This window comes from Panulirus ornatus, chromosome 13 (genome assembly GCF_036320965.1).
Source record: "Panulirus ornatus isolate Po-2019 chromosome 13, ASM3632096v1, whole genome shotgun sequence".
In the NCBI taxonomy this organism is placed as follows: Eukaryota; Metazoa; Arthropoda; class Malacostraca; order Decapoda; family Palinuridae; genus Panulirus; species Panulirus ornatus.
Genome location: NC_092236.1, coordinates 47,826,423 through 47,970,601, shown reverse-complemented (window position 1 = coordinate 47,970,601; position 144,179 = coordinate 47,826,423). Strand labels below are relative to the sequence as shown.

General features: G+C 43.2%; 2 protein-coding genes across 5 annotated transcripts; one reads left to right on the top strand and one right to left on the bottom strand.

The window, feature by feature from the left end:
- The first annotated feature begins 26,292 nt into the window (after positions 1-26,292).
- Positions 26,293-106,199, top strand: LOC139752847 (ileal sodium/bile acid cotransporter-like). 4 transcript variants are annotated; one of them, XM_071668808.1, is made up of 12 exons: positions 26,296-26,399; positions 41,495-41,558; positions 62,601-62,859; positions 68,294-68,449; positions 70,692-70,856; positions 71,740-71,946; positions 90,213-90,387; positions 91,361-91,514; positions 94,779-94,893; positions 95,530-95,716; positions 96,486-96,613; positions 97,680-106,199. In XM_071668808.1, exons 3-12 carry the CDS (start codon positions 62,809-62,811, stop codon positions 97,815-97,817), a joined length of 1,476 nt encoding a protein of 491 aa, XP_071524909.1. In that variant the 5' UTR covers positions 26,296-26,399; positions 41,495-41,558; positions 62,601-62,808; the 3' UTR covers positions 97,818-106,199. The 4 variants fall into 4 exon arrangements, with proteins under 4 accessions (XP_071524908.1, XP_071524909.1, XP_071524910.1 ...); XM_071668807.1 differs by lacking the exon at positions 41,495-41,558 and having other exon boundaries at positions 26,293-26,399; XM_071668809.1 differs by lacking the exons at positions 41,495-41,558; positions 62,601-62,859 and having other exon boundaries at positions 26,307-26,399.
- Positions 106,200-119,318: 13,119 nt separating this feature from the next.
- Positions 119,319-144,083, bottom strand: LOC139752846 (D-3-phosphoglycerate dehydrogenase). Its single transcript, XM_071668806.1, has 7 exons — positions 143,721-144,083; positions 138,116-138,267; positions 127,884-128,070; positions 125,826-126,179; positions 124,838-125,093; positions 122,589-122,822; positions 119,319-121,066 (listed from the first exon to the last, which is right to left on the bottom strand). Exons 1-7 carry the CDS (start codon positions 143,853-143,855, stop codon positions 120,783-120,785), a joined length of 1,602 nt encoding a protein of 533 aa, XP_071524907.1. The 5' UTR covers positions 143,856-144,083; the 3' UTR covers positions 119,319-120,782.
- Between the last annotated feature and the right edge of the window lie 96 nt (positions 144,084-144,179).

The window sequence follows — 144,179 nt, the reverse complement described above, 5'->3', positions numbered from 1 at the left end:
CACTTTACTTCCTCCAGTTTTTCTCCATTCAAACTTACCTCCCAATTGACTTGACCCTCAACCCTACTGTACCTAATAACCTTGCTCTTGTTCACATTTACTCTTAACTTTCTTCTTTCACACACTTTACCAAACTCAGTCACCAGCTTCTGCAGTTTCTCATATGAATCAGCCACCAGCGCTGTATCATCAGCGAACAACAACTGACTCACTTCCCAAGCTCTCTCATCCACAACAGACTTCATATTTGCCCCTCTTTCCAAAACTCTTGCATTTACCTCCCTAACAACCCCATCCATAAACAAATTAAACAACCATGGAGACATCACACACCCCTGCCGCAAACCTACATTCACTAAGAACCAATCACTTTCCTCTCTTCCTACACGTACACATGCCTTACATCCTCGATAAAAACTTTTCACTGCTTCTAACAACTTGCCTCCCACACCATATATTCTTAATACCTTCCACAAAGCATCTCTATCAACACTATCATATGCCTTCTCCAGATCCATAAATGCTACATACAAATCCATTTGCTTTTCTAAGTATTTCTCACATACATTCTTCAAAGCAAACACCTGATCCACACATCCTCTACCACTTCTGAAACCACACTGCTCTTCCCCAATCTGATGCTCTGTACATGCCTTCACCCTCTCAATCAATACCCTCCCATATAATTTACCAGGAATACTCAACAAACTTATACCTCTGTAATTTGAGCACTCACTCTTATCCCCTTTGCCTTTGTAAAATGGCACTATGCACGCATTTCACCAATCCTCAGGCACCTCACCATGAGTCATACATATATTAAATAACCTCACCAACCAGCCAAAAATACAGTCACCCCCTTTTTTAGTAAATTCCACTGCAATACCATCCAAACCTGCTGCCTTGCCGGCTTTCATCTTCCGCAAAGCTTTTACTACCTCTTCTCTGTTTACCAAATCATTTTCCCTAACCCTCTCACTTTGCACACCACCTCGACCAAAACACCCTATATCTGCCACTCTATCATCAAACACATTCAACAAACCTTCAAAATACTCACTCCATCTCCTTCTCACATCACCACTACTTGTTTTCACCTCCCCATATGCGCCCTTCACGGAACTTCTCATTTGCTCCCTTGTCTTACGCACTTTATTTACCTCCTTCCAGAACATCTTTTTATTCTCCCTAAAATTTAATGATACTCTCTCACCCCAACTCTCATTTGCCCCCTTTTTCACCTCTTGCACCTTTCTCTTGACCTTCTGTCTCTTTCTTTTATCCATCTCCCACTCAATTGCATTTTTCCCCGCAAAAATCGTCCAAATGCCTATCTCTTCTCTTTCACTAATAATCTTACTTATTCATCCCACCACTCACTACCCTTTCTAATCAACCCACCTCCCACTCTTCTCATGCCACAAGCATCTTTTGCGTAATCCATCACTGATTCCCTAAATATATATATATATATATATATATATATATATATATATATATATATATATATATATATATATATATATCGAGGATGTAAGGCATGTGTACGTGTAGGAAGAGAGGAAAGTGATTGGTTCTCAGTGAATGTAGGTTTGCGGCAGGGGTGTGTGATGTCTCCATGGTTGTTTAATTTGTTTATGGATGGGGTTGTTAGGGAGGTAAATGCAAGAGTTTTGGAAAGAGGGGCAAGTATGAAGTCTGTTGGGGATGAGAGAGCTTGGGAAGTGAGTCAGTTGTTGTTCGCTGATGATACAGCGCTGGTGGCTGATTCATGTGAGAAACTGCAGAAGCTGGTGACTGAGTTTGGTAAAGTGTGTGGAAGAAGAAAGTTAAGAGTAAATGTGAACAAGAGCAAGGTTATTAGGTACAGTAGGGTTGAGGGTCAAGTCAATTGGGAGGTGAGTTTGAATGGAGAAAAACTGGAGGAAGTAAAGTGTTTTAGATATCTGGGAGTGGATCTGGCAGCGGATGGAACCATGGAAGCGGAAGTGGATCATAGGGTGGGGGAGGGGGCGAAAATTCTGGGAGCCTTGAAGAATGTGTGGAAGTCGAGAACATTATCTCGGAAAGCAAAAATGGGTATGTTTGAAGGAATAGTGGTTCCAACAATGTTGTATGGTTGCGAGGCGTGGGCTATGGATAGAGTTGTGCGCAGGAGGATGGATGTGCTGGAAATGAGATGTTTGAGGACAATGTGTGGTGTGAGGTGGTTTGATCGAGTAAGTAACGTAAGGGTAAGAGAGATGTGTGGAAATAAAAAGAGCGTGGTTGAGAGAGCAGAAGAGGGTGTTTTGAAATGGTTTGGGCACATGGAGAGAATGAGTGAGGAAAGATTGACCAAGAGGATATATGTGTCGGAGGTGGAGGGAGCAAGGAGAAGAGGGAGACCAAATTGGAGGTGGAAAGATGGAGTGAAAAAGATTTTGTGTGATCGGGGCCTGAACATGCAGGAGGGTGAAAGGAGGGCAAGGAATAGAGTGAATTGGAGCGATGTGGTATACCGGGGTTGACGTGCTGTCAGTGGATTGAATCAAGGCATGTGAAGCGTCTGGGGTAAACCATGGAAAGCTGTGTAGGTATGTATATTTGCGTGTGTGGACGTATGTATATACATGTGTATGGGGGGGGTTGGGCCATTTCTTTCGTCTGTTTCCTTGCGCTACCTCGCAAACGCGGGAGACAGCGACAAAGTATAAAAAAAAAAATATATATATATATATATATATATATATATATATATATATATATATATATATATATATATATATATATATATATAATTATCTCTAACCCTATCACTTTGCACACCACCTCGCCCAAAACACCCTATACTGCTACTCTATCATCAAACACATTCAACAAACCTTCAAAATACTCACTCCATCCCCTTCTCACATCACCACTACTTGTTATCACCTCCCCATTAGCCCCCTTCACTGAAGTTCCCATTTGCTCCCTTGTCTTACGCACTTTATTTACCTCCTTCCAAAACATCTTTTTATTCTCCCTAAAATTAAATGATACTCTCTCACCCCAACTCTCATTTGCCCTCTTTTCCACTCTTGCATGATGATGAGTGGCAGATATAGGGTGTTTTGGTCGAGGTGGTGTGCAAAGTGAGAGGGTTAGGGAAAATAATTTGGTAAACAGAGAAGAGGTAGCAAAAGCTTTGCGGAAGATGAAAGCCGGCAAGGCAGCAGGTTTGGATGGCATTGCAGCGGAATTCATTAAAAAAGGGGTGACTGTATTGTTGACTGGTTGGTAAGGTTATTTAATGTATGTATGATTCATGGTGAGGTGCCTGAGGATTGGCGGAATGCTTGCATAGTGCCATTGTACAAAGGCAAAGGGGATAAGAGTGAGTGCTCAAATTACAGAGGTATAAGATTGTTGAGTATTCCTGGTAAATTATATGGGAGGGTATTGATTGAGAGGGTGAAGGCATGTACAAAGCATCAGATTGGGGAAGAGCAGTGTGGTTTCAGAAGTGGTAGAGGATGTGTACATCAGGTGTTTGCTTTCAAGAATGTATGTGAGAAATACTTCGAAAAGCAAATGGATTTGTATGTAGCATTTTTATGGATCTGGAGAAGGCATATGATAGAGTTGATAGAGATGCTCTGTGGAAGGTATTAAGAATATATGGTGTGGGAAGCAAGTATTAGAAGCAATGAAAAGTTTTTATCGAGGATGTAAGGCATGTGTACGTGTAGGAAGAGAGGAAAGTGATTGGTTCTCAGTGAATGTAGGTTTGCGGCAGGGGTGTGTGATGTCTCCATGGTTGTTTAATTTGTTTATGGATGGGGTTGTTAGGGAGGTGAATGCAAGAGTTTTGAAAAAGAAGGGCAAGTATGCAGTCTGTTGTGGATGAGAGAGCTTGGGAAGTGAGTCAGTTGTTGCTCGCTGATGATACAGCGCTGGTGGCTGATTCATGTGAGAAACTGCAGAAGCTGGTGACTGAGTTTGGTAAAGTGTGTGAAAGAAGAAATTTAAGAGTAAATGTGAATAAGAGCAAGGTTATTAGGTACAGTAGGGTTGAGGGTCAAGTCAATTGGGAGGTAGGTTTGAATGGAGAAAAACTGGAGGAAGTAAAGTGTTTTAGATATCTGGGAGTGGATCTGGCAGCGGATGGAACCATGGAAGCGGAAGTGAATCATAGGGTGGGGGAGGGGGCGAAAATTCAGGGAGCCTTGAAGAATGTTTGGAAGTCGAGAACATTATCTCGGAAAGCAAAAATGGTTATGTTTGAAGGAATAGTGGTTCCAACAATGTTGTATGGCTGCGAGGCGTGGGCTATGGATAGAGTTGTGCGCAGGAGGGTGGATGTGCTGGAAATGAGATGTTTGAGGACAATATGTGGTTTGAGGTGGTTTGATCGAGTAAGTAATGTAAGGGTAAGAGAGATGTGTGGAAATAAAAAGAGTGTGGTTGAGAGAGCAGAAGAGGGTGTTTTGAAATGGTTTGGTCACATGGAGAGAATGAGTGAGGAAAGATTGACAAAGAGGATATATGTGTCGGAGGTGGAGGGAACGAGGAGAAGTCTGAGACCAAATTGGAGTTGGAAAGATGGAGTGAAAAAGATTTTGAGTGATCGGGGCCTGAACATGCAGGAGGGTGAAAGGCGTGCAAGGAACAGAGTGAATTGGAACGATGTGGTATACCGGGGTCGACGTGCTGTCAATGGATTGAACCAGGGCATGTGAAGCGTCTGGGGTAAACCATGGAAAGTTCTGTGGGGCCTGGATGTGGAAAGGGAGCTGTGGTTTCGGTGCATTATTACATGACAGCTAGAGACTGTGTGAACGAATGGGGCCTTTGCTGTCTTTTCCTAGCGCTACGTCGCACACATGAGGGGGAAGAGGGTTGTTATTCCATGTGTGGCGAGGTGGCGATGGGAAAAAATAAAGGCAGAAAGTATGAATTATGTACATGTGTATATATGTATATGTCTGTGTGCGTATATATATGTGTACATTGAGATGTATAGGTATGTATATTTGCGCGTGTGGACGTGTACGTATATACATGTGTATGTGGGTGGGTTGGGCCGTTCTTTCGTCTGTTTCCCTGCGCTACCTCGCTAACGCGGGAGACAGCGACAAAGCAAAATAAATAAATATAAAATAGATAAATAAATAAATAAATATATATATATATATATATATATATATATATATATATATATCATTTATTTTGCTTTGTCGCTGTCTCCCGCGCTGGCGAGGTAGCGCAAGGAAACAGACGAAAGAATGGCCCAACCCATCCACATACACATGTATATTCAACACGTTCACACACGCAAATATACATACCTATACATCTCAACGTATACATATATATACACACACAGACATATACATATATACACATGTACATAATTCATACTATCTGCCTTTATTCATTCCCATCGCCACCCCGCCACACATGAAAATAACCACCCCCTCCCCCCGCATGTGCGCGAGGTCGCAGTAGAAAAAGACAACAAAGGCCAAATTCTTTCACACTCAGTCTCTAGTTGTCATGTATAATGCACCGAAACCACAGCACCCTTTCCACATCCAGGCCCCACACAACTTTCAATGGTTTACCCCAGACGCTTCACATGCCCTGGTTCAATCCATTGACAGCACGTCGACCCCGGTATACCACATCGTTACAATTCACTCTATTCCTTGCACGCCTTTCACTCTCCTGCATGTTCAGGCCCCGATCACTCAAAATCTTTTTCACTCCATCCTTCCACCTCCAATTTGGTCTCCCACTTCTCGTTCCCTCCACCTCCGACACATATATCCTCTTTGTCAATCTTTCCTCACTCATTCTCTCCATGTGACCAAACCATTTCAAAACACTCTCTTCTGCTCTCTCAACCACACACTTTTTATTACCACACATCTCTCTTACCCTTTCATTACTTACTCGATCAAACCACCTCACACCACATAGTGTCCTCAAACATCTCATTTCCAACACATTCATCCTCCTCCGCACAACCCTATCTATAGCCCACGCCTCGCAACCATATAACATTGTTGGAACCACTATTCCTTCAAACATACCCATTTTTGCTTTCCAAGATAACATTCTCGACTTCCACACATTCTTCAACGCTCCCAGAACTTTCGCCACCTACCCCACCCTATGATTCACTTCCGCTTCCATGGTTCCATCCGCTGCCAGATCCACTCCCAGATATCTAAAACACTTCACTTCCTCCAGTTTTTCTCCATTCAAACTTACCTCCCAATTGACTTGTCCCTCAACCTATAATACGTTGCACTACAGATACGCGATCACATAATTTCTATATGAATTAAGTATCATTTAATTAGATAGTCATAATTACACCTCGCGACACACCAAAAGACTATATATATGATACAAGCTTAAGATAAAGCACAAGCTTGTAGTGTGAGCTGAGAACACACCATGATTATAAACATTCAGGTGGGGGGGGTCAACAGGAATTTATATAGAAATATTAACTGCCGCTGGTGTGAGAAATGAGGTGATTACTGGATGGTTCCGGCAGTTGTGGGTGATTAATGGTGGAAAACTCCATATTTACTCTCCCGTCTTATTTCACGACGGTATGACCCTTGAGCACGACGGTGCGACCCTCGAGCACGACGGTACGACCCTTGAACACAGTGGTACGATCCTTGCGCAAGACGGTACGACCTTTGAACACGGCGGTACGATCCCTGAGCACGACGGTACGTCCCTTGAACATGGCGGTACGACCCTTGAACATGACGGTTCGACCCTTGAGCACGACGGTACGATCCTTGAGCACGATGGTACGACCCTTGAACATGGCGGTACGACCCTTGAACACGGCGGTACGACCCTTGAGCACGACGGTACGATCCTTGAGCATGACGCTACAACCCTTGAGCAAGACGGTAGGACCCTTGAACACGACGGTACGACCCTTGAACACGACGGTACGACCCTTGAGCACGAAAGTACGACCCTTGAGCACGACGGTATTACCCTTGAACAGGACGGTACGACCCATGAACACGGCGGTACGACCCTTGAGCACGACGGTACGATCTTTGAGCACGACAGTACAGCCCTCAACCACGACCAAGGATACGACCCTTGAGCACAACGGCACGACCCTTACGCACAACAGCACAGCCCTTAATCAGGACATTAACGAAGGCCAACAGTATATCCCTTTGTGCACTACGGTACGACTCTATATGAATGATAACCTGGCCTTTGATTATGACCCTTAAGGCTCAGCTGAGAGATAAGGCCATCGTACCTGCTCAATGATTGTACCGTCATGTTAGATGAGTGTACCGTTCAAGCTCAAGGACCGTACCAGGCTCGTGCCTGAAGACTGTACCGTCGTGCTCAATGACAGAACCGTCGTATAAAATGATTGTACAGTCATGTTATATGGTTGTACCGTCGTGTTAAGTGACAGTACCGTCGTGTTAAATGATTGTACAGTCGTGTTATACGCCTGTACCATCGTATTAGTGATTGTACCATCGCGTTATATGATTGTACCGACGGGTTATATGACTGTACCGTCGTGTTATATGGCTGTACCGTCGTGTTAAGATTGTACCGTTGTGTTAAATAATAGTACCATCGTGTTATATGACTGTACCGTCATGTTAAATGATTCTACAGTCGTGCTCAATGACAGTACCGTCGTGTTAAATGATTGTACAGTCGTGTTATACGCCTGTACCATCGTATTAGTGATTGTACTATCGCGTTATATGATTGTACCGTCGGGTTATATGACTGTACCGTCTCGTTATATGTCTGTACCGTCGTGTTAAGATTGTACCGTTGTGTTAAATGATAGTACCATCGTGTTATATGACTGTACCGTCATGTTAAATTATTCTAACGTTTGTGCTCAATGACAGTACCGTCGTGTTAAATGATTCTACCATCATGTTAAATGACTGTACCGTTATGTTCAAAGATAGTACCCTTGCATTCAAATGGCTAACAATTCACATAGACTGAAATATCAATATTAAGATCCCTGCTAAAACCTGAATTTTTCTGCAACTGAAATCCTGAGGAAACTAGAATTTTCTGCAGCTGAAACATTCATGAAACTAGAAATATGACGAAATTTTAAAAAACTTTACTGAAACGAGAAACTTCACAAAAGTAAAATAAAAAAAAAATATGCCGTAAATGAAACGGTACTGAAACTAGAAATCTGTTGGAAAAAAAATAGTTTGTAACTAGGAATCTACCGATACTGAAACTACCAAAACTTGATATGACAAAACACGAAACCTTGCTGAAACTAGACACCTGCCGAAGCGGAAACTATGAAACTTCTTGGCGAGCCTGAAACACCTTTTCCTTTTCTCTTATCAACTTTGCATGCCATGTGAAGGATAGTGAGAATGCAAGCTTTAATCAAATCCAGGAACACGAGATCGAAGAGCCGAGAAGACCACAGCCATACACAGGAAGGCGAGAGAAGAGGGAGGGTTGGGGGCCAGTATACTACAAGACTTACTGACTGGCACAAGGATGAGGGTTACGTCCCTAACCTACGGGTGGGTCCCGACCCCGTAACACAGGATTACGCTGTGCTGATACACTACGCTATATAGACGCTGCTACCTCGAGTGAACGTCTATAAACACCAAATCCAAACCTGCATTTATCACATTTCAGTAATGAATAAGTCAGGATCACTAATACACTTGAAACAATTAACAAAACAATATGTTGCAAGAAATAACAAAGCACAAATTATGACCTGAACACACACACAAGATGGACGCTAGAGTGGCGGATGAGCCAACCCAAACATTTATTCTAATTAAATCTGAAACTTACATCTGCTCACAAATACTGCTCTCTTTCCCTCTATAAATAACGCCTATACCTTTATCCTTCGACATGATAATCAATCATTAAGGACAGAAGACAACAATAAGGGCAAATACAACCGATTATACACACATACCAGTGCTCACGTCTACTGACCCAGCCAGCAACGAGCACAGCTAGTCTGCGTCTCGGCACATGAGCTGAAGCTCCCAAAATTATTGTTCTAACATAATAGTCACTTCTTTATACATAAAAGTAATAACTATGATTTTTTACAATACGTACTTTGATAATAATGTATATAATATCAATGGCATAATTCAAAAAAGAATAGATTTATAACATTCTTCGAATATACAACAGAAAACGGAATCGTTTATTAAGGGAAACTGTACACAAGAACATTTCTTTTGAGGTTCATAAAAAAAAGGAAATACATAACATCTCCCAACTAAAAATAAAGTATGTGTCATCCCCTCAGGTTGACTCAAGACCAGCAGGCAAGAGGAACAGTGAATCAGATACAATATCAACTTTCCCTCTTACATGATGAATAACTAAATCATAATCTTATAAATTAATAACTAAATCATAATCTTGTAAGTTAAGTCTCCAACGGATTAACCTCTGACTACCATTCTTCATATTCTACAAAAACACGAAAGGATTATGATGATACATAAAAAAACTAAAATGGGTTTTCCTAACCCTATCATATACACATCAAAATTCTGTAAAGTCAAAATCAAAGCTACAGTGTCTTCCTCAACAGTGTTATAATTTCTTTGATAAAGTAACACTTTATATTGGTATGACCCATCCATGGTTACAACTGCTCAGGTGGCTTTCGCCTTCTCGGTCAAGCGTAGCTGCCACTAAAAATGCGTCAGTAGCCTGCTTCCTTACTCCTAAATGTCCACATGAACTGGAATCATGGGCTATACCAATGATACTATTCCTATACACACGAGGAACTACACGCTGCCTTTTCATCTCCCAAATTATCTGTCGTGGGAACACTTGGAGGTCTCCACTTTCTCACTAACACACCACCATGAATATATGGAATCCTACTGACTCATCATCCAACTACCCAATACTCTTTGCTTCATTCCAACCTTCCTTCAGACTACTATCCTCCAAATGAAACTTGATCAACTCATCTTTATCAATTCTGAAATCTGGAAGATAATCCACTCTCAACTCCACTTTTGTCACTTAACTCGACTTCACACCCTTCCTCAAACTGCTCACCTAATCCTATATCATGTACATCTCTAACCTGAACCAAAGGTCTAGTAACAACACAAGCAGGATGTACATACAGCAGTATTATGCACACTGCAATGATCATCACATACACAATGTAAGTCTGACGGGTACATATTAGTTCTTCCGTCAGGAACTCCATTTGCATTATGAAAACTTTCTGTTCTATCAGTTTTAGCAACAGACATCAACATTTGTTTCAGGAACAAAACAGATCAACAGAATTAGGTTCAACAAGGTTAAGGGAATTGCCAATCATTGTTTGGTTCTGGAACTATTCTGTCTCCAGCCAAGTCGTTTCCTAATATGTCTACTCCGTGGATAGAAAGTTCATCACTCACACCAACTTTACCATTAACAAATCCAGTCTGGCGGTTAACACAATGCAGTGGAATGGTCAGTCCTGCTCCTAACCCACTAACACCAGAGTACGACTCTGTCCTCCAGTCTAGCAATTCCCTGAGCACTAGGCTCTGGTTAGCTCCGGTGTGTCGCTAAGGATCGTTATTTTCGTCTTAGGACCCTCCTCCAGTGATAGCTCCGCCCTCATTTCATAAAAGTTTATAACGAACCACACACCTTTTAGCTTCACTGTCCCTGGTACTACTTATCTCACAATGGATATTCCCAGGCTTCCCCCAAGCAGCAGTTGATACAGTGGACTTTGAGATAATTTCTGCAATGAAATTTGACATGACCAACATGTTTCCCCACATGTATGACATCTCACTGGCGGCCTGACCTGCCCCCGCAGCCCCTCCTAGACCCATCACCTTCCCCTCCTCCTCCTCCTCCATCACCACCCGTGGCTCGCCTCCAGCTAAGCTGAGCCCCACAATGCACCAGCCGCACAGCTTATCTCAAGACACGTTAAGTTATGAGGTCATATGCCTGTTTTTCACTCCCATTCGACTTAACCCCACACATCTATTTACTTTGCTATCTATCAGTAATGAAGTAATTTGACACTAACAAACAGCCGAACAAGAGAACACGCAAGTGTGTGTGTGTGTGTGTGTGTGTGTGTGTGTGTGTTAGGGGTACTGGAGCGGGTGACCCCAGTTCAGGGAGGCAGGAGGGGTGAGAGATAAGCTATTAATTATGCTACATGTATAATATATTAATGATTAAGATGATATTTCTTATATATTATCTACCGAGCAATACACATGACAGTGCCAACTGATGACCAGTGGCTAAGTAAGTGAATATGAGAGGATTATATATATATATATATATATATATATATATATATATATATATATATATATATATATATATATATATATATATATATATATATATATATATTACAGGCTGATACGCGATCACATAATTGCTATATGAAATAAGTATCATTTAATTAGATATAGTCATAATTACACCTCGCGACACACCAAAAGACTATATATATGATACAAGCTTAAGATAAAGCACAAGCTTGTAGTGTGAGCTGAGAACACACCATGATTATAAACATTCAGGTCGGGGGGGGGGGGGGTCAACAGGAATTTATATAGAAATATTAACTGCCGCTGGTGTGAGAAATGAGGTGGTTACTGGATGGTTCCGGCAGTTGTGGGTGATTAATGGTGGAAAACTCCACATTTGCTCTCCCGTCTTATTTCACGACGGTATGACCCTTGAGCACTACGGTACGTACCTTGAGTACATCGGTACGACCCTTGAGTACATCGGTACGACCCTTGAGTACATCGGTACGACCCTTGAGTACGTCGGTGCGACCCTTAAACACGACGGTAAGATACTCGAGCTTGACGGTACAAGCAATGACGACGGTACGACCCTTGAGCACGACGGTACGATGCTTAAGTACGACGGTAAGACCCTTGAGCACGACGGTTCGTTAAGTACGACGGTACGACCCTTGAGCACGACGATAAGATGCTTGATCAAGAAGATACGACCCTTGAGCACGCCGGTACGACACTTAAGTATGACGGTGCAATCTTTAGGCACGACGGTACGACCCATGAGCACGAACGGTACACTCATCATTGGTCAAAAACCACGTTACTCAAAGATTCGGTAATCTCACCAGAGTTTGTATATATTTAAGAGGTAACTGTACAGTTCCCGCCTCACAGCTTTTCTGGTGAGCGATAGTTTACGTCCTGATTTCACAAACCTTACCGAACCTAACCTGGTAATATTACCGTTTCGAACCTCCACCCATCTGGAAGTTATGTTTTTCCGATGGTTTTTGGTGTGTTTTGCACGATTGTGATCTTCGTTTCTACCGCATATCACTAACATTTGAGATATCCCCGTCCCATCGATAATTGAGTATCCCACTGGGACCTGGGACTGTGGGTGGGGCACATTACAAAAAGTAGTGATTTGCGATACAAAGGAAGGTCAGGATCGTTCAAAAGACATAAAAAAAAAACTATCGGTAAACAATTTCAACCAAACTAAACCTCACAAAAGTCGCCGAGTGTCCGACGTGGTAACAATAGTCCTAACCTACCCTTACCTAACCTGATCTAACTTACCCCTACCTAACCTAACCTGCCCTTATCTAACCTAACGTACCATTACATAACCTAACTTACCCTTACCTAACCTGCCCTTATCTAACCTAACGTACCATTACATAACCCAACCTAACCTGCCCTTATCTAACCTAACTTCCCCTTACATAACCTAAACTGACCTAACCTACTCTTACTAAACTAACCTAACCTACCCTTCCCTAACCTAACCTCACCTACTCTTACTTAAACTAACCTAACCTACCCTTCCCTAGCCTCACCTACCCTAACCTAACCTACTACAATTACCTAACCTAACCTACCCGTATACCCTTCCCTAACCTAGCCTAACTTAACCTAACCTAACCTCACCTACTCTTACTTAAACTAACCTAACCTACCCTTCCCTAGCCTAACCTGTCCTCACCTAACCTAACCTAACCTACTACACTTACCTAACCTAACCTACCCGTATACCCTTCCCTAACCTAGCCTAACTTAACCTAACCCACCCCATCCTAACCTATACTTACCTAACCTAACCTCACCTACTCTTACTTAAACTAACCTAACCTACCCTTCCCTAGACTAACCTGTCCTCACCTACCCTAACCTAACCTAACCTACTACACTTACCTAACCTAACCTACCCTTCCCTAACCTACCCTAACTTAACCTATCCTACCCCAACCTAACCTACACTTACCTAACCTAACCTCACCTACTCTTACTTAAACTAACCTAACCTACCCTTCCCTAGCCTAACCTGTCCTCACCTAACCTAACCTAACCTACTACACTTACCTAACCTAACGTACCCGTATACCCTTCCCTAACCTAGCCTAACTTAACCTAACCCACCCCAACCTAACCTACACTTACCTAACCTCACCTACTCTTACTTAAACTAACCTAACCTACCCTTCCCTAGCCTAACCTGTCCTCACCTAACCTAACCTAACCTACTACACTTACCTAACCTAACCTACTACACTTACCTAACCTAACCTAACCTAACCTAACCTACTACACTTACCTAACCTAACGTACCCGTATACCCTTCCCTAACCTAGCCTAACTTAACCTAACCCACCCCAACCTAACCTAAACTTACCTAACCTAACCTCACCTACTCTTACTTAAACTAACCTAACCTCACCTACTCTTACTTAAACTAACCTAACCTACCCTTCCCTAGTCTAACCTGTCCTCACCTAACCTAACCTAACCTACACTTACCTAACCTACCAGTATACCCTTCCCTAACCTAGCCTAACCTAACCTGACCAAACTTAACCCAACCCTAACCTAACGTAACCTAACCTAACCTAACCTGATTTACGAGATATCACCAGCCGAGGGGACTCTTGACAAAAAAAAAAAAGATACTGACGTAACGAGTTCATAACACAACTTCATACCTTTTGTGGCGCGTCAACTGTAGAAATACCGTGAAAGCTAACAACGCTGTAAGAATTATTCCAATTTCTGCATATCTTACAGGCCTGGTATGTGTTGTGCATTTGACCAGAATACCAGTAATAATGATACGGAGTTTCTTAATACCACTAACGTCCATAAACGATAACAATTTGAATATGAAAAGCCTTACCTTGCGTCGGTCGAGGGCACAGCGGATTGGTCTATGGACGGCGCCATCGTCTCACACTAGTATAACGCTTCCAACAAACATATCGCCATCACTTTACACATCTCGGCTCGGCCAGTCTGTCCTGCATCACGGCAGAAAGGATCAGTTCACCATAACACTTCACAGAACGACATAAAAACTATTATTTTCGCGAGCGCGTTCCGGCGAAGCAAGCACCGATACACTCGTTCGGTCGCCATGTTGTCACAACTGAGGCAGAAGAAGGCGACGTCATCAACACCAGCGAGTAAAAAGAGAAAATATTCTCCTGAAACGAAGGAGAAACTGCTGTGGCGCCAAACTAATGCCAGATACGTCCATGATAACGTCATCTATTAACCAAGGAGTAAATTAAGTTCTAAGAAGTGATCAGAATTGGTTTAATGTTCGTCACTATACCGAAGGTCCCAGTTAGTAATACGTCAGCCTTAATTTGAGGCTTTCTGACTTGGTGGTCTTTCGATATTAGTGAAGTAACAGTTGTTCACGGAAATATGCAGTTACAATTACATATTTCCGCCAACAACCTGTTTGTTGTATTGGTAGGGAGGGAGTTCTTCATCTTTAACCTCAAACAACTTTTTCAAAGTATCGTACGCCATCCGGACTAACAGCTTCCTCACCATTTTCATGCCATTTATCCTTTACTCTTATACTATAAAAGGATTTATTGCATGTTTTCTAACAAGTTTTTTTAATATTCTTGAATAACTTCATGTTGTGACCTCTGGCTCATCTATCATGTCACCTTCCGAAGAAAATGTTAACTTTTAACATCATTAAGCGGGTTGAAAATTCTAAAGGTTGTGATCGAGTCACCCCTCATTCTTCTCTCCTCCAGGGGAGACAAAGCTCAGGCTTCCTGCCTTTCCCAATTACTCAGTCGTCTTTCCCTCTGCGTTGCTCTCCACTGGACCTGTGTTCGTGATTACTATACACTGATTACTGTACGTAATTGCTAGTTGTGTCTTACGGGCAGAGAGGTTTACACTCATGTTGCCCCGTCTCTTGAAATTGTATATATATGTACCCATGTCTGTGCTCTTTTTTGTACACACACACACACACACACACACACACACACACACACACACACACACACCTGAGCCATCCCTTAGGTCCATTCGCCCTTACATTTACACATTCCATCTCTCACTCTCTTAACTCTTACATTTCATACCAATTCATTTTCCTTGTACACGGTATTTTCATAACCATATATTTTGCTAATATCTTATTTTTTTAATGGATAAATCTGCTGTTCCTTTTCCTTTTTAGATAAAGAATATATATGCCATTTGTTTCATAAATATTGCTAAGCCCATACCGCGTCATTCGGATAGGGAGCTGTGGTTTCGGTGCATTACACATGACAGCTAGGTACTGCGTGTGAACGAATGTGGCCTTTTTTGTCTGTTTTCCTGGCGCTACCTCGCTGAAGCGAGGATTAGCAATGCTGTTTCATGTGTGGCGGGGTCGTGACAGGAAAGGATGAAGGCAAGCAAGTATGAATATGTACCTGTGTATATATGTATATGTATGTATATGTTGATATGTATGTGTGTGTATGGGTGTTTATGTATATGTGTGTTTATATGAGTGGATGGGCCATTCTTCGTCTGTTTCCTGGCGTTATCTCGCTGACGCGGGAAACAGCGATTAAGTATGATGATGATAATAATAATAGTAATAATAATAATAATGATAATAATAATAATAATAATAATAATATTTATTTTTTTTATTTTGCTTTGTCGCTGTCTCCCGCGTTTGAGAGGTAGCGCAAGGAAACAGACGAAAGGAATGGCCCAACCCACCCCCATACACATGTATATACATACACGTCCCCACACGCAAATATATATACCCATACATCTCAATGTACACATATATATACACACACAGACATTTGCATATATACACATGCACCCAATTCACACTGTCTGCCTCTATTCATTCCCATCGCCACCTCGCCACACATGGAATAACATCCCCCTCCCCCCTCATGTGTGCGAGGTAGCACTAGGAAAAGACAACAAAGGCCCCATTCGTTCACACTCAGTCTCTAGCTGTCATGCAATAATGCCCGAAACCACAGCTCCCTTTCCACATCCAGGCCCCACACAACTTTCCATGGTTTACCCCAGACGCTTCACATGCCCTGATTCAGTCCAATGATAGCACGTCATAATAATAATGATATTGATATTAATAATTATAATAATAATAATAATAATAATAATAATAATAATAATAATAATAATAATAATGATAATAATAATAATGATAATAATAATCTATTTATCTATCTATTCATTTATTAATTTATTTATTTCATACACATTCACCATTTCCCACGTTAGCGAGGAAGCGTTTAGAACAGAGGACTGAACCTGAAAGGGAAAATCCTCACTTGGCCCCCTTCTCTGTTAATTCTTTTGAAAAAGTAAAAAAACTGGAGGGAAGGATGTCCAGCCCCCCCCCCCCCCTCCCCTTTTAGCCCCAGACGCCCCGCAAGTTTGAGAGAAGTGAAGAGTGGCAATGTCTCTATCCTTATACTAAACTTGAGAGAGGGAGAGACAAACAGACCATCATACCGGAATAGGATCGAATCCTAGCTGTGGCAGCCGGCCTACAGTCAATCCAGCTGTTCATCCTCTTCTATGGACTGGTCGGCAGAACGGGCATAAGTTAAGGGTGCATGTGCGAGTGCATACATACACAGGAGTAAAGAAATACGGTTAAGAAGACGGGGACAACACGAGTATGAAACTATCTCCTCTCAAAACACAAATGCTGATCACACAAAACAATGTTGACAGGAATTGAATTATTGATATTACCAAATGAAGGGGAGTGTATACAGTCTTTACTGGACAACTGATAAATCTATTTCTCCCCCAGAGAACAAAGTAAGTCAGTAATATCGATCGGCTTAACGTAAAAATTTAAGCAAACGTTACCAATGATATTTTAGATGAGGCTCCCCTAAATTTGGAAATAGAAAATTGATTTCTATAGAAAACGTTATCAAGGATAAGGGTAACACGTGCATTGGTGTGATGTTGGGGGAAATATCCTTTTATCCATCCATTCATACCACACACATCCTTCCCAGAGGGCACAAATGGAGTATAACCTTGAAAAAATTTCTTCGTTGAGCTGAACTGTCAATAACTTCCCCCATTCAGGTGTAATGAGCAACCAACTCCAACAAGTTATAGGTAATTCCTCAAACTAAGCAAATAAAACGTCCCAAAACGAAGAGGTGATGCATCATGAAATACAGACAATGGAGAGTATTAATTAAAAAGAAACAGGTTGAGATAACGACAGTAAATACAAAAAAATCATGAAATGTGAATGCTAAACAGAGAGAGAGAGAGAGAGAGAGAGAGAGAGAGAGAGAGAGAGAGAGAGAGAGAGAGAGATTATCATTATTATCATTATCATTATTATTATTATTATTATTATTATTATTATTAGTATTATCATTACTATTATTAATCTTAACATAACAACTGCCACAGTTGTTATGTTAAGAGCCAACGAGTCCAACCAACCAATCCGTTCCTCAAGACATCTTAAAAACTTCGTAAATCTTCTTCCACTAACGTTAGGGTCAAGTTCTGAATGTAGGATGTTGTAACACATCATGATGAGGAATGTGATGATCCGTAATTTACTGATGTTGTGGATATGACTGACGATCAGGAAGCCAGTTGACAACGTCATAGTTTGAATTGAATATGTGAAGTGAACGTTTGTGACACATGGTTTTACAGTGGTATGGTGATATGCTTCTTGAATACATCGGATACGACCCTTGGACACGGTGGTACGACCCTTGTGCACGGTGGTACGACCCTTGGGTACGGTGGTACGATCTTTGAGCACGGTGGTACGACCCTAGAGCACCTTATATAACCCTTGAACACGGTGGTACTACCCTTGAACACAGTGGTACCACCCTTGAACATGGTGTTACGACCCTTGACCACGAAGACACGACACAGGTATGATGGGGTTGACCTATGAACCTTTGATGGCCTATGACGAGGATAACAATCGTATCCTAAGTTCTTGAATTCATTATATAGAGACAGACAGGAAAGCAAGGCAGAAGGCTCCCCCATATATAGACAGAGATAGCATCACACAACAGATGGCTCTCCATGTATAGACAGAGATAACATCATACAACAGATGGCTCTCCATGTACAGACAGAGATAGCATCACACAACAGATGGCTCTCCATGTATAGACAGAGATAGCATCATACAACAGATGGATCATAGGCCCATGAAAACGAGGCAGAAGGTCAAGAAGGTGCAAGGGTGAAAAAGAGGGTAAAATAAGAATTAGGATGAGCGAGTATCAGCAAACGTCTGGGAGAAAAAGAAAATGTTTTGGAAGGAGATTATTTGTTTGAAGAAATGGGACCCTGAGTGAAAGGGAAAAAATGGGAAGTGGAAACTGGTGGGTAATGAGGTGAGGAGATGAGTGAGTATCTGTGGGACAGCTGGACGTGTTCATGAGAGGAAGGCAAATGTAGGGTGTGTTGAACGTGGAGGTTATGAGGTGAGGGAGTCATGGCAAGTAGTCTGGTGAAATGAAAAGAGCAGTGAAAGCCTTGCGTAAGACGAAGTGTGGCGAAGCGGTTACAATGGATGCGATGACAGTTGAATTTCTTTAGAGATGATTACGTTGTTGATTTGTTAGTTAGGATTTTCAATGTATGGTGAGGTGTCTGAGGATTGGTGGAATGCCCGTATAGCGCCATCGAACAAATGCATGGGGGATAAAGGAGTATATTCCAGTTACAGAGGTGTAGGTTTTTTTTTGAGCGTACCTGGTAAGTTGTTTGGAAACATGGTTGTTGAGAATGTGGTTTCATGAGCAGATCACCAGACTGGGGAGGAACAGTATGGTTTCAGGAGTGGTAGAGGATATGTGGATCAGGATATTTTTTTTTCCTTTGAATATTTTGTGAGAAATACTTAAAGAAATGAAAAGCTTTGTGTGTAATATTTACGGATCTGAAGAAAGCATATGATAGGGTTGATGGGGATGCTTTGTGGAAGGTGTTACCAAGATATGGTGAGGGAGGAAAGTTCTTAAAAGCATTGAGGAAATTTTATCAACCAAGTAAGACGTCTTTGCGAGTAAGTAGAGAAGAAGGTTAGTGAGTCCAAGGGGTTTTAGGGAGGGGTAGGTCTACAATCTGTCTGGAGTTGGGGTGGCGGTCTAGGAGGCGAGTTAGTGACTGTTTGTTGATGATGCAGTACCGGTTGTAGATTCGAATAAGAAATTGCAGAAGTTGGTTCACGAGTTTAGAAGTGTGTGAGAGGAGGAAGTTGAGACTAAATGTGAATCAAACAAGGTTATCAGGTTCAGCAGGGTTGAGGTACAGGTTTGTTGGGTGTGAGTTTGATTGGAGGAAACTTGGAGGAACTGAAGTATTTTAGATAACTGGGAGTAGATCTGACAGGGAATGGAACCATAGTTGCGGATATGTTATAGGGTGGGTGAGGGGGCGAAGATTCTGGGCGCAATGAGGAATGTGTGGAGAGAGAGGATATTATCTAGAAGGACAAAGATGAGCATGCGAGAGTGGGTGGATGTGTTTGAAGATGGAATGTTTGAGGACAATATGTGGCGTGAGGAGAGTTGATCGAGTAGGAAATGGAGAGTAAGTGAGCTGTGTGGCAATGAGGGCAGTATGGATGAGGGAAAGTTGAAGATTGTGTGCTGAAATGGTCTGGACATATTGAAGGGATGAGTGAGGAAAGGTTGACGAAGAGGATATATGTGTCTGAAGTGGAGGGAAAAAGGAGAATGGGATGGCCGAACTGGGGATGGTGGGATAGTGAATAAGGATTCGAGTGGTTGGAAAATGCAGGATTGTGTAAGGCGTGCATGTCTTCATATATATATATATATATATATATATATATATATATATATATATATATATATATATATATATATTCTATTATCGTAATCGCCGTCTCCCGCGTTATCTAAGAAGCGCAAGGAAACAGATGAAAGAATGGCCCAACCCAGCCACATACACATGTATGTACATAAACGTCCACACACGCACATATGCATACCTATACATTTCGCCGTATACATGCATATACGTACACAGATATATACATATATACACATGTACATGTTCATACTTGCTTCCTTCATGAATTCCCGTCGCCACCCCGACACACATGAAATAGCATTCTCACCCTCCCCCAAGGCGAGGTATCGCTAGGAAAAGACAAAAAAAAAGAAAAAAGGCAACATTTGTTCGCATTCATTCACTAGCTGGCATGTGTAATGCACCGAAACCATAGCTCCCTTTCCACATCCAGGCCCCACAAAACTTTCCATGGTTTACGCCAGACACTTCACTTGCCCTGGTTCAATCAATTTACAGCACGTCGACCCCGGTATACCAAATCGTTCCAATTCACTCTATTCTTCGCACGCCTTTCACCCTCCTGTATGTTTAGGCCACGATCGCTCAAAATCTTTTTCACTCTATCCTTCCACTTCCAATTTGGTCTCCCACTTCTCCTCGTTCCCTCCACCTCTGACACATATATCCTCTTTCCTCACTCATTTTCTCCATGTGACCAAACCATTTCAAAACACCATCTTCTGCTCTCTCAACCACACTCTTTCTATTGCCAGACATCTCTCTTACCCTTTCATTACTTACTCGATCAAACCACCTCACACCACATATTGTCCGCAAAAATTTCATTTCCAACACATCCACCCTCCTCCGCACATCCCTATCTATAGCTCATGCCTCGTAACCATACAACATTGTTGGAACCACTATTCCTTCAAACATACCCATATCTGCTCTCCGATTTAATGTTCTTGCCTTCCACACATTTTTCAACGCTCCAAGAACCTTCGCCCCCTCCCCCGCCCTGTGACACTTCCACTTTTATGGTTCCATCTGCTGCCAAATCCATTCCCAGATATCTAAAACACTTCACTTCCTCCAGTTTTTCTCCATTCAAACTTATCTCCCAATTGACTTGTCCCTCAACCCTACTGTATCTAACAACCTTGCTCTTATTCACATTGACTCTCAGCTTTCTTCTTCCACACACTTTAACAAACTCAGTCACCAGCTTCTGCAGTTTCTCACCCGAATTAGCCACCAGCGCTGTATCATCAGCGAACAACAACTGGCTCACTTCCCAAGCTCTTTCATCCACAACAGACTGCATACTTGCCCCTCTTTCCAAAACTCTTGCATTCACCTCCCTAACAACCCCATCCCTAAACAAATTAAACAACCATGGAGACATCACGCACCCCTGCCGCAAACCAACATTCACTGAGAACCAATCACTTTCCTCTCTCCCTACACGTACACATGCCTTACATCCTCGATAAAAACTTTTCACTGCTTCTAACAATTTGCCTCCCACACCATATATTCTTAATACCTTCCACAGAGCATCTCTATCTTCTCTACCATATGCCTTCTCCAGATCCATAAATGCTACATACAAATCCATTTGCTTTTCTAAGTATTTCTCATATACATTCTTCAAAGCAAACTCCTGATCCACACATCCCTTACCACTTCTGAAACCACAATGCTCTTCCCCAATCTGATGCTCTGTACATGCTTTCACCCTCTCAATCAATACCCTCTCATTTAATTTCCCAAGAATACTCAACAAACTTATACCTCTGTAATTTGAGCACTCACTTTTATCCCCTTTGCCTTTGTACAATGGCACTATGCATACATTCCGCCAATCCTCAGGCACCTCACCATGAGTCATACATGCATTGAATATCCTTACCAACTAGTCAACAATACAGTCACCCCTTTTTTAATAGATTCCACTGCAATACCATCCAAACCCTCTGCCTTGCCGACTTTCATCTTCCGCAAAGCTTTTACTACCTCTTCTCTGTTTACCAAATCATTTTCCCTAACCCTCTCACTTTGCACACCACCTTGACCAAAACACCCTATATCTGCCACTCTATCATCAAACACATTCAACAAACCTTCAAAATACACACTCCATCTCCTTCTCACGTCACCATTACTTGTCATCACCTCCCATTTGCCCCCTTAACCGATGTTCCCATTGTTCTTTTGTCTTACGCACTTTATTCATGCATACGTGGATGTATGTATATATGTGCTATATGCATACGTGGATGTATGTATATATGTGCAGTATGTATACGTGAATGTATGTATTATATGTGCAATATGTATACGTAGATGTATGTATATATGTGCAGTATGTATACATATAACCATGCATGTATGAAAAGGTGTTCATCAACATACAGACAAAATAGTAGGTACCTATACAGAGAAGAAAGGTGTTGCCAGCCAGGTACTCCACCCTCTGAGGAAAGCAAGGTCATTGTTTGCATTGGCAACACTTCCATGACGTACGTGGGCTCCCCTAGGCGACGAACACACACACACACACACGCACAGACACACACACACACACACACACACACACATGGACCTGTGCACACGGCCCAACAACCCGGCGACAACACGGATGTACACACGAGAGCACATAAGATATATAGGAAACCTACACATGTGACGTCACACGGGGTATGGTGCGGGGCTGGACATTTAAGTCAATAGGACGAACATTGTGGTGGCTGGACTCATGAAATGTGTTGGCATTTTATCGTGTGTGTGTGGGTGTGTGTGTGTGAGGGGAGGGTGTGTGTGTGTGTGTGTGTGTGTGTGTGTGTGAGGGGAGGGAAGGCCATGGAACAGCCGGATAACAGACGACCTGATGGTCTTGAACGAGGTTGTTTGCTGCAGGAGAGTAGTTGTATCCTAAGATATCTAAGCTTTGTATAGATGGAGACATGATAGTAAAGTAGAGGGTTCGTCCATATATAGATGGAGACATGATAGTAAAGTAGAGGGTTCGTCCATATATAGATGGAGACATGATAGTAAAGTAGAGGGTTCGTCCATATATAGATGGAGACATGGTAGTAAAGTAGAGGGTTCGTCCATATATAGATGGAGACATGATAGTAAAGTAGAGGGTTCGTCCATATATAGATGGAGACATGATAGTAAAGTAGAGGGTTCGTCCATATATAGATGGAGACATGATAGTAAAGTAGAGGGTTCGTCCATATATAGATGGAGACATGATAGTAAAGTAGAGGGTTCGTCCATATATAGATGGAGACATGATAGTAAAGTAGAGGGTTCGTCCATATATAGATGGAGACATGATAGTAAAGTAGAGGGTTCGTCCATATATAGATGGAGACATGATAGTAAAGTAGAGGGTTCGTCCATATATAGATGGAGACATGATAGTAAAGTAGAGGGTTCGTCCATATATAGATGGAGACATGATAGTAAAGTAGAGGGTTCGTCCATATATAGATGGAGACATGATAGTAAAGTAGAGGGTTCGTCCATATATAGATGGAGACATGATAGTAAAGTAGAGGGTTCGTCCATATATAGATGGAGACATGATAGTAAAGTAGAGGGTTCGTCCATATATAGATGGAGACATGATAGTAAAGTAGAGGGTTCGTCCATATATAGATGGAGACATGATAGTAAAGTAGAGGGTTCGTCCATATATAGATGGAGACATGATAGTAAAGTAGAGGGTTCGTCCATATATAGATGGAGACATGATAGTAAAGTAGAGGGTTCGTCCATATATAGATGGAGACATGATAGTAAAGTAGAGGGTTCGTCCATATATAGATGGAGACATGATAGTAAAGTAGAGGGTTCGTCCATATATAGATGGAGACATGATAGTAAAGTAGAGGGTTCGTCCATATATAGATGGAGACATGATAGTAAAGTAGAGGGTTCGTCCATATATAGATGGAGACATGATAGTAAAGTAGAGGGTTCGTCCATATATAGATGGAGACATGATAGTAAAGTAGAGGGTTCGTCCATATATAGATGGAGACATGATAGTAAAGTAGAGGGTTCGTCCATATATAGATGGAGACATGATAGTAAAGTAGAGGGTTCGTCCATATATAGATGGAGACATGATAGTAAAGTAGAGGGTTCGTCCATATATAGATGGAGACATGATAGTAAAGTAGAGGGTTCGTCCATATATAGATGGAGACGGGACAGTAGAGCAGCTGAGAGATGTGACTGTTCTGATCTCTCCCACATGTCCACTACTGTGATGCTGTGGACATATATCCTCCGATCTCTTCCTCTTGCCAAAGTTTCTCATATAACCACCGAGTCTGTAGTTCCATTTGCTTGTGAAGAACCGAGTCTATCTTCAAAGGAAAGCGGATCCAGAAATACTCAGAAATGGCTTTCGTATCTTTCCCTCACTACTTTCCCTTCAGCTGGGAAGTCTAAGTATGAACAGAGATTTATCACTTATTCTTTAGAATTCATGTCGTGTATTACATGAGAAGGTTCGACTCCCCACAACGTCGTCTTCAGCAGACGGCAGATCATCCTTGCCCTGTGACACAGGTCTGTAATTCAAGGTTCTTCTCTGCCAACTTTCTTAAAGATTAGCATCACGTTGGATCTCGCCCGAGTCCTAATACACGAGTCTCTTCGATGGAGACCTTAATCAGTCAACATCGCCCCAGAGCCCAGGGTAAAGTTTCTGTACACTGTTTCAGTACAGACAGGGAGATGACTACTTGCTGATGGATGAGCCCAGTTTTTTACACCTGGAGTGACATGTCCTGATCATCAATGTCACCATCGTCCAGGCCATCGTCACCCACCCAATCCGGTAGTGCTGGAAGCCCTGAGATCTCTGAGGTAAATATGTATTAAACTCTTCACGTATATCCTTATCTGTCATCAACTTTTCTCCTATGGTTCTTTATATTTGCCTTCTACTTATAACAAGAATATCATATGTTTATACTTTGATACTCATCAACGTCATCTGTCTATTAAGTCTTTTCTTACCTTCTTATCGCACTGCAATGATTTCTGTCCCTCTTGGACCATTTCATGTGTTGTGTGGCTGCTGCATCTTATGTCTCTTTACATTCCATTCAACCTCTCTATCAACACCCTCTCATACAACTGACCAGGTACACTCAGCAACCTTATGCCTCTGTAGTTTAAACACTCACCTCTATCCCCCTTGCCTTCATACAGTGGCACTATACATGCATTCCGCCAATCCTCAGGCACCCCACCATGATCCATACATACACTGAATATCCTTACCAACCAATCAACAACATACTCACCCCCTTTCTTAACAAATTAAACAGTAATACCATCTACTCCAGCCGCCTTGCCGCATTTCATCTTTCGCAAGGCTTTCACCATCTCATCTCTCTTCACCAAACCACTCTGCATGACTCTCACTTGCACACCACCCCGACCCAAACATTACATCTGCCACCCTATCATCAAACACATTCAACAATCCCTCAAAATAATCATACCATCTTCTCACATCATCTCCACCTGGTATCACTTATATATATATATATATATTACCAGGCAGTTAAACTTATGTATGGTTCGTCTTGACTCCTAATCTCAGTGTTTTCAGATAAGCTGTGGCAATGTTAGGATTTATGGAGGGGGATGGGGGGTGGGGGATGGTGAGGAGTATGATAGTATATCTCATTGCGACAACCAGGCAGGATTTTACTCCAACAGGAACAAACGTGACTTACAGACAGAAGGAACACGCTTGTGACTCCCCCCAAAAAAAAAATCGAGTGTGAGAATATAAATGCTTACGTGTATTTCAGGCATATTTACAATCGCCTTCGTTGGTTTAAAGTTAGATTCAAATACCGTGGTCACACGAGCACCAAACATAAGCAACATCTCACATCGTTTGCACGTCGGAAAGACGATGAAGGAACAAGGCCCGCTGAATGACGTGGAGACAATCGTGTACCGCCAAAATGTAGACACCCATGGACGCGTGTTACGTCACGGGAGGAGAGGGGGGGAGGGGGGGGGGAAGGTGGGTTGGTAGGAAGTTATATACAGGGTGGAGGTCCGGTTGACCAGCCAGTAGGCAATGGTCTTTTGTGGGCATCAGTCGACAGACAGACGTTCCCCCGCCCTCTCCTCCTCCTCCTCACCCTCTGATGCGAGGAACTTTGGATGAGACTTTGTGTGAGTACAACAGTTCTTAAGACATGTTCTGTACCATTATGGCTGACTGGAAGATCTGTAGATAACAGAAACAGACCACAATACTGCAATACCTGGGGACACCGAGGGCCTCAGCCGATGAATACAAGCGATGGTGTTTGAGAGAAATCGAATGATCATTACTTTCCAGGAGTGAACGATCTATTCTATTCTTTCTTTTGATACGAGACAGAAAGTATATTTCGAGCGAGAGTTGCGTCGAGTGAGAGCCACTGGTCCAATAGGAAACGTTGGGATATCCTCGATCATCCCGGAGCCCGACGGTGTGTGAGAGGCGTGCAAGCAGCGTTTTCCCCTGGTCATATTTCCTTTCACCTGTAACATTACGGTGAAAAGTATATCTAGTGTGAGGCTCCCAGGCAACCACAGAGCCCGGTATTGTCTTGATCTGGGAGAACCATCGGGATTGGCGAATCCTTACGTCATCCACTCGTGTGGCGAGGCGCTGGACGCACCCACTCACCATGCACTGTGCTACACCTCTCTGCATCTAACGAGGTCCACCCTGGGGGCCAAGCTTACTGTTGTCTGTCGAAACGTCTGTGGCAGACGTGGCTTAGCTTGGGAATTGCTCACTGTACTGATGATTTAGAACACCCGTATCTGATTCAGTTCACCGTTGTGCCTGCTCTCTATAATGTAAGAGAACCTTCTTGTATCAAATTAGGTTTCACCTGTGACCCTGCTCATCGCTAAGCTAATATCACAGCCCCCCCCCCGTGTCCTGGCGAGTGAACCAACGACTCTCTCTCTCTCTCTCTCTCTCTCTCTCTCTCTCTCTCTCTCTCTCTCTCTCTCTCTCTCTCTCTATATATATATATATATATATATATATATATATATATATATATATATATTTTCCCTGGGGATAGGGGAGAAAGAATACTTCCCACGTATTCCCTGCGTGTCGTAGAAGGCGACTAAAAGGGAAGGGAGCGGGGGGCTGGAAATCCTCCCCTCTCGTTTCTTTTTTTTTTTTTTTAATTTTCCAAAAGAAGGAACAGAGAAGAGGTCCAGGTGAGGATATTCCCTCAAAGGCCCAGTCCTCTGTTCTTAACGCTACCTCGCTATCGCGGGAAATAGCGAATAGTATGAAAAAAAAAAATATATATATATATTTATATATATATATATATATATATATATATATATATATATATATATATATATATATATATATATATATATATATATATATATATATATATCATCCCTGGGGAAAGGAGAGAAACCATAATACCCAGGTATTCCCTGTGTGTTGTAGAAGGCGACTAAAAGAGGTGGGAGCGGGGGCTGGAAATCCTCCCCTCAAATTTTTATTTTTCCAAAGGAAGGAACAGAGAAGGGGACCAAATGAGGACTTTTCCCTCTAAGGCTCAGTCATCTGTTCTTGGACGCTACCTCGCTAATGCGGGAAATATTGAGAATGTTTTTGTAAACAGAGAAGAGGTAGTGAAAGCTTTCCAGAAGATGAAAGCCGAGAAGGCGGCAGGTTTGAATGGTATTGCAGTGGAATTTATTGAAAAAGGGGGTGACTGTATTGCTGACTGGTTGATGAGTATATTCAGTGTATGTATGGTTCATGGTGAGGTGCCTGAGGATTGGCAGAATGCTTGCATAGTGCCATTGTACAAAGGCAAAGGGATAAAGGTGAGTTTTCAAATTACAGAGGTATAAATCTGAAGAGTATTCCTGGGAAAATATATATGGGAGGGTATTGATTGAGAGGGTGAAGGCATGTACAGAGCATCAGATTGGGGAAGAGCAGTGTGGTTTCAGAAGTGGTAGAGGATGTGTGGATCAGGTGTTTGCTTTGAAGAATGTATGTGAGAAATACTTAGAAAAACAAATAGATATGTTTGTAGCATTTATGGATCTGGAGAAGGCATATGATAGAGTTGATAGAGATGCTCTGTGGAAGGTATTAAGAGTATATGGTGTGGGAGGCAAGTTGCTAGAGGCAGTGAAAAGTTTCTATCGGGGATGTAAGGCATGTGAACGAGTATGAAGAGTAAGTATATGTGAGAAATACTTAGAAAAACAAATAGATATGTTTGTAGCATTTATGGATCTGGAGAAGGTTATGATAGAGTTGATAGAGATGCTCTGTGGAAGGTATTAAGAGTATATGGTGTGGGAGGTAAGTTGCTAGAGGCAGTGAAAAGTTTCTATCGAGGATGTAAGGCATGTGAACGAGTATGAAGAGAGAAAAATGATTGGTTCTCAGTGAATGTCGGTTTGCGGCAGGGGTGCGTGATGTCTCCATGGTTGTTTAATTTGTTTAGGGATGAGTAAATTACAAGGTGAATGCAAGAGTTTTGGAGGGAGGGGGTACGTATGCAGTATGTTGCGGATAAGACGTTTTGGGAAGTGAGTCAGTTTTTGTTCGTTGATGATACAGCGCTGGTGGCTGATTCGGGTGAGAAACTGCAGAAGCTGGTAATTGAGTTTGTTAAAATGTGTGAAAGAAAAAAAGCTGAGAGTAAATGTGAATAAGAGCAAGGTTATTAGGTACAGTAGGGTTGTGGGACAAATCATTTGGTAGGTAAGTATGAATGGCGAAAAACTGGAGGAAGTGAAGTGTTTTAGATAATTGGATGTGGATTTAGCAGCGGATGGAACCATGGAAGCGGAAGTGAGTCACAGGTTGGGGGAGGGATTGAAGGTTCTGGGATCGTTGAAGAATGTATGGAAGGCCAGAACGCTATCTCGGAGAGCAAAAATGGGTATGATTGAAGGAATAGTGGTTCCAACAATGTTATATGGTAGCGAGGCGTGGGCTATAGATAGGGTTGTGTGGCGGAGGGTGGATGTGTTGGAAATGAGATGTTTGAGGACAATATGGTTTGAGGTGGTTTGATCAAGTAAGTAATGAAAGGGTAAGAGAGATGTGTGGTAATGAAAAGAGTGTGGTTCAGAGAGCAGAAGAGGGTGTATTGAAAAGGTTTGGTCAAATGGAGAGAATGAGTTAGGAAAGATTGGCAAAGAGGACATATGTGTCGGATGTGGAGGGAACGAGAAGTGGGAGACCCAATTGGAGGTGGAAGGATGTAGTGAAAAAGATTTTGAGCGATTGGGGCCTGAACTACGGGAGGGTGAAAGGCGTCCAAGAATAGAGTGAACTGGAACGATGTGGTATACCGGGGTCGACGTGCTGTCAATGGATTGAACTAGGGCATGTGAAGCGTCTAGGGTAAACCATGGAAAGTTTTGTGGGGCCTAGGAAAAGACAACAAAGGCCACATTCTTCCATAGTCAGTCTCTAGCTGTCATGTGTAATGCACCGAAATCACAGCTCCCTTTCCACAGCCAGGCCCTACAAAACTTTCCATGGTTTATCCTCTTTTGGAAAGAGGGGCAAGTATGAAGTCTGTTGGGGATGAGAGAGCTTGGGAAGTGAGTCAGTTGTTGTTCGCTGATGATACAGCGCTGGTGGCGGATTCATGTGAGAAACTGCAGAAGCTGGTGACGGAGTTTGGTAAAGTGTGTGGAAGAAGAAAGTTAAGAGTAAATGTGAATAAGAGCAAGGTTATTAGGTACAGTAGGGTTGAGGGTCAAGTCAATTGGGAGGTGAGTTTGAATGGAGAAAAACTGGAGGAAGTGAAGTGTTTTAGATATCTGGGAGTGGATCTGTCAGCGGATGGAACCATGGAAGCGGAAGTGGATCATAGGGTGGGGGAGGGGGCGAAAATTTTGTTAGCCTTGAAAAATGTGTGGAAGTCGAGAACATTATCCCGGAAAGCAAAAATGGGTATGTTTGAAGGAATAGTGGTTCCAACAATGTTGTATGGTTGCGAGGCGTGGGCTATGGATAGAGTTGTGCGCAGGAGGATGGATGTGCTGGAAATGAGATGTTTGAGGACAATGTGTGGTGTGAGGTGGTTTGATCGAGTAAGTAACGTAAGGGTAAGAGAGATGTGTGGAAATAAAAAGAGCGTGGTTGAGAGAGCAGAAGAGGGTGTTTTGAAATGGTTTGGGCACATGGAGAGAATGAGTGAGGAAAGATTGACCAAGAGGATATATGTGTCGGAGGTGGAGGGAACGAGGAGAAGAGGGAGACCAAATTGGAGGTGGAAAGATGGAGTGAAAAGGATTTTGTGTGATCGGGGCCTGAACATGCAGGAGGGTGAAAGGAGGGCAAGGAATAGAGTGAATTGGAGCGATGTGGTATACAGGGGTTGACGTGCTGTCAGTGGATTGAATCAAGGCATGTGAAGCGTCCGGGGTAAACCAAGGAAAGCTGTGTAGGTATGTATATTTGCGTGTGTGGACGTGTGTGTGTACGTGTGTATGGGGGAGGTTGGGCCATTTCTTTCGTCTGTTTCCTTGCGCTACCTCGCAAACGCGGGAGACAGCGACAAAGTATAAAAAAAAAAAAATATATATATATATATATATATATATATATATATATATATATATATATATATATATATATATATATATATATATATATTTGTTTATGGATGGGGTTGTTAGGGAGGTGAATGCAAGAGTTTTGGAAAGAGGGGCAAGTATGAAGTCTGTTGGGGATGAGAGAGCTTGGGAAGTGAGTCAGTTGTTGTTCGCTGATGATACAGCGCTGGTGGCTGATTCATGTGAGAAACTGCAGAAGCTGGTGACGGAGTTTGGTAAAGTGTGTGAAAGAAGAAAGTTAAGAGTAAATGTGAATAAGAGCAAGGTTATTAGGCACAGTAGGGTTGAGGGTCAAGTCAATTGGGAGGTGAGTTTGAATGGAGAAAAACTGGAGGAAGTGAAGTGTTTTAGATATCTGGGAGTGGATCTGGCAGCGGATGGAACCATGGAAGCGGAAGTGGATCATAGGGTGGGGAAGGGGGCGAAAATTCTGGGAGCCTTGAAGAATGTGTGGAAGTCGAGAACATTATCTCGGAAAGCAAAAATGGGTATGTTTGAAGGAATAGTGGTTCCAACAATGTTGTATGGTTGCGAGGCGTGGGCTATGGATAGAGTTGTGCGCAGGAGGATGGATGTGCTGGAAATGAGATGTTTGAGGACAATGTGTGGTGTGAGGTGGTTTGATCGAGTAAGTAACGTAAGGGTAAGAGAGATGTGTGGAAATAAAAAGAGCGTGATTGAGAGAGCAGAAGAGGGTGTTTTGAAATGGTTTGGGCACATGGAGAGAATGAGTGAGGAAAGATTGACCAAGAGGATATATGTGTTGGAGGAGGAGGGAACGAGGAGAAGAGGGAGACCAAATTGGAGGTGGAAAGATGGAGTGAAAAAGATTTTGTGTGATCGGGGCCTGAACATGCAGGAGGGTAAAAGGAGGGCAAGGAATAGAGTGAATTGGATGGATGTGGTATACCGGGGTTGACGTGCTGTCAGTGGATTGAATCAAGGCATGTGAAGCGTCTGGGGTAAACCATGGAAAGCTGTGTAGGTATGTATATTTGCGTGTGTGGACGTATGTATATACATGTGTATGGGGGTGGGTTGGGCCATTTCTTTCGTCTGTTTCCTTGCGCTACCTCGCAAACGCGGGAGACAGCGACAAAGCAAAAAAAAAAAAAAAAAAAAAAAATATATATATATATATATATATATATATATATATATATATATATATATATATATATATATATATATATATATATATATATGTTTGTGTGTGTGTGTGTGTGTGTGTGTGATCGATTGTTATTCCATATGGAGGAAGCATCACGAGCAAAGGAACAACGGCTCATTTACTCACATTCACTCTCTAGTTGTTATGTATAATGTACTGGAACCAGAGCCAATGTCATCCATATATCAGCCCCAAAAACGTTGCCATGGTTGGCCAATTTAGTTGCCCGGGTTCAGCTCGGTGACTACATATCGTCCCACAGTTATCCTAACATGCCAGTTCAATTTATCCCATCGACGCCACTCACCCTCCTGAATGTTCAGACTCCGATATCCCAAAGCCACCATCATTCAGTCCTGCCATTTCCTCTTACGTATTGCCCTACCACTTATTCTTTCCAGTTCCAAAACACTGAGACCCTTAGTCTTTATAAAGTCATCCTCCTTATGTGTTAGAACCCTGGTTGGCCTTCTCGTACAGACTGCACTTACTGCTACGCCTCTCTCTGACAATGTCATTCTTCAGTTAGTCTCTCACCACGTGTCGTCCTTCAGGCATTTCATTTCCCACACCTCCTTCCTATTCCCTTTTTTGACACGCAGACCAAAGACTTACATCCTTGCAGCGCTGACAGGGCTTTTATTCTTATAATCACATCTATTCTCTATTGTCTCCTTTTACACACTCTCCCGACCTCAGACACCAGCTCCTGGAGCTTCTTTCTGAAGTATTTGAAAAGAGTTGCTTCATCTACAAAGAGCAACTGATTCACCTGCCGCACCTCAGCATCCCGCAGACCCGCCCCTCACTCCGAGGCGTGTGGCTTTACCTCCCTCCTCACTCTTTCCATTGTATCCCCCTCCACAACCTTGATACAGACCCACCGGTAACCACTAACCCTCCTCTCTTTCTGCTTATTTACGCACACGTCTCACTACCCCAGTAAAAGTTCTTCACTGTGTTTAGTCACGTTACTCTCACATAATATCTTTCATAAAGCATCTCTCTCAACCCTCTCATATGCTTTTTCCAGGTCCATAAAGCTTCTTTCTCTAAGTATTTCCTAAAAAGAAATTTCAGATCGTACAACTGGTCCACACATCCTCTACCACGCCTGAGCCACATTACGCTTCCTCAGTCAGTGGCTCTGGATGTGTTGCCATCCTCTCACTCACCAGATATACTCAAGAAACTTATAACTTTACACTAAGAATATTCATTTTTGTCCATCGTACCTTTATAAGATAGCACTGTAGACGCTATCTACAACTCAGGCACCAGACCTTGGGACATAAACACACTGGAAAGCATGACTAACTGATAGACGGCATGTTGCTTCCATTCTTGAGGAACTCAGCTGCAATCCCATCCACTCCTGCTGCTGCTTCGCCACACTTCATCTCACGCAAGGCTTTCACTACCTCCTCTATTTTCTTCAAACCATTCACCTCGACTCGTTTAACATACCTCCCTACCCTACCCAGACACTCTACATCAGCCTCCCTATCACTGAAGACATTCAGTAATCCTTGAGAATACTCACACCATCTGTGTATCACGTCTTTCTTGCCAGTTACCACTTCTACATGTGCATTTCTCACTCCATTACGTTCGTCAATATTTTCTTACTCCATCTCTTCTTTGCCCTCCCTTTTAGCCCTTGCACCTTCCTTTTGACTTCCTTCTTCCTCTTGTACACCCTGATCATTCCCACTCCTTCTTTGCACATATTGTCCTCTCTTTTCTCTTTCACTGGTAAATTACCTTTCTCACCCTACCACTTACTACCCATTCTCAAACGCCACTATCCCGCTTTCCACACAACACACACTTCGGTTACTCATGTTAACACTGCGCCCCAACACGACTTCCACTCCTCGCCCACTGCCTTGTTTCACTTACTCTCCGTGTTTTTCATCAAGACTCACTCAACATCTTTGCTCCCAAATGTCTTTTCCAAAGCTCACTCACTTTCACCAACTTCTTGCCACCAGTGTCATTTTCTATTTCCCTGAACCCACAACAAACACATTCACAAATAAATGATTAGACATCACACCTGCTGTCCATAGTAGGTCTTTAACATTCAGCGACTTCTCCTTTGCATCCTTGTCAGTTATTCTATAATCCAATAATGTCCGCTGACCCGCAGACCCTCGCACCGACGTATACTTACGTTTGCATCTCTTTCCGTTTCACGTTCTCCCACGCACTCGTGCTTTGTCTGCAAACACCTCCTCCATTCTCACTCTCCCAAGGTATCCCATTCTGGCCAAAGATGCCTTTAGCAACAAAAAAGAGGAGAGAGAGAGAGAGAGAGAGAGAGAGAGAGAGAGAGAGAGAGAGAGAGAGAGAGAGAGAGAGAGAGAGAGAGAGAGAGAGAGAGAGAGAGAGAGAGAGAGAGAGAGAGAGAGAGAGAGAGAGAGTAGAAATAAACACGAAAAGTCATAGCATTTCCACAAAGATAACCAAAACAAATGAACTGATGAACAGAACGCAAAACTGAGAGACTCATGAACCAGCGCCATAACCCTTAACATAACCCTTGACATAAAGTATTCAGAAGAAAATAAGAAAAATAGAAACGCCAACACTCGTAAGCGATTTCAGTATGTGTCCCTCCACACGATCAACCACCATCATTTTCACTGTATTAAGCCCTTTAGTGGATAAGGTATCAAATTCTAATATCATTAACAATGTAGATTTAGTCAACAAGCTAAACAATATCAATGTTAATTTTGATTTCAAACTAGTTAGCTTTGATGTTTCCTCATTTTTCACTAAAGTTCCAGTTGATGACCTTTTAGAACATTTATTTGATGTCTTGGATGATATTCATTAACATGTTTGAAAGTCTAATTTCATTGAACTGATAAAATTGTGTATAAAAAGCTGTGTATTTCAATTTAATGTAGATTATTATGCTCAAGAATTTGGTATGGCAATGGGTAACCCTCTTTCACCGGTACTAAGTAATCTTTATATGGAATTTTTTGAAGCAAAATTACTAAAGGATATCTTACCTTCTAATACAATTCGGTTAAGGTATGTAGATGATGTTCTTTGTGTTTGGCCAACAAATCCAAATTTACAAATATTTCTCCCCTTACTTAACAATTAAGTACCTTCCATCAAATTTACTGTAGAAAATGAAAATAATATTATGTTACCATTTTTAGATTGCATGATCCATAGACAAGGAAACAAGTTTAAGTTTAGCATATACAGAAAACCCACCAATGTATGCTCATATATCCATTATTACTCATCTCAACATGACAGAATTAAATTATCATCATTTCAATCTATGTTCCTAAGGGCATTACGTATTTGCATTTCAGAGTTTATTGATGATGAGTTTGAGAAGATATATTCTATTGGATCTAAGTTAAAGTACCCTAGATCTTTCATTGATAAATCCCTGAAGTTAGCAAAGAAATCATTTTATAGAGTTGAGCCCAAACCTCCCCATTGACACCAAGAATCTTTTAGTTCTCCCTTTTAATAATAATTTCACTTTGCTTCCCATTTTGCTTAAATCCTTTAATGTAAATGTTGCCTTTAGCAACAATAATACTATAAAGGATATCTTAATCAGGAACTCACCAGAAAATTCTCTTAGTTGCATCTGTAAAGTTCCTTGTGGAAACTGTGATAAATTTTATGTTGGTCAGACTGGTAAGGACTTTCTGTTAGACTTAAGCAACATAAATATGGTATAAGAACGGGACAAGCATCAAATGCCTTGTTTAATCATGTTAAAAACTATGATCATTGTATTGACTGGAGTAACGCCATCTCAGTTATTAACTCTAACTCTTTTACCAAGAGAAATATCATTGAGTCTTCTATTGTTAAATACACAAAGAATTATAATCTTGATATTAGTGATGGTCTATACAAATTAGATAACTTTATTGTTGATAAGATTTGTAAAATGATAAGTTTATGAACGCTCGTTGTATGTTTTGGACAATCACACGTTTACCAAATGGCATCCTAGCTTCGTCTCTTCGATGTATATCAACTGACAGTTATATTTCTCTCTTGTGTCTCCCCTGATGATGTGATTATTACACGAAAGTGCACTTGGGAACTTTTCGTGTTTCATTTTCCCCGTGGACTCATAGGAATATCTTGATCACGCGCAAAATTGTGATCCTTTCCAATATATATAGATATATATATATATATATATATATATATATATATATATATATATATATATATATATATATATATATATATATATATATATGTATATATTGTATTTTAACTTTCTAAAATAGGAAACAGAAGAAAGAGTCACGCGGGGAGCTCTCATCCTCCTCGTAGGCTCAGATTGGGGTGTCTAAATGTGCGTGGATGTAATCAAGATGTGAAAGAAGGAGAGATAGGTAGTATGTTTGAGGAAAGGAACCTGGATGTTTTGGCTCTGAGTGAAACGAAGCTCAGGGTAAAGGGGAAGAGCGGTTTAGGAATGTCTTGGGAGTAAAGCCAGGGGTTAGTGAGAGGACAAGAGCAAGGGAAGGAGTAGCACTACTCCTGAATCAGGAGTTGTGGGAGTATGTGATAGAATGCAAGAAAGTAAATTCTAGATTAATATGGGTAAAACTGAAAGTGGATGGAGAGAGATGGGTGATTATTGGTGCATATGCACGTGGGCATGAGAAGAAAGATCATGTGAGGCAAGTGTTTTGGGAGCAGCTGAATGGGTGTGTTAGTGGTTTTGATGAACGAGACCGGGTTATAGTAATGGGTGATTTGAATGCAAAGGTGAGTAATGTGGCAGTTGAGGGAATAATTGGTATACATGGAGTGTTCAGTGTTGTAAATGGAAATGGTGAAGAGCTTGTAGATTTATGTGCTGAAAAAGGACTGGTGATTGGGAATACCTGGTTTAAAAAACGAGATATACATAAGTATACGTATGTAAGTAGGAGAGATGGCCAGAGAGCTTTATTAGATTACGTGTTAATTGACAGGCGCGCGAAAGAGAGACTTTTGGATGTTAATGTGCTGAGAGGTGCAACTGGAGGGATGTCTGATCATTATCTTGTCGAGGCGAAGGTGAAGATTTGTATGGGTTTTCAGAAAAGAAGAGAGAATGTTGGGGGGAAGAGGGCGGTGAGAGTAAGTGAGCTTGGGAAGGAGACTTGTGTGAGGAAGTACCAGGAGAGACTGAGTACAGAATGGAAAAAGGTGAGAACAAAGGAGGTAAGGGGAGTGGGGGAGGAATGGAGTGTATTTAGGGAAGCAGTGATGGCTTGCGCAAAAGATGCTTGTGGCATGAGAAGCGTGGGAGGTGGGTTGATTAGAAAGGGTAGTGAGTGGTGGGATGAAGAAATACGATTATTAGTGAAAGAGAAGAGAGAGGCATTTGGACGATTTTTGCAGGGAAAAAATGCAAATGAGTGGGAGATGTATAAAAGAAAGAGACAGGATGTCAAGAGAAAGGTGCAAGAGGTGAAAAAGAGGGCAAATGAGAGTTGGGGTGAGAGAATATCATTAAATTTTAGGGAGAATAAAAAGATGTTCTGGAAGGAGGTAAATAAAGTGCGTAAGACAAGGGAGCAAATGGGAACTTCAGTGAAAGGCGCTAATGAGGAGGTGATAACAAGTAGTGTTGATGTGAGAAGGAGATGGAGTAAGTATTTTGAAGGTTTGCTGAATGTGTGTGATGACAGAGTGGCAGATATAGGGTGTTTTGGTCGAGGTGGTGTGCAAAGTGAGAGGGTTAGGGAAAATGATTTGGTAAACAGAGAAGAGGTAGTGAAAGCTTTGCGGAAGATGAAAGCCGGCAAGGCAGAAGGTTTGGATGGTATTGCAGTGGAATTTATTAAAAAAGGGGGTGACTGTATTGTTGACTGTTTGGTAAGGATATTTAATGTATGTATGATTCATGGTGAGGTGCCTGAGGATTGGCGGAATGCGTGCATATTGCCATTGTATAAAGGCAAAGGGGATAAGAGTGAGTGCTCAAATTACAGAGGTATAAGTTTGTTGAGTATTCCTGGTAATTTATATGGGAGGGTATTGATTGAGAGGGTGAAGGCATGTACATAGCATCAGATTGGGGAAGAGCAGGGTGGTTTCAGAAGTGGTAGAGGATGTGTGGATCCGGTGTTTGCTTTGAAGAATGTATGTGAGAAATACTTAGAAAAGCAAATGGATTTGTATGTAGCATTTATGGATCTGGAGAAGGCATATGATAGAGTTGATAGAGATGCTCTGTGGAAGGTACTAAGAATATATGGTGTGGGAGGCAAGTTGTTAGAAGCAGTGAAAAGTTTTTATCGAGGATGTAAGGCATGTGTACGTGCAGGAAGAGAGGAAAATGATTGGTTCTCAGTGAATGTAGGTTTGCGGCAGGGGTGTGTGATGTCTCCATGGTTGTTTAATTTGTTTATGGATGGGGTTGTTAGGGAGGTGAATGCAAGAGTTTTGGAAAGAGGGGCAAGTATGCAGTCTGTTGGGGATGAGAGAGCTTGGGAAGTGAGTCAGTTGTTGTTCGCTGATGATACAGCGCTTGTGGCTGATTCATGTGAGAAACTGCAGAAGCTGGTGGCTGAGTTTGGTAAAGTGTGTGAAAGAAGAAAGTTAAGAGTAGATGTGAATAAGAGCAAGGTTATTAGGTACAGTAGGGTTGAGGGTCAAGTCAATTGGGAGGTAAGTTTGAATGGAGAAAAACTGGTGGAAGTAAAGTGTTTTAGATATCTGAGAGTGGATCTGGCAGCGGATGGAACCATGGAAGCGGAAGTGAATCATAGGGTGGGGGAGGGGGCAAAAATCCTGGTAGCCTTGAAGAATGTGTGGAAGTCGAGAACATTATCTCCGAAAGCAAAAATGGGTATGTTTGAAGGAATAGTGGTTCCAACAATGTTGTATGGTTGCGAGGCGTGGGCTATCGATAGAGTAGTGCGCAGGAGGGTGGATGTGCTGGAAATGAGATGTTTGAGGACAATATGTGGTGTGAGGTGGTTTGATCGAGTAAGTAATGTAAGGGTAAGAGAGATGTGTGGAAATAAGAAGAGCGTGGTTGAGAGAGCAGAAGAGGGTGTTTTGAAATGGTTTGGGCACATGGAGAGAATGAGTGAGGAAAGATTGACCAAGAGGATATATGTGTCGGAGGTGGAGGGAACGAGGAGAAGAGGGAGACCAAATTGGAGGTGGAAAGATGGAGTGAAAAAGATTTTGTGTGATCGGGGCCTGAACATGCAGGAGGGTGAAAGGCGGGAAAGGAATAGAGTGATTTGGATCGATGTGGTATACCGGGGTTGACGTGCTGTCAGTGGATTGAATCAGGGCATGTGAAGCGTCTGGGGTAAACCATGGAAAGCTGTGTAGGTATGTATATTTGCGTGTGTGGACGTATGTATATACATATGTATGGTGGTGGGTTGGGCCGTTTCTTTCGTCTGTTTCCTTGCGCTACCTCGCAAACGCGGGAGACAGCGACAAAGCAAAAAGAAAAAAAAAAAAAAAAAATATATATATATATATATATATATATATATATATATATATATATATATATATATATATATTTTCTTTGGTACTTTTTATTTTTCCTTTCCAGCGAGACGATCATGATTGGCCTGTTGTTACCTGTTGTATGTCGGCAACTACGAAACGAATTCGGGACACCACCAGTGTTATCAGCGAGGCACTGAGCGTGTAACGAAGCGTTAATCCTCGTGATATTCTCTTTCTTATGTAAGGAATTCGAGTTGGACAGATCTCATGAGAGATATTTGGTGAAATGTTCCAAAACCATAAGAAAAATCATGATGAGTTACTGACCGGACATGTCTGATTATGTTAATCTATGTATTTGGTAAACTTTTGGAAACCATTGTTCGGGATAAGATTGTGAACCATTTAGAGAATCACCATTTAATACCTGGTCTGAGTTTCTATGAAATCTCTCAAACTGACAAATCTGCCTGATTTCATTCACACAATCAACATGTTTGATGGAATTAAAACAACTGATGCCATCTATGTAGATTTTCAAAAGGGATTCGATTAAGTTTCACATCAAAGATTGCTGACAAAAAGATTCAGTCACATGACATAGATGGGTTGGGTTAGGAAATTGGTTACATGACCATAAACAAAGAGTCGTAGTTCATGGTCAAGCTTTCAGGACGGTTAAACGTAGCAAGTGGTGTACCACAAGGACCCGTCTTGGGACCGGTTCTCTTTCTCATATATATATTAATGATATTGATGATGGACTGCATTGTAAGATAGCGAAGTTCGTGGACGAGTACTTGTTGAGAAATAACTGTACAACAAAAATGGACCGTCGGCACCTTCAAACAGACGTAGACAAACTGATGGACTGGGCTAACAGATGAGAAATGAATACAAACATTCATAAGTGCAAAGTTTTGTATATCGGTTCTGGAAATGAAAAGGCAAGATAGAGCATGAATTGTGTCGAGTTGCGAAAGGTAAACAAGGAAAATAACTTGGGTATAATAATCTCTGGTGACCTAAAGCCAAGTAAGCATTGCAAAGAAGCAGTTAAAAAGGCGAACAAAATTCTTGTGGTCATTGGCAGAGCTTTTGAACTTCAGTTTCAGGAAATTATCCTCTCTCTTTACAAGTCACTGGTGGGTCCCCATCTGAAATATTGTGTTTAGTTTTGGTCACCATACTTGAGGATAAGCATAGAGAAAGTACAGAGGTGAGCTGCCGGATGACTACTGAACTGAGAAAGATATCCCATGAGAACAAAGTAAATGAACTTGATTCATTTACCTTAGAAAAGAGAGGTTATGAGTTGATCCAGTAAAGGCATTCATAATTATCAAAGGCTTCGGTAACCTCTTAGTATTAGATATAAACTCGTAGGCAAATTTTTTACTTCAAATAAAGTTAAGTACTTTTTCTTCAACAGGATTGTCAGTACGTTTATAGAATGATTTACCAGTAAGATTAATTACTCCGGTTTTGAAAGAGTGGAAAGACTGCCATTTAGAAAGGTACAGAACTTAGTATTTACGAAAGACAGAAGAATGGATCAAAGCCAAGCCTTTAATATGAAGGGAAGATAAGATATTCAATATTTACCTATTACCTGTTCGTACAGCACCGGGGAGGAAGTGTTATATTGTGTCGCTGTTCGCAGTTACTATACCCCCTTTTTTTTTTTTTGCAGTCATCCACAAACCCTCATGCCATAAAAGTACTTCTTTACCTCTTTTTAATAAGATTTCTCTTTGATTTCTTGTTTTGGCTTCTGGTTATCATATCTCTATTCTATCCCTGCCACTATTTACATCAAGATGATCTTAAATCTTAAAGATTGTGATTAGGTCACCCCTTACTCTTCTATCCTCCATGTTGGGCAAATTTAAGGCTTTCAGCCCTACTCTGTAACTCAGCGTTCTAATTCCGTCACCGTCTTTGTTGTCCTCCTCTGGACCTTCTCTATTAGTTTTTTGTTTTTCTTTAGGTGCGGAGCCCAAACTTGAGAGGCATATTCCAGTTTTGGTCCCATATGGGATACGAACAGCTTGGTGAGTATTTTGTTGTCTATATACTTCAATGCTGTTCTCATGCTTGTCAGTAGACAGTTTCCCTCCCATAACTATCCCCCGAATGTGGGACTCTGGCGACAGATTAGGGACGACGTCAACTTCCAAGCCTCTCTCACACACACACTGCTTCCTGTAGCTTATTCCCTGGTGCCTTATATTCATACTGACGCCTTCTTCCATTCTGACCCATCCTCCTTACTTAAGATATACTCAAGTGGAATTCCCATCAACTTTGCATCAATACAACTTTGGAATCTGTCTAGGTCCCCTTGCAAGTTGATGCAATCCTCCTAGCTTTTCAGTACCCTCGTGACCTTTACATCTGCAAACATATTTAAGTAGGAGTTCATTCCCTCTATCAAGTCGTTCACACAGATCAAAAAAAGATTAACGGTCTCAGAACAAAACCTTGTGGCACTCCTCTGGTAACCTCAACTCATCCTGAAACGACCCCTGTAACATGCGTCTTCTGTTTCCTTCCAATTAAGATAACCTTCGATTCATGGCAGAAGTCTCCTCCTTATTCCTGCCTGATGATTCAGATTTTTAATCAGCCTCCCATGCAGTGAGGATCAAGTGTTCTCTGACATTTCAGATACAAACCATTCTCCCAGCCCTCCACTTTGTCTTAAACAGAGCTCCCTCTCTCGTACAGACCTAAGAGGCCTCTTGCACATAACCCTTTCCCTAAAATCGTGTTGGTCTCTCATTCAGGTTATTTCTCCTCAGTAGGAATCGATCCAGTTGCTTTCTGATACTCTGTTCAACTATCACGTTGGACACACTCTTCAGGGAGGCTGGTATGCAGCTTAGCACATCTTCACAGTCATCTTTCTTAAAGACAGGTATGACGTTTGTTCTATTCTACTCCCTTGGCAGTTTGCTTTACTTGAGCCACATTCTGATCATTATTCTACGAGGGTTGTCAAGTGCACTCGTACATAACCTGAGCACGTATGGTGAAATTCCAACGGGGCCATGAGACTTTTATGGGTTGAAACCCCTTGATACTCTGTTAGATATCATATCTAAATGCTCCCTCGTTTGTGTCGGGGTAACAGAGTTTTCCATTGGGAAAACACTTAAGTTCGTCATTCAGTTCCTCACATATGCTAACCTCGTCCTTGACAATGCCTTCATCTTGATCATACACCCTGATCAGCTGCCCTTTAACTTACAGTTTACTCCCGATGAGTTTACGAGAGAACTATAGATTCTCTCCTGCCTCGTCTATGGTATTCCTTCCAAAGCTTCTTTATTCCTCCTTTCTCATCCTGCTGTGCCCTTTCCTCGCGCTCTGGTATCATGCAAAGACTCACTGGCTGGAATGCTACCTATATCTTCACCGCAGCGCATCTTGAAGCTGTTCTGTCTTCTTTTTTTTCTTTTTCATATCTTGTACTGAATTATTCTCTCTCTCTCTCTCTCTCTCTCTCTCTCTCTCTCTCTCTCTCTCTCTCTCTCTCTCTCTCTCTCTCTCTCTCAAAATTCCCTCTGCGTCTGAGGCCAGGGTGAGGCCACGGGGTGCCCATGCTCCAACTCCTTCATTGTAAATTGCATCGAACTTCTCAACTTAGTCTCCTGGTTCTTGGCTATTGACCATTTTCCCATTTATGTTGCCATAGAAGTTGTTGATTTCTGTATACTTGTTAGGATTATATATTCTTTTTCTTAATATTGTCTCACATTTGCTCTTTTCACCTCATTCCCAGACACCCGCACTTGTTAAGCAAACACTGTTAGTTAAACGAGTCTTATTCATGTCTGTGCAACCATACTCGTTTAGTAACATGCTATATCGTTAGCTCAACGAGTCCGTGTAACGCGCCTGTGCAACGTGTGTGCGCAACGTGTCTGCGAAAAGATTTGCCGTCATGTTTACTCTCTCAAGCTAACGTAATTTCTCTGTTATGTTGTGGGTCTGGACGCCATTATTGTGGTCGTCTTTCCTAGTCACAACCTTCCTGTGTGAGAAAGAGGGAGGGAGGGAGGGGATGAGGATGAGCTTATAGACAGGGCATTGGAAAGGGCGGGGGAAGAGCCGTTTCTTCCTTGTAGCGAGTGTGGGTCGGGGGAACTAAGGGAGAATGTTAGGGGTGAGGAGTGAAGGCTATGATCGAGCCTGGGGGATGAAGTCTAAGGATAGTGGGGTCATCAGCGGAAAAGGAAAGAGTGGAGGAAGCAGGACGTGGGTGGGAGGGAACAGGGCACGAGTTCCTCCCATGTTACTACCGCCTGATCCTCACATCAAACAGCGAAACACTAGTTGTGCTGCACGGTCATCCCTCACCACAGCCAACGAACGTTGAGCTACGCTACGTAGTGTATGTCGTCTTTCTCACACACTGTTGACCTGTGCACACCACCCCGGCTTGTGGCATTGGTGCATCACCGACAGAACACTATGCACTGGTCCCTCGCCAGCTTCCACATGCGAGGGACCAATGTCTGACCGTGGATTGCTCATTATCTCTGCTTTGTTATATTAAGCTGGGTGACGTAGAGACTTGATGAGGTGATTACATTAAGACCATCATGGAAGTTTGCTGAGGTAGAAAGACCGCCTCAGAAATCAGCTAACACGTCCTCAAGTTGACGTCCCCAATATGTTCTCCGTCAACTGAAGACATCAGGACTTCCTGCACCTTCACCCAAGAACATCAACACAACTTCTGTTCTTCCCAGACTCACCTGGTCTTCTTCCCTCCCCACCACACAACAGGGCATACTGACAACGTCGCTAAATCATCCCCGGTCCCTCCCAGACCACATGATATGAAGAGGTGCTCAACACATTAGTCTTCCCTTAGATTCTTTCCAACCATCACTTGGATCTCTCCCCAACACTTTAGGTAAAAGCTACTGCACAATCCTCGCCACCGGCACCTCCTGCCATCAGAGATCCCACGTCCCCGAGTTTCAGTTCGGCACTTCAGTCGCATCGAGGTCATCTGAGCTGGTGCGGGCATCGAGGTCATCTGAGCTGGTGCGGGCATCGAGGTCATCTGAGCTGGTGTGGGCATCAAGGTCATCTGAGCTGGTGCGGGCATCAAGGTCATCTGAGCTGGTGCGGACAGCCATCAGAGCAGCGTCATCCCAGCCACTGTGGTCATCAGAGATGCTGCGTAGACAGTCAGTACAGTGTGTGCATACAGGACGTGTCTAACGCTCAGGCTGGGTCGAGAGATGGGCACTTGGCTTCGGCTGGTGTTTTGATATAACCCGTGGACTCCTGCCTGCTTCAGGGGGTTCCTGCAGCTTCAAGGCTGCACTGCCATCAGCAGCAGGGTAAGGCGTGAGAAGGTCTTAGAAGACAAAGTAATGGTGACTTTTCACTCGCGGCGTAACCATAAGGAGGTGGAGTCCGGTAGTGCCAGCTGGGGGTATTTGTGTATCTGTGTTAAGCTGATACAAGATGGGCTTTAGGGCGGTCAGTCGCCCGTAACGTCTTCCCTAGTCTCGACGGTACGACCCATTGGTCACGACGGTACGACCCATTGGTCACGACGGTACGATCCTTTGGTCACGACGGTACGACCCTTTGGTCACGACGGTATGACCCATTGGTCACGACGGTACGACCCTTTGGTCACGACGGTACGACCCTTTGGTTACGACGGTACGACTCATTGGTCACGACGGTACGATCCTTTGGTCACGACGGTACGACCCATTGGTCACGACGGTACGATCCTTTGGTCACGACGGTACCACCCTTTGGTCACGACGGTACGACCCTTTGGTCACGACGGTACGATCCTTTGGTCACGACGGTACGACCCTTTGGTCACGACGGTACGACCCTTTGGTCACGACGGTACGACCCTTGAGGATAACGTGATGGAACGACTCTTAGGTATGATGATATAGTCTGACCTACTAATCATCAAGGTCAGGTCATAGGTCATGTTAGTACATCCCTAATGGCAGCTCATGGTCGTCCCCTCGTGGTCATGGTCGTACCGTCGTGTTCTGGGTGGCATCGTCGAGCTCAGGGGTCGTCCCGTCATGCTCCAGGGTCGAACCATCCTGGTAAAGGGTTGTACCACCATGATCAATGGTCGTACCATCCTGCTCATGGGTCGTACCGTCGCGCGCATGGGTCGTACCGTCACTGTTAATGATAGGGTTACAGCTGAAAGAATGAAGAACCGTCGCCACTTGATCGTAAACTCTGTGAGAAGTGTTATCACAAGATAACTGCAGTACAGCAGCCAAGTCTCTGGTCGTATCTGGGGGTCACTGTGAGAATATGTACATAACGCAGAAAGAAATAGAGGTGTTCCACTAGCTTCCTCATCTACCCAACCCATCAACTCTTTTCTATCCTTCTTGCGGTAATACACACACAGCTAGCGTGAGGAGGGATGATCGAGTTAGTGTTGTAGGGCAAGAGAGAGAGCGAGGTGTGGTAATAACAGAGTGGTGGAGAGAGCAGAAGAGGGTGTGTTGAAATGGTTTGGACATATGGAAAGGATGAGTGAAAATAGATTGATAAAGAGGATGAGTGTGTCAGACTTGGGAGAAAGAAGGAGATGGAAAGATGGAGTGAATGAGGTTTTGAATGCTTGGGACCTTAACATGCAAGAGGGTGAAAGGCGAGCACGGGATAGAGTAAATTAGAACGATGCGGTGTGCAAGGTAAACGTGGACTAAACAAAAGCATTTGAACAGCAAGACACCACTAGGTCCTATCAAGGTTGTTTTTTTTAATGGAAGGGATAGGAACATAGAGATTAGTGTGGTAAGGTCAGAAAAGCAAAATGACGAGTTAAAAAGAAGTACCTGTAAACGTATACGTCCAAGGAGGCGCAAATGATATCAGTCGTGGACCTGAAGCGAAAATTTTGTCTATTCATAAACGTATCGACGGAGCGGCTTTTCAACTGCTCTATGAAACCTACCAATGTCTTGGTAGTGAAACTTAGAGAAATTTTTCTTTTTTGTCTTTTGTTTCTGTGCACCGTTGACCTGGCTATAGATCACCAGATATTAAAGCACAAATGTCTCTATTCATTTATATTTTTCAGCTGAATAGACTCCATATTGTGGCTTGCGTTTTCGTTTTGTTACTGACCTGCAAAAATTTGTACTGATCTTAGAATTTGATTGTTACCTGTGAGCCCAGTCTATCAGTTTATCTGATAGACAAAAACACACCGGTGTGTTGGATTTAGGCAAGCAATCGGCAAAGAATACACAGTTGAGGTATAACAGATATCACAGGATTGGGAGGTCATGATAGTTACTAGCTAACTAATCATGGAAGAGCTGAAGATTAGGGAGAACTGAATATTTCCACACTTTGGGCAAACACACGAGTGAGGTGTCCATCTTGATAGCCAGTGTGGCAGATATACAGGGGTGTTTATAGAGTAAATAATATGGTTTATGCATTGTGAACTTGAGTGAACATTAAGTGACGAATAGTTACATGAATATGGTAATTAACATACCACACAATTTAGTTAATACGGTAATTAACATACCACACAATTTAGTTAATACGGTAATTAACATACCACACAATTTAGTTAATACGGTAATTAACATACCACACAATTTAGTTAATACGGTAATTAACATACCACACAATTTAGTTAATACGGTAATTAACATACCACACAGTTTAGTTAATACGGTAATTAACATACCACACAATTTAGTTAATACGGTAATTGACATACCACACAATTTAGTTAATACGGTAATTAACATACCACACAATTTAGTTAATACGGTAATTAACATACCACACAACTTGAGTTAACAAAACTGATCTCTCCAAACCACAGCTGCAGATGTTCATTTTCTATTGACGTCTGATTTGCCAGCTTGGTATCAAATGCGGATTTCAATTATCTTACAACACAAACCCATTATCAAATGTTGAACTCAGGGTAACCGATAAGGCATCATCTTGATATCACAACCCGGAGTTATACCACGAGTTGGCAGGTCACACTCTGGTGCTGCCCTCTGGGCGTCAGACCCGGATTAAGTGAGTCGTGTTAAGTGAGTCACTCAAGTGACTCTCGCATTGACAGTCGTGTTAAGTGAGTCTCTCAGGTGACTCTACTTTAATACATCTCTTCATCGTTACTCCCAGGTAAGGTGTACGAAGAACCATGAGGCAGGGCCACCCATCTTAAAGTCAAGGGCAAAGAAAACTTTGTCATAAATCCGGGTATAGCAATAGCGTCACTGATTTCGTCAATATGGAGCTGCAAATCCATTGTTATATGTCAGGGTTAGCAATGGTGGTGGTGTCGTTCATGTGTGTGTGTGTGTGTGTGTGTGTGTGTGTGTGTGTGTGTGAGGGAGGGTGGTGGGGTAGGGCATGGCCCCTCTATGTACATAATGAGGTCAGCAGAAGTGACGTCAAACCTACCTTGGTGGGGGAAGTCCCCGACGGTCGTGGGTAGAAGGGGGGTTTGGGGTTTGTTAGGGGGGGAAGGGGGATAGCTGGGGAGGGAGGGAAGGGGGGAGGAGAGAGCTCAAGGGGGTAAGAAAGTTAGCTAGGGGGATGGAAGGTAGTTAGTGGGAAGGTATATATATATATATATATATATATATATATATATATATATATATATATATATATATATATATATATATATATATATATGCAGGACCTTCACTGTGAAGAGGTATGATAACGGGGAACATATCGAAATAGATATACAAAAATATATGAGACTGCAGCTGAGCAGTTGGGAAGACCATCCAGACCAGAAGAACAGGAATACGACACGACCATGGAACAACTACAAAACTATTTGAAAGAAAACGTTATATGTGGGTTACGTCAGTCCTTGATGACCCTCTGGATTGGGAAGTTTGTGACGTGCGCGGCTCTGTGGAGGAAAGAAACAGTTGTGTCCAACGAACAAGACGAGCGATAAACACTACGCGCCCAGCCTAGCCAATCTCTCTCTCTCTCTCTCTCTCTCTCTCTCTCTCTCTCTCTCTCTCTCTCTCTCTCTCTCTCACACATGCTCTGCTCCCCACCAGACGACATTCCTCCCTGAAGATTTCGATTAAAATCCGTCAAGGGTTGAGGGAGGACCTGGTCACAATCACTCAGGTGTGCCAGGATTCTCATCAGGCCGGCAGGTAGCATGGGACGACACACCTCAGGGATGTGAACAGTCTAGTCACCCCAGCATTGTGTGTGTGTGTGTGTGGGGGGGAGGGGGACAGCGGTGAGGCCTCTGACGCAGGTGGCGGAGGGCGGGAGCTAATACTTACGCTGGGAAGGAACCTCCTCGGTGCCCCTGGCCCAAGCCCGTCTCACCTGACGGAGATCAGCCGTGTTGTCATGAGTCCTTGAAGGAAGGCTGAGGACGTCGGCCAGGAGGACTCGCCTATATTTGTATCCCATGTGACGCCCTTGCCCCCTCAGTCGACCCCGTGACACACACCCCGTCCATTCCTCCCAGTGACCGTCCTTATGCTGTGAATTTACGATACACTAAAGCTTGTGGTGAAAACAAGAAGCCTTCATCCAGCCCAAGAACTCTGCACCAGCGAGGAGACGTCCAACGTAAGAGGACGTCTATATCAAGGTAAGGACAAGACCTCGTCCACCGTCCCTCCACCTCAAGGATGTCCCAAGCCACACAAGTGTGGGTCACACCTACGCCTCAGTGACGTATGAAGATAAGGGAATTATATGAACTGTCAGTATATATGTTGTTTAGGTAACTCGACCATCATCATCATGAAGCTCTCAGCAGTACACACACACACACACACACACACACACACACAAACTCGTCCGAGCAGCGCCATCCGCAGTTTGTCGGTAAATGAACACAACTGGAGCCGGTCATCTTGTGGTGCTGGGCAGCTCGCTGTATAGAAACGCTCATTCGCCAGCGAGAGTCAAGTAAGTCAACGGCAGATTTTTTGTAAAGCTCAGAAGATTCCTTACGTTGTAGCCAAAAACATGAGGAATACAGATGTTGTCCTCAAACACACACACACACACAAGACAAACACCGTTATGAATAACGTGATCGGAAGCAGCGACGTTGCCATTGGAAGCCGGGCACATGTTGGTGACGATGTTTGAACGCATATCACATATTCTTCAGCCACATTATTTTCTTCTTTTCTTCTTCTAAGAAAGACTTATAATCATTGATTCCCCAGAGTGAATATACCTTTTTATGACTCTTATAAACCCTTCTTCAGTAGCCCCTATAACTAGCAAGTCTTCGTCAGAGTGAATGATTCTGTAGGAACCATCTAACGTGGAGACGGTGCACGTCAGGTGGGTGTGTGTCGTCGACCAGTACTCTCCGGCAGTCCACCCTTCCCTCCCCCTTTGGTCGGCAGCCGCGCCACCTCCCTCCACGGGTTGTCTCAGGTGACGGGGCAAATCGCATATTGCTGATGCTCCTCCACACAGTTCTGCCAGACACATAGAAGACGTGATATATTACGTTCTGCCAAGGACTTCGCAAGCCAGTAGAATCAGTCGTTGCTCGTAGGATTATCCCCGAACGCTTTCTCTTGTGTTTCCTCGCTCGAGCAAGACTTTCCCGAACATTTTCCCTTCAGGTTTCCACCCTGATCAGTCAGCTCTTCCACCTCAGACAACCTCCTCTCACCGCTCAGGTGACAACGTGAGGATGGCGTAACTACCAACGCGCTGGCGGCAGGAGGTGTCACTCGAGATCCACTCCACACTCTGGTTTAGCCTGCCTGCCTGAACTGTGTCTTCATAATGACTGGAAGAGACGTTGGCCGATGTGAACACCTTGTGGTACTTCGACCTCAGGCTGAGATGTGAAAATCTCCTGCGCAAAAAATGATGTTTTAACCTGAGCTTTGCCTCAAGCTCGGGCCTGGTTCTGTGGACAGGATGTCACACAATATTTGATATCCGGACAGACGTTGCCAGTGAAGGGTAAGTCCTCCGACTTCCGTCGCGAGAAGACGTGTTTCTCCTGAGCTCCGAGTTCACTGTTGTCATACGAAGGACGGCGCATACTGCACGATTTCGCTGTCCTGGCTGTACCAGGGAATTCATCCGGGACTTGATCATTAAGGAGGAAAAAAAAAAAAAAGATTCTTTTCTGGTTTGATCTACATTTTGCTAGGAAACCTGAACTTAGAAATTAGGTAGAACTGAGAGTCATTAGAAACACGGCGAGCCGTGACACACACACACACACACACACACACACACACACACACACACACACACACACACACACACACACACCCCAGCTAGACTCTCTCACCCTCACCCAGACTCGTAGTTCCCTCCTCCCACCAAGGCCCTCCTCACCCTGCGCCCTAATCCTCTAACCCGCTCCTCCATATTGCGTCACACCTCAGCCACCCGTCCAGCCCTTCCTTCCCCTTCCCTCCTGATGGGACCTCTCCCCCGCTTCCCCTCCCCCCTCCCCCCTTCCGGATGGAAACCCCCCCTCCTCTCCTCTCCCCTCCGGGCCTTTCGTCAGCCCCACCCACGAGCAATCGCTCTGAGGTGCTCGGTGACTTGTAAGAAGAGAGCGACGATGGATGACTTTTCCATGATCCCTGGAGACTCGCTGGTCAGCCACCTGGGTACACACACACACACACACACACACACACACACACACACATACACACACATGCCCCCCCCCAATCCATAGAGACCACCACACCACGTCCACCCCGGTGTCAGAATCTCCCACGTGAGACAGAAGGTTATTTAAAGACGTTCAGGTGGCAAGGAATATAATGCCATGTTGAATAGTGAAGGTCGGGAGCCACGACGTTTACCATAAGAATTCAAATTCAGAAGTTATCACAGAGGAACATAACGAGGTGATTGGCACTCTGGTAGTCCGGGTGATATTGTCATAACTAGCGCTCCCCCGAGACGTAATGGACGAGCTAACTAGGCCCTAAGGAAAGTGCTGGGTTGTAAATGAGACACTAAAACACCAGTGCACAGATGCTAACATCGGCTTTACACAGGCATGACTTGACTTTGTAGATGATACGGGATTAATACAACAGACACGACATTCACCTCAGCGATAAGAGACAGAGCTCTTAACTGTGCGATTCACGGGTCAAATTGCCCTACAACACCAATTTATTTTTTCTTTCGAGGCCCGGTAGAGGTCGGTGTGTCGACCACATAGCACAGGTGGTAGAGGTCAGGTTAAGTCTGGTCATATTACATGTCACGCGGGGGGCGGGAGGAGGGAGGAGGTCACATCTACCCCACCTTTAACTACCCCACCAGACAGCACGGACAGGACGCGGCTCATGGCAGCTCGTCACACCTCGATCTAGATGTAGCCGGTCACATATACCACCAGTCTCGCACAGGAACCACAAGATGAACCCAAACAGCCTTGACATGAACATAAGATCCACACGATCCACATTAACCGAACTGCATCGCTTGGTAAACAGTAAACACGGTGACATCACTCAATTAACAGACGCATTTTTTGAAGGCGAACAACAATGATCTGATTAGTGAGTGCGATCACCAGACTACAAATTATTTGTAAGGTGACACAGACGTTCGAGGAGGAAGAGGAACTGCAGTGTATGTGGATTGTATCTTAACCTAAACCCCATCGCAATTTAGACTACAGCATCTGATGCTGTTGAACACTTGTGTGTTCAAATCAACACAGATTTTTCGAAACTTTATGTAAATGTCGTCTATAAACGCCCTAGTCAGCCAGCAGATACTGACACTGTCGTGTACGAGAGCTGACAACGAACAATACAGGATAAAGACTCGATCATTCTTGGGGATTTTAATCTTGCAGACATCATCAACTGGCTAACCTAACTCAGGTGTAGATAGTCAACCTGCTAGACTTATCAACTCTGCCGAAGGCAATCTTTTCTTCCTCACTGACCTGTCACCGAGCAGACGAAGGAAGCTAACATTTTTTTTTTTCATTTAGTTCATGAATCCCAGGAGTTCTTACTTGCTAACACCCACCCGTGTTGGAGAACATCAAGGCACTTGTGACCATAACCTGGTTAGGGTCGGTGTCAACATCAGAACCCATTCCCCTAAAACTCCTAACTTTAAAAGTGTGGATTCTAAAGTATTGTGCGACGCCTTAGAGTCTGATTTGTGTTGGTTCATGCTTTAAGGAACCATGGGCCAGATTTAAGCGCCAGTTTATGCACCAACACGACACAGCTTTTGCTATCCACGACACACGCAACAACAGGCCTGAGTGGTACTCGCCCAGACATCACAAGATCTATACAGCTCAAGAAATGAGATATTGCCTCAAATATCACAATGCAATACAACACGGTTAGGGGAGTCGTAAGGAGACTTGTTAAGCAAGTCAAGAGAGAGAGAGAGAGAGAGTAGGAAGTGAGTATTGCAAGAGATATTGATGATCCTAATATTTTCTTTTTTATAGATATATCAACGATAAAAAATATATAATGAGTAGGATGGGACCCTTAGTAAATGAAGATGAAGAGAAACCCATTGTGAAAGATTAAAGCACAGCAACAACCCTGAACAGGTCTGTTTTTTTGTGTGTATTTTGTTTTTACATTAGGAAGCAAAAACACGAATTCTGAGACGCAGATATACAACACACACGCGATACCAGAATTTATCGTCACAGTTGAATACGTTGAAGACGAACACAAGTCAGAATCCTGATCGTTTCTATCGTTTCTATCCACAAGTAATGAAAAAAAGTCACACACGAAATTGCTGGACCGTTAACTTATATTTCCAGGAGATTTCTGCAGAAAAGAAGAGCTTCGCAGGCCTGGAGACTTGCAGACGTTACTCCTATATTCACAGAGATGAGCCATGACATTCTCGGCAATGCCCGTCCTATTATCCCCCATGCATCAGTTAAATATAAACTTCTGGAGACGATTATTAGAGAGGACATCGTAGCCTACCTGGAACAACACAGTCAGATCAATGACACAACCACATGGTTTTAGAAGACGTAGATCACACCCTTACAAACCTCCTTGAATTTTATCATAAATCATTCAGTACCTACGAGAAGACAAGAGCAATCAATGTCACATTGCTGGACTTCCAAAAAGCATTCAATAAAGTCCCCTTACGTTCGACTGATGCACAAAGTCCTGGTCTTGGGGATTATATGGGTTGCATCAGACACTGGACAGCATCCTGGTGAGGTGACAGGAGGCAGCGAGTCGTAATGAAAGGGGGAAATCATCACCCTGGTCACCCGTCACTCACTGGGGTCCCCCAGGGATCAGTACTTGGGCCTGAATACTTTTCATCATTGACATGAACGGCTTGAACGTGCGGCTGAATAACTTGTGGCCAAATCTGCAGATGACACAGAGGTCGACAGTGCCGTATAAACTGAAGAAGATTGGCTAGGATGTCAAGAGGATTTAGATAAAATAGCGGATTGGTCTAGAAAATGACCAATGCCATTTAACGTCATTCTATGTCAGCTGTTGCAAGCAGGACACTTCAATAAAAAGTCTGCTCGTGAACTGATGGATCATAAGATAAAGGACACCCTTAATGTGAGGGATCTAGGGGTCACTGTCTCCAACAACAAATTTTCTCAGCATCATAACGAAGGTACCGAGAATACAAATATGATGCTAGGATTTATCAACAGAAACTTTACATACAAAAACATGGATGTGACATTGCCACTAAGTCTAGTAAGGCCCCACTTCGACTATGCAATGTAGCTCTGGGTCACTCACCTATGCAAAGACATTCTTAAAGTGGAAGCAATGAGGCGAACTCCTTTCTTGCGTAACAAACCATATGAGGACAGACTGCGAGAAAGAAACTTGTTCTCTCTCTGAGGAGAAGGCGGCGTCTCCGAGGCAAACCAACTGAATGCCTTAAAATACTTAAAGGATTCAACAACGTCGATTTTAAGTATTTCTTTACAGTAGCGTAGCACTTCTAACGAGAGTAATGGACCAAAACGTAAAGATTACTGATTTGATATGGATTGTACCAAGTATATCTTCACCAGCGACATTATTGATGCGTGAAATAAGCTCCCACAACATGTTGTTCATGTTGTTCTTGATATCTTGAAAACTAGGCTTGATCCTCATCTGTCACTCTCCGGTAGTGAATAATTCGTTTAATAAATCATAGTAATGTGATATCATGATACCTTCTCAACCACCTGGCCATGCTGCCTGCGGTAACAACACAAATCAACCCATGTCAACTACTATATGGGAGGTAAGAAGGAATTATTGTCTAATCCTTTCACATGAGGAGTAAGTAGAGAAGGCTGGAGCTCAAGTTTATCCTCACTATTGTCTGCATAACAAAAAGTGAAAGGATATATGTCGTTGGTGATGTGATGCCAGACTTACTAATGTTCAGTTGACCGTATAACTTTCCTATCTAATCCTGTAAGAAATATCTTTTCTACTGGTTTTCTGCTCGATGTGTTGCCGGAGGGAGTGGAGGAGGGTGGGGAGAAAGCCTTTACATTACTTTCCTTTTCATCTACTGCTTTTAAGGTGACTGCACTTTTTCAGCACTGTTAAGGCCAGACCACCTCGCACAGACCTTGGGTCTGTGTGGTCTATGTATCTACGTAACTCATCAATGTTTAGCATCACAGCTACGCTTTATATTCGAGTAACTTCCAGACGTACATTATACATTTATCCTCCATTTTCTTTACCTATAATATTTGCACTCTTATTCTTGTATCTCTTTCATACTTCCTCCTATTCTTATCCTTCATTTTATCCATGGCCTCCATGGACTCCAACACCCACGACCCGAACCTTGTAAAAGGAAAGTACAGTTTACTGACTTGCTCAACGGACGGGCTGTTCCCGCAATGTAAACACTGGAGTTGCCAACTTCACATAAAGCTGTGGTATATCCTGGAGCTTTCCACTGTGGCCTCTGCCTGTAGTACTCAACCTGTGGGAAGATAACTATAATGAATACTCTCGACATCTTTCTTTTCTACTGTGGAGAAACATTTAGCAGTTTTTCTACAAGAATAAATGGCCATAGTGATTATTCAGCAACGATACTTCTCTATTCGTAGCATTTCTCGGTGAAGAAAGTCACTGATAAAGAACCATTTAATGGATACTTTGCATTATCGGTTATTTTTTTCATATTAATTCCTCTACTTCTGACGTATTAGTGGCGACATGATTAGAAATGTAGTTGCAGTCGCCTGATTCAGGGATTCTAGTGCCTCGCAGATGGTATATTTCGTAAGTAAGGGAGGTACTGTACCACCAGCAGGAGGGTACTGTACCACCAGCAGGAGGGTACTGTACCACCAGCAAGAGGGTACTGTACCACCAGCAGGAGGGGACTGTACCACCAGCAGGAGGGTACTGTACCACCAGCAGGAGGGTACTGTACCACCAGCAGGAGGAGACTGTACCACCAGCAGGAGGAGACTGTACCACCAGCAGGAGGGTACTGTACCACCAGCAGGAGGGTACTGTACCACCAGCAGGAGGGTACTGTACCACCAGCAGGGAGGTACTGTACCACCAGCAGGGAGGTACTGTACCACCAGCAGGAGGGTACTGTACCATCAGCAGGAGGGGACTGTACCACCAGCAAGAGGGTACTGTACCACCAGCAAGAGGGTACTGTACCACCAGCAGGAGGGTACTGTACCACCAGCAGGAGGGTACTGTACCGCCAGCAGGAGGGTACTGTACCACCAGCAGGAGGGTACTGTACCGCCAGCAGGAGGGGACTGTACCACCAGCAGGAGGGTACTGTACCACCAGCAGGAGGGTACTGTACCACCAGCAGGAGGGTACTGTACCACCAGCAGGAGGGGACTGTACCACCAGCAAGAGGGTACTGTACCACCAGCAGGAGGGTACTGTACCACCAGCAGGAGGGTACTGTACCACCAGCAGGAGGGTACTGTACCACCAGCAGGAGGGGACTGTACCACCAGCAAGAGGGTACTGTACCACCAGCAGGAGGGGACTGTACCACCAGCAGGAGGGTACTGTACCGCCAGCAGGAGGGGACTGTACCACCAGCAGGAGGAGACTGTACCACCAGCAGGAGGGTACTGTACCGCCAGCAGGAGGAGACTGTACCACCAGCAGGAGGAGACTGTACCACCAGCAGGAGGGTAACATGATAAACAAGAGAGATACGCCAAGGACTGGAAATGCTGGATGCCGTAACTTCTACAATGCGTACTCTCTCTCTCTCTCTCTCTCTCTCTCTCTCTCTCTCTCTCTCTCTCTCTCTCTCTCTCTCTCTCAAAAGACAATGGGAATGGCATTCGTCATTACCGTGCACACACAATGGACGGAGAGGAGAACAACACCTCACGCAAGGTGGCACAAAGAGAGGCGAGGTCTGGCATCGCGGTACAGAACACGCATCATCATTCTTCCTGTCAGAGTGACCAGTCTTAATATTCATTACCTATCCACTGAGCCGCCCATCGCACACCAGCGGCTACGCCTCTAGTAGCACACTAAGACGAGCCTGGGACTTACAACTGTGGTCCTTAACGCGGCTGCCGGAGTGCTTGAGATGCGAGGGGAACTCTCGTGTACAAGCAAATGAAGACGTGGGATAAGATGTGGCATATGTATGATCTAAGCTCTTGAAAATGGGGCACAATTAGATGGAGATCGAGACGAGAAAATTAATGTAGAATACTTTTCTCTGTCCCGTCCAATGCCTCCACCACACACACACACACACACACACACTTCACCAAGCGTCCTGTATAGTGCATCTCTGTGTTGTTTTTGTTGTGCCCTGGTATCTTCACCTGACGGTGTTTACCCCGTAGAAGAGTGTGGTCGAGGCGTGGCGTCTCAGGCATCAGGTGCGGCACAGACCTGCGCTGTGTCTCTCCTCGTCTCAAACAGACGTAAATAAGTCAAAGGGAAGAAGACAAAGGGCCCGATAATGAGATGGTTTTGGATTATTTTATCTTCTGAAGATGGAATGATTGAATATCTGGCTTGTGACTTTATTTTGATGTTGACGGCTTTTAATGACCCTGGCAGTGGTTAAGGCCAAACAATCAACCAACCTTGAACAGAAGGTTTTGCGTCAAGAAATGTTATGAGAATCTGTGAAGAATAAAAGTCTGTTTACTTCTGTGAATTGCCAACATAAAATCCTGTTTTCTGTAAGTTTAGAGTGAGAGAAAAACGAAGATGAGGGCCCCCTCCTTATCCCCTGGGGGCTCCTGGGTCACCATCATCACACCCTGTTTTCTTTGTAGGTTCGTTACAGGAACGCAAAGTGTAGGTTTGCCTCACCTTGAATCGTCAGTAGTCCTCGGTGGACGTACGTATCCATGAAGACGCGTAGCCATTGGGATCTGACGCCAGCCAGTGGCTCGCACATCCGCACCAGCCAACGCACCATCCACTCGGACGTACACTGTGTGACGCCCTCGAGGACCTGACCACCAGAACCAGTGACTCGAGACACTGACCAAGCGTCCGAACGCTACACTCTGAACACACTGTCCTCCAACATGTATTTGCTTCCTGAATGAATCATATGATATCTATGCATAATTATGAGAAAACTGAATGACAACACACGGCACAGGATTGACCGTGTTTACGAAGTGTTGCCATGGTCGTAGAGTAGATTATAATGAGTTTTAACAACAAGGTTTAATTGTGGATATGAATCAGTTACTCGGATCGACTCCGTCTTCTGAACCCCTCCGCCCCGCCACCTTCTCACAACGTGAATACTTACCTGGCACAGGAGATACTATGATCATCTCACCGTGAAACACAAGGAACTCACAGGGAATGAAAAATACATCTACAGATGCATTTTGTGTATGAAATACAGCCTATCAAATACAGTAGACTTGAAGTTCACATACAGGACGTCATTTTTCATTTTGACTAACTTACCGGAGCATAAAGTACTGCTTCATTTATGATACTACGCTTGAACAACTCGCTGTTACTGGTTGATGTTGGCTGAAGGTTACTGGACGAGGTTTTGGGTTTGATTCACTATATATGCCTGGTGGAAGCATGATTCACTATATGCCTGGTGGAAGCATGATTCACTATATATGTCTTGTGGAAACATGATTCATCCACCGACTAAAACGTTGATATTCATCAAGGGGAAAATCATATATCGAGGTTAAGTCTGTTGTCATCATATACCTCGACCAGGTATATTGTCCACACCTGCAGGAGGAAACTCTTGAGAGATATATTGACCTTCGTGTGTTAACCCTGAAGCACGACGGTACGACCCATGTGTACGACGGTACGACCCTTAAGCATGACGGTACGACCCTTAAGCTCAACGGTACGACCCTGAAGTACGACGTTACGACCCTTGTGTACGACGGTACAACCCTTAAGCGCAACGGTACGACCCTCAAGTACGACGTTACGACCCTTGTGTACGACGGCACGACCCTCAAGTACGACGGTGCGACCCTCAAGCACGACGGTACGACCTTGGGGTGTGATGGCCTGACTTTTTGACCTGACCTTTAAGGATCAAGTCAAACGCAAAGCTGTTTTATCTAAGGATCGTAACGTCGTGCTTAAGGGTCGTACGGTCGTGCTTAAGGGCCGTACCGTCGTGCTTAAGGATCGTACCGTCGTGCTTAAGGATCGTACCGTCGTGCTGAAGGATCGTACGGTCGTGCTTAAGGGCTATACCGTCATGTATTAGGTTACAGAAGATGAAAGAAATCACTAGAGATAATCAGTACACGATTACCAGCAATGTTCTTATTGTTCTCCCAGTAGAACACAGCCATTAGCCTCCAGCACAGCCACAGCACACCCACAAAACTCGCCGTAGTGGCGGATGTAGGAACCACTTCCCCTGTAGACTTTGATCCTCGCCCACACAACTTCCCTACGAGTCTTTAAACGTCTTATTATACGACTATTTCTTCCAAAAGTGAAACGGTGTCTAAAATACACGATAACTCTCCACGTTGGGCTGAGATGTTTGCCTGCAGACAAATTCTTTAAGCTACACAGCCCAGATCACATTAGTGACTGGCATACACTGTTCATCTCAAGTTGGATTATTCAGAATAATGATAACTATTGCTTCTCAGTAATTCTTAAAGATAATATCTCTCTGTTGTCTTACACTAGCGACGAAGGATGACCGATGGAGATGTAGGTGACGGTAAGAAACTGTCGAGTCTTATCGTCGAGTCTTATGCACCACAATTTCTGTATATATAGTGACCGAGATGGCACCGCCAAAATATGACCCAGTCAAGGCCATGTTGGGTGACAGGAAAAAAAGAAAAAGAAGAGAGTTAAGGAACGTAGGAATTAATCATGGCTCTGAAGGTGTTTGTCGACCTGACCTAAAAAAAAGAAAAAAAAGAAAAAGGTTTTATGAAGCGGGAAGGACAAGAGAAGTGTTGAGGAGCGAGGCCATCACGAGAGACAGATCAAGAAGAGCAACGGCTTCACGTCTGATGAACGCAGCGGCCGGCCTGGCGCTGGTTGGTAACCTCACACCACCTACAGACAGCTCCTCCAACATGACCTAAGCCCATCTCTCTCAGGAATAATCTTGCGACGTTTAAAAAAAAAGGTTCACTGGCGTTAAAGATGACATCAGGAATTAATGAAAGTGTGAGAAATTAGCATAAACTTCAGAGGATTTTTGGTTGTGAGAGGCAGGGAGGCCATGGTTCGTGGCAGCTCACACACACACACACACACACACACACACACACACACACACACACACACACACAACCTGGGAACTCTTGTGGTCGAGTGCTCACGTGAAGGGACGCTCAACTTTTCATCTGACGGACGACGATAATTTGTGAGCAGCGGGTAGGCCAACCCTCAGCCCTCCTCTCTCTCTCTCTCTCTCTCTCTCTCTCTCTCTCTCTCTCTCTCTCTGTTCTGTAATGCCTCAGTTACATATTTTCAGCCAAACGGTTGCTTACATCCAAAAACCGTTATTTTTTCATTTATATATTCATTTACACGCGCGCGCGCGCGCACACACACACACACACACACACACACACACACACACACACACACACACACACACACACACACACACACACACACACACACACACACACACACACATCTTAGGAGAACGGATACGGAGACCAACTGTCTCATAACAGTAATTATAATTGTATCTAAGTATACGGCTAAGAAAATATTCAGTCAGCTGCTGTTCATTTCCTACCTAAAGCCAAAACTGGAATACGTTTCTCAAGTTTGGCCACCTCACCTTAGCTAACATTAAGAGCTGATAGAGAAGATGCAGAGGAGGGCAACGATATGATACGAGAGTTTAGAGAACTGAGTGACAGGGAAAAGCTCGAGGCCATGAATATGCCATCGATGGAAGAGAGAAAAGTGAGAGCTGATCTGATCAGAACTTTCAAGTTTCTAAAACGAACCAGCGACGTGGACACTGATCAGTTCTTCGAGTCTGATCATCCCAGTCCAGGTAACACACTGATCTATGAGAGAAGGTCCAGAGGAGCACAACAGAGAACCGCACTACGAGTAAGAAAACTGAGTCACAGGAAGATGGAAGCGGTCATGGAAGAGAGAGAGGGAGGAAGGAAGATATTGATCCTAAAATGTAAATGTCTGTTTGTTAATATAGGATCGTGCTAATGAGCGGTTCCTGAAAACCAGACATGACAGAGGGACACGTGTGGATAAAATGTTTCGCATGATTAAAACTACGGAAGATGCTAAGGAATCCGTTTATCATATGAGATGTTGAACATAAACGATGAAAAATGAAATGATGCTCAGATGCTAAATGCCTAAAGAGAACTACTGGTCCTTAAAATGCTTAAGTCTTATAGATTTAAGAATAGAAAGCTGAAGAGATGAGACCCCACGAACGTAGAACTGCCCTCCTCGCTCCTATACAAATAGCTGATCACATACAGAACCCACACATACAGGACGTGAGGTAACTCTGAGATTCTAGAAGTGATCGAATCCTTCAACTGACTGATGAAAATCCAGAACTGGCTACTCAGAACCTCCGACCTGATGCTCAACGTTGCTCCTATGATAATATTGCACAGACATTTGTTTTCAGTTGAAAGACTCAGTCAGTGGCATCCTCTGGCCACTAGGTGTCCTTCGAGAGGTGGTTATGTTTTTGTGGGATAAGATGACTGTTAGATGTGTGTGTGTGTGTGTGTGTGTGTGTGTGTGTGTCTCACTTCATTGCATTCATTTTTTATTTTCTATTTTTCCCACGCTATTCTCTCAGTGTTTCCCTAGTTATCAGGTGTGTTGATGAATTGTTAAGATAAGCAGGCCACGCAAGATATGAGAGGAGATACACAGATTGTGCAGGACTTCCACAATTGTGTCACAGTTGTGAGGATGAGCAAATAATACGAGAATAGGTGGGTATCGGAAGGAGGTAAATTTTGCACGTACGAGGCAGGAAAGTTTGATTAATAATATATGACACGTTCCTCATCAACACCTCCACTATTCATCAACCAATCATGTCTTCCATGTGACTCTAACATTACATGAACAATTCATACATTATAATTACTGATATAAGAATGGCTCGTATGTCGACCAATAACGAAAAAAATGTAATGTTACTCTCTGATCGTCGAACCACACAGTGCTCCCCCACGGTTACCTACTTAATAAAGAATCACGCTCCTCTTTCCTACCTTCAGCCTCTCGTCCTCTGCCAGGCGTGTGATGCACCATCACAGACTTAACGAAGGCGACTCTCACCACCACACGTTCCCTACTGAACGACTTGGAAACGTTAAACACTTCCCTGAAGGACGTGCTTCTGAGTCACTACCAGGTTTATAAACAGTTCCCTGAAGGACGTGCTTCTGAATTACTACCAGGTTTATATACAGTTTATTGTATCACCAAGACTCAATGGTGTTCGCAAGTAGAAACAGAGAGACGGACGCAACTCAGTATGGTGTCGCAGCCATTTCGGCAAGAGAGAGAGACGCACAAACACTTACGTCTAACTTGATCGTCTTTCTCCATCTCTTTCAGAGGACCCTGACCAGCCGAGGACGAACAGCTCCCGCGAATAGTCGTCTGTTCGTCGAGAAAGAGTTGACATCTTCCGTTCTGTTTTGACCTTGTGGCCGGCAGGCCGGCAGCCTGGCACGTCCACGGGAGAAGGTCAGCCTCCCGCGCCACACTTGGGGTCGCTTCCTCATACGAACGAGTGACGGGCAGGAGGAGGAGGAGGAGGAGGATGCTGCCGCTGCTGGTGCTGGTGCTGGCGGGCGTGAAGACGACGGCTGCTGTGAGTTTTACTGAGAGAGAGAGAGAGAGAGAGAGAGAGAGAGAGAGAGAGAGAGAGAGAGAGAGAGAGAGAGAGAGAGAGAGAGAGAGAATTGGAAGATAGAGCGAACGTGCAAAGGGAGGAGACGACCAGTCATGATCATCGTCAATATTATAGCCAAGAGATACACACCGTCAGATTATGATTCTCCCTGCATAGTGGGCTCCGATGACTTTGGAAATGATCAATACTGTTCGTGTTGTCTCAGTAGGACTGGTAAACCCGAACATGAGACAAGTTTCCGAATAATCAAGGTAGTTTCACTTTATGTTTCTTTCCATCGAACTATCAAATTAGTACAACATTTATTATGGGAAATGACGGGAAATGTCGTTAACAATCAATGTATTGTAATATCATGGAAGGGCTAACAATGTGAGGCCAGACTAATGGGTATTTCTCAAAATCCTTCGTCCGTGGTGTCATATTGATTCACACAAAAAAAGATACTCTTTTTTTGTACCGTGTGTAAGCAAGCAGGGGCAAGACTCTAGAAAACAAGGAGGAATTCAGAGGGGGTGTTCATGAGATATCATAGATCGAGTGAAGATAACAACAGAAGAGTGAAGAATACAAATCGAAGGTTCAAACCTCATGAAACACCAACAGCGATAGCAAAACATCAACACTGTCCCTCCACTACCTCAGGGAAAGTCAGGAATAATACGCCATCATTTTTTTTTTCTCGGCACAAACAGAAGTCCACATCAAGGCCGGGCCTTAACTGAAATAATGAGAAATTAATGAAAAGGAAAGAGAAGAGACGAAGAAAAATATTTACGAATTTTAGAGAAAGTGGGAAACTTGTCTGTCAAAAAGGTCATGTCGTAGTTAATGGGAAAGACGTGACAAGGGAGAGAGTTCCAAAGCTTCGACGTGCAGGGAAAGAAGCAGGTGTCAGTATGGCCCACCCTTGAGCTATTAGCGGCCACACAGTAATCATGTGACGCAGCAGCTTTCAGAGTAACGCGTGGTTTAGCTAGTGGTAGGGGGTACACAAGCAGCCAGCTCTCGGGAGCAGAAACCGAAGTAATAGCTATAGAAGAGGGGAAAGTGATCCGACACTACAGCGTAGGGCAAGAGGGTCAAGTTTGCAGGTTAGCCTGGGAGTGTGTATAAGTCGAGCTGCTGTCGACCAAACTCCGTCAAGTAAGGATGCAGGCTCTAGAACCACCTCAGATGTGAGAGCAGTACTCCATATCATTATTATTATCATTATCATTATTATAATTATCATTATTATTATTATTATCATTATTATCATTATTATTATTATTCATTATTATTATTATTATTATCATTATTATCATTATCATTATTATCATATTATTATCATTATCATTATTATCATATTATTATCATCATTATTATTATTATTATTATTATCATTATTATTATTATTATTATTATTATCATTATTATTATGATTATTATCATTATTATGATTATCATTATTATTGATATTCTCATTATCATTTTCTTATTTATTATACTTAGTCGCTGTCTCCCGCGTTAGCGAGATAGCGCAAGGAAACAGATGAAAGAATGGCCCAACCCACCCACATACACATGTATATACTTAAACGCCCACACATGCACATATACGTAACTATACATTTCAACGTATACACACATATACATACACAGACATATACATGCAAATACACATGTACACATCCACACTTGCTGCCTTCATCCATTTTCGTCGCCACCACGCCACACATAAAAATGGCACCCCCCTTCCCCCTCGCGCGCGCGTGGGGTAGCTCTAGGAAAAGACAACAAAGGCCACATTCGTTCACACTCAGTCTTTAGCTGTCATGTGTAATGCACCGAAACCACAGCTCCCTTTCCATATCCAGGCCCTACAAAACTTTCCATGGTTTATCCCAGACGCTTCACATGCCCTGGTTCAAATTATTGACGGCACGTCAACCCCGGTATACCACATCGTTCCAATTCACTCTTTTCCTTGCACACCTTCCACCCTCCTGCATGTACAGGCCTCGATCGCTCAAAATCTTCTTCACTCCATCTTTCCACCTCCAATTGGTTTCCCACTTCTCGTTACCTCCACCTCTGACACACATATCCTCTTTGTCAATCTTTCCTCACTCTTGCTCTCCATGTGACCAAACCATTTCAACACACCTTCTTCTGCTATCACTACTACACTCTTTTTATTACCACACAGCTCACTTACCCTTTAATTACTTACTCGATCAAACCACCTCACACCGTCCTCAAGCATCTTTATTTCCAACACATCCACCCTCCTCCGCACAACCCTATTCATAGCCCACGCCTCGCAACCATATAACATTGTTGGAACCACTATTCCTTCAAACATACCCATTTTTGCTCTCCGAGATAACGTTCTCGCCTTCCACACATTCTTCAACGCTCCCAGAACCTTCGCCCTCTCCCCCACCCTGTGACTCATTTTCGCTTCCATGGTTCCGTCCGTCGCTAAATTGACTCCCAGATATCTAAAACACTTCACTTCCTCCAGTTTTTCTCCAGTCAAACTTACCTCCCAGTTAACTTGTCCCTCAACCCTACTGAACCTAATGGCCTTGCTCTTATTCACATTTACTCTCAGCTTTCTTCTTTCATACACTTTACCAAACTCAGTCACCAGCTTCTGCAGTTTCTCACCCGAATCAGCCACCAGCGCTGTATCATCAGCTGACACTTCCCAAGCCCTCTCATCCACAACAGACTGCATACTTGTCCCTCCTTCCAAAACTCTTGCATTATTCTCCCTAACAGCCCCATCCATAAACAAATTAAACAGCCATGGAGACATCACGCACCCCTGCCGCAAACCGACATTCATTGGGACCAATCACTTTCCTCTCTTCTTACTCGTACACATGCCTTACATTCTTGATAAAAGCTTTTCACTGCTTCTAGCAACTTACCTCCCACACCATATACTCTTAATACTTTCCACAAAGCATCTCTATCAACTCTATCATATGACGTCTCCAGATCCATAAATGCTACATACAAATCCATTTGCTTTTCTAAGTATTTCTCACATACATTCGTCAAAGTACACACCTGATTCACACATCCTCTACCACTTCTGAAACCACACTGCTATTCCCCAATCTGATGCTCTGTGCATTCCTTTACCCTCTCAGTCAATACCCTCTCATATAATTTCTCAGGAATACTCAACAAACTTATACCTCTGTAATTTGAACACTCATCTTTATCCCCTTTGCCTTTAAACAATGGCACTATGCATGCATTCCGCCAATCCTCAGGCACTTCACCATGAACCATACTTACACTGAATATCCTCACCAACCAGTCAACAATACAGTCACCCCCTCTTTTTAATAAATTCCACAGCAATACCATCCAAACCAGTCGTCTTGCCGGCTTTCATCTTCGGCAAAGCTTTCACTACCTCTTCTCTGTTTACCAAACCATTCCCCCTTATCCTCTCACTTCGCACACCACCTCGACCAAAACACCCTATATCTGCCACTCTATTATCAAACACATTCAACAAAACTTCAAAATACTCACTCTTTCTCATTCTGACTTCACCACTAATTGTTATTACCTCCCCATTAGACCCCTTCACCGATGTTCCCATTTGTTCTCTTATCTTACGCACTTTATTTACCTCCTTCCAAAACATCTTTTTATTCTCCCCAAGATTTAACGATACTCTCTCACCCCAACTCTAATTTGCCCTCTTTTTCACCTTTTGCACACCTTTCTCTTGACCTCCTGCCTCTTTCTTTTATACATCTCCCAGTCATTCGCACTACTTCCCTGTAAAAATCGTCCAAACGCCTCTCTCTTCTCTTCCACTAACAATCTTACTTCTTCATCCCACCTCACTACTCTTTCTAATCTGCCCACCTCCCGCCTACCTCATGCCACAAGCATCTTTTGCGCAAGCCATCACTACTTCTCTAGATACATCCCATTCCTCCCCCACTCCCCTCACGTCATTTGCTCTCACCTTTTTCCATTCTGTATTCAGTCTCTCCTGGTACTTCCTCACACAAGTCTCCTTCCCAAGCTCACTTTCTCTCACCACCCTCTTCACCCCAACATTCTCTCTTCTTTTCTGAAAACCCATACAAATCTTCACCTTCGCCTCCACAAGATAATGATCAGACATCCCTCCAGTTGCACCTCTCAGCACATTAACATCGAAAAGTCTCTCTTTCGCGCGTCTATCAATTAACACGTAATCCAATAACGCTCTCTGGCCATCTCTCCTACTTACATACGTATACTTACGTATATCTCTCGTTTTAAACTAGGTATTCCCAATCACCAGTCCTTTTTCAGCACACAAATCTACAAGCTCTTCACCATTTCCATTTACAACACTGAACACCCCATGTACACCAATTATACCCTCAACTGCCACATTACTCACATTTGCATTCAAATTACCCATCACTATAACCCAGTCTCGTACATCAAAGCTGCTAACACACTCATTCAGCTGCTCCCAAAACACTTGCCTCTCATGATCTTTCTTCTCATGCCCAGGTGCATATGCACCAATAATCACCCCTTCTTTCTCCAACCACTTTCAGTTTCAACAATATCAATCTAGAATTTACTTTTTTACATTATTACATATTCTCCCACAACTCCTGCTTCAGGAGTAGTGCTACTCCTCCCTTTGCTCTTGTCTTCTCATCAACCCCTGACTTTACTCCCAATACATACCCAAACTACAGTTCACCTTTACCCTTGAGCTTCGTTTCACTTAGAGTCAAAACATCCAGGTTCCTTTCCTCAAACATATTTCCTATCTCTCCTTTTTTCTCATCTTGGTTACATCCACACACATTTAAACACCCCAATCTGAGCCTTCGAGGAAGATGAGCACTCCCCGCGTGACTCCTTTCGTTTCCCCGTTTAGAAAGTTAAGATACAAGGAGGAGAGGGTTTTTAGCCCCTGCTCCCGTCCCCTTTAGTCGCCTTCTACGACACGTGAGGAATGCGTGGGAAATATTCTTTCTCCCATATCCCCAGGGGTAATATCATTATCATTATCATCATTAATATTACTATTACTAATATCATTATTATCATTATCACTATTGTTATTATCATCATTATTATCATTATCATTGTTATTATTATCATTATTGTCATTATTATCATTATCATTATCATTATTATTATCACTGTTATATTATTATTATCATTATTATTACTATCATCATTATTGATTATTATTATTATCATTATTAGTAGTAGTATTATTATCGTTACTATCATTATTATCATATAAGCTGGTAACAACCGTAAAGCTAACTTCGTATGGTACAGACTGGGCGTGTGAGCATTGATACTGACGGAAGGCGCTAACACCACGCCCCCTTCTAACCTTGCCCTCCTACAGGTGACCCCGCAGCAGCAGCAGGAGGAGATGGAGGGCGTGGTCAGGTTCTCCCCGGAGGCCCTGCTGGAGGTGGTGGATGGCACCGACCACGTCGTCAGCTGGTTCTCCAACGTTACAAGCTCCGTAGACCGGGTGTGGGCCGAGATGGAGGACTTGGTGAGTGCTGGGGGCCGAGATGGAGGACTTGGTGAGTGCTGGGGGCCGAGATGGAGGACTTGGTGAGTGCTGGGGGCCGAGATGGAGGACTTGGTGAGTGCTGGGGGCCGAGATGGAGGACTTGGTGAGTGCTGGGGGCCGAGATGGAGGATTTGTTGAGTGCTGGGGGCCGAGATGGAGGATTTGTTGAGTGCTGGGGGCCGAGATGGAGGACTTGTTGGGTAATGGGGGCCGAGATGGAGGACTTGTTGGGTAATGGGGGCCGAGATGGAGGACTTGGTGAGTGCTGGGGGCCGAGATGGAGGACTTAGTGAGTGCTGGGGGCCTAGATGGAGGACTGGATATATTAACAAGCTTGTTTGCCAATGTCGTTGAAGTTACGTCTCTTCCTTGTATATCAATTGACTGTTTTACTTCTATCTCATTCTTGTATCTCCCCTGACGATGTGATCAGGGGTGGAGGGAGCAAGGAGAAGCAGGAGACCGTAATGGATGTGAAAGGATGGAGTGAAAATGATTTTAAGTGCTCATACAGGAGGGTGAGAGGCGTGCAAGGAATAGAGTGAATTGGAACGATGTGGTATACCGGGGTCGGCGTGCTGTCAATGGACTGAACCAGGGCATGTGAAACATCTGGGATAAACCATGAAAAGGTCTGTGGGGCCTGGATGTGGATAGGTCTGTGGGGCCTGAATGTGGGATAGGGAGCTGTGGTTTCGGTGCATTACACATGACAGCTAAAGACTGAGTGTGAACGAATGTGGCCTTTGTTGTCTGCTTCCTGGCGCTGCCTCGCTGACGCTGGGGGTAGCGATGCTGTTTCCTGTGGGGTGGGGTGGCACAGGTAATGGATGAAGGAAAGCAAGTATGAATATGTACATGTGTATATATGTATATGTATGTGTATGCGTATGTATATGCATGCATATGTTAATATGTTGATATGTATATGGGTTTATATATATATATATATATATATATATATATATATATATATATATATATATATATATATATATATATATATATATTTTTTTTTTTTTTTTTTTTTCTTTCAAAGTATTCGCCATTTCCCGCGTTAGCGAGGTAGCATTAAGAACAGAGGACTGGGCCTTTGAGGGAATATCCTCACCTAGCCCCCTTCTCTGTTCCTTCTTTTGGAAAATTAAAAAAAAAAAAAGAGAGGGGAGGATTTACAGCCCCCGCTCCCTCCCCTTTTAGTCGCCTTCTCCGACACGCAGGGAATACGTGGGAAGTATTCTTTCTCCCCTATCCCCAAGGACAATATATATATATATATATATATATATATATATATATATATATATATATATATATATATATATATATATATATATATATATATATATAAATATATATTTTTTTTTTTTTTTTTTTTTTTTTGCTTTGTCGCTGTCTTCCGCGTTTGCGAGGTAGCGCAAGGAAACAGACGAAAGAAATGGCCCAACCCACCCCCATACACATGTATATACATACACGTCCACACACGCAAATATACATACCTACACAGCTTTCCATGGTTTACCCCAGACGCTTCACATGCCTTGATTCAATCCACTGACAGCACGTCAACCCCGGTATACCACATCGATCCAATTCACTCTATTCCTTGCCTTCCTTTCACCCTCCTGCATGTTCAGGCCCCGATCACACAAAATCTTTTTCACTCCATCTTTCCACCTCCAATTTGGTCTCCCACTTCTCCTCCTTCCCTCCACCTCCGACACATATATCCTCTTGGTCAATCTTTCCTCACTCATTCTCTCCATGTGCCCAAACCATTTCAAAACACCCTCTTCTGCTCTCTCAACCACGCTCTTTTTATTTCCACACATCTCTCTTATCCTTACGTTACTTACTCGATCAAACCACCTCACACCACACATTGTCCTCAAACATCTCATTTCCAGCACATCCACCCTCCTGCGCACAACTCTATCCATAGCCCACGCCTCGCAACCATACAACATTGTTGGAACCACTATTCCTTCAAACATACCCATTTTTGCTTTCCGAGATAATGTTCTCGACTTCCACACATTCTTCAAGGCTCCCAGGATTTTCGCCCCCCTCCCCAACCCTATGATCCATTTCCGCTTCCATATATATATATATTCCTCAGTTGCTTGTGAGATTTCCTCCTGTTAAGGCATACTCCCTAACGTATACCATCAAATATTCCTTATTTGCATGTGACATTTGACCCTATTCCTACCCGCAGATGGTGGCCAAAGTGACGTGGATCAGCGAGCCGGTGGAAGGCGCCCCTGAGGAGGACAACATGACTGACTACACCAACGTCACCTACCACGGCTACATCAACATCTCGGCCCTATTCTTGGGCTACAACGACCTCCACCTGAAGCTCTACGATAAGGATAATGTGGTAAGTTGCGAGTCTGGCAACTCGATACTGTCGTGTTATGCGCTACAACAACATGAGTAATGGTACTCTGGGTTATACATTCCGGTAACACACACACACACACACACACACACACACACACACACACACACACACACACAAGGTTAAGAGACGGGGACAACTAAGGTGTAAACCTCTTATCCCTTCGTAACACATTCTCGCTTGTGAGATGGAATCCTGCCCTTTCAACAAGGAAAAGACATGAGAGGGGTAGAGAGTTCCAGAACTTCCAGGTGTAGGGAGAGAAATAGATATCAAAACGGCCCACCCTTAAGTTGCCAATGGCCACACTGATTATGCAACGCAGTAACTTACGGAGTCTTATGTGCCTAGCTAATGGTGGGACAGCAGTATTTGACACCTCTCCGGAGAACATACCAAAGTAGTACTTAAAAACGAGCTACAGAAAACGGTTTTGCATCCCACTTGCTCGGTGAAATCGGTTGATGGCTATGAGGGATCTCACATGGCTCCAGTAATGTAACTTAACACGAAAGTTTAAGTTCTGGAAGTGGTGAACAGTTGATAATGTTAAAGTTCCATTTCTAATCCTTGCCACGACATCTGGTCTGAAAGATATACATAAGCTTATTCAAACAATAATCTGACACTCAAAGACATATTGTCATTCCTCTTTATATCTTCAAATAATCAGAGCAGAATATGTCGAGTATAAAGAGTATAAATGACATATTGGCATTCCTCTTTATATTTTTCCTATTGTCAACGCAAAATACGTCGAGTCTAAATGACCGACAGATTCTAATCTGAACAGACAGATGTATGTCAGCCATATTGAAGTACAACGAAATCTTGTTTTCTTATATATATTTTTTTCTAACAGTCTGTAGCATCTGGGAGGATGAAGATGACGGTGTTCCTGTCTTACCAGAACATCACAGACATCTTCACCTTGCTGCTGGCTGTCCTCGTCGGCTTCGTCTACTTCTTCATGGGCGCCACACTCGACCTGAAGGTGGTGAAGGGCATCATCAAGAAGCCGGTGGGTCCCTTCGTCGGTGTCTTCTGTCAGTACGCCTTCATGCCCACGGTGAGTACCTGGGGAGAGAAAGAGAGAGAGAGAGAGAGAGAGAGAGAGAGAGAGAGAGAGAGAGAGAGAGAGAGAGAGAGAGAGAGAGATGCAAGGAGAAGACAGACAGATACAAGTATATGTCTCCTGTATCACAGCTACAGTCGTGTATACAGATTCATTTCTAAACTTGTTCACTTCTTTCCAAAAAAAAAAAAATGTTTATCTTCGTGTTGCTTTTTTACATTCGTGTTAGATTTTGCGAGTGATCTCATAGATCGTAGTATTAGCTGACCACAAGCCTGCCATCAGTACCGACGTGGCCGGACGCAGCCCTAACCACGATCAGTGATGTTACTGATGCCTCCTACCCTCACTTCACTGGCTTCCGTAATACAGCGGTTAGCGTTGCTGACTTTTTGATATTTACTCACGGGCCAGCCAGCCCGCGTGCAGTTCGTGGGCGCGGAAGTCGGTCCTTAAGGTTAAGCTAGGTAGGTAGGTAGGTAGGAGAGAGAGAGAGAGAGAGAGAGAGAGAGAGAGAGAGAGAGAGAGAGAGAGAGAGAGAGAGAGAGACCTTGTTGTGGGTAAACAATTCGTTTATCACCTGGGATGTCCCGCCAATACACTGGCTGGTGTGTGTCAGTAAACAATGTTAGGCAAGCTTCGTAATTATTATCGTTATCGTTATTATTATTATCATTATCATTTTTTATGTATACGAGACATCGTCATGATGACACTCGGAATTTTACTGCATATGTAAAGGAGCGGTTTGTAAAGTCGTCAGCAATATGGTGGACGCCAAATGTAAACTTACAGGACGCGAGACAACGTCTTCGCTAAGATGACGATGGTCGAGCACTGTGAGGGCGAGGCTACATAAACACCCGCCCCCCCCGCTAGAGACGGTCTGGCACACACGAGAACCGATTCCATCCCTTTAAAAGTCACACCACCGACACATATTACAAGCAAGTTCAACTGAAGTTCAAGAAGAATATCATAAGCAGTTTACAATATGATAAAGATATGGAATTTCGAATATTGGCGACATGTGGAAACCTCGGAGAAACAAGTGATATCTATATCTACTTTGCAGGAAAATTACGACAGTGAAACTTTTTGATTTTTTGGGAGAAATACCTTTGAGCTCACTTCATCTTCCGTACAATGACTCAATAAATGCAACTAAAGCCTAACTACATTGACATTTAGACTCAAACGTTCGTGCTATGTGATGGCTGGCAACAGTGGAGGAGGCTTGGGTATATGGTGGCCGCCAGGTGGCTGTAACAGATGCCAGACCCAGAGTTATTGTGATGTGTTACTTTGTCTTCAACCCGCTGCGTCATCCTCCGCTGCACCACTGTCAACACACCGTCCTAACTGGCTAACATCCACAGTGTTAACCACTTCCCTCTTGTAAGCGACCATAAATATTAATGCAGATTCTCGTCACAAAGTTATACACCTCACGTCTCTGTGGACTCACCCAGCCATGATTGCGTTACCATCACCTGCCTCACTGGTGAGGAACTCTTCTACTTCGTCAGTGATCAAGTACGATTTCAAGAACATTGCGTATCGTCTACTGCGGGTCAGGGGAACAGCGATGACCCGTAGTAGCAGTGTGTTCACGGACGGCGTCGTGTTAGCGGCGGTAAAACTAACACAAAACAAATCAGTTATGACGATTGTGTCAGCTGGGGGTCCCTCCCGCGGCCCGCCCTCTCCACCTGCGCCTCGTCTCACCCCAGATTTCCCCAGCACCCGGGCAAGTGTTGTCACCAACCACTAAGAATGACGTAGGAAATCACGTGATGAGCTTTTTTCGAAGTGGGGATTAATTCGGTCGATGATAGTGGCCTGGTGAGAACGGTAGCTGGGGACTGTGTGCCTCACTGGCTGGGGTTGATCAATCAACGAAGATTAAAATGGTTTTCTTGAGTAAGGGATTAACATACGGAATTGTATTGATAATAGGTTATCTTAATGATAGGAACCGAGCACACACACACACACACACACACACACACACACACACACACACACACACACACAAACACACACACACACACAAACACACACACACACACACACACACACACACACACACACACACACAGTCTAGTACATGGTTGATGAAAGACACAAAGTGAAATAAGGAAATAACTTTCAGGATTGTGTGTGTGTGTGTGTGTGTGTGTGTGTGTGAAAGACATCGTCCCTAACATGTCGCCAGAGTCCTACATCAGGAGACAAACTCTCCACTGACAAATATTTGTTGAGCTTTCATGGAGAAGGAAATACCTAGCAAGTTGTTCACGTCCTACACAAGACCAAAACTAGAATATGCTTCTCCAGTTTGGCCACCGCATCTCAAGAAACACAAAGAGCAAATAGAGTCCAGAAGAGAGCAACGAAGATGGTATCAGAACTGAGAAAGCTGAGTGACAGGTAAAGGCTAGAGACTTTAATTATGCCTACCCTGGAAGAGAGAAGAGTGAGGGGTGACCTGATCACAAACTCTATATCATTAAAACAGATGCATGACGTGGACAGTTGACAATTCTTCGAGAGGTTTACAGGTCGAGCAACCACAGAACATTACAAGATATTAAGTCAGATTTTTTGTAGAAAAAGATATAAAGAAATACATTTACACGATGACTGAGGACATGGTTGATGTTGACAGCATAAGAGATTGAAGAAGATGAACAGCAATAGAGAATGGTTGGGTGATGGGGACCTACGGGTGTAGAACTTCCTCATCATACATACAGTGCAGATAGATGATGACACAGAAACACACAAACGATAGATGGTAACCTGGTTTAGTCTAGGTGTGTGTGTGTGTGTGTGTGTGTGTGTGTGTGTGTGTGTGTGCACAGAAAAGTAAAGACAGAGGACTTATGTACGTGCAAGGCTAAGAGATGGACACGACGATTATAAACTTTCTTCCTAACACACAAATAGTAATCACGCACCTGACCAGATGACAACCTTCAAGTATTAAGCCATCTTGATGACGTAGACAGTGAACACGTCATGTAGACAGTGAACACGTCATGTAGACAGTGAACACGTCATGTAGACAGTGAACACGTCATGTAGACAATGAACACGTCATGTAGGCAGTGAACACGTTATGTACACAGTGAACACGTCATGTATATAGACAGTGAACACGTCATGTATATAGACAGTGAACACGTCATGTATATAGACAGAGCAACCAGACACCATAGCATGAAACTCAGCATGATACTATTTGGAAAAGATTTTCAGAGAAACTTTTCTTTTTTATATATATATTAGCATAAGAATGGTGGACGAGTGGACTATACTGAATGACGAGATTGTAGACGTGGACAACATAAGAGATGCTCAGAATCTGTATGATGGTCAGTTCAAGGCACAGCGACCCTCACGTATAAAAACTCTCTCCCTGAACAACACCAAAAGGTAATTCCAGTTCGTAATGACATACACAAACAGAACACTTTTCTCAAGACTCATTACGTAGCTTTCTGAAAAGCCTCGCTCCGCCCCTCACCACGCCTTCTTTAGCCCGTCTGACCCACGCTGACTGACCCACCCACCCACCCACCACCTTGCCACGCCCCTAACCAAACAAGCGGTACCCGGAGCCGCCATGTTTGCTGACCGTCATGCGGTTACCCGCTAGAAGAGGGGGGGGGGGGGTTTAAGAGAGCGAGTCATGCCCCCCCCCCCCCTCCCCGGTCTCTTCTCCTTTCCATCCCCTTCCCATTCGTGGAAGAGTGAGTCTCGCAAACACACGCGCTGCTCACGTCCCGTCTCATAATACCTGGTACCACTATGTCTTATTCCCAGTCTTGTGTCGGCCGGATACACTACCAGTCACCTACACGTCACTAGAGACGTGGTTCATCCTGGGATGAAAACTGTTCCAGAGCGAAAATATCTGAAAAAAATCCAAAATGTGTCGATATCAGACGTTGATGTACCGCCTTTTTGACCGAAATGTAGGAAATGCCGCTGCTGACCCGCATGACGTCATTCGTTCTCAAGGGCTCCGGAATTTCTAGGAACACTCATGGAAGTGAAAAGTTAACAATTATTACAGTCATGAGGCCCATGAGCCGCTGTGAAGTTGCCAGAGAGGAATCACCAAAATCCAAACTGTGTTTCACAGAGTTACATAAACACACAGACACAAGGACAGGGCGAGGTGTCCGGCCTGAACAATACTGATGAAGTTGCTGTCCACTTATAAACAGAAGAAGAAAAGGATCACAAGGCAAAGAAAAGCTCCTTCCTTACCTTCCTCCACTCCCTCCGGCAACACGCCGGACGGGAAACATAAAAAATACCTTGCAGGAGTAATATGTCTGAAGGAAACTTGGACAGGAAAATCAGAAAGCAGGATGAACATGAATTAATCAAGCTTTCCATCACTTTTTGTCATAAAAGGTTCAACAACTTTTGAACCCAAGTTTTGCGACTTCCTATCTCTATATTACTCTTGATGTGGAACGATAACACACTAATTCCTTCTTGTTCCCTTAAATCAGGTGATGCGAGTTGGTCAGTGGGGGTAAGTTACCCCAGCATGACCAGGGAGAGATCAGTGGTCGAGAAAGTATCATAATATACCATTACGTTATGACGATCAATGAAAAGAACTGTTCACTACCTGAGAGACAGGTGACGTTCACGGCTAATTATGAACATATGAACAGTCTTGTTATGAACATCATGGTCTGGGGAGCTTATGCCACGCGTCGACAATCTCGCTGGTAAAGAAGTATCTTCTGCGCAACACTGGTTTAATTTGGTAACGTCTTGAGTTTTAGGCCATTTGGTCTCGTTGGTGTGGTAGCAGCACTAGCGCAAGTGGAATGGTCTAAGCGGAAGGTATTAACGGTCGGTAGTGCACCAACGGTAATGGATTAGGTAAAGGTAAACTACCAGTAGCCGTGGTGATAGTACCACTCTGCTGTAGTGCTGGTTGTCACACCTCAGTGTTGGCAGTAATGATTCGCATGATGTTACAAACACGTCTAGTTCTTAACACGTATGTTAATCAAGGATGAACGGCATCCAAACGCTGTGTTCGTATGAACCTGCAGGTAAATACTACTACTACTACTACTACTATATTACTACTACTACTACTACTACCACTACTACTACTTCTACTACTTACAGCAACCACTACTATACTACTACTTCTACTACTACTACTACTATTACGACCACTGGGTCCCCTCCAGGCTGTTTGTGATGGTAGGTAAGATGTGAACTCGTAGATCAATGTGGTGAAGGTAGATATGCATAATGTTCAAAATGTGAAGAACACTGTGAATTTTTCATGGAGCTAATGACGCGCAAATATTGTCAGTATTGGAGTTAAAGATCTATCAAGGCTGTTCTAAAACGTGTTTGTAGTTCATGTTTTCAACCACTCTAACTGGTAGATCACTCCATATGTTTAACATTGCTGTAGGAAAAATACTTCGTCTCAATCGAGGTCAAACGTTTGTCTATGAGATCGTAACCATGACTACGAGGGAGATCAGATGTGTACCCCTGTGTAGGTCGTCAGATGTGTACCCCTGTGTAGGTCGTCAGATGTGTACCCCTGTGTAGGTCGTCAGATGTGTACCCCTGTGTAGGTCGTCAGATGTGTACCCCTGTGTAGGTCGTAGATGTGTTCCCCTGTGTAGGTCGGCAGATGTGTACCCCTGTGTAGGTCGTCAGATGTGTACCCCTGTGTAGGTCGTAGATGTGTTCCCCTGTGTAGGTCGGCAGATGTGTACCCCTGTGTAGGTCGTCAGATGTGTACCCCTGTGTAGGTTGTCAGATGTGTACCCCTGTGTAGGTCGGCAGATGTGTTCCCCTGTGTAGGTCGGCAGATGTGTACCCCTGTGTAGGTCGTCAGATGTGTACCCCTGTGTAGGTCGTCAGATGTGTACCCCTGTGTAGGTCGGCAGCTGTGTACCCCTGTGTAGGTCGTCAGATGTGTACCCCTGTGTAGGTCGTCAGATGTGTACCCCTGTGTAGGTCGGCAGATGTGTACCCCTGTGTAGGTTGTCAGATCGGCATTTGATCATTTTGAATGTCTGGGTCAGATCAACACTTAACCTTCGCTTTTCTAAACTAAATAGGTTTAAGTCGTTTAATTCATATCTCGCTTGTATTCATGACATCATTAAATTCTGGTCGTCGAGATCATTGTGAAGATCTTTACATTCTGCAAGTTTAAAACTGTCTATTTCAACACGACGGTCATGCTGACCAGCATCACACCGTGGCAATGTTCAAACTCAACTCAAAAGTAATTGGCCGGTGATCCGTTGCTCTGAGCTTTTCTCATAGTTCACCACTGTTAACAAGATCCTTAACTGTAGTTAGAACGAAATCTAATGTATTGTCGTCTCACGTAGGTTTATCAACTGTCTTAGGTCACTATCAAGCTGGTGTAGGTAAAGTCTACAACCCGGAGCTATTAGAAAAGGATTCTTCCCACTTGGGTAATGACATGTTGAAACTATCATAATCGAATGGTTTCCATCACAAAAAATTTAGGTTTCTGATTATACAGTCTTTCGTCTACCTCTGGTGTCAGCGCTGCAGGCCTATAAACTAACCCTACTATTATTTCCCTTAGAAATTTAGTTTTTATTTCTATGAAAAAAGATGAAACTGATTCTATCGACAGCAACAGCATTCTCCAGCCCAGGATTTAGATAAGCTTTATCAAAGCGCAAGACACCATCTCCTACATTATTTCCCTAATCACTGTTAAATATTGTGCACCCAGAAATTGTGTGTTTGGCTAGGAAATAAATGTCTAATTCTAATATTCAACCAAAATTCCAAAATACCAATTATATCAAATTCATATCCCGATACAGCTGTCTCTGACCACGAACATTTCTTACATATACTCCGTGTGTTAACACACAATATTCTAATACGTCAGACTTTCTTTTTTTAGTTGGTATGTGTATTTGCAGCTTTGGCAGTGGGAAGTGGTAGTATATATATATATATATATATATATATATATATATATATATATATATATATATATATATATATATATATATATATTTTTTTTTTTTTTTTTCTCTTTGTCGCTGTCTCCCGCGTTTGCGAGGTAGCGCAAGGAAACAGACGAAAGAAATGGCTCAACCCACCCCCATACACATGTATATACATACGTCCACACACGCAAATATACATACCTACACAGCTTTCCATGGTTTACCCCAGACGCCTCACATGCCCTGGTTCAATCCACTGACAGCACGTCAACCCCGGTATACCACATCGATCCAATTCACTCTATTCCTTGCCCTCCTTTCACCCTCCTGCATGTTCAGGCCCCGATCACACAAAATCTCTTTCACTCCATCTTTCCACCTCCAATTTGGTCTCCCACTTCTCCTCCTTCCCTCCACCTCCGACACATATATCCTCTTGGTCAATCTTTCCTCACTCATTCTCTCCATGTGCCCAAACCATTTCAAAACACCCTCTTCTGCTCTCTCAACCACGCTCTTTTTATTTCCACACATCTCTCTTACCCTTACGTTACTTACTCGATCAAACCACCTCACACCACACATTGTCCTCAAACATCTCATTTCCAGCACATCCATCCTCCTGCGCACAACTCTATCCATAGCCCACGCCTCGCAACCATACAACATTGTTGGAACCACTATTCCTTCAAACATACCCATTTTTGCTTTCCGAGATAATGTTCTCGACTTCCACACATTCTTCAAGGCTCCCAGGATTTTCGCCCCCTCCCCCACCCTATGATCCACTTCCGCTTTCATGGTTCCATCCGCTGCCAGATCCACTCCCAGATATCTAAAACACTTTACTTAATCCAGTTTTTCTCCATTCAAGCTTACCTCCCAATTGACTTGACCCTCAACCCTACTGTACCTAATAACCTTGCTCTTATTCACATTTACTCTTAACTTTCTTCTTTCACACACTTTACCAAACTCAGTCACCAGCTTCTGCAGTTTCTCACATGAATCAGCCACCAGCGCTGTATCATCAGCGAACAACAACTGACTCACTTCCCAAGCTCTCTCATCCCCAACAGACTTCATACTTGCCCCTCTTTCCAAAACTCTTGCATTTACCTCCCTAACAACCCCATCCATAAACAAATGAAACAACCATGGAGACATCACACACCCCTGCCGCAAACCTACATTCACTGAGAACCAATCACTTTCCTCTCTTCCTACACGTACACATGCCTTACATCCTCGATAAAAACTTTTCACTGCTTCTAACAACTTGCCTCCCACACCATATATTCTTAATACCTTCCACAGAGCATCTCTATCAACTCCAGATCCATAAATGCTACATACAAATCCGTTTGCTTTTCTAAGTATTTCTCACATACATTCTTCAAAGCAAACACCTGATCCACACATCCTCTACCACTTCTGAAACCACACTGCTCTTCCCCAATTTGATGTATATGTGTATATATGTATATACATGTGTATATATATCTGATGTTTCCCGCGTTAATGCCAGGATCGGACTAAGAGCGGCCCCTCGGCCACCCACCCACTCTGTCATGAACAATGCACGGAGACACCAGAGCCCACCATCCACAGCCAAGCGGCCGTAATCATTAGTAATCATATCATGAGAGGTTGTAATCATTAGTAATCATATCATGAGAGGTTGTAATCATTAGTAATCATATCATGAGAGGTTGTAATTATTAGTAATCATATCATCAGAGGTTGTAATCATTAGTAATCATATCATCAGAGGTTGTAATCATTAGGAATCATATCATCAGATGTTGTAATCATGACCTTGTAGCACTAATGACAGTCACCACACAGACGTGTCACAGACTATTACGGGTAGAGGTGACCCACATGACCATGAGTACAGATGGTGGTAATGATCATGGTATTTAACCTTTCCGTGTCATGTAGTGCTGGAGTACGGGAGTTGATGCCATTGGTGGTAATGATTGTTGTTTCCTTCGTCAAATAACAGCTGGGAATAATGCTAATTACGTCATCAGTGACGATGGATTTCGTCACACCGTTGTCTGTCAAGTGGTGGTAGGAACGCTGGCGGTGTTGGTAGTGTTGGTAGCAATGGTGGTGGCAGTGTGACTGACAACAGAAGTCGTCTCAACTGTATTAACAAGGAGGACTTTGACCACACTGATCTGTGAGTTCCTGGTGTCTTCCACCATCACAAACAGCTTCGTCTCTAGAGACCCGACCGCTAGTCTGTACAATGCTATTTGAATTCCTTTTGTCATGTCGTAGACATGATGACCTGGCCTTTGACCTAAACGTTATTGGACGGGTCAGAGACCGAGCCATCATGACGCGTAAGGTCATGCGAAGAAGGTCATAACGCAACGAAGACAATAATTTGATGCATTATCTTCTAACATTATATAATTTCGCCATCCGTGATCTCCCTTGCATTATAATTTCCTATTCTACGCTTGAGTTTCTTTTTGTATTTGAGTTCCTGGGGAATATTACGATGATATGGCAAAGACAAACTTACGTAGGTCGTGACACAGCCATCTTAAGACACGATAAACAATGTACCCTGTGATGGCAACACTATGACGTCACAGCTGGGTGCGTCACTGAGATCCGTTGATTCCACAAACTTGTATTGACTGATGAGTCGACATTTACTATGTACATTTATAATAATTTAGTCAAATACCACAAGTACAGATTTAGGAAGGATCTGACAAACATTAGGAAGCAAAGTGTTGCACAAAATACAAGAATTCTCTTGTATACTCGACTTCTCCATTGTTTCTGCGAAACATCGGCATATAATGTTGCCATAATATTTGAAGTTTCATCTTGGGTGAAACTGATAGCAGTAGTAGGTGGAGAATATCCAGTTCGAGAAATCGATAAAGAATAGACTGGTTTGATATAATGGGCTCTGATTGGTTGATTTTAACCTTAGTACCTCATAACGTCAGTAATGTCAACCAATAAGAGCCTTACCGTTTTTCGCTGATTCATCTACATTATCCATTCTCTCTGACGTCAGTGATGTTTAACCAATCAGGGAAACTGACGGTTAAGCAGCATTTTATCTTTATTTTCGTTTCAGCGGAGTTTTACTTGCGCTACGTGTGTCACTGTATTTAAAAAAAGAATATTAAGAGTTAGTGACAGACAACAGGCGTCTACGTCCCAGTATTTGACCGTACTAGAGTAATATTGACTTTCAAATTCAAGATGGAATGGGAAAAGAAGGCAAACTGCCCTCTCTAGCTGTGTTGATAAATAGAGAATCTGCTCGTTTGTCCTTTAAGATCTACAGGAAACCTACCAACTCTTAAGAGATGTATTCATTATTTCTCAGTACACGATTCTTCTATTGAAATGTCTGTAGTTATGTCTACGTTTTTAAGAGCACTACGGATGTGTGATCCCACAGGCCTGGTAGATGAATGTAGTCATATAAGACGTATCTCTAGGCAGTTATATTATCCCAATTGGTTTGTGAACAACGCTTACTGGAAAGCCAGGAAGACATTTTATGCTTCTCGTAACAAAAAATGTGATAAATATGGGCAAATCTAAATGTTTAGTGATGCCCTGTTCTCTCAATTTAGTTAATACAATACTTGTTCTGAAAAAAAAAACTGCTTGTAATGTTGCTTTCCAGTACTATAACACCATCAGCAAGACCTTGATAGATAGTAGGTCAAATCATGCAACAATTGGGAGTGTTTACGCCGTTAAATGCAAGACACGTAAATATATTATGTAGGCCAGACTGGTAAAACTGTAGCGGAGAGGTGTTATTGGCACCGACATTCAGTACGCAGGGATGACCACAAAAATGCGTACGCTAAACATTGTCATGAAAATGATCACCCGTTAGATTTTGAAAATCCCGTTATTTCATACCTCTTTACTGATTCAGCCACGTGCAACGTCATTGAATCTGTCTTATTTGCTAATACCAAGAACTTTAATTTGTCCTCAGGCAATTTCAAAGCCCATCCTAACATTAACCAAATCATTCTGAGAGAATTGACAAAAGACGAAAACATGAAAAAGTTGTTCAAGACACACCCAGCTACCCAGGTCAACCCCAGCCATGTGACCCCCCCTTAGTCACTCTCTCTTACAACTGTTACGACCAGACAAAGCAGACAGTGTTTGGTCTATAATGATTGGTGTTGGACGGCGGAAGTCAAGTGTGATGGGATTTAAATAACTTTGTTAAGTCCTGGTACCTGATGAGATGGATTGTCTCCACGGAACATGTCGTGCCACATGTATAGAAAAATGACGTTATATAAAATTGTATGAACTCCTACTGAAGTACGATTTTACCTTCATATTATCATCACGGACAAGTGTGATCATATATATATATATATATATATATATATATATATATATATATATATATATATATATATATATATATATATCGTAAGAAGGTATTAATTTGATGATATCACTGAAGAAAAAAGATCTCTAAGAGTTATTTTGCCGACGGATAAATCGGCATTAGTAGTTCAAAGGTTATTTTGCCGATACTGTTTACTTGACCAAATTTGCGACATAATTTATCAACTGATCTTATAAATAATACGGGAGTTTCATTATTGATTCACGATGAGATGAGCTAGGGTGGAGGGGTCGGGGAAGCTGAGTCACATCCTTAGGGATTAATAAATGTTAAGTTGTTCGACAGTTTCAACCCAACACTTTCCTTGTACTTCAAGATGGCGACGGGTAAGAGAGCTCTCTGACGTCTCCCGCTGGACGAAATGAAATGAAAATTAATGTTTTTTTTTCGCTCATCACAATTGATATAATGAATCTCTAGTTGTCGAAAAACAATAGATTTACTTTTTTGAGGAAAGTCGATAGATCTTGTAACTATGTCTATCGTGTTGGAAGGGAAATGAGCCTGATGTGTATGTGGAATCGGATACTAAGGAGGTAATGTCTCACATGTTGTGTCCAAGACAGCAGGGAAGGTGAAGACAACATAAAGGAAAGTGATGTTATATCGGCATCATGTCGTTTGACCCACCGCTGCCAATAGACGGGCTAGAGAAGCACTCCGTTTTCTTTATGGAAAATACGTTTTCTGTCGTCAGTGTTGCCAGCGTCTGGGGCGACAAGAGATGTGCTGGCAGTGTTGAAAAGGCGATGGAGAACACTGGGGGAACTCAAGGATTACGCAAGCGGTAGAGAGATCAGGTGTTACGCAAGCAGCAAGACGGATGAGGGATACGCTAGTGGCAGAGAGGTCAAAGGTTATGCAAGCAACAGGAGGGTTGAGGGCTATGCAAGCAGCAGGCAGGTCAAGGGTTACGCAGGCAGCAGGCAGGTCAAGGGTTACGCAGGCAGCAGGCAGGTCAAGGGTTACGCAGGCAGCAGGCAGGTCAAGAGTCACGCAGGCAGCAGGCAGGTCAAGAGTCACGCAGGCAGCAGGTGGTCAGGTGTTACGCAGGCAGCAGGCAGGTCAAGGGTGTCCAGACCTCCACCCGGGCGAGGTCACGCCCCGAGTGGAGAGTGACCTTGGGCGAGGCTGTGTCGTCCACAATTGGCGAAAGCAGCTTATGGTCTCGTCAGAAAACCCTTCGCTTTACAGGAATCCAAACTCTCCCTGCTGCTGAATGTAGCGTAGCCTTAGAACTGCAGGAACCCCTACAGAAGGGGGTTCTGAGGTTATAACCCCCCCCCACCTCCTTTGTGAAAGGGGTTCTGCGTTGTATGATACATTTCACAAATAGACTATTGTATTGATCAAATCACAATCTAATGTATTGATCAAATCACAATCTAATGTATTGATCGAATCACAATCTAATGTATTGATCAAATCACAATCTAATGTATTGATCGAATCACAATCTAATGTATTGATCAAATCACAATCTAATGTATTGATCGAATCACAATCTAATGTATTGATCGAATCACAATCTAATGTATTGATCGAATCCCAATCTAATGTATTGATCGAATCCCAATCTAATGTATTGATCAAATCACAATCTAATGTATTGATCAAATCACAATCTAATGTATTGATCAAATCACAATCTAATGTATTGATCAAATCACAATCTAATGTATTGATCAAATCACAATCTAATGTATTGATCAAATCACAATCTAATGTATCGATCAAATCACAATCTAATGTATTGATCAAATCACAATCTAATGTATTGATCAAATCACAATCTAATGTATTGATCGAATCACAATCTAATGTATTGATCAAATCACAATCTAATGTATCGATCAAATCACAATCTAATGTATCGATCAAATCACAATCTAATGTATTGATCAAATCACAATCTAATGTATTGATCAAATCACAATCTATTGTATTGATCAAATCACAATCTAATGTATTGATCAAATCACAATCTATTGTATTGATCAAATCACAATCTAATGTATTGATCAAATCACAATCTAATGTATCGATCAAATCACAATCTAATGTATCGATCAAATCACAATCTAATGTATTGATCAAATCACAATCTAATGTATTGATCAAATCACAATCTATTGTATTGATCAAATCACAATCTAATGTATTGATCAAATCACAATCTATTGTATTGATCAAATCACAATCTAATGTATTGATCAAATCACAATCTAATGTATTGATCAAATCACAATCTAATGTATTGATCAAATCACAATCTATTGTATTGATCAAATCACAATCTAATGTATTGATCAAATCACAATCTAATGTATTGATCAAATCACAATCTATTGTATTGATCAAATCACAATCTATTGTATTGATCAAATCACAATCTTATGTATTGATCAAATCACAATCTATTGTATTGATCAAATCACAACAAACTGTGTATCAGCTAGCGAGACATTGTCACACATCATCAGCTGGTACAGCAATCACTTCTTTAACCTTTGACCTCGGACACGCTCGTAGCGCAAGAACTGTCCAGGATAACAGCAGCCACTGGTTCCTTCCCTGGTAATGGTGGCACACCCCTGACCCTGAGGGATGCTGTAAGAGCTGCTAAGACGCTAGATTACACACGGCTGTGTGAGCTCATCAAGACGAGGTCGACCTCGCGCGCTCATTTTTCTTTCTTTCTGTTGGTGAAAATCTGGCTGACTTAGCAGTGAGATGACTGGTTATAACACGGGTCGTAGAGGACGAGGGATGAAATGAACGACTTCCTTTTTGTTGTTTTGTTAACCCACCAACACGTATTCTGAGTCCAGATTGTAGTATATATATATATATATATATATATATATATATATATATATATATATATATATATATATATATATATATATATATATATATATATATATATTATCCCTGGGGTTAGAGGAGAAAGAAAACTTCCCACGTTTTCCCTGCGTGTCGTAGAAGGCGAGTAAAAGGGGAGGGAGCGGGGGGCTGGAAATCCTCCCCTCTCGTTTTTATATTTCCAAAAGAAGGAACAGAGAAGAGGGCCAAGTCAGGATATTTCCTCAAAGGCTCAGTCCTCTGTTCTTAACGCTACCTCGCTGACGAGGGAAATCTGTCAAGGAGGGTGTGAGATGTGTCATCAAAGAGAGTAAGAGGAAGGAAGAGATTGTTCAGTTACGTAAAAGGATTATGAAGCAGCTGGAAGGGAGCAAGCAGGGATAAGCACCGATTTAACGTTGACTTTATAGAGTTAATCCTGCTTATATAAGATGGTCTGTCAGTTAAGGGAATGGCGGCTGTTGTGGTTCATAAGAACACATTGCATCACTTGGCTCTGTCATACAGACGCCGACAGATGAAAGGTATTATTTAACTATGTTATGTTTAGGTTTCAAGCTTATCAACAGCTGGGGTCGTTTGCCACCATCACACTCTCAAGCGACTACGTCCACGAACTGAAGAATACATCTGAACACCTTCGTCAGGAGTTGAGGATAGGTCCGAACACCTTCTTCAGGAGTTGAGGATAGGTCTGAACACCTTCTTCAGGAGTTGAGGATAGGTCTGAACACCTTCTTCAGGAGTTGAGGATAGGTCTGAACACCTTCTTCAGAAGTTGAGGATAGGTCTCAACACCTTCTTCAGAAGTTGAGGATAGGTCTGAACACCTTCTTCAGAAGTTGAGGATAGGTCTGAACACATTCTTCAGGAGTTGAGGATAGGTCTGAACACCTTCTTCAGGAGTTGAGGATAGGTCTCAACACCTTCTTCAGGAGTTGAGGATAGGTCTCAACACCTTCTTCAGAAGTTGAGGATAGGTCTGAACACATTCTTCAGGAGTTGAGGATAGGTCTCAAACCTTCTTCAGGAGTTGAGGATAGGTCTGAACACCTTCTTCAGGAGTTGAGGATAGGTCTCAACACCTTCTTCAGGAGCTGAGGATAGGTCTGAACACATTCTTCAGAAGTTGAGGATAGGTCTCAACACCTTCTTCAGGAGTTGAGGATAGGTCTGAACACATTCTTCAGGAGCTGAGGATAGGTCTCAACACCTTCTTCAGGAGTTGAGGATAGGTCTCAACACCTTCAGGAGTTGAGGATAGGTCTAAGATCACATACGTTCACACTCCTGCATGTGGCGCATGTCATGTTGTGAAGACTCTGGTTACTTATAACTTACTGAGGGAACTATTTATGGCCTCGCACTGAATAATCAATGTGTGTCAATGTTTTCTTTTATGACGTTGGAGTTGGGGTTTTTATGAGTGCTAAGATATCAGGCATTTTTTTTTATCTCTCAAGGCTTCGGGTCAAGAGGCAGTATAACCTTCCTGACCGTAACAACTGGTAACTGTGACGTGACGGCCCTTAACACCTCGGGCTTTATTGCATTTATGTGGGTCGTTACGTAAGTGGGACTTGATGGTTCGTTGTTAGCAGAGGTGTGTTACTACGCGGTCAGGCCTTATGAAGGTTATACTACAAACCTGAAGGACTTCTTACGCAACAAATAGATGTCATACACCTGGAAAGGGGATTTTATATATATATATATATATATATATATATATATATATATATATATATATATATATATATATATATATATATATATATATTATTTTTTCATACATATTCGCTTTATCCCGCACTAGCGAGGTAGTGTTAAGAACAGAGGTGTGAGCCTTAGAGGGTATATCCTCACTTGGCCCACCTCTCCGTTCCTTCTTTGGGAAAATCATAAATAGAGGTGGGGGGGGGGGGGGGGAGGGAGAGGATTTCCAGCCCCCTCGCTTCCTCCCCTTTTAGTCACCTTCTACGACACGCAGGGAATACGTGGGAAGTATTCTTTCTCGCCTATCCCCAGGGATATATATATATATATATATATATATATATATATATATATATATATATATATATATATATATATATATATATATATATATATATATACATATATATATATATATATATATATATATATATATATATATATATATATATATATATATATATATATATATATATATATATATATATATATATATATATTCTTTTTTTTTTTTTTAATTTTCCAAAAGAAGGAACAGAGAAGGGGGCCAGGTGAGGATATTCCCTCAGAGGCCCAGTCCTCTGTTCTTAACGCTACCTTGCTAATGCGGGAAATGGCGAATAGTTTGAAAGAAAGAAAATATATATATATATATATATATATATATATATATATATATATATATATATATATATATATATATATATATATATCGCTATGAGATGACTTTAGACTTTTTGCATTACATCTACACGAAGCAAAGTATATGAATGATATTCATCCATTTTGTAGGGAAATGAATGGCACTTTCCAGCTGCCTGCATCATGAATGAATCAGCTCCAGCCTCTCACTTTAAGAAAGTTCTTTCTCTTGTGCCACAGAGAAACAGTATCTCTGTGCTACGACAAAGAAAAACTACTTCCTTTTATCATTAAAAATTAACAAGTTCCCGTCATCCTTGAATCATAATGGAAATAGTTCTTTTTTCCTCTACGTGCCACGAAGGAAACATGTTACCCCTCACCCTTCCTCCCTGTATCACAGTGATAAGGTGGTTCCTTCCTGTCTGCGCCACAGCCCGATGCTAACCTTCAACCTTCACAACACATCCACAACTTCCTCTCCTCTTTGTACCCCTAACTAAACAAGCTTCTCTTCTGCCACCATCACCAACAAACAAGTATCCAGTCATCCTGTACTAAAGTTAAACAAGTTCTTCCCAAACCTGTGACTCAAATGAACGAAAATATCTCTCTATGCCTTTGCTTAATCTGCCAGCAAACAAGTTCCCATATATCTCTCTTGCACTATACATGAACGAGTCACTCTCCTTCCTGTCTGTGAACAGCAGTTTAAAAGGCATTGTGGCCAGCTCCGGTGCGGCATACATCATTATATATATATATATATATATATATATATATATATATATATATATATATATATATATATATATACCTCGCTGAGGCGGGAAATGGCGAATAGTATGAAAGATATATATATATATATATATATATATATATATATATATATATATATATATATATATATATATATATATATATATATATATAATATATATATGATGTAGGCACGGGTCTTTGAGCCAATACCTCACCATCAAATGAGACGAAGCTGGGGACATACCTGGTATTAAGACGTTTATCTCCAAATGTTGTAAAATTTACGAAAACCGTGTTGAGGATACATTACTGATGTGATACAATTAGGTCTCTGGTACAGTCCAAAGGCCTCAGCCACACATTGAGGGCATTTCCCTCAGTGTCTAGAGATCCGTCTAGTGGTTGTGTGGCTCGTGGTAAGTTCTGTTGCGTTAAGAATGTATAATTTTATATTATATGTCTATAAGTTCTCCGTATTTAAAAACTTCCTCCCTAACACTTGGGAATTTTCTCCCCATCAAGAGGAACTTCATCCCTCTCACTGGGAACTTAAGTCTTCCTCCCTATCACTGGAAATCTCCTTCCCATCTCACTGGGAGCGTCCTCCCCATCTCACTGGGAGCGTCCTCCCCATCTCACTGGGAACGTCCTCCCCATCACTGGGAGCATCCTCCCCATCACTGGGAGCGTCCTCCCCATCACCGTGAACTTCCTCCCCTTCTGATAACCTCCTCTCCCTTCCATTATCAACGCTCGCTCCTGCCACTCCACACTCACTCCTGTCCCAGTATCCCTCACTATAACCTCACACAAGAACCTTCTTCCTCCTGAAGATCGCCTTCGGGCTGGGCCTGGTCATCTTCCCGGACGACGCCCTCCTGCGGCTGGGGCTCTTCCTGAGCGGGAGTTGCCCGGGGGGAGGAGCCTCCAACATGTGGACCCACCTGCTGGGCGGCTCCCTCGACCTCTCCATCATGATGACCGCGGTCTCCACCATCGTCTCCTTCGGTAAGCTTCTTCTTCTTCTTCTTCTCTCTCTCTCTCTCTCTCTCTCTCTCTCTCTCTCTCTCTCTCTCTCTCTCTCTCTCTCTCTCTCTCTCTCTCTCTCTCTCTCTCTTACGGATTTTGGTTGATATTTTGTTGTGTTCTTAAAAAATCTCTAAGGATTTTACAGGGTATGGCACAAGTTTTGGCTTACTTAATTTCACTTGTTTGAGTTTCCCTCTTCTGTCTATTCTCTATATCGTAGTTTCTATGTGTTCCACTCCAGTGGTCGTTGATGGAGCGGCTTCCCACTCTGGTTTTATCAGCAGTGGTGTCCCTCAAAGTCCTGTAGGACTGCATACTCCGCCTCGCCTCTCCATAAAGATCACTTTTCCTCGCCCTCTAACTCTAATCCTTATTTCGACTGACTTGTCCAGACTGCGATCTTCAACTCATCTTCCCTCACTTTCTCACTCTGACACTCGTTCTATATCTCACACTGAACTACCTTCCCTTTTAATCTGGACGTACGTAGTGTCCCCAGTGGGGCAAGTAGTGACCTGGTATAATTTAGCTGAGTCTGCCCATATTTCTTTCTTATTCTCCCTCGTATCCTCTTCATTAACCTAAAGACACTGCAGTTCAATCCCGCCTCTTGCACCTGTTAGGTGTACCCATATCCTGCTCGCCTTCCTAGAGATCCTGCTTAATGAGCACTACCATTTGTGCACCTCAGAAACTTGGGATGTGGCATACATGACAAAATGGTTTGTCTTCAGACAAGTTCTTCCATACGTGTATGAGACCTCATTCACCTCCCCTGTAGAGAGAACTGTTCCCACAATTTGGGATGGCACCGCTCCCGCCTCTCTTTTGACTAGAATGTAAATGCAATATATATATATATATAACACCTCAATGTGTATAGCAGTGTGGCTGTGTCTTCATTACCTTCTCACCAACAGTTTTGTTCCTCCCGCCCTCACTCCCCCACCAGTTTCCGTGCCCCTGTGGGTGTTGTTCATGGGTCCTGTGATCCTGGGGGGGAAGGATGCCTCCTTTGTCATCCCCTACGAGAACATCACCACCACCGTCATCTCCCTCATCGTCCCCTGTGGACTTGGCGTCCTCTTCCAGATCTTCCTCCCCAAGTAAGTCCCTTGGGTGACATGTATTTTGTCCAGAGTGGGTTATTTTGTCCAGAGTGGGTTATTTTGTCCAGAGTGGGTTATTTTGTCTGGAGTGGGTTATTTTGTCTGGAGTGGGTTATTTTGTCTGGAGTGGGTTATTTTGTCCAGAGCGGGTTAGTTTGTCTAGAGTGGGTTATTTTGTCCAGAGTGGGTTATTTTGTCTGGAGTGGGTTATTTTGTCCAGAGCGGGTTAGTTTGTCTAGAGTGGGTTATTTTGTCCAGAGTGGGTTATTTGTCTGGAGTGGGTCATTTTGTCCAGAATGGGTTATTTTGTCTAAAGTGGGTTATTTTGTCTAGAAAGGGTTATTTTGTCCAGAGCGGGTTATTTTGTCCAGAGTGGGTTATTTTGTCTAAAGTGGGTTATTTTGTCCAGAGCAGTGTACTTTGCTCAGAGCGGGTTATTATGTCCATAGTTGTGTATTTTGTCCACAGTGGGATATTTTGTCCAGAGCAGTGTATTTTGTCCAGAGCGGGTTATTTTGTCTATAGTGGGTTATTCTGTCTAGAGTGGGTTATCTTGTCTGGAGTGGGTTATTCTGTCCAGAGTGGGTTATTTTGTCCAGAGTGGGTTATTTTGTCTAGAGTGGGTTATTTTGTCTAGAGTGGGTTATTTTGTCTAGAGTGGTTTATTTTGTCTAAAGTGGATTATTTTGTCGAGAATGGGTTTTTTGTCCAAAGCGCATATTTTTTCCAGAGTGGGTTATATTGTCCAGACTGGGTTATTTTGTCCAGGGTGGGTCATTTTGTCCATAGCAGATCATTTTGCCTAGAGTGGGTTATTTTGTCTAGACTGGGTTGTTTTGTTCAGAGGAAGTTATTTTGTCCAGAGTGAGTCATTTTATCAAGAGTATGTAATTTTGTATAGAGTTGGTTATTTTGTTCAAGAGTGGGTTATTTTGTCCAAAGTGAGTTATTTCGTCGAGTGGGTCATTTTGTTCAGAGTGGGTTATTTTGTCTTGAGCAAACAATTTTGTTCAGAGTAGATCATTTTGTCCAGAGTGTGTTATATTGTCCAGAGTGGGCCATTTTGTCCTGAGTGGGTCATATTGTCTAGAGTTGGATATTTTGTTCATAACGGACTATTTTTCCTACAGTAGATTATTTTGTCCAGGATGGGTCAATTTGTCCAGAGTAGGTTTATTTTTTCGTTCAGAGTGGTTTATTTTGTCCAGAATAGGATGGTCACAGTGCATAGAATGTATTGTGTCCCACCTGAGTCCTATTACTGTATTTTGGCTCAGGTAACTCAGCTGTATGAATGTATCTTGTCCCTGGTCAGTTGTATATATGCATATCCGGCGAAAAATTCAGTCGTACAAATGCAATTATCCCCCAAGTAAATCAGGAATATAATTGCAATTATCCCCCAAGTAAATCAGGAATATAATTGCAATTATCCCCAGGTAAATCAGGAATATAATTGCAATTATCCCCCAGGTAAATCAGGAATATAAATGCATTTCATCCCAAGTAAATTAGTTTTATAAGTATATTACCCTAATGCCCTGTCTGGTCTTATCTTTAAGTAACCATGAAAGTGGATGAAGTTGAATACAAATGGTGTTATGAGAGATTTTATCCTCTATATTAACACAAATTTGTAAAAGTCTTTTATCATCTTAAATAGCTACTGTCCCGCTGTTCGTTCTGGGTAAGTCACTCTTGTAAAAAAAAATCTATTCGTACAAAGCTATCTATTTTTGTGTAATTGATTCACATTTGACTACAGATTTCTTATTGCTTACTGGTGTATCATTTTTGTCTCATTTACATTATGTAAAACATCATTTACACCAGGTAAGATGGTCTTGTGTGTTTTCAGAAAAATAGATTGTGTAGAAAATTTGTATATATATATATCCAAAATTATGTCATTTGTATCAATACATTTAGCTCCACATGAATCAGTGTTATAATGTTTAACTCCAATTGAGTCAAGTTAGCTTGCTTATGACCTTTGCCAAAAACAAGTCAGATGTGTATATGAAAAGTCTCAGGGACTTTTTTCCTTAAGTAATTCAACCTTGTAAGTGTGTTTCCTGCACCAAGTACGTCAGTTGTGTAAGTGTATCACATCTCAAGTTGGTTACTGGTATGGATGTATTTTCTCTTAAGTAAATCAGTTGAGTAAATATCCTATTTCTTTCAAGTCAGATGTGTCAATATCATTTCTTTCAAGTCAGTTGTGTAAATGCCTTTGCTATAGGGACGTCAGATGTGTAAATGCCTTTGTGCAAGTTAAGTCAGTCGTGTAAATGCCTTTTCTATAATGGAGTTCCTTCCGTTAGTCTGTTCTCTTTTAAGAATGGAATCATAACACCCTCTAAGATAAGTAACTTATTATCTATACTTTGCTCTCTTTAAGTAAGCCTCTATGTTTAGATTTCTCTCTAAGTAAGCCAGCCTATTCACACTTTTCTGTAAGTTAGCGACCCTATTTACACCTCTCTTTAAGTAAGCCACCCTATTTGGACTTATCTTTAAGCAACCCACCCTATCAGGACTTACCTTTAAGTAAGTCACCCTATCAGGACTTACCTTTAATTAAGTCACCTTATCTGGACTTACCTTTAAGTAAGCCAGCATATTCAGATCTCTTCAAGTACGTCACCTCCGTCAGAATTCACTTTAAGCAAGCAACTTTCTTATGATTTTTTTTGTAATCAAGTCACCTACACTAGATTTCTCTTCCAGAAAATGATTATCTTAATCAACCTCCAAGTGTTCTTTCTTGAATGAGGAATTATCTTAATAGCTTTTCTTCTAAAAAATCTTTATCTTTTTTCAAATCTATCTAGTTCCACTGTCCATACCAATCTTTTCCTTAATGAACGAATGATTTCTAACACATTCATATTCTCACATACATCTCTACCCTAACGTACTTTTGTCTTCACATTTTGTTCACCTTCAGTTCATTCGCTACGTCTCTATTGAATAACAAATCCTCTATAAGTAATGTAATCAACTATTCAATGTGAAGTTTTTGAGACGTGTTTACATCTAAGTTAAAACTTTGACGTAGAAATGAGTATCTGTTTGTGGTCTGATGTTTGATGTGAATATGTGTGTGTGTTTACCCAGAAGAATAATCATCTTTATACTACTACTACTACATCTACTACTACTACTACCACTACTATCACGCCCCTGTTTGGCCAACCCGTTTAATGCTGCTGTTTTAGTGACGTGTTTAACTCGCCTGTTCTTATCTTCCTGTTGCAGAGCTGTGAGGTACTGCGAGAAGGTAATCACGCCTTTGTCTGCCTTCAACATTCTCTTCACCTTCACGTTCGGTGTCTACTCTTACTTCTACATTTTCATCATATTCACCTGGAGGGTAAGATATATTATATATATATATATATATATATATATATATATATATATATATATATATATATATATATATATATATATATATATATATGATATGATTTTGTTCAAAGCTGTATTAACTTCGCTTGTACTATGTTCCTCATTGACCATAAACATGAATTTCATCCATTCATCTGCCTCATCCATCCCCTCACACTCTCATCCACTCCCCCACCCATTCATCCATTCTCTCACCCAAACCCTCGCCTTTACATTCCATCACTCACTAGCCTATCCATCTACATCCATATACCTCTCATCCAGCGGGTCATCCACTCATCTACTTACCTCCCAACAACCCCTCATCCACCGGGTCACCCACCCTTCATCCGTCGGTGTACCCACCCCTCCTCATCTGCCGGATCACTCTAACATCATCCACCTGTTGACCCAACACCTCATTTACCCGCACCTCATATCTATCGGATCACCCTCTATCATCCACCAGATCATCCACCCAATCACCCACCCCCTCATCAGTCAGGTCACGCACCACAACATCCATCGAGTCAACCACCCTTCATCCACCCCCGTCATCCGTCGGTTCACCCACCACCACCCCTCCTCACCCGCTCCACTTCCTCCATCTCTCGCACAGATGCTGCTGGCAGGGTTCGCACTGCCCCTGCTGGGTTACATGTCGGGGATGGTCCTGGCCAAGCTCTTCCGTATGTCCCTGCAGAAGGTCATCGCCATCAGCGTGGAGACGGGCGTCCAGAACTACACCATCGCCCTCATCATCCTCCAGATGACCCTAGACTCTCCTGCTGGGGAGCTCAGCGCAGGTCAGTCTCTCTCTCTCTCTCTCTCTCTCTCTCTCTCTCTCTCTCTCTCTCTCTCTCTCTCTCTCTCTCATTGGGGATCCCTCCTCTCTCTTTCTGGGGTCTATCTCTCTCTTGGTTGTGTGTGTGTGTGTGTGTGTGTGTGTGTGTGTGTGTGTGTGTGTGTGTGTGTGTGTCATGTCAACTACTATATTACCGTGACCCAATCACCTTGTAAACTATTCATCTCTTAATGTTCACCGTTAAGTACATAACTTCGTGTCAACCACATCATTACTACAGTTCACCCAACGTGTACCACAGTTCATCAGTGAATGTTCCACTGTTCATGCCAAGATGCATGATGTACACACCACACATTCTGTACCGTAATGCTGTCTGTATGTCTGTCACTGTGGCCACGTAGATGCACCTCACTCATGTTCATATCTAAAGCTGAGGAAGCATCCGTCAACAGCTTGATCTCAAGCTTTCTTGTTATATATTTTTTTCCATGTTAGCTGAGACGGCATGGGGGCAGCTGAGGCCCTAATCAAGGTCATTCCATTTTATCGACCAACCTCTAGGGGGAGTGGATGAACAGCTGGGTTGACTGTGGGGCCGACTTAACTATTTACAATCATGCCTTCCCAGTTCTGATAGTCTCATTTAAATGGCTACCAAGATTCAGTCAACTTTTTTTTTTCCCCTTCACTGTTTTCTCCACACCTCCGTACGTGTACCATCCATGTTACGAGGCAGAGGTTGACCTGTAAATGTATGTGTCCTGCAGTCATGCCTGGGGCTGCCACCCTCTTCACTCCGCTGCCGCTTGTGGTCGTCCTGGTGTGCAAGAAGATATACAACCACCTCAACCGAGGTCGTACCCTGGACATCTCCAGCCCAGCCACCGACGTCAAGGTGACCCACCCCTGACCTCTGTTATACTCTCCCCTTGACCCCACTCCTGACCTGTTATACTCTTCCCCTTGACCCCACTCCTGACCTGTTATACTCTCCCCTTGACCCCACTCCTGACCCCTATAACACTTCCCTCGAATCTACTCCTGATCCTCATAGTATGCCTCTTGACCCTCCTCCTAGCCCTCATAATCCCCTCCCCTCACTTGCTTCACTCTTTCCTCAGCTCTTTTATCGTTTCGCTCCGTATGCCCACCTGACCCAGTCTTGACCCTTCCTCATGCCATCCTAACCTGCAGATGTCTCAGTAGATCCTATGTTAGCACTTAATCCTCCTGACCTCATTTGACCCCATTCTAGCAATATTTGAGTTATCTTGATCCCTTATGACCACGTTCTACCCCCATATCATTTTGTTTCAACCAAATCTCTCTTCAAGTGACCCCATTTTGTACCTGCATGACCTGCGTGTGTATGATACAGTTTTTAAAATGCCTTATAATCTTCGACTCTATGTTCAACATACGTATACAGACTCCATCTTTCCCCAGTTTTATCCCATTTTGATCCTACTTGATTGACTTAATGTGACCTCACGTCACCCTCTACATCACTATACTTTCTACACACTCTTCACCTCGCCTCCCCTGACAACAGCAGGTCACCTCTCTCAACTTTCTTGCTTAAACCATTCGAATTTTACTCGTTCTTGTGTCTGTGTTTCCCAGCTTTGCCTTAAACCCATGATCTGATATCAGTATAATAGTTGCATCGAGCAGCTGGATTCAGTAGTGATCTTCCGTTACCATAGACTTGCCTCATCTGCTAAAAGCAATGATTCACCACAACTGGACAAATGTATACAGTCATCACATTGCCAAAGATATACCTATCACAACACCTTCCACAACAAGACCATATATATATATATATATATATATATATATATATATATATATATATATATATATATATATATATATATACATATATAACACCATCATATAACATTGCGTCAGACTCTGCCATGTCTCCTCACTAACGTAGTCTCGTCTGCCTCCTTCAGGAAAATCCAGCCGACGTGCAAGACACCCAGATGACCACTCTGGAGAAGACCAGCAAGCTGGAACATGACATCAAGTCCTCCGGTGTGGCCAACGGAGGTATCGACAACCCGGCGGCAGACCTGAGGGATGTGGTATGATCTCGAGTGCCACCTCGTCAGCTCAGCTCCTCCCTCCCAAGCTGACTCAGGCCGACCCAACCCACAAGCTTCAGCAGTTCCTGTACACTCAGTCGTGCTGATGTAAACACTCACGGTGTTTACCTAACTGTAGAAATGATTTACTTAATATAGACTGTATCTCAAGTCAGGAAAGGATACAGATGACGGTGGCGGTTCATTAGGTGTGGTGTGTAGCTGCTACCTGTGTCCCATTTCAGTAGCAGTGCGATCGTTTAGACCACCAGTAAGACTGTAATTACCATCAAACACGTGAAAACCATTCGAATCCATCGAGCAATTGACCAGTTCGCGTCTTTGACGGCGTTTGTAGCATGTCAGATCCCAGACAACAGCAGTAACACAGCCGACAGCCAACTTCAAGCTCCCAACAGGTCGTCACGCTACGCTACCGTCCACCTTCAACTCCAGTTCCATCCATAGTGAGGATATACAGACTATGAAACACAGTCTCCGAGCTCCTCCTGACTCAGGCTGGTCGGCTTCGTTGATCAGATGGGCTCAGGTCACGGGTGGTGGAGGATGGTTACGGCAAACTTCGGACTGTGATGCGTCTGCAAGACACAGATCAACTTCTGGATGCAAAACCGTGTCTTCGATGCCCGTGAGGCTCCCAGACCGTGAAGGTAGCGTGCTCCAATTTAGCAAAAGGAAGGGTTTAAGTCATGGAACACAACTGGAACGTCAAGTTACACTACAACCCTCAGCTTAACCAAGAAGTATCTGTAACTGGAGTGTTTGGATGAGGGTTCTGATGCGATCTGAGATGCAAGACCTGCGCTGCGCAGCCTTCACTACCCTCCCGTATTTGCTTCATGTGCAACTTCCTTCCTTGGCAACATCAGAGACGTGTCACCTTCGTTTGTATCTGACCGTCAATATACAGGACAACAGTGTAGTTAATGCTGTTAAAACAAAGGCCAAACATAGACAATCCCAGTCCTTATGTGTTACATTAGATTCCAGAGGGAACCAGGCTTGACTGTGGTACATGATACAGCACCATGCTATACCTGGCCTACACCATCAACCCACTTCGAGTCTGGGAAGCTCACAACATGCCAAGTTTCTGTTTTGCTTCTTTCTTTAATCATGACTTTATAGTTTCGTACGCTGTGTTGCGCGCTCAAACGTCTGTTATGTGAACTTAGGCCATAGTGTAACGAACGCATTGTGTGGTGAGCTAGGAACGTGCTTCACGTTAGCTGAAAACGCACGGTGTTGTGCGAGACAGCATAACAACGACGCATTTCTTGATGACAGTCGAGATCACCCAACACTAATGAGGCTGAGGCCATGACAGACCTTCCCTCACGACCTGTGTAGACGACCAGCACATGTCACATTCAACCACGTCCTCCTGACCTGTAGAAGGCGACCTGAGACGGGTACCCTCCCCTCCTGTGATAACACTGACAAACTCCTTTAGGTTGTGGTTCTTCGTGTAACAATAAGTCATATTTTTATCTTATTAAGTGATGGAATGTTTATAATTTTTTGTCTGATTTTGAGTTAGAGTTTAGGATGAATATTGTTAATGTCGAGGCGCAAGCCTTCCTCTCCAGATGTTGTTGTGGCTGTCGCCAGGTAATGAGTGTAATCATCCTGATGAGTCTGATTCAGCAGCCGTTAAGACGATGAATGTAATCCTTTGATGAGCGAGGCACAGCTTCATGTGACCATCTATCATCATCTCCACATCCCAGTCAGGACAGCCAAGCCTGATGGAGTCACACTTGACCAATGCAAACTAAAACAGAACATGGAAGACACAGGTGCCAGTGCCAACATGATGTGTCCTTTGTTCCCTTCCACTATGGTAATTATCTGCCCACTAGATGAGTCTCCCTTTAATTCCTGTCACAATACGCAGCTTCCCTACCGATCATCTACGCGGTGTTGTGTCAAATGTTTTCTAAAACACTGTTAGCTCTCTCAGGGAATTCTAAGAGGTTTCTCGCAAATCCCTGAATCCATGTTGTCTCTCGCTTAGGCAGTATCTCCTCTGCAAATAGCCATCTATTTGCTGATTGAGTATCTAGTTCACAGAGTCTCTAGTTCACCATAACTTCTCAATCTCCTTTCTTAAAGACAGGGTAAGACATTTGCCCTTCTTTACTCTTTTGACACTTGATCATTCTCCAGCGATTTCTTGGACATTTCAGTTGGCTTGGCAAGCGTATCTGCTCACATCTTCTTTAGCACCTGTGGAGAACCTTCACCAGAACCACGAGTTTTACTCGAGTCCAGGGCCTGTAGTCGTCTGTTCAGTTTTTTCTAGAAATTTCACTTCTTTTCCACACCTCCTCCTCACTGCGTCTCACTGGCGTTGAGGCAATAGTGGCTTCCACTGTGAAAACATTTTTGAGTTCATCATTCAGTTCCCGGCATATCCTTACATCATTCTCTTCAACTCTTCCTTCAGAATCCCTTATCCTAATTAGTAACTGTTTAAGTGACAATTTACATCTGAGGAATCTATGCTTAAGTCTTGGATCGTCTGGCTTGTCCAGAGCGTTCTTTTCAAAGTTTCTCTGTCCCTCCTGTGTTATCCTATTGTATTCAGTCCTTTCAAATGCTGACTGGTTAAGACGGCGCCTATATTTACCTCACAAAACATTCTTAAGTTCGTTCGTTTTTCAACATCTTTTATTGATCGGCCTCAATCTTTTTCTCTGTATTTTCAGTTAAAGTTACCCACGTTCCTGCCTCTTCTTTGTACATTTCACAGAACCTTCCATGATCAGTAAACACAGAACTCCATTTCCAAATCCATGTTCTTATAGAAACTCCTCGTTGCGTAGTTTTCCACGATTATATCTCTTCTGCCACACCAATATCCTCTCTGATCAAACGACATGATAACTTGTTTTTTCCCCAGGTGGTGTATCATGTATGATATTCTGAATTCCCATGCTAACTGTGTGTATAGATTGTATCTAGGCATGATGATACATTAGCCTTTCTAATCCTAGTATGCTCTATGACACGATGATGCAGGACATTTTCCTGTATACACTCTTTAAAGCTTGCTTCTCCACGACTGTCTATGTGTGTGGGTGACTGTTATACATCAGAGTGGATATCCAGTGTTTCTGAACGACGAAACTTCGTTCTGAAAGGCAAAACGCGATAACAAAGTCTCCATTTTCCCACTGGAAGACAGACCGTGTCCCACCATCTGGCGACTGGCCGCTCGACCAGATAATCAGTTCATCAGTAACGTTTCATCTGCTTATACAGCTGGTTGATATCTCTCGACTTGCTCGCTTCCCTCCCTCTCTCCCTCCCTCCCTCACAGTGCTCCTCGCCATGTTCTACCCAGAGTGTGCTGCTGTGCCCAACAGAACCCAGACATGAGGTTTCTCTCTTAGTACATCTTTACCGTATGTCTGATGTTACAAGAAAAATCTCCCTGTACTGTTATCTTCACGGCCCTCGTGGATTTCGCGAGAGCAACTCGGCTCATATATATATATATATATATATATATATATATATATATATATATATATATATATATATATATATATATTGATTTTACTTTGTCGCTGTCTCCCGCGTTAGCGAGGTAGCGCAAAGAAACAGACGAAAGAATGGCCCAACCCACCCACATACACATGTATATACATACACGTCCACACACGCACATATACATACCTATACATCTCAACGTATACATATATATACACACACAGACATATACATATATACACATGTACATACTTCATACTTGCTGCCTTTATTCATTCCCGTCTCCACCCCACCACACCTGCCATGACACCCCCCCTCCCCCCACACGCGCGGGAGGTAGCGCTAGGAAAGGATTAAAAAAACCACATTCATTCACAGTCAGTCTCTGGCTGTCATGTATAATGATGCACCGAAACCACAGCTCCCTTTCCATATCCAGGCCTCACAAAACTTTCTATGGTTTACCCTAGACGCTTCACATGTCTTGGTTCAATCCATTGACAACACAGCGATCCCGGTATACCACATCGTTCCAGGTCACTCTATTCCTTGCACGCCTTTCACCCTCCTGCATGTTCAGGCCCCGATCGCTCAATATCTTTTTCACTCCATCCTTCCACCACTAATTTGGTCTCCCACTTCTCCTCGTTCCCTCCACCTCTGACACATGTATCCTCTTTGTCAATCGTTCATCTCTCATTCTCTCTATGTGACCAAACCATTTCAATACACCCTCTTCTGCTCTCTCAACCACACTCTTTTTATTACCACACATCTCTTTTACCCTTTCATTACTTACTCGATCAAACCACCTCACACCATATCTTGTCCTCAAACACCTCATTTCCAGCACATCCACCCTCCTCCGCACAACTCTATCCATAGCCCACGCCTAGCAACCATACAACATTGTTGGAACCACTATTCCTTCAAACATACCCATTTTTGCTTTCCGAGATAATGTTCTCGACTTCCACACATTCTTCAACGTTCCCATATTTTCGCCCTCGCCCCCACCCTGTGACTCGCTTCCGCTTCCATGGTTCCATCCGCTGCTAAATCCACTCCCTGATGTCTAAAACTCTTCACTTCCTTCAATTTTTCTCCATTTGAACTTACCTCCCAATTGACTGGTCCCTCAACCCTATTGCACCTAATAACCTTGCTCTTATTCACATTTACTCTCAGCTTTCTTCTTTCACACACTTTACCAAACTCAGTCACCAGCTTCTGTAGTTTCTCACCCGAATCAGCCACCAGCGATGTATCATCAGCGAACAACAACTGACTCACTTCCCAAGCTGTCTCATCCCCAACAGACTGCATACTTGCCCCTCTCTCCAAAACTCTTGCATTCACCTCCCAAACGACCCCATCCATAAACAAATTAAACAACCATGGAGACATCACGCACCCCTGCCGCAAACCGACATTCACTGGGAACTAATCACTTTCCTCTCTTCCTACACGTACACATGCATTACATTCTCGATAAAAACTCTTCACTGCTTCTAGCAACTTGCCTCCCACACCATATACTCTTAATACCTTCCACAGAGCATCTTTGTCAACTCTATCATATGCCTTCTCCAGATCCATAAATGCTACATAAAAATCCATTTGTTTTTCTAAGTATTTCTCACATACATTTTTCAGAGCAAACACCTGATCCACACATCCTCTACCACTTCTGAAACCACACTACTCTTCCCCAGTCTGATGCTCTGTACATTCCTTGACCCTCTCGAGCAATGCCCTCCCATATAATTTCCCAGGAATACTCAACAAACTTATACCTCCGTAATTGAACACTCACCTTTATCCCCTTTGCCTTTATACAATGGCTCTATGCGTGCATTCCGCCAATCATCAGGCAGTTCACCATGAGCCAGACATACATTGAATATCCTCACCAACCGGTTAACAACATAGTCACCCCCTTTTTTAATAAATTCCACATCAATATCATCCAAACCCGCCGCCTTGCCGGCTTTCATCTTCCGCAAAGCTTTCACTGCTTCTTCTCCGTTTACCAAACCATTCTCTGCCATCCTCTCACTTCGCAAAAAACCTTGACCAAAACACCCTATATCTGCCACTCTATCATCTAACACATTCAACAAACCTTCAAAATACTTACTCCATCTCCTTCTCACATCACCACTACTCGCTATTACCTCCCCATTAGCCCCCTTCACAAATGTTCCCTTTTGTTCTCTTGTCTTACGCACTTTATTTACCTCCTTCCAGATCAGCTTTTTATTCTCCCTAAAATTTAATGATATTCTCTCACCCCAACTCTCATTTGCCCTCTTTTTCACCTCTTGCACCTTTCTCTTGATCTCCTGCCTCTTTCTTTTATACATTTCCCAGTCATTTGCACTATTTTCCTTCAAAAATCGTCCAAATGCCTCTCTCTTCTCTTTCACTAATAATCTTACTTCTTCATCCCACTACTCACTACCCATTCCAATCTGCCAACCTCCCACCTTTCTCATGCCACAAGCATCTGTTGTGCTAGCTATCACTGCTTTCCTAAATACACCCCATTCCTCCCCCACTCCCCTTACGTGCTTTGCTCTCACCTTTTTCCATTCCGAACTCAGTCTCTCCTGGTACTTTCTCACACAAGTCTCCTTCCCAAGCTCACTTTCTCTCACCACTGTCTTTACCCGTAACATTCTCTCTTCTTTTCTTACAGCCTCTACAAATCTTCACCTTCGCCTCCACAAAATAATGATCAGACATCCCTCCAGTTGCACCTCTCAGCACCTCAACATCCAGAAGTCTCTCTTTCACGCGCCTATCAATCAACACTTAATCCAATAGTGATAATCTCTCCTATTTACATACGTATACTTACGTATATCTCTCTCTTTAAACCAGGTATTCCCAACGATCAATCCTTTTTCAGCACACAAATTTACAAGCTCTTCACCATTTCCATTTACAACACTGAACATCTCATGTACACCAATTAATCCCTCAACTGCCACATTATATATACACACAAACATATATATATATATATATATATATATATATATATATATATATATATATATATCATATAAATTGCACATTATTATCATTACAATGCATGACTGCCGTTTCCCGCGTCAGCGAGGTAGCGCCATGAAACAGGCGAAGAAAGACCCATCCACTCATATACACACATATATACAGACACTCGCATACATGTACATATACATACATATACTTTTACCAATATGTACACATATGAATACATATACATACACATACATACATATGCATATATACACTTGTACGTATACCTGCTTGCCCTCATGTATTCTCGTCGCCACTTCGCCTCACAGGAAACAGACAAAAAAGGCCACATTCGTTCACACTCAGTCTCTAGTTGTCATGTGTAATGCACCGAAACCACAGCTCCCTATCCACATCCAGACCCCATACACCTTTCCGTGTTTTACCCGAGACGTTTCACATACCCTGGTTCAGTCCTTTGACAGCGCGTCGACCCCGTTATACTACATCGCTCCGATTCACTCTATTCCTTGCACGCCTCTCACCCTCCTGCACATTCAAGCCACGATGGCTCAAAATCTTCTTGTTCCCTCCACCCAACACATATATCCTCTATGTCAACCTTTCTTCACTCAGCCTTTCCATATGTCCAAACCATTTCAGCATACCCTCTTCTGCTCTATCAACCACACTCTTTTTTTTCTTTTTTTTTTTTACCACACATCTCTCTTACCCTTTCAATACGCAACTGATCAAACCACCTCACACCACATATTATCCTCAAACATTTCATTTCCAGGACATCCACCCCCCTCCATACAAACCTATGTATAGCCCACGCCTCGCATCCATATAACATTGTTGGAACCACTATTTCTTCAAACATACCCATTTCTGCTCTCCGAGATAACGTTCTCTCCCCCAGCCTATGACTCACTTCAGCTTCCATGGTTTTACTTGCTGCTAAGTCCACTCCCAGATATCTAAAACACGTCACTTCCTCCAATTTTTCTCCATTCAGACTTACATTCTAACTAACTAGTTCCTCAACCCTACTGAACCTAATAACCTTACTTTTATTCACACCTACTCTCAACTTTCTCCTTTCACACACTTTATTAAAACTTAGTCATCAACTTCAGCAGTTTTTTTCACTGGAATCAGTTGTATCATCAGCGAACAACAATTGACTCATTTCCCGGGTCCTCTCATTCCCAACAGATTGCAAACTCCACATCTCTCCAAAACTTTTGCATTTACCTTCCTAACCACCCTCTCCATAAATAGATTAAACCTCCATGGGGACATCACGCACCCCGTGCTGCAAATCGACATTCACTAGGGAACCAATCACTTTCCTCTCTTCCTACTAGTACACATGCCTTACACTCTTGATAAAACTTTTCACTGCTTCTAGCAGCTTACCTCCCACACCATATATTCTTAAGACCTTCCACCAAACATCTTTGTCAACCCTATTATATGCCTTCTCCAGATCCATAAATGTTACATACAAATCCATATGTTTTTTTTGTATTTCTCACACACACTCTTCAAAGGAAACACCTGATTCACAAATCCTCTACCACTTATGAAACCACACTGCTCCTCCCCAATTTTATGTTCTGTGTATACTTTCACCCTCTCAATGAATACCCTCCCCTATATATATATATATATATATATATATATATATATATATATATATATATATATATATATATATATATATATATATATATATGATCATGTGATTCTATATTTTTTCTAAACGATAAATGTAATTATTGACTGTTTAAGAGACCAGAAGTGTAACTTCTTGTACTGCTTAAGTCTTGTATGGGACAATAAAATGTTGCGTACTTGAAGCTGTCTTTCTATACCATCGTTGTGGAGTGGATTGAAGACAAGGTCAGCCTTGAATACCACGTGTTTTATAGTTTATGTTATGGGCTGCATAACAACATACGAGGCGAGACTGTGTGAGGTATAGACATGGCGATGTGTAAGGAACGTTAACCTAAGCTTACAATAGCATATGTGTGAGATTGTGATGTTGCAGACTTAAAGCATCGGAAGATGATGTGATCTTAGAACTCTCCTTGATCGTGTGTGGGTTGATGTCTGGAGCCTACACCACCAGACCACCGTGATGAGGAACGGACCAACGTCCTCTGGACTCTGATGACCACCTCCGACTCTCCCACGTTGAGGCCTCAGCACTCTCCCTGCTCGTCTAGACTGGGATCCCACACCTCAACACCACAAGATGTTTGCTGATCTGTAGAGCGTTAACTCTAAGGGTTACAGACAGCACACATACCCTCAAGTATGAGAGACACAGCGAGACAGAGCAACACAGACAGTGAGGCAGACAACAGCATCTAGTGAGACAGAACAACACAGAGACAGTGAACATATCCTCCCACGTCTGTGTTTCATCACACAAAATGTTAACATTCATCATGTTATCGACCGGATCTACAGCGTTGTCAATAATGCCTCAACCCCAAAAATTTACTTGTTACAAATTCATATACGACATTTACGTACATCTATGTAGCCGTCTGTCTACCTACCTACCAACCGAATTCTCTCTCTCTCCCTCTCTGTCTCTCTCTCTCTCTTCTTTTTTCATACATGATCGCCATTTCTCTCCTTGGCGAGGTAGTGTCAAGAACGCAGGACGGAAACATAGAGGAAATTATCCTCACTTGGCCTGCTTCTCTGTTCCTTCTCTTGGAAAATATACTCAATTTACACAAGTCTACATTGCATGGTAGATTTCTAAATATGCAAAATTCGCTCTACGAAACGTCTTCACACACACACACACACACACACACACACACACACACACACAGGTTAAACGACAAAGGTTTGGCCTGACCCAACCCAGTGCCTGTGACCAGTCTGGCCCAGGTGGGAAACAGTTCCCTTCATGTTACTTAGTTTCCATGTCCATTACTATCCTGATGTGTTGCCAACGTCTTTGCGAATGGCTATTGTAGTGATGTTATGTGGGCAACGTTTTGATGAATATATATGTAAAAAAAGAAAAAAAAAGGAATGACCAATAAAAAACGGGGTGAGTGTCCCCACTGGTCAGAGACTTAGAGGGAGGACCATGATAATTTCTGCACCGCCTCACGTGAGATGTTTGCCACAATATGTTACTCTGCTTCCAAGTACAGTGTACAAAATGCTTCAAAATACAGGAAAATGGTAACGAGTCAAAATGTGCGAATGTAGCTACAACACAGAGTACAAAAATTGAATTGAGTTAGAATACAGGAGGTGCAACTGTGAACATGATATGACCGAGATAAATTCTACTTCCCATGCCTTAGTGAGGTTAATTTACAGCCCTTGTCTATACTCCAACTTTATTATTATTAATATTATTACTATTATTTCTATTACCATCATCATTAATTATTATTATCGTTATTATCATAACTCATCCCTTGACGAGAAACAACGCGAGCGAGAGCCAGGCTTTCTGAAGATAAGGAAAAACGTTAGTTTGACGAGTTTAATGTCTAGCAATGAAGAGGAAGGTCATTAAACCTGCAATTTGCATAACCACAGCCGTACTAAAATTTTCATAACTACATTTCTATTGTAGTTTACATAACCACATCTTAAATAAAATAAAAGAATAAAGAGGAAGAAAACAGATTCATCAATGACATAAAATTAGGAAAACCTTTGGCCTCTGTAGAGATTTAACTAGGCTTTCGAAAGTTCATAATTAAGTTATATATTTTATCTAAATGTTACAACGCCCCAGTTCTCTCCATCAATGCCCCTACCACTTGTCTGGACCATACGGTAAACTGGTTAATCCGGAAATGTTTCCTGCCAAGTGAAGCAATTTGTTCCGTTCGGTTTTTAAGAACATATTTGCAAATGGAGCAGCATTGTTTTGAAAATAATGTATTATCATTAAAATTATTATCTCTATCATGATACATGTTCATACGTGTTCCTTATCCCCCGCGTTAGTGAGGTAGCTCACGGAACAAATGCCTGAGTCCTTTAGGAAAATATCCGTAGTAGACTCTTTCCTTTGTCTTATACAGGAGGGGAGGATCTCGAGCCCTCCCACTCTCGCCCCTCTCTATTCGCCTCCTGATCGCACAAGGTACGGGGGCAGCATTCTCTCTACCCTGTCGCCAGTGATTATCATCATCATCATTACTATTATCATTATTGATGATGTTATTTCATCATTAATATCTTAATATCATTGATGGACTAGAAAATATCTGTCGTAATTACTGGCTTTACCCACACACAGATCACAAAGTTCAAATCTCCGTATTTTGTGATGCAGGTGAAAGTATACACCTTTCAGCAATACCAACAAAAGTACCATTTTTCCTTGCTCTTGTGGCTTGGCGGTTTGTGTAATTATAGACCTTAATGTTTGCCTTGTAAGCTAGTAGTTCTTCCTGTTCTCATCGTCAAACGTTTAACATAGAAAACGTAAAAGATCCTCAAACTGAAACTGAAGTAACTTGACATTGTCCTGGTGAAAGTAGGATGGTTTTCAATCCTTACTGAAAGGTTGGAATATCAACGTTTTTGATCTTATATAGTAAAAGAAATATAAAAAAAATCATCGTAGAGCATTATATGACTGAAGGAAAACTATATCATAAATATATCCACAATAATGGAAGATAAACGATAAAGAAGCATTATTTAAAACGTTGTGGTAACAGATTGTCAGCGGTCTCCACCATCACTCCAGACTATGCTACCTCCTTACAACCTTTGGTGGCCCTTGCAATGGGTGACAGGCTCCAGCTGTTCAGATAAGTGGTTTGTTGCATGTGTTATGTACGAGTTTTGTGTCTATATTTACGATATGTGCAAATAATGGGACTGGATTGGGTACCTGAGACGTTGTCATCCTTCTCCCATTTTCATTCATCTATGTTCATCATATATGGCATCATTTGCTCACGTCCACAATCTATATGTAAAATGCACGGAGACTTGAGTCCTCTATCAACAGACAAGCGCCAAGCCCAAGAGACCTTCCCATGGTTTCCCCAAGACAACTTCACATGTCGTAGTTCACCCTACCAATAGCACTTCCACCCAGTGTTCTCTGCCCCATGCTCCACCCCTCGCACCCGTCATGCACATTCAGGCCACCTTCACTCATCTTCCTTCTCGGTCTACCCCTTTCCCATGTATCCTCTTGTCATTCGCTTTTCATTCATCTTCTTCACATGTCCAACCGCTTCAAACAAAGTCCTCTTACTACCACACCTTTTAAAATTATTTCTTACGCGATCAAATCTCCCCACACCACACACAATATATATATATATATATATATATATATATATATATATATATATATATATATATATATACACATCATGTTTTGGACAATCCCACGTTTACCAAATGGCGTCCTAGCTTCGTCTCTTCAATGTATATCAACTGACTGTTATATTTCTTTCTTGTTTCTCTCCTGATGATGTGATTGTTACACGAAAGAGCACTTGGGAACTTTTCGTGTTTCGTTTTCCCCGTGGACTCATAGGAATATTTTTTTTTTTTTTTTTTGCCGCTGTCTCCCGCGTTTGCGAGGTAGCGAAAGGAAACAGACGAAAGAAATGGCCCAACCCACCCCCATACACATGTATATACATTCACGTCCACACACGCAAATATACATACCTACACAGCTTTCCATGGTTTACCACAGACGCTTCACATGCCCTGATTCAATCCACTGACAACACGTCAACCCCGGTATACCACATCGATCCAATTCACTCTATTCCTTGCCCTCCTTTCACCCTCCTGCATGTTCAGGCCCCGATCACACAAAATCTTTTTCGCTCCATCTTTCCACCTCCATTTGGTCTCCCACTTCTCCTCGTTCCCTCCACCTCCGACACATATATCCTCTTGGTCAATCTTTCCTCACTCATTCTCTCCATGTGCCCAAACCATTTCAAAACACCCTCTTCTGCTCTCTCAACCACGCTCTTTTTAATTCCACACATCTCTCTTACCCTCACGTTACTTACTCGATCAAACCACCTCACACCACACATTGTCCTCAAACATCTCATTTCCAGCACATCCACCCTCCTGCGCACAACTCTATCCATAGCCCACGCCTCGCAACCATACAACATTGTTGGAACCACTATTCCCTCAGACGTACCCATTTTTGCTTTCCGAGATAATGTTCTCGACTTCCACACATTCTTCAAGGCTCCCAGGATTTTTGCCCCCTCCCCCACCCTATGATCCACTTCCGCTTCCATGGTTCCATCCGCTGCCAGATCCACTCCCAGATATCTAAAACACTTTACGTCCTCCAGTTTTTCTCCATTCAAACTTACCTCCCAATTGACTTGACCCTCAACCCTACTGTATCTAATAACCTTGCTCGTATTCACATTTACTCTTAACTTTCTTCTTTCACACACTTTACCAAACTCAGTCACCAGCTTCTGCAGTTTCTCACATGAACCAGCCACCAGCGCTGTATCATCAGCGAACAACAACTGACTCACTTCCCAAGCTCTCTCATCCCCAACAGACTTCATACTTGCCCCTCTTTCCAAAACTCTTGCATTCACCTCCCTAACAACCCCATCCATAAACAAATTAAACAACCATGGAGACATCACACACCCTTGCCGCAAACCTACATTCACTGAGAGCCAATCACTTTCCTCTCTTCCTACACGTACACATGCCTTACATCCTCGATAAAAACTTTTCACTGCTTCTAACAACTTGCCTCCCACACCATATATTCTTAATACCTTCCACAGAGCATCTCTATCAACTCTATCATATGCCTTCTCCAGATCCATAAATGCTACATACAAATCCATTTGCTTTTCTAAGTATTTCTCACATACATTCTTCAATGCAAACACCTGATCCACACATCCTCTACCACTTCTGATTATATATATTTATATATATTTATTTCTATTTTATTTTGCTTTGACGCTGTCTCCCGCGTTTGCGAGGTAGCGCAATATATATTGTTATTAATGAAGAGTTTGAGAAGATATATTCTATTGGATCTAAGTTAAAGTACCCTAGATCTTTCTATGATAAATCCCTTAAGTTAGCAAAGAAATGATTTTATTGAGTTGAACCCAAACCTCCCATTGACACCAATAATCTTTTAGTTCTCTCTTTTAATGATAATTTTTTTTTAATTCCCATGTTGCATAAATCCTATAATGTAAATGTTGCCTCCAGCAACAATAACACTATAAAAAATCTCTTAATCAGGAACTCACGAGAAGATTCTCCTGGATGCATCTATAAAGTGCCATGTGGAAATTGTGATAACTCTTATGTTTAGGCAGACTAGTAAAGATCTTTCTATTAGACGTAAGCAACATGAATATAGTATAAGAACAGGACAAGAATCAAATGCCTTGTTTAATCACGTTAGAAATTAAGATCATTGTATTGACTGGAGTAATGCCATCTCGGTTATTAACTCTAACTCCAGTACCACGAGAAATATCAATGAATCTTCTATTATTAAGTACATAAAGAATTATAACCTTAATATTAGTGAAGGTCAATACAAATTGGATAACTTTATAGTTCATAAAATTTGTAAACAATTCCACTTCTTGTCCACATACTAAATATATGATACGCTCGTTGTCTGTCTTGGACAAGCACATGATTACCAAATGGCGTCCTAGCTAAGTCTCTTCGTTGTATATCAACCGACTGTTATATTTCTTTTTTGTATCTCCCCTGATTATGTGATTATTACACGAAAGTGCACTTGGGAACTTGTCGTGTTTCATTTTTCCCGTGGACTCATAGGAATATATATATATATATATATATGCTTCCCGCGCTAGTGGGGAATCGCCAGGAACAGACGAAGAAAGGCCACATCCGCTTTCACCTTTTTCTATCTGTTATCAAATACATCAAAACCACAGCGTCCTATCCACACCCAGGTCCCACAGACCTTTCCATGGTTTACCCCGAACGCTTCACATGCCCTGGTCAGTCCACTAACTGCACGTCGACCCCGGTATACCACATCGTTCCAATTCATCCTATTCCGTGCACGTCTTTCACCTTTCATCCCTTTGCATGTGTGTCAGGTGGAGGGAACAAGAAGCAGGAGACCAAAGTGGAGGTGGAAGGATGGAGCGAAGAAGATTTTGACTGATCGGGCCTGAACATGCAGGAGAGTGACAGGCGTGCACGGAACAGAGTGAATTGGAACGATGTGGTATACTTTAGTAGACGTGCTGTCATTGGACTAAACCAGGGCACGTGAAACATCCGGGGTAAACAGTGGAAAGGTGTGTGGGGCCTGGATGCGGATAAGGAGCTGTGGTTTTGATGTATGACATATGACAGCTAGAGAATGAGTGTTTCCTGGCGTTTCCTCGCTGATGCGTGGGGTGACGATGCTGTTTCCTGTGGGGCGGGGAGGCGCCGAGAATGGATGAAAGCGAGCAAGTATGAATATATATACATATATATATGATCACATTTGTCCATGATGGTAGTATGAAGCTGAAATCGCACTTCAGTAGTTCATACAATCTTAACGTAATATTTCTATACATGTGTTACGACATGTTTCGTGGAGACAATCACCTCATCAGGTGCCAGTACTTAAAGTCATTTGAATCCCAACATCACACTTGATTCTCGCCGTCCAATACCAATCATTATAGATCAAAGACTGTCTGCTTTGTCTGACCGTAACAGTTGTAAGGTAGAGTGATTAAGGGGGTCATGTGGCGGGGGTTGACCTGGGTAGCTGGGTGTCTTAAACTTTTTTTTTTTAAATGTTTTCGTGTTTTGTCAATTGTCTCATTGATCTGGTTAATGTTAGGACGGCCTTTAAAAATGCCAGGGGACAAATTAAAGTTGTTAGTACAAGCATTAGATGTGTATAGAAAAATTACATGTGAAGTAAAATTACACATGACAGCTAGAGACTGAATGTGTAAGAATGTGGCCTTTGTTGTTTTTTCCGTGCGCTACCTCTCGCGCACGGGTAGCGGGGTGGCGGTGGAATGGATGAAGGCAGCATGTATGAATATGTACATGTGTATATATGTATATGTCTGTGTATGCATACGTTGAAATGTATAGGTGTATATATGTGCGTGTGTGGGTGTTTATGTACATACATGTGCATGTGGGTGGGTTGGGCCATTCTTTCGTCTGTTTCCTTGCGTTACCTCGCTAACGCGCGAGACAGCGTCAAAGTATAATAAATAAATTATATATATATATATATATATATATATATATATATATATATATATACACACACACGACAGGAAAAGATTCACTACGATTACAATGAACATCTTTGGCTTTATTGGCCAACGTTTTGATATTGCTACATATCACATCGGAGCTTATATAAGATGTGTATGTAATATCTACAGTACGAGTGTCTGCACAAAACGGTAACTCCAGTGAGTCTAAGGACGTTACTCGAATAGAATATAGATATCAAAAAAGCCCAACGTCAAATGAATAAAAGAAATAAAAAAAGAAAACAGGCAAATTAGATATGACTAACAATCCTACTGTTACGTTGTAACAGAACAGATGAATATGAAAGGACAATATTGCCTTATTAAGATTACTATCCTTCAACGTACGGTCAAATATTCTAATGCAATATTATAATCTAAAAACAACTAACCAGTTGTACTCTAAATCTAATAAAACTTATCTAAAAAGACAATAACTCTGTCCATACCTCGTTGCTACACAGTGTAAGTTTGCTTCTGTAGGTCAGGGGGAACTTTAATATCACACGTCACTGTTGGATACGCAACTGGCCAACACAGAGACACAAGAGCTACTGGCCAGCACAGGGGAACACGCTGCCTACATAAGGATGGACATCGTTATGAGCATGATCCCGTATTGTTATGATGGGCAACTTGGTGTTTAGGTAGTTAGTTCGTACTGATCCCCTAAGGTGTTTTAGGATGGGCGTTCTCAGGTGCCGCTTCCTCTTGCCAATATACGAAAGATTACGGCTATAGCACTTATGATGGAGCTATTTGACGACCACGACTCCACAGAAATTTTTTTGAGGAACTTGAAAAACTATTGGGTCGTAATCTTTGCTTTAGGGACTACTCTAGCGTTGATCTGTAGATAAATACTCACTTATTGAAACAGTAATATGTTACTGAGTGCATTACCGCCCATCCCAGTGAACACAACTGGAAAATATATTACATACTTGGATACAGTTGATGGTTTCAAAAGGAAATAATATTTTTGTCTTAATTATCACACATTAATGATTTACAGAGAAACCGTTCATATGTAATGTTCTTTCAATTATCCCATTTCAGTGTAGGAATTTAGGTATTGAAAGTACATATGAAATGTTCGCGTGGCTAAAGTTACCAACAATTTGTGTTTGTGCTCGACACCAACCAAGGACGTAGATTTCGTGCGAAGATCAGTAAATGTTGGTGTCCTACATTCTTACTCAGATCTTTGGCCTTGTCGACTTGGTTCATGAAGTTAGGGAAGAAGAATATTCCGCTCGTAGAAGGTCTGCTGACGGTTCATGATATGAGGCCTAGTAAACATAATGGAGTAATTCTATTTACTAATGATGACTCTATGCGAAAAAGTTAAGAGTACTGTAAGATCAAACTAATCAGGATTGGCATACATTTTCCCTAATCTTGTAATATCAAGACAAACCTAATAGTCTGAAGGAAGCTAAAAGCAAGTTGTGTCAGTAATATGAAGCCTATTCAAAACGAAGCGTACCTGTGTCCCGGCCCGCCATCCTGCACCTTTTGCATAAAGTACGTAAGGAGGATTGTCCCTTGAAATCTATCCTCCCTGCAGTTGCTGCTGTGTCTATAGCTACAATCTGGCTAGATTTAAAGTTCCAGTCATTTCGGTAAATAAATGCTAATCAATATACAATAAGGGATTCATTTTCGTATGTAGAGTAAATCTGTAGGCTTTCAGAAGCTGTGTTATGGCCGTAACTCTATGTTTATAAGCACTTCACTTGAGGGCAGCCATCAATATCTGTACTGACAACCTGTTCAGCCATACAAACATGGTTCATGAATTGCTTGTTTTAATGTCATGGAATTTTCATCTTCGTCATCCAGCGATTATTTCATTTTGGTCAATGGCGATGCACTATGGCAAGCGGATGGTGTAATGACGGGTACACCATTAGATAAACATTAGCTAACGCATATCTATGTCACAATGAAGTTAGGTGGCTGGAGTAGCGTCCACCACATTTCAAGCGTTTGTCTTGCTGTCGAAATGTAGACGATACATTATTGATTTTTAAGTGTGTTACGATATTCCATTATTTTCTTGATTAGATATAACGCCAACATAAACAACAATGTATTTATCTAGATTGTGGGAAAACTACACCCTTCTCTTTCTTGATATCATTATTAGACGATGGAATTCCTTTGCGACGCCGGTATACAAGAAACTGGCCTCTGCACACAAAAATAACGTCTCATTCCCCTCGTGTATAAACGCAGCTCGAAGGTAACCTAACCACACAGGTATTTCATGTGTATTCTGATTATCGAATTCCACAGTGAAATAGAATCTATATATATATATATATATATATATATATATATTATCGCTGGGGATAGGGGATAAAGAATACTTCCCCCATGTATTCCCTGCGTGTCGTAGAAGGCGAACAAAGTGCATAGGAACGCGCACCTCCATAGAACACACAAACTTCCAACAGCCAGGATCGAACCCGGAACCCCTGTGCAACAGGCGGGAATGCTACCGCTAGGCTATGGGCCTGGCTAATAGAAAATAACTATTTGAATGCTATGTACTCGAATACCCTTCGTCACGATGGTGAACAACGGGGTCTACACCGGTCATTTCCCAACAGGCTCACACAGCCAGCAGATAGCATTTTACCGAACCTATCTGTACAACGCGGAGGTATAATACGAACAAAGTGCATAGGAACGCGCACCTCCATAGAATATACAAACCTCCAACAGCCAGGATCGAACACAACGTGAGACGAAGGGTATTTGAGTACACAGTATTCGAATAGTTATTCCCTGTTAGCCAGGTCCATAGCCTAGCGGTAGCATTCCCGCCTGTGGCACAGGGGTCCCGGGTTCGCTCCTGGCTGCTGGAGGTTTGTATGAATATATACATGAAAAGTTTCCCTTCGAATATGATATTTTGTATTGGTAAAACAAGCAAATCATTCTTTCATTCAGTAAAACCATCAATTGTACCCACTGATGAAAAGTAGCTCCAACAATATTATTGGTTGCGAGTCATGGGCTATAGATAGAGTCATACGGAAGAGGGTGGATGTGTTAAAAATTGAATGTTTTAGGAGAGTATTAGATGTGAGGTAGTTTGATCGAGTAAGTAATGAAAGGGTAAGAGAGATATGTGGTAATAATAGAGTGTGGTTGAGAGAGGAGAAGAGCGTGTGTTGAAATGGTTTGGACATATGGGGAGAATAAGTGAGGAAAGGTTGGCAAAGAGGATATATGTGTCAGCGGTGGAGGGAACAAGAAGCAAGAAACCAAATTGGAGAAGGAAGGATGGATTGAAAAGGTTTTGAGCGATCGGGTCCTGAAAATACAGGAGGGTGAGAGGCGTGAAAGGAATAGAGTGAATTGGAACCATGTGGTATACCGGAGTCGACGTGCTGTCAATGGACTGAATCAGGCATGTGAAACGTTTGGGGTAAATCATGGAGATCTCTGTGGGTTCTGTATGTGGATAGGGAGCTGTGGTTTCGGTGTATTGCACATGACAGCTAGAGACTGAGTGTGAACGAATGTGGCCTTTTATGTGGTTTCCTGGCGCTTCCTTGCTGATGCAGGGGGTAGCGATGCTGTTTCCTATGGGGCGGGGTGGCGCCGAGGATGGATATATATATATATATATATATATATATATATATATATATATATATATATGTTTTTTTATCTATTCATTTTGCTTTGTCGCTGTCTCCCGCGTTAGCGAGGTAGCGCAAGGAAACAGACGAAAGAATGGCCCAACCCACCCACATACACATGTATATACGTACACGTCCACGCACGCAAATATACATACCTATACATCTCAACTTATACACATATATACACACACAGACATATACATATATACACATGTACATAATTCATACTGTCTGCCCTTATTCATTCCCATCGCCACCCCGCCACACATGAAATAACAACCCCCTCCCCCCTCATGTGCGCGAGGTAGCGCTAGGAAAAGACAACGAAGGCCACATTCGCTAACACTCAGTCTCTAGCTGTCACGTAATAATGCACCGAAACCACAGCTCCCTTTCCACATCCAGGCCCCACACAACTTTCCATGGTTTACCCCAGACGCCTCACATGCCCTGGTTCAATCCGTTGACAGCACGTCGACCCCGGTATACCACATCGTTCCAATTCACTCCATTCCTTGCACGCCTTTCACCCTCCTGCATGTTCAGGCCCCGATCACTCAAAATCTTTTTCACTCCATCTTTCCACCTTTCCCACTTCTCGTTCCCTCCACCTCTGACACATATATCCTCTTGGTCAATCTCTCCTCACTCATTCTCTCCATGTGACCAAATCATTTCAAAACACCCTCTTCTGCTCTCTCAACCACACACTTTTTATTACCACACATCTCTCTTTCCCTATTATTACTTACTCGATCAAACCACCTCACACCACATGTTGTCCTCAAACATGTCAATTCCAGTACATCAACCCTCCTCCGCACAACTCTATCCATAGCCCACGCCTCTCAACCATATAACATTGTTGGAACCACTATTCCTATAAACATACCCATTTTTGCTTTCCGAGATAATGTTCTCGACTTCCACACATTCTTCAACGCTCCCAGAACTTTCACCCCCTCCCCCACCCAATGATTCACTTCCGCTTCCATGGATCCATCCGCTGCCAAATCCACTCCCAGATATCTAAAACACTTCACTTCCTCCAGTTTTTCTCCATTCAAACTTACCTCCCAATTGACTTGTCCCTCAATCCTATTGTACCTAATAACCTTGCTCTTATTCACATTTACTCTCAGCTTTCTTCTTTCACACACTTTACCAAACTCAGTCACCAGCTTCTGCAGTTTCTCACACGAACCAGCCACCAGCGCTGTATCATCAGCGAACAACAACTGACTCACTTCCCAAGCTTTCTCATCAACAACAGACTGCATCCTTGCCCCTCTTTCCAAAACTCTTGCATCACCTCTCTAACAACCCCATCTATGAACAAATTAAACAACCATGGAGACATCACACACCCCTGCCGCAAACCTCCATTCACTAAGAACCAGTCACATTCCTCTCTTCCTACACGTACACATGCCTTACATCCTCGATGTAAACTTTTCACTGCTTCTAACAACTTGCCTCCCACACCATATATTCTTAATAGCTTCCACAGAGCCTCTCTATCAACTCTATCATATGCCTTCTCCAGATCCATAAATGCTCTATACAAATCCAAGTGCTTTTCTAAGTATTTCTCACATACATTCTTCAAAGCAAACACCTGATCCACACATTCTCTACCACTTCTGAAACCACACTGCTCTTCCCCAATCTGATGCTCTGTACATGCCTTCACCCTCTCAATCAATACCCTCCCATATAATTTACCAGGAATACTCAACAAACTTTATACCTCTGTAATACACACACACACACACACACACACACACACACACACACACACACACACACACACATATATATATATATATATATATATATATATATATATATATATATATATATATATATATATATATATATATATATTATATATATATTGTGTGTGTGTGTGTGTGTGTGTGTGTGTGTGTGTGTGTGTGTGTGTGTGTGTGTGTGTGTCCCAGGGAGGCGTCATATCTTCCAAAAGAAAAGGCAAACAAGTTACAGATTTTTTATTCGTAACATTATGAAGGCTGCTAAGACAAAACACGTACACATCAAACTCATCAACAGTGATGGAGGACACTCGCCAAGATTCAGATATAATGAGAAATATGGTTTTGACAAAACGTTTATTTGCATACACACACTATGGATAATATGGCACTATCTCTCCTATTGTGATTAGGTACAAGAGAAACATTGATACAGTAGATGGCATTAAGAAATCTATATCATACAGTGAACGTCATGAGAGAACCTATATCGTATAGTGGAGTGTATGAAGGAATTTATATCATATAGAGGACAGCATAAACGAACATGTATTATATAAAAGAACCTTACTGTTATAGTGAAGTGTATGAAGGGATATATATCGTATAGTGGACTGCATGAACGAACTTATATCATCTTAAAGATCCTATATCATATAGTGGCGTGCATGAGTGAACATATATCATATAGTGGACTTCAAATGAATGAACCTATAACATACAGTGAATTTCAAGAAATAACCTACATCATATAATGGTGTGTGAAGGAACCTATATCATTAAATGAACCTATATCATAAGAGAGACTACATGAGAAAACCTGTGTTATACAGTGGTCTATATGAGTGAATCTGTGGACTTCATCAGGGAAAGTTTACTATATCTCAGACAACATGAGGGAACCTATACCATATAGTGGATTTCATGAGGGAACTTATATCATATAGTGAATCATATAATGGAACCTATATCATATAGTGGATTGCATGAGGGAGCGTATATCATACAGTAGACTTGCGTGGGGGAACTTATATCATAGAGTTGCCTATATGAGGGAGGGGGTCTAAATCATACAGTCTATTGCATTGATGGGTACTTATAGAAACATAACATATATACACACCTCAAACATTCATGATGTTGATGAAGTGGCTCGTTTGTTAGGTAAGCTGGCAAACGTGTGAGTGTGTGTGTGTGTGTGTGTGTGTGTGTGTGTGTGTGTGTGTGTGTGTGTGTGTGTGTGTGTGTGTGAAGGGAAGACTTCCCCGTCGGGTTGGGAGGGCAGAGCAGCCCAGATCTCGTCGCTGAGTGTGCCTCAGCTTCGCTATCACAGTCATTCAGAGTCGCCTCGATATGTGAACTGGACGACTCTAACTGGGTGAGGTCAGGTCATGCCAGAGAAGCTCCTCTGGAAGGGGGGGGGGGGCGTGGGGGGAGGTCAACAGACTAATGCAAGCTGGGTCAAGTGAGATGATGTTAGAGGATGATCTCAGGATGAAACGAGGTCCTCTCAAAAAGGGGTGAAATGAATGGAGGCTGGGGTCATCTAAGGTCAAGCCAGGTCACCTCACAAGGTGACCTTGGCCACGAGACATGCCCCGGAGGCCTTTACTTCACCCCCCAAGAAAGTGACCTGGATCACAAGACCATATGCACCAGGGATCCTCAAAGATAAGCTACGTCACCTCAGAAGGTGACCTGGGCTACGAGACGTGCTCCTGGGACCCCTGTGGTCAGGTCGACTGTGGAATTTGTCCTGGCTACATGCCACACCTCCTTATTGGTCGGAGCGGAGGAGAGAAGAGAGGTTACGACAGCGTGCACTGCCATCAGCTGCGTGGCTATGGCAGCCAGTGGGCTGGCGCTGGGGGAGGCGCTGAAGAAGAGCATGTTCCTGCCAAGTGTCAGGCCAGACTCCCACACACACCCGTCCAGGGCGTACAGCGTCGCCTGCCCGGCGGCCGCGCTACCTGCAACGTAAGATGACCATTATCATGATGCTGTGTACTGTGGGGCGGGGTGGCGCTGAGAATGGATGAAGGCAAGCAAGCATGAATATGTACATGCGTATATATGTATATGTATAATAGACTGCAAATAATAGACTGAGGAGCAGGATAGACGGATAATTCTGAGGTCAAGGGATTTTCGTGGAGTGGGTGCAAGACCGTTTTCTAAAGCAATTAATAGGAGAACCTAACCGAGAAAACAAAATACTATATCTAGTTCTGTCAACTAGAGAATATTCCATTATCAATATTGCGATAAGAGATGAGGCAGGGAAGAGTGATCATGAGAACATTTCACTTCGAAATATTTCAGAAAGAAAATGTGAAAGAGATTCCTTAAGCGCATCAGACTTTAGCTGAACTAAAAAAAATATCTGAAGAAATTGGATACCAAATGAGAAGATTTATTTCAGATAATCTGACCTTGAAGGGCGACCTTGACTTCTGGAGTTGTCATCCTTAACTGGAATGAGGTTCATCTTAGGCATCAGTTCTACGAATTATCAAGATACGTCAGAAAGGCCACAGGATAGAGGGAAGGTTATCCAGAGACTCGAAATCAAAACTTAAGGAATTCTTTCAAAAATATACAGAAACAAAGGCAAGTAAAAAATGGACCACTTAAAACGGATTCGGGCATTATAACATATAAAGATCAGAAAATGGCAGTGTTTTGAATTAATATTTTCCGTCTATACTAAAGAAGATTTAAGATACCAGAGGTGGATGGGATATACAGGGGCAAACGTGGAAATTAGATTACGTGAAATAACTAAAAATCGACATACATGTCAAAGCAGATATCCAAGTTAAAGCCACAGAACTCTCTAAAGACCTGAGAACATTCGTCCCTGAGTCTTGAATCAGTAGGAAACCTGCTTAACACAGACGTGGATGATGGCAAATGTAATTCCGATATCTCAAAAAAGAGCATCAGTTGCGGGGAAGTTTCTAGAGATGATTACAGCAGATAGATGGAATCTGAACTCTCGTTAGATGGAATCTGAACTCTCGTTGAGAAGCATAGATTAAGTGACTCACAACCAGGACTTAGCAAAGGCAGATCTTGTCTCACCGCAAATGTGCTGTCAGTCTTCACCGACGCTTTCGAAGAGGTAGCCAGTGATGTGAGGTGAGATATCATTCACCTCGACTTAAGGAGGTAGATATAGCATTTAACGAGGATGCCTTACCAAAAATTGATAAAAAAAAGTAGACATAGGGTATGAGAGGAGGAATTTTAAAAGGGATGTGATATTCTAGTTACAACGAAGGCAGGTGGCTAGGTATTTACCTATAAGGTCAGGGTCAAGAGATCACACGTCAGCAGGTGACCTAGTATTCACCCAAGAGGTCACAAAGCGACGTAGGCAGGTGACTAGGTATCTTGTCAGGAGGTCAGGGCCGGAGGTCATAGGTAGACAGGTGACCTATCACACATACCCGTGAGGTCAGAAACCGATGCCAGTGACCTTGTACTCACCTAGTAGGGCGTGGGACTTGAAACCTCGCAAGATCTCGACCTGGATGGCGTCTGTGGCGGAGCAAGCGAGGGGGGCGGGTTTGTCTGGGTGGGTGCGGACGACGAAGGACACGCCCACCTCCTTAGCCAGCATGGGCGCGTTCACCAGGTTGATGCCGTTCTGGGTCATGCCCTTCAGCAGCCCCACCAACAATGCAGGCCCCAGGAAGGCCTCCATCTTGCTCACTTCGCTCCCTGCACGTAACGATGGTCGAGGAATGTTACTGCCAGTTAGACAGTCAAATGGCTCACTCACCCAGTCACACAGTCACCAGCCAGCCAGCTACAGTCACCCAGCCAACCATACAGTCACCCAGCCAACCATACAGTCACCCAGCCAACCACACAGTCACCCAGCCAACCATACAGTCACCAGCCAGCCAGCTACACAGTCACCAAGCCAACCATACAGTCACCCAGCCTACCACATTGTCAACCAGCCAACCATACAGTCACCCAGCCAACCATACAGTCACCCATCCAACCACACAGTCATCCAGCCAACCATACAGTTACCCAACCAACCATACAGTCACCCAACTAACCACACAGTCATCCAGCCAACCATTCAGTTACCCAGCCAGCCATACAGTCACCCAGCCAACCATATAGTCACCCAGCCAACCATACAGTCACCCAGCCAACCATACAGTCACCCAGCCAACCATAAAGTCACCCAGCCATCCACAACATCACCCAGCCAACTACACAGTCATCCAGCCAACCATACAGTCACCCAACCAACCATACAGTCACCTAGCCAACCACACAATCACCCAGCCAACTACACAGTCATCCAGCCAACCATACAGTCACCCTACCAACCATACAGTCACCCAGCCAACCACACAGTCACCCAACCAACCATACAATCACCCAGCCAACCATACAGTCACCCAACCAACCATACAGTCACCCAGCCAACCATACAATCACCCAGCCAACCATACAGTCACCCAACCAACCATACAGTCACCCAGCCAACCACACGGTTACCCAACAAACCACACAGTCACCCAGCCAACCATACAGTCACCCAGCCAACCACACAGTCACCCAACAAACCACACAGTCACCCAGCCAAACATACAGTCACCCAACCAACCACACAGTCACCCATCCAACCATACAGTCACCCAACCAACCATACAGTCACCCAACCAACCACACAGTCACCCAGCCAACCATAGTTACCCAGCCAACCACGCAATCACCCAGCCAACTACACAGTCATCCAGCCAACCATACAGTCACTCAACCAACCATACAGTCACCCAGCCAACCACACAGTCACCCAACCAACCATACAATCACCCAGCCAACCATACAGTCACCCAACAAACCACACAGTCACCCAGCCAACCATACAATCACCCAGCCAACCACACGGTCACCCAGCCGACCATACAGTCACCCAGCCAACCACACAGTCACCCAACAAACCACACATTCACCCAGCCAACCATACAGTCACCCAGTCAACCACACAGTTACCCAGCCAACCATACAGTCACCCAACCAACCACACAGTCACCCAACCAACCATGCAGTTGCCCAGCCAACCACACAGTCACCCAGCTAAACATACAGTCACCCAACCAACCACACAGTCACCCAACCAGCCACAACAGTCACCCAGCCAACCATACAGTCACCCAGCCAACCATACAGTCACCCAGCCAACCACATACCCAACAGTCACATAGAATACATAGCAACAAAGGAGATCGAAATACAAAGCAATACAAAAGTAAAAAGATCTCAGATTCCATGCAGAGGTAAGACAACACACAGAAAGAAATATCTCCAGCACATATGAGCAACTAACTCAACCACAGTTGCACAATACATGTGGTTGGGTTCTACAAGTTAAAGTTGTTAGTGTGTATTTAGCATTATGTGGACAACACCGGGGAACAGTTTCGGACAGAACTACAAATGAACATTTTCACACATGTACTCATGAAGGACAACCATATAAGTGTATGCTAATGAAGGTACAGTTATGAAATACAGCAGTTAATCATGAACTGAAAATCAGTGTGTCACAGTAATAGTAATCATGGCATCTTTAAGTGTTAATTATCATCATTTGAGTATAACAACCTTCATTACAGGAGGAGACTAAGGTCATTAGGAAATATATGTCAGTGTACTGCCGTGGAGCGGGTTTCGACCCCGTGTCCTCCAGATAACGCTCTCATACTGACCGTATAAGTCAACGTTGAGTGTGAGGGAAGGAGTCTCGACTGGCTGGGAGAGATGGTTGGCCAGGCAGCCCAGGGCCTGGGCCAGCTCAATCCATGGCTTGCAGGCGTCGTTCGTGGCGTTGGTCAGGCCAGGGGCGTTCACAACACCCACCAGGGGACGACCGTTCACCATATCCACGATCTGCTGGGCCACTTCGACGGCCACCCGACGCTGCGCCTCCACCGTGTTGGCACCCAGGTGGGGCGTGCACACCACCTGCAGTAACAGCAGCTGGTCAACACACAAAGGTCACGTGACTTCTCAGGTGTGATTGTAATTAGGTGCTTTAGTGTATGACGTCAGAGGTATAATGAACCAAATAGTGATTCTGATACTACGGGAGCATGTGGCCTGACAGTGACATCACAACCATATCAAAATATGACATCACATGTACATCCAAGTTGACAATACATATGGCAAGCATACTCAGCACTGATGTCACATCGAACGTCTAGCCAAACAGTGATGTCAGAGGCATACTTAGAATGATAACGAGTGGGAAATATTATCAAAATGCAACAATCGACATCAAATTCCATCCATGTTGCCATAACCACCACACTCTGCCTCCTCTCCTGCTGTCACAGCACCAGAACATACAGCAGACATGGGCCTCTGACCTCCGCCAACCACAGATAAAGAAAAGGGACTAACTAGGCGGCATGGAACACAAACGTGAGAGCCAGTAGCTAGGAAAAGTGGCCCTGAAATACCTAGTAATTTGGGAGCAGTGCTATCATCTAGATTCTAGAGGGAGAAGAGTTTTAGTACCTGGGAATCAAATGCAGAGCGTCACTACTATGGGAAAAAAAGAACGTATAAATACACTGGGTGAATGGATATTGTCAGTCCAATTGATCAAGTGACACTCAGTACCAGAGAGCAGATGCGAATGTCAGACTCTTGTGTGGGAGGACTAGAGGCACCATCGGATGAAGGCTGTACCTTAGGATGCTTGCAGAGGGTGAGATCGGTGGGTGGCTCCTCCTGGAAGACGTCAAGGGCAGCGCCGCCGCAGGTGCCAGCTTCCAGCGCCCTCAGGAGCGCTGCCTCGTCCACAATGCCGCCTCGAGCCACGTTGACGATGCGCACACCAGACTTGCACTTGGCCAGGACTTCGTCGTTGATAAGGTTTTTGGTGTGGGGCAGGAGTGGGGTGTGGACGGTGATGTAGTCAGCTCGGGGCCACACAGACTCCAGGGGCAGGCTCTCCACGCCCCACTCGGCCGCCACTTCCACAGGGGTCACGGGGTCATAGCCGATGATGGTCATCCCGAAGGCTTGCATGCGCTTAGCCACCTGTAGACATGGGATAGGGTGAGGTAAAGGAACGCAGAGGAAGTGAATCAGCGGCGAGTCTCCAGTTGACACGGTACCTTCTGAGACATGAAGTTCCACCCACACACTTCAGTACATTAGCTTTAACTGACCAGGTGTCATTCACTAACTGAAATACAACGTGTTCTATTTACATACTGCATTGTTATCAGTTCCCATTATACAATATCCAAACAGGTGCATTTGTGCTCCAGAACATAAGGATAAGCTGTAGAGCACAGAGGTGTTCAGTTCTGCCACAGTGAAGAGAACTTGTTTTGCTCTCAGTGCTGCAACCTTGGAATAATTACGTTAACATGCGATGCCGAACCCAAAACTCGTTTGATTTTCAGTCTTAATGTACGTATTCTGAAAGGCGTATCATCAACGGGAAGTAAAACCAATTACTTTGACGTAAGTCGCAAGACACTTTCATCATAATACTAAAGTATGAATCTATCATAAGAGAACCAGATACCTCCATACTTCCTTTATAGGATCTAACCTTGCAGGCATTAATTGCATTACGTTCGTGAATGATAACAAAGAACAACATACATTTTACACAGATGATAGAATGATTCCCTGTTTAACTCTCTGGTCAGGTGGATGTCAACGCGCATGAGGGAGGGAGGAACAATACGACCCACGTATCTCCTGTGTGTCGCACAAGGCCGCTCAGACAAGTGAAGGTGGGAGGATGTGGAGGATAGGCGGCTGAAAATCTTCCTCTCCTGTATCATCACTTCTTAATGTAGGGACAGAAGAAGATGCGAGGGTTTTCTTTGAAGACTCCATCGTCTGTACCTGAAGCTACCTCGCTGAGGCGAGCAAGTATATATGCATATATATATATATATATATATATGGGAGCGGGGGGCTGGAAATCCTCCCCTCTCGGTTTTTTTTTTTAATTTTCCAAAAGAAGGAACAGAGAATTGGGCCAGGTGAGGGTATTCCCTCAAAGGCCCAGTCCTCTGTTCTTAACGCTACCTCACTAATGCGGGAAATGGCGAATAGTTTGAAAAAAAAAAAAAAAAAAAAAAAAATATATATATATATATATATATATATATATATATATATATATATATATATACATATATATATATATATATATATATATATATATATATATATATATATATATATATATATATATATATATATATATATATATATATATATATATATATATGTATATATATATATATATATATATATATATATATATATATATATATATATATATATATATATATATATATATATATATATATATATATTCCCTGGGGATAGGGGAGAAAGAATACTTCCCACGTATTCCCTGCGTGTCGTAGAAGGCGACTAAAAGGGAAGGGAGCGGGGGGCTGGAAATCCTCCCCTCTCGTTTTTTTTTTTTTTTTTTTTTTTTTTTTTTTTTTTTTTTTTCAAAAGAAGGAACAGAGAAGAGGTCCAGGTGAGGATATTCCCTCAAAGGCCCAGTCCTCTGTTCTTGACGCTACCTCGCTATCGCGGGAAATGGCGAATAGTATGAAAAAAAAAAAATATATATATATATGCAAGTGTGTGTGTGTGTGTGTGTGTGTGTGTGTGTGTGTGTGTGTGTGTGTGTGTCATAACTCTACAATCAACCCAGGAAACTCACAGTCTGGACGGCCACTCTGGTGGAGGACATGGACTCACCTCTCTGCCGATCCTGCCCAGGCCGATGATGGCCAGGGTCTTGCCGTGGAGTTCGTAGCCGAGGAAGGACTTGCGGTCCCAGCTGCCAGCCTTGAGGGCGGCGCAGGCCTGGGGCAGACACCGCGACAGCGCACACACCATAGCGCAGGTGTGTTCAGCCGCTGATAGCGTGTTGCCCCCCGGGGTGCTGTGGGAAGACGATAACACGGGTGATACCAGGTCATACACGGGGTCACGTGACGTCACACACCGAAGCCGAGGAAGGGGTCAAGCAGGGAAGCATGATGGAACACGGTCGAAACCAGAGGAACGTGAGGAAAGATAGACAGGCATACATAGAGTTGGTGTTGCTCAGGGACATACATAGACCTAGTATTGCTCAGGGACATACATGAAGCGAGAGTGAGACTTAGGCACACAGTGAACAGGTCTCATATGTAAACTAAAGTAGAAAACAGGTCAGATGATACACAGAACAGGTGGCTGAACTGAACCTGTGTAGAACAAAGTATCACACGAGGGCATAGTTAGTGTATCATGATAAGATATACATAATGGTGTCATACCACATAATACAAGAACCATACTTCATAACACGATACACTCGAAGCAAACATTTTATCAGGATATACATAGAACATAAGCCAGACTATAGATATACATGCAGCAAAACCCTGGTAAGGGCATACTTAGAACAGGGCATACAAATGATACAGGCGTCAAACAACGGTATAAATGGAACGGGTGTTAGCTTAAGGCATGAGTTTAAGCAGTCGATAGGCCAGGGTAGGAATGGGCCAGGTGTTGGCCCGATCCACGGGGCGGGTGTGTTAACTGAAAGATCAGAGGAAACAAAAGCCAGCTGTGTGACCAGGACATCACCGGAGCACCTGCCATAGAGAAGGCACTGGGTTAGCTTATACACAACCAGGTCGCAACACAGGCTATACAAGCAGCAAGTACAAGGCATGCAAAGGACATCAGCACTGGTCAGACAAGAAGCAGGTGTTACAGAACGTGGCACACTTGTAACTGAAGAAAAAGGAGGCTAAATTACATCACTCGCAGTGGATGAATCACCACTCGAAGGGGACGATGAATCAAGGTACTTGAAGGAGCTGAAGCGTTGCATTCAAAGGGGCTGGATCACAGCACTAGAAGGACCTGAATCATTGCACTCGAAAGGGGTAAATCACTGCATTTGAAGGGGCTGAATCACAGCTCTAGACGGAGATGAATCAAAACATTAGAGGCTAAAGCACAGCTCTCAAGGGGTCTGAATCACAGCTCTCGAATAGTCTGAATCACAGCGTTCGAAGTGACTGAATCACTTCACTTAACAAACGATCATGATCGAGTTTAACCCATCATGGCTTCTGTCTGTGTGTCTGTCTGGACTTGTTACTCTCCGACGTGATAGACAGACAGTTCACCTCACAATGACTGGACAATCATACATCTTCTTGGTCGATTGTGAATTTCTATGAGGGAAGGAGTAAGTACGACAGTTACCAAATTAAATCATCTCATTTTCCTAATGAGGTAATGAGCAACTATAGTCTTTGTCATTTCATCAGACTTTATCATACAATACCTGGTTAAGGGGAGATGCATTTCTACTCCATTTACAATATATGTATTTCGAGGAACCACCTCTACTTGCGCAATTCGTTCGCGGAATCATATGAGTAACACAAGAGCCGCGAATGTTTGGATTTGACTATATCATAGGCCAGGCTAGTACCTTCGTGTTTTTTCTCTCTTATTTTCTCTCATTCTTAACCTCGGGTAACTCAGGTCCAGCCAGCCAGCCAGCAGACCGTCTCGTCCCGTTCAACAACATTAGGTAAATAGGTAACGTTAACAAAACCTGAATTACAACTTGCGCCTATAAGAGGCTTGGTGTCCTTGACCGGCTCGAGAAAATCGTCCAGGTGGGATGGCTGGCTGGTGACGTCTGGCGGAGGCAAGAGAGAATTTGCTCACGAGGACTTAAGACAGAGATTCTGCGACGCGTCGCGCTCACCGCAGGGAGAATAAAGGGGTACGAGGAACGAGACGTGTGAGTTCCGTGTTGTCAAGTATTATATATATATATATATATATATATATATATATATATATATATATATATATATATATATATATATATATATATATATATATATATATATATATATATATATATATATTCCTATGAGTCCACGGGCAAAATGAAACACGAAAAGTTCCCAAGTGCACTTTCGTGTAATAATCACATCATGAGGGGAGGAGACACAAGAGACGCATGATGTGATTATTACACGAAAGTGCACTTGGGAACTTTTCGTGTTTCATTTTCCCCGTGGACTCATAGGAATATCTTGATCACGCGCAAAATTGTGATCCTTTCCAATATACATATATTATATATATATATATATATATATATATATATATATATATATATATATATATATATATATATTTTTTTTTTTTTTTCATACTATTCGCCATTTCCCGCGATAGCGAGGTAGCGTTAAGAACAGAGGACTGGGCCTTTTTTGGAATATTCTCACCTGGCCCCCTCTGTTCCTTCTTTTGGAAAAAAAAAAAAAAAGAGAGAGGGGAGGATTTCCAGCCCCCCGCTCCCTCCCCTTTTAGTCGCCTTCTACGACACGCAGGGAATACGTGGGATGTATTCTTAATCCCCTATCCCCAGGGATAATATATATATATATATATATATATATATATATATATATATATATATATATATATATATATATATATATATATATATATGTATATATATTATCCCTGGGGATGGGGCAGAAACAATACTTCCCACGTATTCCCTGCGTGTCGTAGAAGGCGACTAAAAGGGAAGGGAGCGGGGGGCTGGAAATCCTCCCCTCTCAATTTTTTTTTTTTTTTTGATTTTCCAAAAGAAGGAACAGAGAAGGGGGCCAGGTGAGGATATTCCCTAAAAGGCCCAGTCCTCTGTTCTTAACGCTCGCTAATGCGGGAAATGGCGAATAGTATGAAAGAAGAAAGAAAAAATATATTTTTGGAAAGAGGGGCAAGAATGAAGTCTGTTGTGGATGAGAGAGCTTGGGAAGTGAGTCAGTTGTTGTTTGCTGATGATACAGCGCTGGTGGCTGATTCATGTGAGAAACTGCAGAAGCTGGTGACTGAGTTTGGTAAAGTGTGTGAAAGAAGAAAGTTAAGAGTAAATGTGAATAAGAGCAAGGTTATTAGGTACAGTAGGGTTGAGGGTCAAGTCAATTGGGAGGTAAGTTTGAATGGAGAAAAACTGGAGGAAGTACAGTGTTTCAGATATCTGGGAGTGGATCTGGCAGCGGATGGAACCATGGAAGCGGAAGTGAATCATAGGGTGGGGGAGGGGGCGAAAATCCTGGGAGCCTTGAAGAATGTGTGGAAGTCGAGAACATTATCTCGGAAAGCAAAAATGGGTATGTTTGAAGGAATAGTGGTTCCAACAATGTTGTATGGTTGCGAGGCGTGGGCTATGGATAGAGTTGTGCGCAGGAGGGTGGATGTGCTGGAAATGAGATGTTTGAGGACAATGTGTGGTGTGAGGTGGTTTGATCGAGTAAGTAATGTAAGGGTAAGAGAGATGTGTGGAAATAAAAAGAGCGTGGTTGAGAGAGCAGAAGAGGTTGTTTTGAAATGGTTTGGGCACATGGAGAGAATGAGTGAGGAAAGATTGACCAAGAGGATATATGTGTCGGAGGTGGAGGGAACGAGGAGAAGAGGGAGACCAAATTGGAGGTGGAAAGATGGTGTGAAAAAGATTTTGAGTGATCGGGGCCTGAACATGCAGGAGGGTGAAAGGCGGGCAAGGAAAAGAGTGAATTGGATCGATGTGGTATACCGGGGTTGACGTGCTGTCAGTGGATTGAATCAGGGCATGTGAAGCGTCTGGGGTAAACCATGGAAAGCTGTGTGGGGCCTGGATGTGGAAAGGGAGCTGTGGTTTCGGGCATTATTGCATGACAGCTAGAGACTGAGTGTGAACGAATGAGGCCTTCGTTGTCTTTTCCTAGCGCTACCCCGCACACATGAGGGGGGAGGGGGATGGCATTCCATGTGTGGCGAGGTGGCGATGGAAATGAATAAAGGCAGACAATGTGAATTGTGTGCATGGGTATATATGTATGTGTCTGTGTGTGTATATATATATGTGTACATTGAGATGTATAGGTATGTATATTTGCGTGTGTGGACGTGTGTGTATATACATGTGTATGGGGGTGGGTTGGGCCATTTCTTTCGTCTGTTTCCTTGCGCTACCTCGCAAACGCGGGAGACAGCGACAAAGCAAAATAAAATTAAAATAAAAAAAAAAAAAATATATATATATATATATATATATATATATATATATATATATATATATATATATATATATATATATATATATATATGATGAGATCTAGAAATTATACGTATATGCCAGCAGTCCACGTGTGGTTGAGGCCGAAAGATAAGATAGCTCCGTGGGCCAGAGGAGTGACACTTGACAGCCACTGGAGTGCTGGCTCACTTCACAGCCGTCAATGGTGCTCCTTGCTGATGGGGAGAGTTGAGAGAGAGAGAGAGAGAGAGAGAGAGAGAGAGAGAGAGAGAGAGAGAGAGAGAGAGAGAGAGAGAGAGAGATGGTACACCCAGCCCTTGGGCTGTGCTGGTTGTCGTTTGGTGTTCACGTGGGCAGCTCATGGCACGGAAGGACCCAAGACCACCGTCTGTACATGGTGTCCAGCGTGGTGGTGGGTCGCTCCTCCCCAGCTCCTCACCCACCAGCATTCCTCTCATGTTCACCCGCTCACTTGGGTCTGCTTATTCCTGGTTACTATAAACATCCCACCAATCTTCTGTGGTTGGATGTATATAATAATGGAGGTCTTACTTCGATGTTCGCTCTCTGAACACCCCCCAGTGCCGCTGTCTGATCCACGTAACTATAATAAATCTTTATCTTATTACGTTTGTGCTTGTTCTCCTGTCAGATCCACATGTAGGGACGACTACACACGACTGGATCGTCACCATATGACCTCGCACGGCACAGTAACCAATGGAAGGTGGACGCGTCGAGAACACATCACACCCACTAATATGCTCAATAGCCTCCCATCAACGATTTCACCTCTGTAAGGGCGACCTCTGGTGACCCACCCCGACGACGTCCATCATCCCAACGCGTCACACACACACACACACACACACACACACACACACACACACACACACACACGGACACATCATCTCACTCCAGTCCAGCTCACTCTCCTCCCTCCGTTCACTCCACAGCTTACCATGCCGTTCACTTCAGCCTCATACATACTCCCATACTCACGTTCTACAGCCATTCAGCAGCCGCCACCACACTGCCCCACAGGTACATCATCATCGTCTGCTCCACTGTGTGATGGAAGACAGTATATATCTGCTCCGCCGAGGCGTACGGCGAAGTCCACACCTTCGTCAGGTCCCGGTCCACGGAGGTTAACACCCGCCACCATCACACGTGGGCAAGCCGCCCTCACTCCCTGTGAGGACACGTGAACCCAGCCGCCGCCAGGACACGTGGGCTCAAGCGCTCCTACCTGCCATGGGAAACGCGGGAATCTACCCGTGCTGGGACACGTGGGTATGGGCTCCACGCGTGGTGGACACGTGAGGCCACACAACTCTACCCCATGCGACCAGTTTTTTTTCTTGTCGGTCGGGACCCATCATGTCTTCCCTTACGACCCGACCAACCAGCCAGCCAGACCTGTTTCACCCGAACAGACACCGCGACGCCTCCCTACCCCTACCAGACACCGGTGAGGCATGGCAACGGCAGACGCTACTGTTAAAGACAACGGTGAGTTAACACAACAGACGAAGAGGATATTGCTTCATCTGATCTCAGAGAAGCCATCATAACAGACAACAGAAGTACGAGTAAACATCGGCTATGCCACAGCCAGACCACAGCCACGCCACAGCCAGACCACAGCCAGACCACAGCCAGACCAGAGCAAGACAACAGCCAGACCACAGCCAGACCACAGCCAGACCACAGCCAGACCAGAGCAAGACAACAGCCAGACCACAGCCAGACCACAGCCAGACCAGAGCAAGACAACAGCCAGACAACAGCCAGACAAAAGCCACATCACAGCCACGCCACAGCCAGACCACAGCCACATCACAGCCACGCCGCAGCCAGACCACAGCCACATCACAGCCACGCCACAGCCAGACCACAGCCAGACCACAGCCAGACCACAGCCAGACCAGAGCAAGACAACAGCCAGACAACAGCCAGACCACAGCCAGACCACAGCCAGACCACAGCCAGACCAGAGCAAGACAACAGCCAGACAACAGCCAGACCACAGCCAGACCACAGCCAGACCAGAGCAAGACAACAGCCAGACCACAGCCAGACCACAGCCAGACCACAGCCAGACCAGAGCAAGACAACAGCCAGACCACAGCCAGACAAAAGCCACACCACAGCCACGCCACAGCCAGACCACAGCCACATCACAGCCACGCCACAGCCAGACCACAGCCACATCACAGCCACGCCACAGCCAGACCACAGCCACATCACAGCCACGCCACAGCCAGACCACAGCCACATCACAGCCACGCCACAGCCAGACCACAGGCACACCACAGCCACGCCACAGCCAGACAAGAGCCACGTCTCAGCAAGACAAAGGTCACACAACAGAAAATTACCACACCACATCAGAGTAAAGGAGAATAGTGGAGCCAAAACGGAAACTCCTCAGGAACAGACAACAGAGAGAGAAGCAACAACAGACAACAGAGAGAGAAGCAACAACAGACAACAGAGAGAAGCAACAACAGACAACAGAGAGAGAAGCAACAACAGACAACAGAGAGAAGCAACAACAGACAACAGAGAGAGAAGCAACAACAGACAACAGAGAGAGAAGCAACAACAGACAACAGAGAGAGAAGCAACAACAGACAACAGAGAGAGAAGCAACAACAGACAACACTTACAAGTATGTGGGTCGCCATTCCTGGCATTGAATCCAAGATCATACATACATACATATATACATACATACATACATACATAAATGCATACATTTTTTTTTTTTTTTCAAACTATTCGCCATTTCCCGCGTTAGCGAGGTAGCGTTAAGAACAGAGGACTGGGCCTTTTTTGGAATATCCTCACCTGGCCCCGTCTGTTCCTTCTTTTGGAAAATTAAAAAAAAAAAAAAAAACAATACATACATACATACATACTACATACATACATACATACATACATACATATATATTACATACATACATACATAAATACATACATACATACATACATACATACATACATACATACATATGCACTACATACATACATACATACATACACACATACATATATATATACACTACATACATACATACATACATATATACTACATACATACATACATACATACATACATACATACATACATACATACATACATACATACATACATACATTCCTATGAGTCCACGGGGAAAATGAAACACGATAAGTTCCCAAGTGCACTTTTGTGTAATAATCACATCATCAGGGGAGACACAAGAGAGAAATATAACAGTCAGTCTCTTCGATGTATATCAACTGACTGTTATATTTCTCTCTTGTGTCTCTCCTGATGATGTGATTATTACACGAAAGTGCACTTGGGAACTTATCGTGTTTCATTTTCCCCGTGGACTCATAGGAATATCTTCATCACGCGCAAAATTGTGATCCTTTCCAACATACATACATATATACTACATACATACATACGTACGTACATGCGTAGGTACATACATGCCTACGCCTTATTCTAATCACAGTTAAGTGGTCGTCCCGCCGAACACCTGATAAGACAGATAAGGAAATGACAATGCTGAACATGGCGTATACGATCTCTTATCTTATCTCAGCATGACGGATACAACCTCCTGCGTTATCTTAACCTGGTGGACATGACCTCTCAGGTTATCTTAGCATGATGGACAGGTCATGGAGTCTATATACGCCTCTTGCATTGCCATATACGCCTCTTGCATTACCCTATACGCCTCTTACATTACCATATACACCTCTTACATTACCCTATACGCCTCGTGCATTACTATATACGCCTCTTACGCTGTCTTCAACATATCTAACTGGTCTCAAATAATTCAATCATACACTCACACGATCCCTTAGCAGGGGCTCCTGCAAGTACAGGGCTGCGCTACGATCAGTATCAGGGAAATGTGTAAAAACGATGTGTAAAAACTTTACACTTAAATGATGTTCAAACTCACTGGCCACCAGTGAGCCCAGCCCAGTGAGCCCAGCCCAGTCTACGTCACCATGAGGATGTAAACGTTCGTTTTCCGTTGTTGCCTTCCGACACAAGCCAGAGTGGACGTGTGTCAGCTGTCTTCCTTCACCTCACTTCATCTGTCCCACTGTGCACAGCGTCTACGTATCTTGTGTGTTAGGTGAGCTATACCAGAAGCTGGGAGGAGCCATGAGGGTTAGTGAGGAGGTATATCGAGTCTAGATGATGAGGTGCGGGGATGTGAGGACGATACGCTTGTTCTAACGCGCCCAGAGACGCACGCCTCTTGAGCTATTCCAACGTATCTCGTGTGTCACTCGGAGTTACCATGTTGGCCACAGCTATCTTACCATGTTGGCCACAGCTATCTTACCATGTTGGCCACAGGTATCTTACCATGTTGGCCACAGCTATCTTACCATGTTGGCCACAGGTATCTTACCATGTTGGCCACAGCTATCTTACCATGTTGGCCACAGCTATCTCCCTACATTATCTCGACCAGTATACCTCGGTTATCTTAACTTGTCGACTATATCTTAAGTTACCTTTACTTCTTTCCAGTTACCTCTAAGTTATCTTAGAACTATCTTAGGTTTGGAAACACCTCCTAGATCATCTCAAAATGTTGGATCCGTGTCTTATAACAAGGTGATAATGTCTCCACTACTGTATAACACGTTACCGTTACCGTATTAACACGTCACCACTACTGTATCAACACGTCACCACTACTGTATTAACACGTCATTACTGCATTAACACGTCACCACTGCTGTATTAACACGTCTTCACTACTGTATTAAAATGTGATCATTACTGTATAAACACGTTACCATAACTGTATCAGTAAGTCAACTTTATTGCATTAACAAGTCACCACTAATGTATTAATACATCAACATTACTGTATTAACACGTCACCGTCACTAGAAGTAATTCAGTGTCTACTCAGTAGACTTGATGAACATATGATTCTCTATACGATCCATCACCAGAATGGCTGCCACGTCATACGTACACTAACAAGAATCAAAATTCAAAATACGTCATTAACGATGACGTACGTCGTGACGTCATAGATGAAGTTCAGTGGCGATGATGTCAGCGTCTGTTGGTGTGAAGGGTCAGAGGTTCGATATGCCACAAGGAGGGCAATGGCATATGACCCCTATTGATTCCACCACCTTCTCTGCCATGACCCTGACTAACCAACCACGCCAGAGAGAGGTGGGAGGAGGAGGAGGAGGAAGAGGGAGGAGAGACCTGACCTGACCTGACCTGACCTATCAACCACGACCTGGGGTGTGCATCCTCCCGTCCTTGGCCTCGCTAGAAGACCAACCACGTCTTGGAGGGCGTCCTGGGAGCCCTCAGGGACTGTGTCTGTCCTCTCCACAGACACCGTCTTAAGACATCTGCTACGCCTGGCGTCTGTCTGTATGTACAAGTCTGTCATCATCATGTGTGGAGAAATATGCAAGGAAGCTCCAGCTGAGGGAAGGAGAGGACGCGTCGGTGATCAAGATGGGAGAAAATAACTAGAAAAAATTGATAATAACAGATGCTGTAAAATACACGAGGATGAAGAATAAACAGGTAATCGAATATACATATATAGAAGAACAGGAGAAATAAAGCAATGATAATCTTGGTGTCGTACAGAGCGCGCAACGTCAGATGGTCACACGAAACACGAAAGACAGCAAAACAGACGCTGCAGATGATACGGAAACGGAATTGAAACAGAATAAGGAGACAGAGGGAGTAAGTGTGGCAGCTACACGGGACGAGAGAGAGAGAGAGAGAGAGAGAGAGAGAGAGAGAGAGAGAGAGAGAGAGAGAGAGAGAGAGAGAGAGAGAGTCACTCACTTCATAACGATGACGCCGTGTCGTGTGGCGGCCTGGACATCGATGTTGTCTACGCCGGTGCCGGCTCTGCCGATGATCCTGAGCCGGTCGCTGGCGGCCAGCACCTCCTCCGTCACCTTGGTCGCCGAGCGGACGATCACTCCATCGTGCTCCTGCCGACGACACACAATCCCACACACGTAAGTCTCACACACCAACACAACTTCTACACGACACAAACACTTAAAAACACTTACAGAAAAACATCCTCCTACTTCAAGTGGAGAATGTTTGCAACCTGACGATCTCTTTCATCAGTAATTTGTACATAAAAATTATTGTTATTGTGTAAGACATTACATTATAAGTACATGAAATTATAAGATATGAAATCCTTACCTATACTGTAAACAGTTTCAATATTCATATCTAATGACTTTTTAGTCAGAACGTAATTGAGTATATATATATATATATATATATATATATATATATATATATATATATATATATATATATATATATATATATATATATATATCCCTGGGGATAGTGGAGAAAGAATACTTCCCACGTATTCCCTGCGTGTCGTAAAAGGCGATTAAAAGGGAAGGGAGCAGGGGGCTGGAAGCCCTCCCCTTCCGCTTTTTTTTTCTTTTTTATGTTAACTAAATTTTGCATCTGATTTTCTTGTGAGTCAAACATACACCTCTTGTGGGGTGAATGGCTGGTGTGTTGTGTGCCTCGTCCAGGGTAATGACCCCCCACAACCCCAGCGTGACTCGCGAGCAGCTGCACTCGCTTACAGCATATCTAGGGCAGCTGCACTCGCTTAAAGCATCATAGAAAGTAGCATGACTAGGGCGGCTACACTTGCTTAAAGCATATCTAGGACAGCTACACTTACTGAAAGCATCATAGTAAGTAGCGTGACTAGGCAACTACACTCGCTTAAAGCATCATAGTAAGTAGCATGACTAAGGCAACTACACTCGCTTAAAGCATCATGGTAAGTAGCATGACTAGGGCAATTACACTCGCTTAAAGCATAGTTAGAAGCATGTCTCGGATAACTACACTCGCTTAAAGCATGGGTAATGGCATGTCTCGAATAACTACACTGGCTTAAAAGCAGTCGGATAAACTGCGAGTCTCGCTGAAACGCTATAATACGTTGCATCATCTGGCTGAAAACTCGCTTAAACACTACTTCCACGGCCGGCACAGCGACACAGGGGAAACACATCTATGTACATATGTCTGTTTTCACTGTCACAGTCATGAATCCCTTGATCAAGGAACAGGGAGGTCACTGGTGAGTCCTTGCACAGCTCTATAGTCGTCTGTGACTATGGCAAGGTCGTTACACTGGTCTCAGGTCGTCTGTAACGGTTGTTACGCCGATCTCGGGTCGTTTGTGACCACAAGAACCACGAGTCATACCACATGGTAACCGGGCGCCCATGAGAACGGGAGCTGATGTCATCACAGCGTGTAAACAAACAAAGTCCCTGAGACCACGAGTGGTGATCCGTCGGCTGGGTCATCCACTCCTTGACCTGCTTGCTTGAGCTTGGCAGGTCATGAGGGCGGGATGAGGAGGGTCTCGACACACACGCTGCTGGCCTTTTAGCAGAGCACCGTCGCCCGAGACACCAAAGGTTAGGGAGGGACTCGTGTGAGTGGCTGGCCTATTGGTGTCACGTGCCAGCGTCTGCTGGGTGAGGCTGGTGTTGCACGTGCCCTTGTTGCCGGGGGAGTTGCCGGGGCCGCCGCGCGTCGCTGGCCTCAACAAGCCCCTCCTCTCCCTCCTCCCTCTCCTCTCGGGCACTATCTAGCCCTACCGCAACGGGACCCCCACACAGTTAGGCAGTTACCAAGGCCTACCGCCACACACCCACTGGTCACCACGGCCAGCCTCGACAACAGAGACGATTACCACGTCAGTAATTACACTGAATCGAAGATAGAAATCTACCGAGTCATATGATTACTGTTAGGCCGATGGCATCTCGAGGATGAACCGTTGTGTTGTCTAATTCCTTACCAACGCTGCTGAGCTTTGGAAATCTTTTTATATATATATGACCTACCCCTTCTCATGAGGACAGGTTTGCCGCTCCTTCTAAACTCATAGACTATTCTTCCTTATATATATATATATATATATATATATATATATATATATATATATATATATATATATATATATATATATATATATATATTTTTTTTTTTTTTTTTTAACCTATACTCATTATTTTTCCTCAGGTCTAGGTTTATTGACGAAGCAGACAGGTAGTACCAGGAACGACCCCAGCAGACAGAGTCGCCACGATCAACCCTAGCAGAGAGACAGCCATGAAGAACAACCCCAGCAGAGAGAGTCACCAGGATCGATCCCAGCAGACGGATAGTCACTACGAACAACCTCAGCAGAGAAAGTCGCTGGGATCGATCCAAACATACAATACAGTCAGTCTCTAGGATCAACCCCAGCAGACAGACAGCTTACACGATCAACACCAGCAGACAGACAGTCTATTTGATCAACCCCAGCAGACAGAGTTTCAAGGATCACCCCAGCAGACAGACAGTCTCCAGGATCAACCCCAGCAGACAAACAGTTTACAGGATCAGCCTCAGCAGACAGACAGTCTCCAGGATCAACCCCAGCAGACAGACAGTTTACACGATCAACCCCAGCAGACAGACAGTCTCTAGATATCACCCCAGCAGACAAACAGTTTACAGGATCAGCCTCAGCAGACAGACAGTTTCCAGGATCAACCCCAGCAGACAGACAGTCTCAAAGATCACCCCAGCAGACAGACAATCTCCAGGATCAACCCCAGCAGACAGACAGAGTCCAGGAGTACCCTAGTAGAGACAGCTTATAGGATCAGCTCCAACAGAGATAGTCACCAGGATCAAACCCAGCAGACATACAATTACCACAAACAACCCCAGCAGACATACAATCACCACAAACAACCCCAGCAGACATACAGTCACCACAAAGCAGCAGACATACAATCACCACAAACAACCCCAGCAGACATACAATCACCACAAACAACCCCAGCAGACATACAATCATGACAAGCAACCCCGGCAGACATACAATCATCACAAGCAACCTCAGCAGACATACAGTCACCACAAAGCAGCAGACATACAATCACCACAAACAACCCCAGCAGAAATACAATCACCACAAACAACCCCAGCAGACATACGATCACCACAAGCAACCTCAGCAGACATACAATCATCACAAGCAACCCCAGCAGACATACAATCATCACAAGCAACCCCAGCAGACATACAATCACCACAAACAACCCCGGCAGACATACAATCACCACAAACAACCCCGGCAGACATACAATCATCACAAACAACCCCAGCAGACATACAATCACCACAAACAACCCCGGCAGACATACAATCACCACAAACAACCCCGGCAGACATACAATCACCACAAACAACCCCAGCAGATATACAATCACCACAAACAACTCCAGCAGACATACAGTCACCACAAGCAACCTCAGCAGACATACAATCACCACAAACACCCCAGCAGACATACAATCACCACAAACAACCCCAGCAGACATACAATCACCACAAACAACCCCAGCAGACATACAATCACCACAAACAACCCCAGCAGACAATCACCACAAACAACCCAAGCAGACATATAATCGCAAACAACCCCAGCAGACATACAATCACCACAAACAACCCAAGCAGACATATAATCGCAAACAACCCCAGCAGACATACAGTCACCACAAGCAACCTCAGCAGACATACAGTCACCACAAACAACCCAAGCAGACATACAATCACCACAAACAACCCCAGCAGACATACAGTCACCACAAACAACCCAAGCAGACATATAATCACCACAAACAACTCCAGCAGACATACAATCATAACAAGCAAACCCAGCAGACATACAATCACCACAAACAACCCCAGCAGACATACAGTCACCACAAACAACCCAAGCAGACATACAATCACCACAAACAACTCCAGCAGACATACAATCATAACAAGCAAACCCAGCAGACATACAATCACCACAAACAACCCCAGCCATACAATCGCCACAAACTACCCCAGCCATACAATCACCAAAAGTAACCCCAGCAGACATACAACCACCACAAACAACCCAGCAGACATACAACCACCACAAGCAACCCCGGCAGGCATAAAGTCACCACAAACAACCCCAGCAGACATACAATTGTGATAAGCAACCCCAGAAGACATACAATCACAACAAGTATTCCCAGCAGACATACAATCACCCAAAATAACCCCAGCTGACATACAATCACCACAAACAACCCCAGCAGACATACAATCATGATAAGCAACCCCAGCAGACATACAGTAACCACAAACAACCCCAGCAGACATAAAGAGCTGGTCGCCAAGTGTGAAAAAGGATTATGTCCACCAGGCCTCACGGATACACAGGGCTGAATCGACCTCCTCACGACCACAAGGTGATCACATACGGTACAGCTTACCCGGCCACATACATGCTCGCACGATCAAAACCAGATACACTTCCTGATTATATAACTCAGACTCTAACTACAGTCTACTCAATATATATATATATATATATATATATATATATATATATATATATATATATATATATATATATATATATATATATATATATATATATATAAAGTTGCTTACGTTCCACACAGAACGAGAGAAAATAAATTCAGAGCAAGTGCCTCTCCGCACAGGACGAGTTGATGATACGCATATTAAACATGGACCCGGGCCTCTTCAGCCTCGCTCCAGTCAGTCTCTGGGCCTACGTTTGTATTGCTACTTTCTCTACATCAAGGATCTTCTACACGAACCGTACTTGAAAAGATTATTTGAAGGCAAATGTCATTAAGAATGGGCAAACATATCTTACTAGACACTTTCCAGCAGCAGTCTGAGACAGTTTCAAATTAACGATAAGGATCGCTTCGTTAACCATGACAGTAGGCTTCAGAAAGTATCATTAGGGAACCAACAGACAGCCTGCTGCTCTTGCTGGGTCAGAAGGTGAACGCCCTTTGAAAGGAGGAGAGTCGTCGCAAGATATCACACGAACCCCACGCCCCCGTATCACTCACTATCCTGAGTCAACCAAACACACAGTGAGTGGCTCAAGCAATAACGGGTTTACGTTACACACTCTTTTTGCGACACTCAGGCGGCCTGGCTCCCCCCGAGGCAAGTTTACTTGCTACTTGGGTTGGTATTTTCCTACTGGAACTAGTTATTGTGTGTGAGGGGAAACTGTGCTATCGCGATGGTTTACATCGATTTAGTTCTGATCTAACATAACCTACGACACTCAGCAGTTGTAATGACAAGTCGAGAAACTGACATGACATGAGAGTTGATACTCATTACTACTGAAAAAATGACCAATTGAGTAACATACACGCATTACAGAACATGTTATCCTAGACTGAGGGAGGGAGGTACGAATTGATGGTTGGTAGTTCAGGCGCGAACAGCACGCGCAGGATGTGTGCAGACCACCGTCCCTCTCAAATACTCTTATATTTCTTACCGCAACTTCCTTGAGAAGCTGTTCCTTGGTGAGCTTGTTACGGGTTGTGACGGAGATGCCCACGTCCATCAAGATCTGGCCACACACGGGGTCGACCCCGTCAAGGAGCAGCACCCGCTTCACGCGGAACGACATCCTTGTGACTGGTGAGTTGATACTTTGGTCTTAACAATCACGATCGTAGCCAGCAATCACCACTGTGTCTGCTGGGAATGGAAGAGTTGCCTTTCGAGAGAAGGATCCCGTACGGTGGCGACGTGAGAGGGAGAGAGAGAGTTAACAGTGGTCGGAAAGAAAGAGGAGGAGGAGGTGGCGTTGGAAGGAGGCCGTCTTGTTCGTCTCCAAAGAACGGCGGGGAATGGAATGGTGGCGGGAGTTACCACCTTGTATATATACCCTTGGTGAGTGACCGCCCCCGCCCCTCCTGCCGACCCAGCGACAGTAGGAAGGGGGCGTGGC

Coding starts and splice junctions, on each gene's coding strand:
- LOC139752847 (XM_071668807.1), top strand. CDS start 62,809: ATGCTGCCGCTGCTGGTGCTGGTGCTGGCGGGCGTGAAGACGACGGCT. Junction 95,717..96,485: donor TGCTGGGGAGCTCAGCGCAG/GTCAGTCTCTCT, acceptor TGTGTCCTGCAG/TCATGCCTGGGGCTGCCACC. Junction 96,614..97,679: donor GCCCAGCCACCGACGTCAAG/GTGACCCACCCC, acceptor TGCCTCCTTCAG/GAAAATCCAGCCGACGTGCA.
- LOC139752846 (XM_071668806.1), bottom strand. CDS start 143,855: ATGTCGTTCCGCGTGAAGCGGGTGCTGCTCCTTGACGGGGTCGACCCC. Junction 126,180..127,883: donor TGGGCAGGATCGGCAGAGAG/GTGAGTCCATGT, acceptor CCATGTCTACAG/GTGGCTAAGCGCATGCAAGC. Junction 121,067..122,588: donor CAAGTCCCACGCCCTACTAG/GTGAGTACAAGG, acceptor CTTACGTTGCAG/GTAGCGCGGCCGCCGGGCAG.